This window comes from Lissotriton helveticus, chromosome 8, assembly GCF_964261635.1.
Source record: "Lissotriton helveticus chromosome 8, aLisHel1.1, whole genome shotgun sequence".
Classification (NCBI taxonomy): Eukaryota; Metazoa; Chordata; class Amphibia; order Caudata; family Salamandridae; genus Lissotriton; species Lissotriton helveticus.
Genome location: NC_136069.1, coordinates 1,441,617,997 through 1,441,762,175, shown reverse-complemented (window position 1 = coordinate 1,441,762,175; position 144,179 = coordinate 1,441,617,997).

Genomic DNA, 144,179 nt, shown 5'->3' with positions numbered 1-144,179 from the left:
TGGCAAAGCAGTCTATAGAGGCAACATTGATGTTTTTCCAGCCTTTATAGGATCCGGTTGATGACTCTCTGAAATATGGCGTCACTTTAATTTGAAATTGCCCCCCATGGTCTTAAATGCACATCTCCTTCACATTGTCAGTTAGGGCAATCTGACAGTATCATGAAGTCAAATCATAAATACTCAAATACTTGCCAGTTGCTATCCTATCAATGGGTTCATTGGCTTATGACTGTGGTTCTTAACTTGTGGTCAAGGGGTCTGTGAATATTCAGAACATTAAATAATATTACCACATCTTATATATACTTATATATAAAATATTAGTGTGTGAATAAACTTTCCTATCAAATTTAAAATGTCTATTTTTCTAGATATGTGTGTGAAATAAATATTTCATTATTTGTGTACTTGTGTGATGTGTACTTGTGTCTGTATTTTTATGAAGTTCAAAATATAGAATTTTCTTAGGAAGGGATCCCCAGCTTCCAGTAATGACAGTGAGGTCCTCAAAATCCAGTAATGATTCAGTGTGGGTCCACCGAAGTGGAAAAGTTAAGAACTGCAGGCTTACGGTACTGGGTATCGGTACAGTATTGGTTGTCCATCTGTCTATGTGACAGCCTAGAGTCACTTGTATTCCACACAGAACTGCAATTCTGAAGGCTATGCAGGTTTTGGCCCACATTTTTTATACCGACTGACTTTTGTCGCCTGCACTATAGTGCTAAATTAAAGAGAGCGGTCGTTGTTGATGGCAAAATGCCTGTGAGCAAAGTGGGGAGGGTAGCTGGGGAAAGGGGTGGCACCCCTTGTAAAAAGAAAAAAACATCAATTACCGCAGGGCAAAAAAAAATTCAGAGTATGTTGGTGATAACCCACTTCCATCTAAGGGGATCCTGTTGGCCGTCTACTTTACATTCCATGGCGTTGTTGAGGTAGGAGTGTTTGAAATGCGATTAATTATTTGAAATGTCTGGAAAATGATGTACAATTACACATGATTATTCAAAATGCATCCTTGCATCAATTTTTGACACATTCGCAGTTAAAAAACTAGTGGGAGAAAGCCAATTGGTGTAAGCAACAGCCACTCGTGTTACATTATTCTGGAGCACTCATATTAACAATTTGTGGCGAATGTCGCATAATTACATGTTCTGTAGCAATGGCATAATTTGGGGTATTTCCTGTAACAATCATAATCCAAAATGCATGCAATTACACGTATAACACTGGAATATTTTAAATAATGCCTGGACCTACTCATAGGCCTTGGGGAAGATGAGTGTGAAAACTGGTAGGTCACATAACACTCCTTCCACATAGCCTTCATGTAGTTTTAAAGAACCTGCTGCACTTGTCTAAGACACCCTCCCTGGGGATTCCCACCCAGGAAAACATCCCCATCACAGCCCTTGCCACAAGAAGACCACCATCAATATAAAGTGGTTCTCAGATAATGTCCTACTATAAAGGAGGTCAATAAAGTATATCCCTTCTCTTTCAAAAGGACACCTATATCTGCCTGTCTGATTTACCACTGGTTCAACAGGTAAGGCAGCTGCAACAAAAGTCATGGACTTCATGGCTTATATAAGGACAGTAAAAATAGAGCATCAGTCATTGGGTTTCATCCCAGGCTAAGGGGATGACAAAGGCTAATGTCTACATGAGATTCCAGTGACAATGGAGGACCACAAATCTTTGGACATCGCCATGGTCTGTCTCCTGTGGCTCATCGTACAGTATAACCTTTCCCAATACATGACTGGGGCAGTCGGGGCAGCCACTTGTTTATAGAGCTCTTCCATTTTGTACTGCCTGGATAGACAACTCTGCAGATTGTGGCAGGTCTCCATGGTCAGGAGTAGGAGGTCTTTCATAATCAGAGAACTCTTATACTAAAGCACTCTCACCCTGCAGCCTCTGCCTGCTCGATGCCTGTCAATGGATGGTCTGGCTGGAGATGCTAAAAAATGGGTCAATGCGGTGACGGCCGTGAGATCTGGCTGTCAAGCACAGGCCATATGGAACACTCCATCCATGCTGGCTCAAACAAGCAGAAGTATTTATACAGGCCTCTCTATTACATCTTCACCTTCAAAATGTCTTCACATTCTCTACTTAGAAGAGTCATGCTGGGCGTTTCAAGTAGCTATCCCAGACTCCCCTTCAGGGGGCTCAAAACAAGATGGTGAAATAACAGCTTATCAGTACTCCAACCAAGTGCTGTTCTAGAAGTAGCTGGGCTTCTCCACAACAGTTAAAGAATTTATGAACTTGCTAGGAAGGTATCTATCTCGAAAATAAAGAAGCAGAGGTCAACGGTTGTCTCACCTCCCCAAACAGGGCTAGTGTTTTTAGGGCTTCCTTTTCTTGTAACAAAAATATTTCAGTATTTTTATTTCATTCCTTTTGTCATTTGTTGGCGGCCTCAACTGTGTATGGATAGGCTTATGGGGACCAAGCCTCCAGTAAACATGCAAAGCTGGAATCTCTCAGTTTTTCCTGAGCTGAGATAATATATCAATGCTGATGTGGCTTTCAAGTATGAAACACCGATGGTGGTTAAACCTGGCTAAACGTGTGAGTGTACAAGGTCACATCGTGATTTATGGATGCCCATAGAAATGGAAAACATCATCCCTCAATGAGTCATGAGTGTGCACCATACTGCTGACCACCTATCATGCCCTCTCTTCTGTTTGCCCTGTATGTGTCACACTCATGAAAGGGCAGTCAGGAGGTCTCCTGCAGGGAGAAAGATGAAAGGCAGAGTCCATTGTAAATCAAAACATATGGACTTCAATTCTGCTTAACAGTGTTGGGGCCGAGCAGAAATCTAAGTAGTCAGTGTCCAAAACCAAGAAAAACAAAAAGCCCCAAGGGGGTACAATAAATAGACAGTTTTCCTCATTGAAGATTTGAGAACATTTTCCAACAACAACAATGCCCCGCTTACCACTTTTTCAGACATGTGGTCACCGACAAAGATGATGTTCAGTCAAGTACTAAAGAGAACATGAGTTGTTATTATTGTAATATCTCTTTTCCTTGCTCAGTTCTCCCATTTCCCCAAAAATATTCTGATCATGGTAGTCGCATATCACAGGTAGTGTGTCTTAACTCTGCGGGTTTGAAGAAACACTGATTTAGGCCCCTGAGATAGCAAGAGGGACTGTGCATTAATTACTTTTTTAGGGTTTGAATAGCCCCACATTATGACCTGCATGTGTTCTCTTTTTTGCAAGGTCTTTAAATAGTGATGGTGGGCAGTCGGGGCTCCAACTGAAGCGTGGTGGACATATTTGCTAATGATGCAGTCACTTAAGTTGCCCATGCTGCAGTGTGGTGATGGGACCCTTGTGCATGTGGGGTGAGCTTCAATGCTCGACCTGGTTGAATGTCTGTGAAATGAGAGTGGCTTTCAAAGAAGTGACAGGAACCTGACTTGTTGGACAGGGTAGGGAGGGGGAGTTCACTTGTGATGTGCATTAGAAAACTAGAAAAACAATTGGAGGTTGAGCAGAATGTGGTCCACATAGATCGGACATTTACATGGAGAAACCCTATGTTCATGTAGACTTCGGATAACAGGGATGACACAATGAATTACTATGGTAAACTGGAACTTACAGTAGGAATCTTATATTGGTGTGTGACTCTTAAAGTCTCTTGTTTATGATGATTGGTTTGGTAACTCATCTACAATTTCTCAAAACTTCAATGTATTCTAGAAGATGAATCGGGTGGATCATTGTTTCATAGGGGACAGAGATATCAAGGAGGAATTGGGTCTTAAGGCTGAACCTTGTCCATGTGGAAGAGGAGGCCTCTGCAGGTGTCTGTCGGTAATGAATGTTATGTGACTTGACAGAAAGCCTAGTTGGCATTCATGTGGCAAAAATAACCATTCTCTTGATGAATATTGCTTGGGTAGTGTAAAAAAATGTTATGTTTTATGAAATCACCTGTTGTGTTTTTTTCAAGTGTTGGTTTAAAAATGCATGTCATTTTATCTAGGATGTTTGACTGAAAGGGAGACCAATTGTGGTTAAAGTTATGGACATGTCCATGTGATTATAATATTGGGTGGCTGAATGGGAGAGTCTGCGGTGTTACCTATTTAATTCTGATGGCATGTCAATTTACATTTCTTGTAATGATTTTCTTCATATATAGTGTGCTGTGAAGTGAGTGTGGTGTTGCCACATTGTGGGTAGGTTTGTTTCAAATTGGTTTTGTTATGGGTTGTATGAGGCAGAAGAAGGGCACGATACAATGTTAGGCAGGAAGTTAGTGTGCGAATATGCTGTCCATGGTTTGAAAGAGGAGATGTTCTGTGTGATTTCCTGTGTAGTCCCATTTCCCATTTGAGATGCTGGTCCCAAACCAGAAAGGATGTCAAGGTGTCAAGGAGAGGATATAGCCTTACGGCTAGGGTGGTCGACCTCAAAGCTGGGAAAGCGGGTTTGAGTCTTGGCAACTACGCTTAGCATCCTGTGATTCGGGGCAAATCACTTTATCTCCTCGTGCCTAACAGAAAAAAATGAATGTGTCCTTCGGTAACGAAACTGGTGCTCATGTAAAGCGCTCTGATACCCGATTCAGATCTAGTTTTCGCTATGTAAAACTCTATAAAAAAATGTTTTTAAAAGGTGTGAAGTTTTCAGTGTGAGTTTTCCAGTAAAGACGTTAACCTGTCTCAGTTCTGTCAAGGAAGCACAACTAAGAACATGAAGCTCACGGTGCTGGCTAATGTAAACAGTGCACATTCCCATGTTGGCCTTTTGGGTCCTCAATGTGTCATATAGTGAAGACTGGGACACTCCGCTCAATGAAAACTTATAGGGCCCGATTTAGAAAGGTAAACTGAGATGAAAGTCTTAACTTTACGACTTTTGGTATTCACAAAGGGCATTTAAGAGTAGTAAAGTTAAACCTTTGTCTCAGTTTAACTTAGATTTGCACTCAGTTAAACTTAAGACCTAAACTTGAGTTAAACATACACAAAAGTCTAACTTTACTACTCGTAAATCCCCTTTGTGAATACCAAGAGTCATAAAGTTCGACTTTCGTCTCAGTTTACCTTAGTGAATCGGGCACATAGTCTTGCTAGTACATGCCCTAACTCTCTCAGAACGTGCACGGAAATGAAGACAGCAATGAGACACTGGGTGGTGTTTCACAGTTGCACTCCGTGTTTCACTTCAGGTGGATTCATGCTACCACTTGAAGGTTTGAGAGGGGAACATGTCTGAGCTGCCATGCATCTCAATTGCTTGATGCAAAGACAGGACAATTGTTTCTATTTCTGCTCCATCTGGGAATTCTGCATTTATATCTTGGGAAGGGATGAGCTAAAGACGTTTGAACACGACGAAGAGATGCTAAACTCTTCTCTGAAGACGTAACATGCAGATGATGCAGCATATTATGTTTGATGCAGGCAGGGCTGGCTCCAGTGGCTGGGCGCTGATTTCGGGAGGGTTTCTGTTTTCAAGTACATTTTGATTTAAAAAGCATCTGCTGCCAGGTTCCTTGCCTCCAGCAACATTTAAGCAACAATAAAAGTGTCAAAATAACTCATGTGATAAATGTTTTCCTGGAAAGAGATCAAGTTTTGTCCAGTGGCAGTTTTGACTCATTATAAGGTGGTGCAGAGGGGTAATATGCCTGCTGCAAAGAACGTGCACCATGCAGATCGCAAAGTGCATATAATGTAGCTAGATCCGGGGGTTACTGCTTTTGTCCGAGAGATCCTTGTGTTACTTATAGTTTATAGGTTAAAATCTTAAAATAGAACAGTTCGCTATTTAGTGTCATCAAAGAGTTACGTCCCCCCCCCTGTCTTTCATGATTCTACTGTTGTAAAAGGGGTTCATTTGGATAGAAATTAATTGTTATTAGCAAAGAAAACCCCCAACCATAGTGTTAAGTTTTAAATTCTGAGTTTATGCTTCTCCAGACCAAGCCCTCTTAAACTGACATGTGGCTCCCACACCTTGTAGTCCTCTGGCTTATGTAACATTTCCTATAAATTGGTTTACACATGTATGCTTCATTGTCTCTCTGTAAGGTGTGTGAGTTAAAGTGCTTTGACACCCTACAATGTTATGAGTGGCACTATGAAACAAAAAAATGCCTGAGAGAGTGGTTATGGAGACTTAAGAGTCACTGTTAAAGGGTGGTGGTGAGTGAATTTGCGGAGAAGGAGGTCACCCAACAAACATTGTCACATGGGGCACCACCAGCGCTTAAGCCAATCCTGGATGCAGGCTTGCAGGGGAGATTCAGTCACCATGGCAGTGAGTTTACTCATAACAATGTTATGCATAACTCCGTCGGAGACGGTCGCTCCCCTCCCGCCTCCCGCCTTCCGCCTTAACAGCTGGTATTGTAGCGATCTGCTGAGCGTGCCTTGCATCTATTAGTCATAGCGACTGGTATCCAAGCAGCGCTTTTGGTGCCTGAAGGAATTTAGACTGCATCTTAACATAGCGCTTTTATTGACAAGCAGCGCTTTGGTGCCTAAAGTAATTTGTGATAACTGAATTGCAATAACTGTTACAGCGCTCCGCTGCCAGCATTGTTTGCCATAGCGCTTTGTGGTTAAGTGAATCAGTGCGTCCTATTTACCTTTTGGCTCGTGGCCATTTTGTTGTTGTGTATCCCAGCCCGTCCCCCCCACCACGCTCCCGCCTCGCAGCTGACCCCCCCTCCCACTGGATGATAGGAGCCGACTCGACCGCCCCTAAGCTGTGACCATCCCTGACTCCGTCGGAGACGGTCGCTCCCCTCCCGCCTCCCGCCTTCCGCCTTAACAGCTGGTATTGTAGCGATCTGCTGAGCGTGCCTTGCATCTATTAGTCATAGCGACTGGTATCCAAGCAGCGCTTTTGGTGCCTGAAGGAATTTAGACTGCATCTTAACATAGCGCTTTTATTGACAAGCAGCGCTTTGGTGCCTAAAGTAATTTGTGATAACTGAATTGCAATAACTGTTACAGCGCTCCGCTGCCAGCATTGTTTGCCATAGCGCTTTGTGGTTAAGTGAATCAGTGCGTCCTATTTACCTTTTGGCTCACGGCCATTTTGTTGTTGTGTATCCCAGCCCGTCCCCCCCACCATGCTCCCGCCTCCCAGATGACCCCCCCTCGCCCCTCCCCTTCCACCATCTACTTATGTCAGACGTTTTCGCGTGCAGCGTTTACGCGCAGCGAACGCGCCCCAGTCGCGCCGAAGGTGCGCCAAAGGTAAGCCCGTCTGCGCCCGTCCGCGCCTGGACCGCGCCCAGCGCCCGTCCCCCTGCCCTATGCCGCTCCCAACCCCCCCAGAGTAACTTATGATGCCGCTACTCTCCTCGCCCTCAACGCCTGACGCACCCCACTTTGCTGCGAAGCTACCCCAGGACGTACCCACGGCCCATTCTCCTGCCTCTCCTGTAAGTTCAACTGCTTCAGGACCCTCACCAAACACACTTCCTCCACACTCAGCTCCGAACCCAACGACTTGAAATGCATCCTACTGAACACCCGCTCGGTCCACAGACATGCAACCGAACTCTGGGACCTAATCGACACTGCGTCACCTGACATCGCCTTCCTCACTGAAACATGGATGAATGCATCTTCTGCCCCCGACATCGCCATAGCCATACCGGACACTTACAAGATCATTCGAAAAGACCGCACCGATCAAACTGGAGGAGGCATCGCCATCGTCCATAGAAACACCATCAAAATTACAACCAGCTCTGACGACAATCTTGCATCCGCCGAACACCTCCACTTTCAGATCCACACCGACCCCAGGACCACCCTCAGAGGAACCCTCATTTACAGGCCCCCAGGCACCCGATCTCAATTCAGCGACGACATCACTGACTTTGTCAGCCCGCACGCCCTCGCCTCCGAGAACTACATTCTTCTAGGAGACCTCAACTACCACCTTGACAACATACTCGACAACAACACCACCACCCTTCTGGACAACCTGTCCAATCTCGGACTCAAACAACTTGTTGACACCCCCACTCACACAGCCGGACACACGCTCGACCCTATCTTCACCTCCAGCAAGCACATCTCCTTCGATCACACTACAGCTCTCCACTGGACGGATCACAGCTGTGTTCACTTCAGCTACAAAACAATCCTGACCCACAACCGTCCACAACCCATTCCCCGAAGAAAATGGAACAAAATCACCACCGACCAACTCCTCGCATCACTCAGCCAAAACACTCCCACCCTAACAACGGACCCAGACCAAGCGGCCACAAACCTCAGGCAATGGATTACCCACAGTGCGGACGAACTAGCACCCCTGAAAAAACACCAGTTGAAATCATTCAGCAAAAAGGCTCCCTGGTTCAATGATGACCTCAAAAAATCCAAGAAGACATGCCTCACCCTGGAGAAGAATTGGAGAAAAGAACCAACCTCAGACAACATGGCCTCCCTCAAGACAGCCACCCGCAAACACCACCAACTGATTCGATCCACCAAGAAATCAGCATTTAAGGACCGTCTCGACAACAATTCTCATAACAGCAAGGAACTCTTCAATATCATCAAAGAATTCACACAACCCTCCCGCAGCATCCAACGACATCACTAACTCCCAAGACCTCTGCGATGCGCTATCCTCCTTCTTCTACAACAAAATTGTCGACATCCACAACAGCTTCAAGAATACTCCCAATGACCAACTCACCCCACCCCCCTCTGATCCCACCCCTCCAACTAACTACCGCAACTCCTGGAACCCAATCACCATTGAAGATACCATTCGCCTCATGAACTCAATCCACTCTGGCTCACCTTCTGACCCCTGTCCCCACTACATCTTCAACAAAGCTGACTCCATCATCGCTCCCCAACTCCGCGATGTCATCAACTGCTCCTTCAACTCCGCCACCTTTCCAGAAATATGGAAACACGCCGAACTCAGCGCCCTTCTGAAAAAACCAACAGCAGACCCCTCAGAACTGAAAAACTACCGACCCATTTCCCTCCTCCCTTTCCCGGCCAAAGTCATCGAGAAAGCCGTCAACAGCCAACTCGCAGCCTTCCTTGAATCCAACAACTCCCTGGATCCCTCACAGAACGGCTTTCGAGCCAAACACAGCACCGAAACCGCCCTCATTGCGGCGACCGACGACATCCGAGCACTCCTGGACAACGGTGAAACAGTGGCCCTCATTCTACTCGACCTCTCCGCCGCCTTCGACACTGTCTGTCACAACACCCTCATACAACGCCTCAACAACATCGGCATACAAGGAAAAGCCTTGGACTGGATCATCTCGTTCCTAGCCGGGAGAACCCAGAGAGTCCGACTCCCCCCTTTCTACTCAGAGCCCACCGAAGTCATCTGCGGCGTACCTCAAGGTTCCTCACTCAGTCCCACCCTCTTCAACGCCTACATGAGTCCCCTCGCCTCCATCGCACGTCAACACAACCTCAACATCATCTCCTACGCCGACGACACCCAGCTAATCCTTTCCCTCACCAAAGACCCCAACACCGCCAAAAACAACCTTCACGAAGGTATGAAAGAAGTAGCCGAATGGATGAAACAGAGCCGCTTAAAACTCAACTCAGACAAAACAGAGGTGCTCATCCTTGGATCCTCCCCCTCAGCTTGGGACGACTCCTGGTGGCCTTCCGCTTTGGGATCAGCGCCCACACCCACAGACCATGCACGTAACCTTGGCTTCATTCTAGACTCCTCTCTCTCAATGTCCAGACAAGTCAACGCCGTATCGTCCTCCTGCTTCAACGTCCTTCGCATTCTCAAAAAGATCTTCCGCTGGATCCCCCTCGAAACAAGAAAGACTGTCACCCATGCACTGGTCACGAGTCGACTGGACTATGGCAACACACTCTACGCCGGAATTACAACAAAATTGCAAAAAAAGCTCCAGCGTATCCAAAACGCATCAGCGAGACTCATATTAGACATCCCGCGCCAAGAGCACATCACCGGTCACTTAAAAAACTTCCACTGGCTTCCCGTCAACAAAAGAATTACTTTCCGCCTTCTTACCCACGCACACAAGGCCCTTTATAATCTAGGACCCGAATGCCTCAACACCCGACTGTCCTTCTACTATCCCACCCGCCAACTAAGATCATCCAATCAAGCCCTCGCCGCAGTCCCGCGCATCCGAAAAACCACCATGGGTGGCAGATCCTTCTCCTTCCTGGCTGCCAAGACCTGGAACTCACTCCCCACCCACCTCTGCCTTACTCAGAATCACATCTCCTTCAGAAAAGAACTGAAAACTTGGCTATTCGATAAACAGTGAACCCCTCCCTCTAGCGCCTTGAGACCCTCTGGGTGAGTAGTGCGCTTTATAAATGCCTGACCTTGAACTTGAATGTTAATTGGTGCCAAGATAGTATCTATAAGGCAGATGTGCAGATATGTCCCCATCAGTTAAAGGTGACATGACAAGGGAGTAGACAGCAGAACACATTTTTTTCAGGGCTGGCTCAGGTGGGATCATGCTACCTAAGATTTCTTCTGACGTGGTCTTCTAGATACAAATGAATGTCTATGTAGAAAATAAGACTGTAGGTGCTGAAGGTGTGTTTCATCTTGGCGTGCCAGGGCTGTAGAGTGTGGCTGCTGAGAACCAAAGTTTGTGTTTGTTGCTTGAGCTTCAGGTCTACAGTGGTTTCCCAGGTTTGGATGGTGTCTAGGTGAGACTTTAACAACATTGTTGCAGGTTAATGATATTGTGAGGTAGAAATGCATGTTGTATGTGTGCTGGTGAAGGAAGATATATCTTGTCGGGGGAGCAGGACCCCAGCAGTTTGTGGTTTAGATAGAATATAATGAGAGTGAGCCTACAGCCATTGGGACAAAGTAGGTGGATGTAATGAGGGCACACTGAAGTACATATTTTACACAATTTGATGATTGTATGAGAAAATAAATGTGTAAAAGTGCACTACTGTGTGAGGGATGGCAGGTGAGAGGAGGTGTGAAAGGTGTCAGGGGTAGCTTCCATGGTCAATGATGTCAAAGACCACAAACAAATCAAAGTGTAGTAGACACAGATGACTCCATTGATGCTTATTGTTAGGATAGTGCCAATTTCCGGTTTTGGAGTGCCCACTAAACATGAGAGGGTGCATGGGGTGACTTGGCTAATCCTTTTATGTAGGGATGATGGAATGATATGCTTTTGGCTCTGCAGGCAAACTGCTAAAGGAGCCTAGATTGTCTACTGGGAGTCTTTAGAAACCTCATGTCTCTTATTATATTGAAGGGGAAAACAGCATGCTAAACAGGTTATCCAAGGTTTGGATAGAAAAAATTGGGGTAAGACAGATGTGATGAATAGATTATAAAATGAAAGACATGTTGCTAAACACTATAGCTTTTAGCAATCATCACCCCACTGTTAAAATCTAGATTGCGACGTAAACATTATCGGCGCCATCTTGTCCCCTTTTAGCTCAAATGTGCGCGTAAGTAGCAGCCATTTTGAATGCCATGGCCTCTCTGCCCACTGCCGATAGCCAGCGCGTCTCTCTCTCTCCCTCTCTGACCCCGCCAGCATCCCCCGCGCGCTGACACCCCACGTTCCCACATGCTTGGGCCATAAACCCCCCCTTCAGCGCGGCCCTGCCTCGGAGCCACATCCCGTACCCGGCTAACACCTCCCTCCGTCCCTTTGATGATCACACATCCTTTTGATGAACCCCCTTCCTCTGTGCCCGATTGTCCGGCCCGATCCCAGGCCATCACCTAGCCCTGCGGACACGGTTTATTGCCCCTTACAGTAGGAAGCTGTCCCTCTTCAAAGAATCTATGGCAGATCAAAGCCCCCACCCCATGAGATCCGATCGGCCGCACACATTCCGGGAATCGACGGAATGTCCTGGTGTGCGATAGTCATCACCCACTGTGACTGGGGTGGGGACTTCTACTGTAAATGTGTGTGGGAACAGGCCCAAAGTGAGGATTCCGAGGATGTCTTTCCGTACATCAAAGTATTGACAAAAATGTGTTTCATGTAATAAAGCAATAAACCTGTGTATAAGAGGCCAGGCCTCAAGGATGCGTTTAGAGCTCCTCGAGAAGATACCCTGTTGTCTGATTTGACGTGTTCTGCTCCGTCGGATTAAACTCCTGTTTCCTGCCTTCCAGTCTCCAGCGCCTGCCTCTTTATTTGGTAACCGTGAGTTGGGTGAGAGGCGGCTAACGCCGGGCAATCCTTGAAAAGGGGTAATCGACCTGATCTGCCTGACCCTTTTTCAACAATTGGCGTCCCAAACGTGGGGCCCATCAGCGATGCGTGGATCCAGTGGGAGAGGTCCCAACGACAGAGTGAACGACTGCAACGATCGGGAAGAGCTCCTGCCCGATAGACCCTCGTCTGGCAGCCGATCATCCGAACTTCACCGGTTCCGAGCAGACCTCTCTCGAGTGATCTGCGGTCCTGACTGGGAACCATCAGGAGTGCCACAGCAATTACGGAGAACAGAGGACGATCAGGCGCTGGAAGCGGAAGACGAGAAACTGTCCATGCGGTCCGGGTAAGGTCGTGTAACACGACGAATTGCGAATTGATTGTTTGATTGTTTGAAAATACTAGTATTACTCATTTGATTGTTTCTGAGAGATTCTCTATTTGCAAACAAGCACGGAGTCGCCATACTCTGTTTAGTCTTTGCACATAGTGAAGGGTAGGTAACGCAGGCTTTTGCCCCCGTTGTAATCCGTCGTGCCTACTTCCCTCTCCATTTGATTGATTGTTATCCAAGCATTTACTGTTTTGGAATTGGTTCTCTTTGGATCATTCTCTATTTACAAATAAGCACAGAGTCGCAATACTCTGTTTAGTCCTTGTGAATAGTGAAGGATAGGTAACGCAGGCTTTTGCCCCCGGTGTAATCCGTCGTGCCTATTTTTATCCCTCATTTGATTGATTGTTTGTCCGAACATTGATCGTTCGGAATTGGTTCTCTTTGGGTTATTCTCTATTTACAAAAAAGCACAGAGTCGCAATACTCTGTTTAGTCCTTGTGAATAGTGAAGGATAGGTAGTGCAGACTTTTGTCCCCTTTGTAACCCGTCATGCCTATTTTTGCCCCGTTTGTTGGTAGTTGGTTCAGCCCGGACCGCTTATTAGAGGTGAACCATCCGGCTCCACTGGAGGGCACCCCTAATAAGGACATGTTTACTAAATATGGACTAGTCGCCGTGGCTTATAGTAAGCTGTGGCATAAATACACGAGAAAGGATCAGGAAAGTCAGTGGCCACTGATAGGATCCTTTGATAACGACAAAATAAACGCACTGGAAACAGCCCTTTATAGAAATAAGACAACACCCACTATGCTCGATAGCTTCGGCATGTGGCGCAAAGAAACAGAACAGCGGAAAAAGAGAAATGAGGTCAGGTTAGAAAAGGAATTACGCAAAGCAGCTCACCTAGCCGCTAACAAATTGAAGGAAGAAATAAAAGAAAGAGAGGAAACCAAGCTAAAACAAGATTCCGAATCATCGGGCCAGTGTCCCGTCAAGACACCCTCTACACTCTACCCCGAGCTACCTTCAAAACAGCGAACGAACGATGATTTACTACTAGGTCCCCCGATCATCTACATGCCCCCTCCATACGCCCCTTCCCGCTCCCTTGGACCCCTGAATGTCAATCCTCCTTCAAGGAACTACGAGACGCCCTTTGTTCAGCACCCGTCCTAGGAACCCCTGATTACACAAAGCCCTTCTCTCTCTACACTCACGAAAGGGAGGGATGCGCTTTGTCTGTCCTGACTCAGACCATTGGCCCCAAACAACGACCATGTGCCTATTTCTCTGCCACTCTTGATCCTGTAGCGAGAGCTTTGCCTGCCTGCCTTCGAGCAGTAGCCGCTGCTGCTGTCTCTATCCGACAAAGCGAGGGAATCGTACTCTCGAATTCCCTCACGGTACTAGTGCCTCATGCTGTTGACACCCTCCTAAACCAGACCAAGACACAACACCTGACCAGCGCACGACTGACTGGGTACGAACTGACACTGCTCGCACCTCACATCACGTTGAAACGATGCACCACACTGAACCCAGCCACCTTGCTGCCTCTGCCTGAAAACGATCCCGATGTGCCCCCAATACACGACTGTGTGACCCTAACGGACGAACAGACTAGGAGTAGAGTTGACCTCCGAGACACTGCCTTCCCAAACCCTGACGGAGAGCTATGGGTAGACGGCTCTTGCATTAAACTCCCCGACGGCACCACCTCAGCTGCCTATGCAGTTACCACAGCCCGAACTGTAGTTGAAACCGCTCGCATCACGCAACGATCCGCCCAGGCGGCAGAACTGATTGCCCTCACCTGAGCATGCATCTTAGCAGCAGGAACCACAGCAAACATTTACACCGACAGCCAGTATGCATTTGGGGTGGTTCACCATTTTGGGCTCCTTTGGAGGGAGAGGGGATTCCTGACTTCGCATGGTACACCCATCTTGCACGGAGATCTGGTCTCCGCCCTGATCGAAGCCGTCCTCCTTCCCAAATGACTTGCAGTCATCAAATGCCAGGCACACAAGAAGGTGACAGACATCATTGGACAGGGAAATGCACTAGCCGACATCACTGCTCGGACCACAGCTGAGAATAGGACGACGACACGCATGTACGTGACTAGGTCACAAGCAGAGAAATGGACAGACGCTAGGGACACTATTAGGGACATTCAAACGGCTAGCTCACAACATGAATTGACTGAATGGGCACGGGTGGGACTGAAGGATGATGAAGGCTGCTGGCGGACACAAGACTCGAACAAATGGTTACTACCCGATTCATACTTGATTCCCATTCTGACTATGGCACACTCCCCTGCTCACATAGGGCCAGCCCCCATGACCGAACTTGTCTCCAAAGTCTGGCACAATGATAAAATCGCAGACTCCGCCAAACGACTGGTCCAGCAATGTTTGATATGCCTACAACACAACCCTGGGAAAGGAACTGTAGTACCCCGGGGAGGGTTTGGTGTTCCCAATCACCCATTTGAAGTCTTGCAGATGGACTACACCCAGCTAGATAGATGCCAAGGCCTGAAGTACGTACTAGTTGTGGTGTGCGCATTTAGCAAATGGGTGGAAGCCTATCCAACCCGTTACAACACTGCCATGGCTACTGCAAAGATACTATTAAAGGAATTCTTCCCTCGTTACGGCCTCTGTCGAATTTTGTGGAGCGACAATGGCCCCCACTTCGTAGCCGAAGTTATCCAACTCATCTTGAAGGGGTTGGGTGTAAAACAAAAGTTCCACGCAGTCTTCCATCCCCAATCTGCTGGACTGGTTGAACGACATAATGCCACATTAAAACTCAAATTGGCCAAAATAGTGGCTACCACAGGACTGAAATGGCCAGACGCACTCCCACTGGCACTGCTCTCAATGCGTTCTACCCCCACCAAACACCACTTGACACCTTACGAGGTTGTATTTGGCCGGCCTATGAATATCTGGTCTGCACCAAAAGCGACATCCATTCATGACGTCCCGGACGTCCTAATGTCTGATTACTTATGCCAGTTGACTAAAACCCTGTCTGTTATCCACCAACAGGTGCTGCATGCCATCCCTGATGCTTCCAGGGGTCCCGGACACACCATCCAACCTGGGGATTTTGTTCTGATCCGGAATTTCCAGCGTGCTAAGAGTCTGGAACCCCGGTGGACGGGCCCCTGGCAAGTCCTCATCACCACCCGAACAGCACTTCGAGTGGAGAGAAAACGCAACTGGGTACATGCGCACCACTGCAAGCGGATCTCCTCGACTCTGACGACAATCGAAGACGTGGCCGCCCAGGAAGAGCTCCTCAACAAAGACTGACCATCACTGAACTGCTATCCAGACACAGAGACACTCGAACTGGCAAAGATTCCCGATCCCACTGTGCCATCCAGAGAAGGGTATAACCTGCGACAAAAGGAGGGAGCTTCGGCTAAGCAGACCACTGACTAAGTCATAATTCTCAGAACGGTGGCCTAACACTTCTAAGGCTGTCAGGAGAGAAAGCCTGACGAAGTCGTGGTTCTGCCCACTACCGAGCACCTTGAAGATGATGGAAGCGCCCGATACGAAGATGATGGAAGCAACCGGACATCCGAAGACCCACTACAGGAACCCGAAAACTGACAGGTTGCACAGCTCAAAGACTATTGCTCTTCTTATCACTCTTCTCTTTTGCCTCCTCCTCATGACTACCTTCTGGATCGTGGAAGAGAACGCACCGGCTCATAAGACATTTCTAACGACTGCACAGCCTACCACCATGAAAGAACACTACCTGGTCTCTCTTTCACCTCAAATCCAAGAAAGGCGTAAGGAGTTCTGGAACAACTCCTTTGTACAGTTGCTGCACCAACACAACCTTGCTGCAAATGCCACGAATTGCTGGATCTGTGGGTTGATACCACATGCCACCGGACATTCCATCCCCTTCATCCCTTCACCTTTCTCTGTTCATGGCTCCTGCCTTGCTTGGCTGATCCTCTTGCAAGAGAGCTACAGAGACAATGCCACTTCCAGCAGAACTATGGCCCATTTCTTTCATGAGGTCTGGCAGAACAAAACTAAGAAAAATAATGCACCCTTCTGCCCACAGACCTCCAATGATTCTATCCATATGGACATCCCCGTCAACGAGCGGATTGAAATGCAGGTATTTCACAATCCGACCAGACCCACTTTCTCCTACCTCCGTAAACGAACAGCTGCCACCCTGACTGTGGCCCTATCTGTCATCAACGTCACAGGCCTTATGTGCATCGAAGGGCTTGGGACACAGCTGGTAGGCCGCAGCACTTGCCACATCATCCGAACCTTGGACTCCATTGATCCACCCTCTTTCGTCTCCTCACCGAACATGTACTTTGTTTGTGGTACAAAGGCCTACACCTGGCTCCCCAAAGGCTGGGGGGGCACCTGTTATATTGCCTTCGTCCTTCCTCCGACCTATGTGGCTCCAGCAAACCATCACAGACACAAACGAGCCAAGGACATTGAACAAGCCGACTCTACTGGAGCACAGTTCCTCGATGCAATAAAGGGACTCGTTCCACTCTGGGGCCCGATGGCGAACAGTCGTGCCATCCGACATTTGACCCAGGCAGTTGAAACAACAATGAACATCACGGCTGGTATCCTCACGAACAATACAGCCGAGCTTCAGGCGGTCCGCTTGGTGGCTCTTCAGAACCGCCTTGTTCTAGATGTGGTTCTGGCGGACCGTGGAGGAGCATGTCGTATCATCGGGTCCAGCTGTTGTACCTACATACCAGACAATTCACCCTCCGTTTACAAGGCCATTGAACACCTCCACAGACTCTCCTCAGAAGTTCATCAGGAACAAGAAGGATGGTCGCTTGGGAGTTGGTTCTGGAGTGCTGTAAAGGACTGGGGATGGAGGTTGCTCATGATTGTACTGATACCAATCGTCGTAATATGCGGACTCTGCCTGGGTATTCAATGCGTGCCACCTCTGTGTTCACTATTTGCTAACTATGTTTGCCCTAAGACTGCGAACTTTGAAGCTGAACGCATGAAAGCTTTGTATGATGTAGAAATCCGTAATATGATGGGGATAGACATAAATTGACAAGCTGGCTAGATATGTTGAAAAGGGAGGACTGTTAAAATCTAGATTGCGACGTAAACATTATCGGCGCCATCTTGTCCCCTTTTAGCTCAAATGTGCGCGTAAGTAGCAGCCATTTTGAACGCCATGGCCTCTCTGCCCACTGCCGATAGCCAGCGCGTCTCTCTCTCTCCCTCTCTGACCCCGCCAGCATCCCCCGCGCGCTGACAGCCCACGTTCCCACATGCTTGGGCCATAAACCACCCCTTCAGCGCGGCCCTGCCTCGGAGCCACATCCCGTACCCGGCTAACACTTCCCTCCGTCCCTTTGATGATCACAAATCCTTTTGATGAACCCCCTTCCTCTGTGCCCGATTGTCCGGCCCGATCCCAGGCCATCACCTAGCCCTGCGGACACGGTTTATTGCCCCTTACAGTAGGAAGCTGTCCCTCTTCAAAGAATCTATGGCAGATCAAAGCCCCCACCCCATGAGATCCGATCGGCCGCACACATTCCGGGAATCGACGGAATGTCCTGGTGTGCGATAGTCATCACCCACTGTGACTGGGGTGGGGACTTCTACTGTAAATGTGTGTGGGAACAGGCCCAAAGTGAGGATTCCGAGGATGTCTTTCCGTACATCAAAGTATTGACAAAAATGTGTTTCATGTAATAAAGCAATAAACCTGTGTATAAGAGGCCAGGCCTCAAGGATGCGTTTAGAGCACCTCGAGAAGATACCCTGTTGTCTGATTTGACGTGTTCTGCTCCGTCGGAATAAACTCCTGTTTCCTGCCTTCCAGTCTCCAGCGCCTGCCTCTTTATTTGGTAACCGTGAGTTGGGTGAGAGGCGGCTAACGCCGGGCAATCCTTGAAAAGGGGTAATCGCCCTGATCTGCCTGACCCTTTTTCAACACCATCACTCAGATAATTCCAGCAAGTTCTGAATTACACTGCAACAAAAAACACAGCTACCAAATAGGATTATATACAAAAGACTCGGTTAATCCCATTCAAATGGATTTACCTAGCAAGGCATCTTTTCTTCAATAAGGAACTTACATGCCTGTTAAGGGAGATAGTTTTACTCTTTATTACGTGAAAGATGCATAACACAAGATTTTCTGCTGTATGAGAGACTTGCAGCACCAACAATGAACATCAAACATCAAGAAAATGCATATGAAGTCAAGGGATAGCGTGTTTTCACACCCAGGATATCTGGAATTCCCATCCGTCAACTCTTTAGGTCGTCCCCCAAGAATTATTTCTTCCAAATGTCTTTCCACTGTTTAATATTTTCAGTACATATTTGATGAAGTAGGCTATGACTTTCGTTTCCAGACATTTGGGGTCTGATTTATAGTTTGGCGGACGGGCACTCTGCCACAGGCCTGACAAATATCCTGTCCGCCCTATTACAAATTCCATAGGATATAAGGCTCTTGTAATAAGCTGGCAGTCAACTCAAATGCAGGCCCTTTGTCAGGTCCCTTGGCTGAAAGGGCGTGTGAGAATACACCACATTAAATTACAAACTTTGTTGACGGTCATTGATGGGGCTCGCATACATAGAAAGAAAACCACTAGAGGTCTTGCTCTGAGTGTCTCTGGGATTGATGGAACACAAACTCCAGAATCATGTCAGCATTCCTATAACAAATATCTTCCCATTCCTCTATAGGATCCCTACACACCACAATGGGGCTTATCACACATAAGTAGAATGTTGTTTGCAGGAAGCCCAGATAAACAAATGTGTTTCTTAAAGGTTGACATGGATGTAGTGAGCTGTGTAAGTGACTTTAAGATTATGAACATGAAAATTGTAACAGGCTCCCAAGCTTTAATTGAGTTAGCATATGGCAGTATGCAGCTCCCTACACTCCAAGTATCCCGACGTTGTTTTGATAAGGAGGCCCATTGAAGCATAATGAAAAATGTGTTGCCTCGGGGCACAGGCAGAATTGTGAAAACATGTACAGACTGTAACAATGAAGAGAAAACACACAGAAGTATTTCTACAGTTTTACCATCTGGGTTTGCACTTTTGCATCCCATTTTACCATACAATGCCCAGTGGTGTAGCATATTGGAAAACTTATTATAAAGCCTCATAGAAACATGTAATCTACTTGTATGGTTTAGACTTAGAAAAATAATCAGAAAGACCCATATATGCAAAGTGCTTTCCATATATCACGTTTGTGTACTTTTATTGTGCAGAAAGAGCTAGAGAAACCCATATTTCACAAGGGAAGAAGGCCATTTCCCAGATGCCTGTAAATCAGGGATTTCATCCAATGGGAGGACTAGATTCCAACAATTGTTTTTCAATCTAGTTAGTCAGTATCTAAGCATAAACGTGCATTTAGAAACTTCTCAGATTACCTACAGGCAATCTTCATTCCTCCGAGACCTACTCTTCCTTGTTATAGTTGTTAATGATAAAAGGCATCCCTTTGTTTTTTACAAGCTTTTTTCACCCTCTTTCAAGTTCTACCTTCGAAAGGCTGGCCCACCTCTTGCTCCTTCTGTAAGTAACAAGCCAACTAAACCCCCCCAGTCAGTCTCTGGCTAAACGGAAAGCTTGAATCACTGTGAAGAGAGAGTAGGGCTTGAAGCAATGGCCATATCTTTTAATAGCAATATGGGGGCAGCCTGCTAAGTTAAAGAGAAAGCACTCCGTTTTTAAAGTTTCTCAAAACTCGTTGGAGAATCCTTGAAGAGAGCGCATTTTCTAGTAATACCCAAGCACTGCAAGGTAATCAGGCAGAGCATACTCTTGCAAAATGGAATTCCAAATACTGGGCAATAATGGAAGTACAGTATTAGATAACAGCTGGTATCTACTAAATGCAAAGGGTACTTATGGTGTAGGAGGTGTGGTTGAAGAAGATGAAGGGAGAGGCACTTCTTGAAGTCTCAAATGTTCACTAATATGTAACACAGCTTCTGCCATGGTTTCATGCCTTAGGTATTGCCCTGCATCCCCTCGCTCTAAATTATCGGCGTGATGACCTTAGAAAGTTCCGCATTTAAATGTGGCACCAAGTCTTCCAATGCAGACAGAATAGATGGAGGAGGAGAAGTAGCTGGCAATCTAGCATACAAGATTAAGTGGACTGTAGCCCTGTCTTGGTCCATCAATTGGTCTATACTCATGAATACTAATAATTGTCTCTGTGAAGATGACCATCATAGCTTTTAAAGCAAGAATTATCCCTCTGCTGGTTCTTTGAATGTTTATGGTGTGATCTATGCGTGCCTTCCATGGAATTTAGGGAGACAATTTCAAGAGATAGACTGTTTCTCTTCTCCAAACACTTTCTAGAATCCATCAGAGAAACACACAGGTATCAGTTAATGAGAAAATAATACCAGTAACACTCACACTTCTCTTCGGTTATATATTCATAAGAGGCCCCTAAACTGTGCATTGTCAGGTAACATGACAGGGTGCTAATATGTGAAATTAGGGCTCACCAGTTATCAGTTATCGGGGTTAGTAATACCTGGCAGTGAAATAAAAGCCTAAAGCTATGTCACTGTGTATGCGTTGCTAGTCTTTCCTTGGTCTAGATGTAATTAAAGTCTTAATTCCATGTCTTTGCATGAAACATGCTAGAAAAATGCTTTAAAAGTTTATTTTCTACTTAAATTTCAAAATCTAATTGAATGGAGAAATCTGACTTTTGATAACTTCTGATAATTTACGGGGAAAATTAACTTTGTAATAATGTACATTGTGCTGTCTGAGCCAAAAGTAGTTTAAAACAAGTTTTCAATCTCAGCCTCTCCAGAGCTGGAATACACATTCTTGGCTGGAAGAGTTAACACCTCTGGTTCAGAGAACAGTAGCATGACTCTGAGCAAAGGCAGAGCAGGTGAGTCTTAACTGCTGACCACTTATTGGGGACTAGCTATTCAGCAGAGTACAGGAATAGTTGGTAGAACAAAAAGCATCTTTAGCAATACCTCTATTGACTTGGAGATTCCAGGGAGGGCTTCTCCTATTTATTCCCAGGACCCTCTTAACACCTTAGGAGCTCGTAAACATACCTCCCCAGTGCTGCGCTGTCCATTATCCAGTGCTGAACTGGACGTCCAACGGTCGCACGCAGCACTGGGGAGGTAGTGCCCGTGACGACCGTTGGCCGACGGCAGCACTTAAAGGGTTAAACCGCCAGACTCCAATCACAGTCGGTGAGAACTAGTTTTAGGCCTGTCAGACAGGAGGAGATCTCATCTAAATAAACGGGCTTACCTGACTCCAGAAGGTTTTGTCATACTAAAATACCATAACATAACATGTATTTGTAAAGCATACGGCCATCCATAGGCCTCTTAGCACTAATTAACAGATGTTTATTGTTACCCAACTCAATGGTACTCATTTTATCAACCTCAGATGGGTGAAAGGCTGAGTGGACCCACTGGGATTTTAACCTGTGACCATGAGGTCGAACACAGGCCCCTGCAATGGATGCATTCGTCCACTGAGTCACCAGCCCCAGTGTACATAGGGACTCCTGGGTAATGTGACAGAGGAAGTGCTGTTAAAGGGTGGCTGCAAGAAAATAGTCAGGATTTGGTGATATAATTATTTGATCACTGAACAGTACACAGGATAAATTTGGCACCTCAACCACCACATCCTGAAAACATTTTGGGAGCTAGGAAGACTACAGCTGAAGGTGGAGGCCCTGATGGAAGAAAAGAGCTCAAGGACTCATGGCTCTGTTGGAACAAAAGGACTTAAAGAATCCTAACCTGGTGCACGAAAGAAGAGTCAGGATCTCTGCTGGTGCACAATGGCTGGAATTGCTCTCTAAGGGTCAGGTGTGTCATCCCCAATCTGCCCACTCCATGAACACAAAACATCAGGACACCTGACTATAAGAATGTCCAGCTGACAACAGATTTATGGACCCTCCAGGAGCCCTAGCCAGAGACTAATCTAGTGTGTCGAAGCCTATCCTCGGGAGATGGGGGCTGCAGGACTGACTAGAAAGAACATTCTCAGTAATTGGAGGAAAGTGAGACATAAGGCCTGATGATTTAAAGTTTGGTGGATGGGTACTCCATCATAAATGTGATGGATATCCTGGCAACCTTATTATATTTTATTTTTTCGGCGACCTTGTGAGGGATATTAATAATATTGCATTTCTGCTTTTACCTGCGCTGCTGTGTTCCTGCTCGGGGCTTGTCTCCCTTTTGCCTCGCTCCACTTCGGATACCAATTCCGGCCGGGTAGTGGCCATCTTGGACCTGACTCGCGCTATTCACGGTCAGCGGTCCAGTTGTTGCTTGATTCTCCCGGCTCTGGCCACCTCCTATTTCAATGTGCCTTGGCCGCACGCGCAGCGGGCGGGCGCAGCGGGCGTGCCGATGGCGCGCCGAAGGCAAGCCCGTCTGCGCCCGTCAGTGCTAAGGCAGGGCTCAGGGCGAGCCATGCTGCCGGTTCTAGTTTCTTTCACCATATTGGACCGCGTATCCAGTACTCCAGCTCGGCACTTAGGTCCCTGCGAAGCCCACGCTGTGCCACCTTTCCTATGTCTACCACTGACCCGGTGAGTGCTCTGGCTTGTCCTGACTGTAGCTTTCTGCCTACCTTGCAGCCTCAGTCGGAGGCTCGGTATATTAATTCTCACCTTCCGGCCAGTTTTAAAACCTGCCTCATTAATTCCAGATCTCTTAAACGGCACCATAATGACATTTCTGATTTGATCTTGGACTCTGACCTCGATCTCTTATTTGTTACAGAGACCTGGTTAAATGCTTTCTCAAATCCTATAGTTACGCTGGCCACTCCCCCTGGGTACAAAATACATCGGTGTGACCGCCCATTGGGGAGAGGGGGGGTTGTTGCCATATTCTATAGAGAATGCTGGGTCCTTCAGGGGGAACCATCCACTAATTGGGTAGGTTGTGAGGCCCTAGATTTCAGCCTAAAACTGTCGCCCCATTTCACCTTGGGTGGCTCTTTACTATACCGCCCTCTGGGTCCTGCGGGAGCCTTTTTGGACACTTGTGGGGATACCATAGCGGAGAGAGTCCTAAGGTTTTCCAACTTTTTGCTGTTGGGCGACCTCAATTTACATCTTGACTATGCAGAGTCGCCGGACGCCGCTGATTTCCGGGATACTCTCCAGTTAGCCATGTTCTCCCAGTGGGTGAGTACTCCTACCCATAAGGGGGGGCCACATTCTGGATCCTATTTGTTCCAACTTTCCGGTTCTGGTCCAAAAACCCCTCCCGGTTACATGGTCAGACCACATCCCAGTATTCTTTTCGTGGACGGCCTTGCAAGAACGCCAACCACCACCCCGCTACCGTGCCCCGAAGGTCAGAAAGATTGATACTGTGCTTTTGAGTGCTAAATTGGTGGCTTGGCGCCCGTCCCTTGGGAGCACACTATCGGAGAATGTTACTACGTTTTCGAATTGGATTAGTGATGCTGTCATGGGCCTTTCCGCCTCTGGCTCCCGTAAGTTGGGGAGAGAAACCCCCTCCAAGCCTTGGTCCACCGCAGAGTTGAGGGATCTCAAACACTCTTGTAAGGTCTTGTAGAGAACTTGGAGGGCCAGCGGCTATTGTCCTACGGCCAAACAGGCTCTTAGGGACAAACAGAAATTGTACTATTCAGCCATCTCCTTGGCAAAAAGCACCCATTTTTCTGCGCGCATTGATAGGGCTAACAATAATGCGAAGGAAATCTTTGCCATTGTGCAGAGTTTTGTGATGCCTCGAACACAGGAGATAGAGGCTACGCCCTCAGTCATCTGGGCAAATACTCTGTCCAATCATTTTAGGGAGAAAATCAGGGAAATCCAAGACTCCTTTCCAAAAAACCTGACGCCTCCCCGGCCCCAGCCGGGGGCTTAGTGTGGCGAAGGTCCCAGATCACTCCTTCTCGGCCTTCTGCCCCATAGACCTCTTGGCCTCTCGCAAAATCCTTGGGGCGTTGAAATCTGGTTCCCCCAACGATCCTTGCGCAGCTCGGCTGCTGGCTGATCTAGCCGACACAGTTAATTTGGAAGTCAATATTCTGATCAACCAGTCGCTTCGTGAGGCATACGTTCCGCTCGCTTGGAAGCAGGCCCTCCTACTTCCATTACTTAAAAAACCCACCTTGGACCCCTCACTTCCCGGTAATTATAGAGCCATCTCTCTTTTGCCTAGTTTGGCTAAGGTTTGCAAAAAGGTGGTCACTTTGCAGTTAACCAACTATGTGACGAAGTCGGGCGCGCTACATCCTGTGCAATCGGGGTTCCGTGCCGCCCATAGCACAGAGTCGGCACTGCTAGAGGTGGCTGAGGCAATTAGGGACTGTTTGGATGCCGGCGGGAGAGCAGCTCTGGTGATGCTGGATCTCTCGGCGGCATTCGACACGGTTCCTCACTCTCTCCTCCTTGACCGACTTACTGACATTGGCATTGCAGGTGCGGCGTGGAGCTGGCTGCAATCCTTTTTGGAGGATAGGTCACAAAAGTCTGGCTCCCCCCGTTTGCCTCGTCCCCCTCCCCTCTCTCCACTGGTGTCCCGCAGGGCTCCTCCCTTAGCCCCCTTTTGTTTAACATCTTTGTGACTCCCCTGGTTTACCTGGCGGAGTCACTGGGGGCCAGGGTGATGGCCTACGTGGATGACACGCAGTTATTTTTTACCTGGAGAAGGGGTGAGGACTCGGTCAACACGGCTCAGCGCTGTCTTTCCGCGGTGTTTCGCTGGTTGGCCAATGCACAACTTAAATGCAATGAGGAGAAGTCAGAGGTGCTCTTGTTTGGAGCGTTTCCTGCGGGCTTTAGAACCAGACTTTGGCCCCCGGACTTTCCACCCCCCCAATCAGACAAGGGCCTTGCAAAAAACTTGGGGGTCTGGTTTGAGGAAAATTTGAATTTTGCAATACATGTCAAAAAACTTACAGGGGCCTGTTTTGGCATACTTAAAACTGCGTAAATTCCTCCCCCTTCTGCCTGTGGAGGCTAAAGAAACAGTAGTCCGGGCGTTGATCCTTTCTCGGTTGGATTATTCTAACGCACTCTTAGTGGGATGCCCAGGCTATCTGATAAAAAAATTACAGGTAGTCCAAAATGCGGCTGCTCGTCTCCTTCTGGGTCTCTCTTCCAGGCAGAGCGTGCGGGGCCATCTCTGCCACCTTCACTGGCTCCCAGTGGAGGCTCGCTTGAAATTCAAAATGCTGGCCATTGTCCATCGGGCTTTATATGGCTTGGGCCCACTCTACCTGAGGAAGCGCTTTTCTTTCTATATTCCTTCCAGGACTTTGCGGTCTTCGGACCAACTCCTTATTCAGAACCCGCGCTTCTCACGCCATAGGCTAGGTGGCTGCTCTTTCACCCGTAAGGCTGGCATAGCCTGGAATGAGCTTCCTCTCGCCCTCAGGAGGATTTCTGATCCGGTTATCTTTAAAAAGAATCTAAAAACACTTTTGTTCTGAGTCCATTCTTTTAGAGGCTCTTTCTGTTCAGCTAGTGGTGGGGGCTCAGGGTAGCAGCGCCGGGATACTCTGAGTAGCTGTGCGCTTTAGAAATGCAGTGTAACATTAACATTAACATTAACATTATAAGTGCAATATACTTGAATGTGCTTGGAATATGGCAGACTGTATATCTGTGATGTTTGTGACTGAGAACCCATTCACCAAACTCTAAGTCAAGCTAAGTCAGACCTCTACTCATGTTTTACACCTCTGGAACCTGGAAAGGGTGTTGAGATTTGCCCAGAAAGGTTGTGCTCTGGGCGAGGCAAGAAAACCAGGTTTGTCCCACTCAGAGCTTCTTGCTGTGTTGTAAGCTGGTTCAGCTGTATCTGACAGTGAAGGTATCCAGCCTAGCAGAGCCCTGCCAGCTATAATTCTTTATCTTACTCCACTGGAGGAGTAGGATTTCCAAAAAAAGAGACCAAGTATGATGGTAAAATCTTGGACTGGAATGAGGCAGCAAGTCTATCCAACCACGAAGCAACCCACAAAGCAACCCTCAGCTGCTACGAAATCCAGGTTTGTCCCATGCTGAGATGTTCGCTTCAAAACCAACAGCGTCACCTTGATGAATCTGACTTTGAGGGACCATCGCCAGCCCTAACCTTGGTCCTTATCCCACTGGAAGATATTGGCTTTCATTTCTGAGACTACGTCAGAGGGCAAACTCTCAAACACGGCCATCCTGCTTGGTATACCGGACCTCATCTCCATCACTGTCAGCATGAAGTCATGAGTATGACCCAGTCAATTGTGAACAGTGACTATTGATTGCCACTTTATTTTTCTTGGTGATTTTCGCCATAAAAATAAAAATGTAGCTGCTGTGCCCCTCAATCTATTTTGATAATCTTGGTGTTTTTAGCTTATTCATTTTTTCTCCATTTTTTCAAAATGCTTTTCAGAATTTTATTCCGTTATTGCCCAACTTTTAAAATTATTGGTACTGCTTGAGCCATTTCTCTAGGGAATTGCCTGCTAATTGTGCCACATCAACCAGGGGTTGAGAAGAGAACGTTTTAACCTAATCAGAGTGGATGTATTAAGGTGGTAAGAGGTCTCCTCCCTCCAAATTAATAACCTAAATACAAATACAGAACATTATACATAAACAGTCCACTTTCACTCTTAGAAACGAGCATCTCTCATTTACTAGGCCTGTATGTTTGCTTTTGGCCATGCACAGTGCTGCATTGCATTCCAGCTAGGTTAGCACTATACAAAAACCTCATACATGCATACCTACACTCTTTACACAGGCAAATAACTCTGCTCGTGGTCATGGGCCTCTTCAATCTGATTTTATTTCACTGCAGAAATATAACATCCTGTTATTGGGTAAACAGCTTATTTGATACACAGCATGTGCAGAGGAACGGAGTGTGATATGCTGTGTATTACTTACTTATCACAATTGTTGAGGGAGGGGAGGGGCAGTGTGACCAATGTGTGGCTTCATCTCTTGAGAGTCACAGCCCCTCCCCACATTGAACAATAGTGATAACAAGCATGTTTTGCTCTGCGTATCTGCATATATACTGAATTATCTGACCCCTCACACTTTTAGTGGTGACATGCTTGTTAGAGCCAGGTATCCCCAAATTATTGTTTTATGTCTGTTCAAAGCTCTGTGTCTCTCAAATTCTAACTCTCAATATATCTCTGCCTGCCAAAAAAAATGATAGTATTTCTTTGAAAATGTATACATTTTTCATAATCCTATCTGAAAGCGCTGCAAACCTCAATCTTTCCTTTTACTACTGGAGTGTTATTCCAACCATGCCAGGGCTTCTCAGCATCAGGCTCCTTTTAGGCGGGAAGAAAGCGAACCATCGACTAAGCTTCTGTTGCTAAGGGAAGTCAGACATTCCTTCGAAACCATATCAGATTCGGACGCGGCTGCCAGGGTGTTTTATGAAGGGCCGGTGAGGAGTGAAGCACATTCCTTATTTTTCAAAACTCCTCTTAGCCTGAAAGCCAGATAGGATATACTGCTATCTATGGACCACTGCCAACCGGTCAGAATTTGGGGGTCACCTTTAGCCTGTCCTGCGTTTTCATAGCCAAGAGCTTCTTGCTGCTGAGTCTTGTGGCTGCACCTATAAGGGAAAGAGACCAAATGCAAGGCCAATTACCTTATCATATATGACTAAAAAAATAGGGTCTGTCTTTGTGGTTTCTGCCTAGTAAGTACAATTAAACTCCATTTAAACCAATAGTGGGTCCTATGGGGGAAGAATGGTCTGAGCTTTAGAGAATCGCACGCTATTAAGATTCCAAGGAAAATTCTATTAATTGCAATATCAGTCCTGTTTTTGTTTTGCAGATCGTCTATAAACTGAGTTACTGTACGGTCGAATATGTCCAGTTATTAACTTTTACTTTACAGATCAATGTGTTCAGGTGTGTTTGTGCAATGCGACCGACTGAACCTAGACTGAAAGTTCTAGAATGCATTGGTGTGGTTATTGAAAGTGAGGTCTGAAAATAAACTAAGGGGCATATTACCAAGGGTGGCGATAGGCAATTATTGCCGCTTTAGCGGCCGTTTTCGGCCACTAAGCGGCGATAATTTTATCGCTCTATTAGCAAGCTGTCGCTAACTGATGTTAGTGACAGCTTTTAGGCGATAGCGACTGGTTTGGGGCCCGCTTTGCCTGTCAGCGATATTTATCGCTAATGACAGGCAAAGTGGCCGTACCCAACCTGTTAGCGACTAACGCTAACGTCGCAATCGCCTATTAGCAAGGCAGGCGTAGCGATGGAAATATTCCCGCCATCGCCAATAACCAATGCCTGCTCAGACCAGTTCTTAGCCATGTTATCTAATGGGAGGTGGATAACATGGCTAAGAGCATTTCGTCGCTAATGCGTGAATATCGCTGTATTCTCAGCGATATTCACGCATTTCGCTGCTATCGCTGGATATTTTAGCACAATGGAGAAAATCGTTGCTAATAGCATGTTTTCTCTGCTAACATATCCAGCGATAGGCAGCGATAAAAAAAATCATCTCTAAGCCTATTTAGCGATAAATATCGCTACTTGTTGGTAATATGCCCCTAAGTTTCTTCATGACGTGTAACCCTAGTATGCAGCAGCACTGGTCCCGTAACACACTCTGGCCTCAGTTAAGAGTGCCTCAGTAAATTGTAGCCCCAAGCAACCCTCCTTTTGCACAGGTGCCTTAAATGCAAAAGGGGGCGGACTTTTCTGACCTTTTTGATGTAATGATGGGAAATATCGGCAGGCCGAACCTGCCGTGATTTACTGGGTAAAAAGACACGCATCTTACCAGGACAGTCAGATTTTGTTGTGCTAAGCAAACAAAATCCTCATATTATACTTATACCCGTTTCAATGGAGAAACGTATTCAATCTGATAAATAACCATCCCCACCGAATCGTTTTTAGGTTTCGCCTGCCGAAGGCTGCGCTCTGCGCAGCTTTTCGGCGCAGGCGAAATCTATTGTTTACAATATTGGCTTCAGGAACGTCCCCCGGCTCCCATTGGCTAGCTCCATAAATGGAGGCTAGCCATTGGGAGCCGGATCTGTCCGTCAAGGCCGGACCAGATTCGGGGGCGTTCCCGCGATTTTTTCGCTCTCCGCCTCTGCGATGTCGTCATCGCGGCGGTGGGCGGAGTTTCGTTTTTTTTTTTTTAGGTGTTTGTTTTCGTCATTCTATGCCGACTACGGCCGCCGGAAGAAGTCCAGGTGAGTGCCCGTTCCCGCCCCCCCTCCCGCTGACCGTGTGCTGTTGGCGCCCCCCCTGTCCGTGTCCCCCCTCCCGCTGTCCGTAGGTGCTTGTTTTTATTTCATTTCGCCACCGCCAATGCTTGTTTCCAGAGCTGCCCACGCTGAAGCCCGGCCCTGCCCTTCCCACACGTTTCCCTTTAAGTACTCGCTGTTCCCGCCCCCCCCTGTCCGTGTCTGCCCCCCTCCCGCTGTCCGTGTCCGCCCCCCCTCCCGCTGTCTGTTCCCGCCCCCCCTCCCTGTGTGCCCGTAGGTGCTTGTTTTTTTCTGTCTCTGCCAATCACGCTTTCATGTCTCTGTGTTCATCTTTCGCCTTCTCCTTGGCTGCCCCTTCTCTCCTACGCAAGCCTGTCCCCTGCCTCTCCAGCATCTTCTTTTACTTCATACCGGTCCATCTTCCTCCTGGTCTTAACTGACGCTCATACTCTTTCTCCTCGTGTCTATCTTCTCCTGCCTGCCACCCCACTCTCCCTCTCGCTCTTTTCCCCTAGGATCCATTTCCCTCCCCCTGCTCTCTCCTCCTATTGCCCATCTCTCTTCTCCTGCCTGACCCTCTCTCACATTCCTCCCCGTGCCCACCTCTCTCACCTGACCCCCCTCTCTTTTTCTCATCTTGCTGGGTCATGTCTCTCCTCCCCTTGCACTATGTAGCCCCCTCTGCCCGGCGCAGGAGCTGATGACTGTCTCGCAGCCCTACCTGTTGGCTAACAGCACTCTCCTCCCGGGGAGGAAGCAGGGTTTCTTTAAAAGGCTCCGGGAGGTGCAGTGAAGCAGTGACTGTAGGAAGGAGGGCGCTTTGAGGTCACCCAGTAGAGGGAGCCAGGACCCCGGAGGCCCCCTACCCCTGGCACCCTGCCCCGCTCCAGGAGCTGTGCAGGACCCCTGCAGCGCTGTCCAAGCCCACCATCCAGGTCCGAAGGCCCTTCAAGGGAAAAATTTGACCCCTGGAGAACTGTCGCCTCGAGAGACCCCGGACGACCTCGGGGACAGGGGAAACTTCCCAGAAGGGACATTAAAAGAGGGGCAGGAGAGACATACACAGGGGGGCCGGAGGGACTGCCTACGAGAGACGTTCAAAGAAGTTGCGCCTCCTACCTGCCGTATCTTACCTCTGCGACTATCTGATAAGTTTGGACGGTGGATGCGCCTAGAGTCGAAGCCCGACGAAGTCGAGGAGCATCAACAGTGCACTCAGAGGACTGTGATTTAACAAGTAAGCAGACGAGGTATATATTTGGGTTTAATAATCGTAAATAAGTCCAGTAGCCGAGCTGTAGATAGATGATGATGGTTTAGTGATGATGTTCTGATACCACATTGAGTGTGTGTGTGTGTGTGTGTGGGGGGGGAGAAGAAGAATTGTAGGTCAACCTAGGGGTAGGTTTATGGTGGGGGCAAACCTACCTCCAGGTAAAACTTTTTTTATCAACAAGCGCTCGCATGCTTTCCAGATTGCCTCGCAGCGCTAGAAACATACAAATCACTGCCAAGGGACAACAGAAGAAGCGGTTTTGCCAATTTAGGTTGAATTTGTAAAATCCACACCTCCTCCCGCTCTAAATTATAGAGCGTGGGGACCACAGGGATAGTGCGACAATCTTGCAACAAATTACACGGCATGGAAAATCAAATTATGTAGCATGAAATGCGATTAAAGGCGAATTATACAACATTGCCTGGGGCGCGGTGTTCTGAAGCTATTTAAATTTTTTTCACACACAGCTACAAAAGAGATCTCCGTGCCCCCAAAAAAACCTGCCGATTTCTTTAGAAAGAAAGGTACACATTATTCAAAATATCACTCACACCTACATTTAACTTTGTCTTGCATGGACGGGAAGGGCATTATTCCATCAACAGCCCCTCAGCACAGTACTGTTGGTACTTGTAATACGAGGGATAGGATAAACGCGTCACGTTTGTGACCCGGGCCCGGAGTAACCCGTGCGCTGAATCAAGCACCGGTGTGTTTTACTAGGAGGCACTTTAGGATTCAAGACATTGAACTTTAAAAGAGATTAATCACATCCTTTTTGAAATGCCTGCTGCTTTGAGAACTCGTGAATACTGAAACAAAGCATTTTCACGACAACAATTAAATAATCTTTTCTCCCTGTTTGAATGACATTTAAGCATTTGATATTAGGTTTCCTGCTCAATCAAAAAAAGTTCCATCTTATCACCGCATGAGGGCTTTACACTATGCTTTAAAATGTTTCACTTCTTTAAATGACAGAATACAGAGTCTGCAGCTGTGGGAACCTGTTTGGTAGTCCTAGGGCAGAGAGGGGACACAGGGCTCAAATGTTGTGTGATCCAGAGCCTTTTACCACTAGTGCCCCGAGACTTAAAATTTGAACTGAACACAAACTGAGTGCTTTAAGTGAGCTGGGTCCTGCCGGATCGAAGACCCAACAGTAATTAAAACATACTTTTGAAACGGGTCCCTTTCGAGATCTACATTACTGTCCTTAACTTTACTGACCAAAGACTACGGTTTCTCAAAAATGACTGTAAATACCCTTAATTACCCTTAAATACCCCAAAGTGACTGTAAATACCTTCTTAACACCATTTCACTGATCCAATCCCTGTTTATATTTCACATTTTATTTCATCCCGCATTGCCTGTTTTTGAAGATTCGGTGTTTCTGCATTTGTTCATTGCAACTTATGATCCTTACATAGTGCATATTTTGAAATTAGCTGCCACCAGGCGTGAGTGAGTCCAGATTGAGGGCAGCTCTTTATGAAGGGGAACAATTGAGAGCTTTGGAGTTGAGGCTATAGGCTGTGCGAGTTTCTCCAAGTGCCCGTCAGTGCGTTATAAAGGAGTGCACATCCAATCCTGGGCCTCTCTGTAGAGCGCACAGTTGTTCCACCCGTTGCTTCACGGGTTAGGATCTACGGCACTCATTTTATGTTTCCACTCGCCGTGAAATAGAGGGAATAAAACCCGCCCGCTGCGCATTTCAGCTGTAAATCGCGTATGTTTGACGGGTTGATTTCACTGTGAAGTGTCATGGCTGCTTTACGTACTGCAGGAGCTGCACCATTGGGATATTTCGGGAGGGCTGCCATTGTGCGCGTCTATTTTGTCATGTTCGCAGAATGCACGCACCTTCCTCGTTTGCGTCGTCTCTCCAGCTCGTCACCCTACCCCGCTGTTAGCATCCTTGTATGCATCCTGGCCGTGGTTGGTGGAAGCTGGAGGAGGGAGGGCACTGCTCCCGACAGCTGAGGATTTAGTGTCGGGAACTTTTAATGATGAAGCTGTAAGTACATAGCACGGCCTTGGTTCGTGGAAACTAGCACCTTACTTTTATTCCCCACGTGGCACTGAGACCGTGCGAGTTAAAATATAACTAACTACTCAGCCGAGAAACTCATCCCTGCGCTTTTACGTGAAACTAGTGTAAAACCTGCATACTTGATTGTAGTCCGTGCCCAATCCGATTAGTAGTTGATCGTATTTAATAAAAAGCACACCCACAATAAATATCTTGGTGTTCAGTAGAAGGTGACCATGAACTCTTGACCGTATGCGTTTACTTACATTTTGAGCGTGCCACAGTGTGGCTTCGGTTATTTGCCATTAAAGACTAAACCTGGCAGTGTTTGAAAATCTCTTTGGAATGATGCACCTGTCATCTAGAACTGTCGAGTATAACTTCGACATTATATAATTGCGTCAGTATTGCTAAAACTTAAATATGCATTTTGTAACCATTATTATGCCTGTACTGAAATGCAGGGCTTTAAGTGGGCCGGGACTCAAGGGGTCTGAGCACCTTCCGTTTAAGGGGGCCTCGAAACTGGTCTCCATCGGGCTCATTTACCAACACAGGTTGGTAAATGGCAGTACAGAACTCTAGATTCATGGCAGCCTCAGTACTTCTGCCATTGGACGGGTGTGCCTGCACCTGTAGTGTCGGCCGTTGGCAATGTAATTAACAATGCCATTTATTTATAAGTAACGGAAAAAAAAAGAAATGTCATGAGCAATGCCAATAGCTCGAACTTTTCCAAAGGCGAAACCATTGCATTGTAAATGCTTGTTTTTATTGGGTGCAATAAATAACACCCAGAATACAGAGGCACTCCTAAAAGAGGCCCATGATGCATCATTTGATCAATTACGGTTGGGTAGGTGCTATAACCTAATTGTTGTTGGTTGGTGCATCTTCCCTATTCCTGTGATTTGCCTTGCTGCTCAGTCTGTGTGATGTCATTTGGAATGTTGAGTGTGTTTGGCTTGAGGATATGACAGTTGGAGCAGATGGCCTGAGCAGCAAGGAGGCAGCTCCTGGTGGGGCATTACATGGACTTAACCACCTTCCAGTTACCTTTATCTGAAACTGTTGCCTAACACCTTCGCTGCAGGGCTAATTCCTCTGCGGCGCTGGGGGGGGAGGGGGCGCGCGCAGCGCCATGGTGTTTGTGATGAGCTCGGCTCGTCACGCTGCATGGTGCGCTGTGCTGATGCATGACCACGCCCGTTTTTCAGAACGCTCAGCACAGCGGGGGAATAAGCTCCGCGTATGAGCACCCCACGTGTCATGACGAGCTCAGCTCGTCATCAGCACACGGCCACCGTGCCTCATGCGATCTGAGCTCGTCATGAGCACGCATGGAGTTAAATATCCAAACCTACAACTTGTTTTTACGTGACCTGTCTATGAGATGTCTTTCATTTTAACACTGGTGACGATTTGGAAGAACCTACGTGTATGTTACTTCAATGGATTATGGACGATGGAACTTAAAGGATTTACAAGTAAAAGAAGCTTCAAGAGAACTCACAAGCTGGTATTTGAGAAAACTGGTTTATAGAACCTGCGTGTTATTGAAGGAAAACTGTACTGTAACTAAGGATCTGATAAAATGAATTGAAACTTATCAACTGGAACACCAAGGAAAAGGTAATACTATGAAAACGCCCTGGTCAGTCCCACCAGTGTCCTTTGTCAACAGGACAGCCTGCAACTTAGGGCGTTGACTTTCTACTAGTGTTGAGCCTCCTGTGTTTTCAATCGTTTATGTGGAGTGGCAGGTAGGATGCTCTTCATCATGCCAAGCACCTTTGATCGAACCTGAAGCAAAATCAGCTCGCAGGAGCGTAAGACACCTCCAAAAGGTGCAGAAAACCTTTGCCATGGACATTATAGATGCCAACTGGGTCCATACCATGTGTAACTATGGCAGCCAATCGGGGGTATTGGCCAGGGGCTCTTTGCGTTGAGGAAAATTGAATTTTGCCCTGTCATGTGTCCCTACGTGTTCCCCATCATATGTTATATGTGCATGATTAATATGCATATTTACCCCCTTGCCCGAATAAAGACGCAATTATAGTTGTGTCCAACGTTAGTATGCCAGTTATCCAGTCCTCCTGAAAGCAACGTGAATTAGGCTTCTAGGCCTATGTTGCCAACGTCTTTACATTGTGCACGTTAAATCATCGAGTTGCACCCGTTTCTAGGCCTCACAGGGCCCGGACACCAGATTCGAGCCTCAAGTCTCCTGAACCACTCTGAGGAGAGATGCAGCCCCGCCCGCATCCCTGACCCTTCACTTACTCCCTGCCAAGCAGCGCGGTGCCCGGCCTGGCCTGCCTGCCTGTCTGCCAAGAATATGTTATGCCTATAGTTATCAGTTCAGCTCCCCGGCTTCACATTCCTAGCTAACGAACTGCATAAACATCTTCATCTATAGTCTAGTCTTCCTGTCTCCATGCAAGAGAATTACTGAATTAGTATCCATAGAAGATCCATAGCACACACAATATATGAGAAATATATGCATGCACTAGCCTTAGTGACAAGTAGCCTTTACCCTGATGACTTTTAGATTCAAGCAACATGTACTCCAAACACGAGATATCAGATATGCTATAGGTACAGGTCGTTCTGACATCCCAGACTTTAGTCTCCTCTTCTAGTGCTAGAAGTCAGAGCCCCCAGCTCTCCCCAGTTACACGTCATGGCCCGTTTGCGCGCAGCAGTAGGTTAAAGGTTCCAGCTGCCCAGGTAGCCCCCTCCATGTATCCACCCACTTATGACACTTCTGTGACGTTTACATCACACACCTCCGTGCACGCCCTGTGCACGCCTTCTTTTTACGCCCATATGTTCTTATCTTCCGTTTGTCACTTGTTACGCCTACTGTATTCAATGCAATTGTACTGTTTTACTATATATACTGTATGATGTTAATATGAGGCGCTGCGCGACTTCCCTCTGTCCTGTGTCTGTCCCTTCCTGAACCTTTGCAGGTGATGGAACCCGATGGTCCATTGGCTCGAGCCATCTAATTAAAGCCCGTATGACTCAGATACCACGGATTCTGCCTCTTATTTATTGAGCTATCCTTTCCAGTTAATGCATAGAAAAATAGTACCGGTAATTATTTATTTATTTACCACATAATGGCGCCAGAACAGGGACGAGCCCCTTCCCCACGCGCCGGCGATGTAACGCAGGCCCCCTGACCCTTCTACAGCCGTGACGGACCCCTACTGTGCACGTGCAGATATTTCTGCTTCAAGTCTCCCTCAGGCCCACGGAGGAGACGGAGACTGCGGTCTGGCATCCAGACGAGGCGGTGAGGAAGGCGGATCGTCCCGACCAGAGCCCAAGCCGAGAGAGCAAGGTCCGAGGTATCCGGAGGCCCACCTGTTTCCGAAGCCCGAGGCACATGCGTAGTGCGTAGCAGTAACCAGACGTCGTAGCAGTCCAGTCCAGTCCGAGGCCTTCAGTTTTGCTTCCCGGTGAGTACCGTTGCTGGGAACGTATCTAGACGGGTTCATTAATTTGTACCCGGTCCGACGGGTTTGGGTACACAGATCCGGTCCGACGTGTTCACTTAGGTGGATACGGTATGACGCGTCTCTTTAGGAGACCGGTATGTTCTGTACTGTTTTAGCAGTGCATCCAGTAATTCTAGTAAGTCTGTTCTCGAGAAATTCAAGTATTATGTTTTCAATGTATTAGGTACTATCTGTTTGAACTGTTATTAATGTGTTTTTGATGTCGTGGTATGAGTGATTTGTTTGCTATTCATTACTGTGTTCATTGTGTATTGTGTTCAAGTTCAAGTACGGTTCAAATATGCCTTTGTTTTCGAAGTTACGTCAGATAAAAACCAGAAAAGGGTTACTCGAAGAATCAGTTCCTGTCCCTCCTAGGGACAGTCCTGGACATTTCATGTATCATAAACATGGCTTAGATGCCATACTGTATCTAGATTTATGGGTGGACTACACCAAAGATCTCGAAGAGAAATATAGATGGCCTGTTTCAGGAACATGGGATGCCGAGTGCATCATGAGAGTAGAAGAAGCATTATGGAAAAAGAAAGCCAGACAATCCCAGAAAGATGCCATAGAATTGTGGCGTAAAGAATCGCATAAAAGAACAGAAAAGGAATTCAGAAAAGCCGAACTAAGTAGAGAATCCTCCGAAAAAGCCCAAGAAAGGGAATTACTAGAAGAAGGTGAACGAGTTAGAGCAGAACAGTCAGACAGACAGAGAAATGCCCTTATTAAAGGTATGTATCCCCTTCTCGCCGAGGGTCTGCCTAAAGCGACCCCGGAAACACTCTGTAATTTACCGCCACCATTGGTCCCGATTAAGCTACGTCATAAACCGACTGCAGCTGAAATCTTCCTTTCTTCCTATTTAGACGACACTGTCCCAGAATATGCTAATACGAATCCTACTCCGCCTGTTCAAGTTCAACCTCCTGTTAATAACGTAATTACTGTGCCTCCAGCCGTTGGTCCCGGGAATCCTGTTAATGTGCCAGTACCCCCGGACCAACCCACATTACGTACACCTACTTTACCGGTCACATTACCAGCAGCCGCACATTCAGTATTAATTGACGATTCTAGTTCAGGAGGAGCAGGGGGAGGTATTCCTATCACCCCGCCTCAAACAAAACGACTGACACTGAGAGACGCAGCATTACAGCGTACGCCAAAAGTGGCTACGTACGAAGCCCTCAAAAAGTACCTTACTGATTGTAGATATGATCCAGTGCCAGGCGAAGATCACATGATATTGTATTCCGTACGTTTACGACGAGTTGCAAACTTTTTGATTACCATATCAGATATGAAAGAACATTTAGACAGAATATATCATTTCATCCGAACAGGGGAGAAACCAGAAAGTATTCACGAAGCTATGGCACATAGGAAAGTCGAGATTCAAGGCATGATTTTGCAATTTTTAATAAATTGTTTAATAAGAGAACAGGATCATCCTGATAAAGACAAAGAAGAGATGAAAGTCCTGACAAGATGGAGTGACAATATAGCAGACGGTAAACACAAGACACAGAATAGTATAGAAACCATGTACAGAAAGATTCGTAAAGAAATTATAGGCATACACGAGAGGGAGAAAGCAAGGATAATAGCAGAGAAAGAGAATGACTCTTCAGACGAAGATGTAGACACCGAGAATCCTACCAGAATAGCGTATGTAGGTAGGACGAGACCTTCTGATAGACACACACGTCTAGACTACAAGAAAGCTTTTCCTCCTCCCGTACCAGAACAGTGTTCTCTTGAACAATTATTCCAGGCTACCGATAAAGTTCTGAAATTACGAATAGGTTACAGTGAGCTTAGTACCATGCATGAACAGGAACTAGCCCGATCAGCAGTTCGATGGACTAGTGATTCTACCACGTATTCAGACGAAGTAGTGGCTCAAATGTTTCTGAAGCTTCCCCCAGGCGAACAGCGACTGGTGGGTATGTACATGATCCAGCACCTCATTACACTGTATGAGGATCAGCATTCTGATCCAGGTCCTTTATATAATGTATTGAACGAGTTACTCCTAAACAGATGGAAAGGTCTAGGTACCGATCTGATTAGCGTCATTTTAGAACAGCGCCACAAATACAGAACGTTCCTGACTCCGCATTTTGTTCCTGTTCCACCCCCATTCTACGTAGATAGACAGAATCCGTTGCGAGAAGTGCATCCTGTTAAAGGAACGGGGGGTGAGCTCGAACGAGTATTTGTTTACACCCCTATAACGAAAATAGAACTACTAGAAATGAAAAAGTTAGTGCCCTGTCACGATAAAGATCCAGCAGGGTTTCACCGAGAATTAAAAGACATGCTCCGTATGGGAGAATACACGTATCCAGATATCATCAAAATGTTAAAGGTCCTGTTGCCTGCGGGCATATATGAAAAACTTAAAGAAAAAGAATGGGAGGTGGGAGAGAAAAAGATTGACTGGACCGCGTTAGAGAACGAAGATAACACACGAGTTCCAGGTACTGGTCTCGGGGAAAAAGCCAAAGAATTGCCCGAATTGTTAATACAAGTCTTGCCAAGATTATTAGCCACGAAAAAGGAAGATTGGGATGCCATCTCAGCCTGTAAACAGAAACAAGACGAAGACACTAGTGATTTTTATTCCAGATTTGAGAAATGTTTCATTATTAATAGCGGTTTGAAAACAAGTAGTGAGTCGTATCCACATCTTTTTGTTACCAAACTAGTTGAGAATTCTTTACCACAAGTTAAAAATCGAGTATTGAAAGTCGAGAGTACATGGCAAGCTAATACCCCGTCCCAAATGCTACAGATGCTACAGTATCACCAGAACCGAATCAGGGAAGAGCAAGAACACGAAAGGAGACGTATGAAAGACACGAAAATGAAAGTACTAGTTGCACAGTCTGTTCCAGCAGATAGTCAGAAGAGGGGTACGAATCAGACTACTCATTCTGCAGCTCCCGTTAAAGGGACATGCAATTACTGTAAACAGCCAGGTCATTATATAAACGAATGTGCAGTTCTGAAAAACAACATAGCTACAGGTAAAACGAAAGAGAGACCGCGTCCTCCTAGACAGGAACATGTTCCGCAAAATTCGCAGCAACCGCAGAACTCAGAACAGACAGTTACAGTACCGCAGCCTATAGCTGCCACACAACACGTTACACAACAGATGTACCAGTACGCACAGTCAGATTATCCAGAATATCAGCAGTATTCATGAAACAGCCTAGAGAGGGAGGTTGGCTTGCCTCTCATCGAGATTCCTGTAGATCAAGAGGGTCCCTATGTACACAGTCAAGTATTAGGGAAAGACAGAAAGTTTCTGATTGATACAGGGGCAAGTAGGACTACCATCAGTCATGACGAGGTTCCAGGGGCTCCGCTCTCAGGCTCAAGAAATGTCTCCCTGGGATTTTCAAGAAAGCCTATTGTTAATGAAATATCGAAACCAGTTACCCTAGAAGTTGGTCCATTGTCCCGAACTACAGACTTGTTACTTACGAAATCATGTCCAGAAAATTTACTTGGTATTAAAACATTGAAAGAATTAGGAGCTGTGATATGCTGTTCTCCGGAAGGAGTGAGATTGTTTTTACGTGATTTTAAAGGTCATTATGTGTTACGTGATTTTGATCCAAGATTACTGAATGTACCACAGCATTTATGGGCGCGAGGTCCAACTGATGTAGGTTGTATGCACATTACACCATATCGTGTCACTCTGAAACAAGGTGTTGTATTACCACGAATCCGACAATACAAGTTACCCCCTGAGGCTGTAGCAGCCTTATCGAAAATTGTTGACGAGCTCATTGCTCAAGGAGTAGTTGTAGAAACTGACTCCAATGTATGTAATTCTCCTATCATTCCGATTCTTAAACGTACTGACCCAAATGCACCTCCTGTTTATCGATTAGTGATTGACCTTCGAGAACTTAAGAAATGTATCATACCCCAGTACCCAGTGGTTCCAGATATCTCTTCCCTATTGACTGCCATTGACTCTGAAGCTACGTTCTTTACTGTTATTTATCTCAAGAACGCATTCTTTAGTGTACCCATTCATCCAGACAGCCAGTTCCTTTTCGGATTCTGTTTAAATGGAAGAAGTTATAAATTCACACGTGCTCCTCAAGGTTTCACAGAAAGTCCTAGTATTTACAGTCAAGCACTTAAAAGACAACTAGACAGTATTCACATGCCAACTGACACTGCCCTGCTCCAGTATGTCGATGATCTATTGATCACAGCCCGTACAGAACGTGACTGCGAGCGTGCGTCACTGACAGTCTTGTATTTTCTGGCAGACATGGGACACAAGGTGTCCCCTTCGAAACTGCAATTCTGTGTCCAGCAAGTGGTATACCTTGGACACTTGCTGTCCAAGAGGGGTAGACAGTTGACACCTGACCGTATCCAGTTAATAGCACATCTTCCACAGCCCAAGACACAGAAGGAGGTACGAGCTTTTATCGGCCTCACTTCTTACTGCAGACAATGGATTCCTCAGTATGCATATCTAGCCAAACCACTGATACAATTGACAACACAGGAGGCAGCGACATCGACTGTCCTCCCTTGGACCCAGGAACATACACTTGTTTTCAATGAGTTAAAGAAAGCTTTATGTAATGCACCTGTGTTAGCGACACCAAACTACAGTAAGCCTTTTACACTTTTTGTCACTGAACGTGATGGTACAGCATTATCAGTTCTTACGCAAGATCAAGCAGGACAACACAAGCCTTGTGCTTATTTTTCTAGCACATTAGATCCAGTAGCCCAGGCTCTGCCTGCGTGCCTCAAGTCAGTTGCAGCCACAGCTCTAGCTATCAGACAAAGTGATTCCATAGTGTTAGGACACTCCCTGACAGTACAAGTTCCACACTCCGTGGAAGTTCTTTTAAACCGAACACAGACTCAGCACTTGACAATTGCACGTTTAACAGGATATGAACTGACCCGGTTTCAGCCACACATAGAAATCAGACGCTGCAACATATTAAATCCTGCTACATTGTTACCCTCAATTACATCAAACCCTGCCACACATGACTGTGTGGAAGTTATTACCACCATGACAAAGCCAAGACAAGACTTGACGGACATTGCATTACCTGACCCAGACCTGACACTTTACGTGGATGGTTCATGTATGAGAACAAGTACAGGAGAGTTAGTAGCCGCGTATGCAGTGACTACTGAAACTGAAGTTATAGAAACACATCGTATTGACACCCTGTCTGCTCAAGCAGCAGAGCTCATCGCTCTGACCCAAGCCTGCATACGAGCTAATAACCTGAAAGTAAACATATATACAGATTCACGTTATGCATTCGGAGTCGTACACGACTTAGGAGTCCTTTGGCAAGAAAGAGGTTTCATGACCTCTCATGGAGCCAAGATTCAGCATGGCTCCCTCATTCAAGCTCTGTTAGAAGCAATACATTTGCCGAAAGCCATTGCCATTATGAAGTGCAAAGCACATACGAAAGCCACTGACACCATTTCCCAGGGTAACGATCTAGCAGATCGAACAGCCAAGCTTACAGCTCAGACTCCAGACATTCCAGTTAACATGACAAAGACAGACGTTCCAGTCCAGACGACTTGTATGACAGTTAAGGGCCCTACACAAGATGTACTAGACATACAGACACATGCTACCCCAGACGAAATCAAGAAATGGTCTGAACAAGGAGGGGTCCAGACAGATCAGGGATGGTTGACGAAGGGAAAAGCCACATGGTTTCTCCCCGACTCTATGGTTCAAGTCATTATTAATACAGCACATAGTCCAGCACATTTAGGAGAAAAAGCCATGTTAGACAGTATTCATAACCTTTGGTTTAACAAGCATTTACGAGCAGCAGCGAAGCAGAAAGTGCGTACCTGCATGATCTGTTGTCAGTTCAATCCAGGTAAAGGTGTTCCGGTGGAACAAGGTGGATTCCATCCTCCTGACCACCCTTTTGAAGTCCTCCAGATGGATTATATTCAGATGGATCGATGTCGAGGTTTCAAGTATGTCCTCGTAGTTGTATGCGCTTTGTCCAGATGGACCGAAGCATATCCAGTTCCAGATTACACTGCCGCGACCACTGCCAAGCAGTTGGTTCGTGAGTTTTTCCCACGCTATGGTTTGCCCAGGGTCGTGTATTCAGACAACGGACAGCCATTTTCATCCGAACTCATGAAACAAGTATCACTTCTGTTAGGGTACCAGTGGAAGTTCCACTGTGTACGACATCCCGAGGCAGCTGGCCTCGTCGAGAGACACAATCAAACTCTGAAAATACGTATAGCGAAGGTATGTGCAGAGAAAGGTGTAGATTGGATGGTAGCCCTGCCGGTTGCCCTTTTCTATATGAGAATGGTCGCCCACTCCCGATCTGGTCTGTCAGCGTTTGAAGTTGTGTTTGGTCGTCCCCCAAACATGTGGGGTACACCTATGCCACGTAAAATCACCGATGTTGACAGTAATATGCTGACAGATTACCTAGCTTCCTTGATGTCTGCACTACTCTCTTGTCGTTCACAGGTCGCGGCTGCTTTTCCAGACAACACCCAGGTGAAACCGCACGAGGTCGTTCCAGGCGACCTAGTCCTCGTTAGGAATTTTGATCGTTCAAGCCCGCTGGAGCCCCGCTGGAAGGAGCCGAAACTTGTTCTGATGACCACAAGGACCGCCGTGAAGCTGGAAGGCAGGAAGGGTTGGCTTCACTCCAGCCACATCAAGCGTTTCCATGGACTCCGTCCAAAGACTTTTCTCAAGGACTGCCCCGATACTGACTCTAAACTTCCCCTGTTAGAGAAAACTCTGCAGCAGGAGTATAAACTCAAGTTAAGGTCTAGCAAGTCAGACAGTTTAATTGTTTAAGTCCCTCTCGGGTGAAGCGGTTAGACAGGTTCCTGACATGTATGAGATAGACCCCCATAGTGAGAGAGATAGAAACTCCAAGAAAATACGTTACTGTAAGAGTCTGCGAAGCAGATGTGTTGTTACATTATTGTTTATGTTATTTCTGAGTCTTACGATCACATGTATAAGTTACACGCTACATGTATTTTTTCCTCCTCTTGATTCGCATGTACATCTTTCCTCTAATGATACAGTAGAGCACACATTTAGTGAACTACCCCCTCACGAGTTATCCTATCGACTTGCAATGCGCAACAATACTTTTATCCGTATGTTACACTATTTCACACCAGACCAGCAATGCCACTAATTGTTGGGTGTGTGGTCGACTCCCCCCTTACCAGACACCGAAGGGAGTTCTGCCACTCTTTCCCTATCCATTTTCACACAATGGTTCGTGTGGAGCATGGTTTACGATAACATCATCTTTAGACGATAAGTCCCTTCTGAATAGAACATGTTTCCCAGACAAGGAAGGTCTTTCCCATAGGACAGGGTTAGATCTAGAAAATGAAGTATATGATCTAGGTAATTTCTCCTCGAATTTCATGGTTTTGAATGTTCAGTCCGAGACTACTCCAGACTTACCTTCTATAACAGTTCTACCAGTGAAAGGCGAATTATGTGTTAGAAGGAATGGTTCAGTACATCTAGGACACAGTGATTGTAATACTGTGGTCGAGTATAGTGACAGTGGGAAATCTACTTTCAAAGCCTCACGTCATTCATATTTTGTATGTGGTCAGACCGCATATGTACGTCTGCCCCTAGATTGGGGTGGAACATGTTACATTGCCTTCCTACTGCCACCAGTTTTCCTAGCCCCATCCGATTATCATAGAAATACACATCTAGTACACATCAGACATAAAAGGGAGATCGAGTCCCCAATTGTCGATCAGACCGAAACTGCCTTAGAACAGTATACAGATTTCAATAAAGGTTTCTTTTTCTTCATAGATCCTATCCAGAATAGTAAATTAATACGCAGGTTAACCAGAACCCTTGAAGCAGTAGTGAATGAGACTACTTCCGCTCTAGGTAACTTAACAGAAGAACAGTCTGCTATGAGATTTGTCGTTCTTCAGAACCGCCTTGTTCTTGACGTCATACTGGCCGATAGGGGCGGAGCTTGTAGAGTCATCAGATCTAGTTGTTGCGTTTTCATTCCTAATAACGCACCGTCTGTATATTCAGCAATAACAAGACTTCATAAAATAGCCCACCAGCTACACCAGAATCCAGGCACCTGGACATGGTCTGGCTGGCTCTGGAGTATAATATCTGCCTGGGGATGGAAAGTACTGTCATTTCTAGGAATAGTAGTAATGATCATATTCAGTTGTTGTCTCTGTTTACAATGTGGCCCTGCGATTTGCGGCTTGTGCGCTACCTCTTGTATTCCACGTCCAAAGTCCCATTCCCAAAAGATAAGAGACGAGCAAATGATGCTGTATGAACAGATAGATGGTATCATGAATATTGATGTTTCCTGAAGGAAACGTAGGGAACAAGGAGGGAATGAGGAAAATTGAATTTTGCCCTGTCATGTGTCCCTACGTGTTCCCCATCATATGTTATATGTGCATGATTAATATGCATATTTACCCCCTTGCCCGAATAAAGATGCAATTATAGTTGTGTCCAACGTTAGTATGCCAGTTATCCAGTCCTCCTGAAAGCAACGTGAATTAGGCTTCTAGGCCTATGTTGCCAACGTCTTTACATTGTGCACGTTAAATCATCGAGTTGCACCCGTTTCTAGGCCTCACAGGGCCCGGACACCAGATTCGAGCCTCAAGTCTCCTGAACCACTCTGAGGAGAGATGCAGCCCCGCCCGCATCCCTGACCCTTCACTTACTCCCTGCCAAGCAGCGCGGTGCCCGGCCTGGCCTGCCTGCCTGTCTGCCAAGAATATGTTATGCCTATAGTTATCAGTTCAGCTCCCCGGCTTCACATTCCTAGCTAACAAACTGCATAAACATCTTCATCTATAGTCTAGTCTTCCTGTCTCCATGCAAGAGAATTACTGAATTAGTATCCATAGAAGCCATAGCACACGCAATATATGAGAAATATATGCATGCACTAGCCTTAGTGACAAGTAGCCTTTACCCTGATGACTTTTAGATTCAAGCAACATGTACTCCAAACACGAGATATCAGATATGCTATAGGTACAGGTCGTTCTGACATCCCAGACTTTAGTCTCCTCTTCTAGTGCTAGAAGTCAGAGCCCCCAGCTCTCCCCAGTTACACGTCATGGCCCGTTTGCGCGCAGCAGTAGGTTAAAGGTTCCAGCTGCCCAGGTAGCCCCCTCCATGTATCCACCCACTTATGACACTTCTGTGACGTTTACATCACACACCTCCGTGCACGTCCTGTGCACGCCTTCTTTTTACGCCCATATGTTCTTATCTTCCGTTTGTCACTTGTTACGCCTACTGTATTCAATGCAATTGTACTGTTTTACTATATATACTGTATGATGTTAATATGAGGCGCTGCGCGACTTCCCTCTGTCCTGTGTCTGTCCCTTCCTGAACGTTTGCAGGTGATGGAACCCGATGGTCCATTGGCTCGAGCCATCTAATTAAAGCCCGTATGACTCAGATACCACGGATTCTGCCTCTTATTTATTGAGCTATCCTTTTCAGTTAATGCATAGAAAAATAGTACCGGTAATTATTTATTTATTTACCACAGCGTTCTGGAATTAGTCATTTAAGCATTCCCCGTTAAAATGAATGGCCACCAGGTCTCCCTATGCAAAGTTTTCCAGACTAGCTGAAGGTAGCCAACATGATGTGGGACCCCTTAGCAGATATGGAGGATTTAGTACAATGTCAGCAAAGTACAAAGCCCCATCGCCTCATTCTTTCTATGGAACTGTGGCCCAGGAAGACATACTACAGATCTCTTCAGCAACTGACTCAGATTGTGAGAATCACTAACCTCAATACGTCAAGGATTAGTCGCTTTTACACTACTTTTTTAAGATGTCTACAGATTAAGGTGACCAAGTAACCCCATGGCATCTCGGACAATTTTTCCAGTCCTGAACTTTTTACCTTCAAACCCTTGGTATCAGGTGCGGTAGTCTAATGGGTTAATTAGAATCAGACCAAGACCGCAGCGCCGATTATGCTGCCACCAACAAAGGCATGACTGTAATTGTGTGCGTAATGACGCGAGGTGGTCACAGACCCCACTAGTAGTGGTTAGGATGGACGCTCAAATGTGCACCATATGACTCCAAGTCAACAGTACTCGACAGTGCAGGGTTGTCCTTTAACCTCGATCACAGTAATTGGACAAACACACATGAAAGCAAATAAGTGGAAAGGGAAAGCTACAGGTGAAGTGCAGACATGGTCACCTGACAACCACGGACACCACTCCAAAACCAACAGAGATCAGGGTATGACTTTAATGAGTATTCACAAACGAAGTCGGTGAGACAGATGTGAGCAGCACGTGCAGATAGACAGATGAGAAAAAACTACTAACATAGGTTTCATGATGAGGGTTGTCTTGGTCAAGCTCAAGCTTCGTTTTCAGATAAAGTCGCTAAGCATGATGGGATTTGTAGTTGCACTTCTACTATTATACGTAACTACATATTCCAGGATGCTGTTGGCTGATAGACCAGAAACGATTGAAAACATCTATCTAGTTGATAGCTAAAAAAAGTATTGCTTTTTAAGTGGAACGCTCAACACTCGCAGTTTCGACTGACCGCCCACAGGTTTGCTTTTTTTGTGCACGGTGGCAGATTCCATTTCAAATGCAGCATCCATCTGTCAGCAGAGAGCCTAGCCCTACGCAGATGCAGGCAGACACATGTCAGCCGGAACATACATCACCACACGGAGAAAGCGGGTCTGGATCCAACGCGCGCTCTGTTTCTGCGTGCAACCACAACTCGTTAAAACGGAAAAATCAAGAAACCGATATGTCTCCCCCACCAGAGAGCCGAACTGGAAATAGATTCATGTGTTTCTGATTCTGAAAAATCTCATGCGGTATTGAAGAGTGGGACTCGCGCGCCATAGGTTCGAATCTAGGGCTGCTTGCTGGAGGCCTCTGGCAAAAACCACATTGGCGTTGGATGGACAACCACACACATTTTACCTATGAAAGCAACACTCTTCAACTTTGGGGATTTTTTCAGAGTTGCACCTTTTATCATAAAGAGAAAAAAAAACACTTCGTGGCTCTGGCACCTTGGCGATGAGTCACTGCGTTCGCCTTCAAACACGAGCAGATGCCGCCTGCTTCCTATGAAGAGAACTGCTGAGCTTGCTTTACATAAGCGCCCTTTCGAGCTAAAACATTTCCCACCTGCTATCTGGCCGGTTCTGGGCCCTTAATTAAAAGCAGTCCTGTGAAAGAATGCGCGCACCCAGCCGGGACTGCACTTGTGCGTATTTTGAGGGATTTCACCTCATCCTGACTTTGTATATTGTATTCCACCCTTGCAGGACCCTGGAGAAATTAACTGCTGCTATGTGGCGGTTAGAGATATATTCTGCAGTCGACTTAGCATCTTGAATAGCTTTACTGCCAAGGGTTTGTTGACTTAAGTAATTCACGAGAAAGGCTGAGAAAGATTTGAATCCGCCCAAACTAAGCTCTCTGGGATATATGGGTTGAGGCAGACACAAACACAGAACATGGGGGAGGGCTGCATAGCTGGGCTCTCGGTTCCTGTAGGGTTTAACCGGGCTGAGCCCTTTTGTAGGGCTGTTTCCAATTCTCTGCTGTTCTGCTAATTCGGTGCCCCGCATAAAATGGCCCTATATTGGTTTAGTTTTAGATGCAAGCTCCTGCAGGCTCGTGTTACCATATATACGTTGAATAGATGGTGCGCCCAAATGTCAAATTAAACAATACATATTCTTTTTTTTCAACGCAATATGGTTCCAATTTAGATCTTACGATTTCATTTCCAAATTCTGCCTACTTTCTAAAGTAGACATTCCATTTTAATATGAGTTTTCTTCACGAAGTTCTTTCTTTCATAGCACTTTCTTTCCAATCCTATGAGCACTTTATCTGCTTCCCCTCGGGCTCTCCGGCGCGCGCTCTCTGTCCTGAATTTACTTCAACTGAAGTGTGTTTCCTGTCTCATTCTCTCGTGTTCCATATATGCAGTGCGTGACATGGAAATATAGAAGTGTTGGTACTCTCTTGCGCCGCTAATGTAATATGTTCAGGTGGTTCGCATACATCTAGTTAAATAAGTGATCACATACATTTAAAGTGAATACTTACACTGATTTGCATGTAAAACGTGTTCAGGCACATCAAGTATTTAGATGTCTTACAGACCCTTTTCATTCAATTTGGGGGCATATGTACAACAGAATGGCAGAGCATGGCGTTAAGGAAAACGTGCTAATGCCAAGCTCCGCCATTCTGAAAACGCAGGGAGCACCATATTTACAAAGATTAAGCGCAGCTCTGCTTTTTCCCTAGATCCTACACTAAATGAAGCTACCTAGTGCCAACGCAGGCACCCCCGCACTACCTGCTAGGGGGAATGATTGTTTATGTGCAGGAAGGTATCCCTTCCTGCACATAATCAGAAACAAAGCATTTCTCCTTGTTTCGCCATGTTCTGACCGGTTTTCCCTGGACTTAATTTTGGCGCTGCCCATATCTACGCCACCCTTGTAAATATGGGGCAGTGTCAAAACAAATGGGTGTTTCAGCGGAACACCCACCGCAACACCCATTGCCCACCCCTTTCACGCCAAGTAAAGCGTAAAATGGTGCCCTATTTACAAGGCAAAAAGAACAATTGATGGACAGAATGCATAACACTGTCATACATTCACCCCAGTACAGAGATTTGGCCCTAAATCCATCGTTTTTTTCCTCACCATGCCATTTCAGTTTGGACCCAGCCATATGCAAATCAGTCTTGACCCTGCACCCAATGGGAACAGTCCAGCCCGAACCCAGATCTGTGACTGGGTTGGGGGTGTCTGAAAAGTTTCAGTGCTCTGTCCATCATCTCCTTTTGTTTGCCTTGTTTGCCCTAAGGTGGCAGGATTTGCCCAGAAGTGGGTCCCTTGCTCACTTTGTAGCTGGATTCAAGCTAGCCTGGCTGAAGAGGGGTGTTACCCCAAAACCGGTCGCAGGATGCTTGTTTCCGGTCCAGGGAAGATATGGCTTGGCAGTATTGGCTGCACTGTTCCCATGAGGCACAGGGCCAAGACTGATTTGCATATAGCTGTGTCTGAACTGAGGTGGCGAAGTGAGATAAAGAATGATAATGGATTCAACCCAGATCTGTGACTGAGAGTGAGTGTCTGAAAAGTTTCAGTGCTTCGTCCATAATCTCCTTGTGTTTGCTTTCTTCACCCTAAATTGTCAGGGTATGCCCAGACGTGGGTCCCTTGCTCACTTTGCCACTGAATTCAAACTAGCCTGGCTGAAGAGGGGTGTTATCCCGAAACTGGTCCCAAGATGCTTGTTTGCGGTCCAGGGAAGATATGGCTTGGCAGTTCAGGCTGGACTGTTCCCATGAGGCACAGTGCTAAGACTCATTAGCATATAGCTGTGTCTGAACTGGGGTGGCAAAGTGAGCTAAAGAATGATGATGGATTCAACCCAGATCTGTGACTGGGGGTGAGTGTCTGAAAAGTTTCAGTGCTCTTACCCTAAGTTGGCAGGGTATGCCCAGGTGTGGGTCCCTTGCTCACTTTGCCACTGGATCCAAGCTAGCCGGGTTGAAGAGGGGTGTCACCCCGAAACCGGTCCCACGTTTCAGTGCTCTGTCCATTATCTCCTTGTGCTTGTTTTGTTCGCCCTAAGTTGGAAGGGTATGCCCAGATGTGGGCCCCTTTCTCACTTTGCCACTGGATTCAAGCTAGCCTGGTTGAAGAGGGGTGTTACTGCAAAACCGGTCCCAGGATGCTTGTTTCTGGTCCAGGGAAGACATGGCTTGGCAGTTCGGGCTGGGCTGTTCCCATGAGGCACAGGGCCAAGACTGTTTTGCATATTGCTGTGTCTGAACTGGGGTGGCGAAGTGAGCTAAAGAATGATGTTGGATTCAACCCAGATCTGTGACTGGGGGTGAGTGTATGAAAAGTTTCAGTGCTCCGTCCATCATCTACTTGTGTTTGCTTTGTTGGCCCTAAGTTGGCAGGGTATGCCCAGACGTGGGTCCCCTGCTCACTTTGCCACTGGATTCAAGCTAGCCTGGTTGAAGAGGGGTGTTACACCGAAACCGGTCCCAGGAGGATTGTTTCTGGTCCAGGGCAGACATGGCTTGACAGTTCTGGCTGGACTGTTCCTATTAGGCAAGGGGCCAAGACTGATTTGCACATAGCTGTTTCTGAACTGGGGTGGTGAAGTGAGCTAAAGAATGATGATAGATTCAACCCATATCTGTGACTGGGTTGAGTGTCTGAAAAGTTTCAGTGCTCCATCCATCTTCTCCTTGTGTTTGCTTTGTTCGCTCTAAGTTGGCAGGGTATACCCAGACGTGGGTCCCTTTCTCACTTTGCCACTTGATTCAAGCTAGCCTGGCTGAAAAGGTTTGTTACCCCAAAACCGGTCACAGGATGCTTGTTTTCGGTCCTGGGAAGACGTGGCTTGGCAGTTTGGGCTGCACTGTTCCCATGAGGTACAGGGCCAAGACTGATTTGCATATAGCTGTGTCTGATCTGAGGTGTCAAATTGAGCTAAAGAATGATAATAGATTCAACCCAGATCTGTGACTGGGAGTGAGTGTCTGAAAAGTTTAAGTGCTACGTCCATCATCTCCTTGTGTTTGCTTTGTTCTCTGTAAGTTGGCAGGGTATGCCCAGACGTGGGCCCCTTGCTCACTTTGCCACTGGATTCAAGCTAGCCTGGATAAAGAGTGGTGTTACCCCAAAACCAGTCCCAGGATGCTTGTTTCCGGTCCAGGGAAGACATGGCTTAGCAGTTCGGGCTGGACTTTTTCCATGCATATAGCTGTGTCTGAACTGGGGTGGCAAAGTGAGCTAAATAACGATGATGGATTTAACCTAGATCCATGACTGGGGGTGAGTGTTTGACGTTTCAGTGCTCTGTCCATCATCTCCTTGTGTTTGCAATTTACAAGGCGGCATTAAGCCATGTTAAGTAAATAAGGCAAATACCTTATCGCCACAGGAACATCGTAAAAATTATGTTCCTTTTGCGATAGGGGCTTGTAAATATTCCCATTGGTTTTCCCCTGGACAGAGTCTTTCCCACTTATCCACCCATTTTTAGGACCTAATTGTTTTCAATTCAATTTGACTTACGATGCTCCTCCAAACGTTCTCAATTGGTGCATCGATCTTCCACTCACCCTCTATTTCTGCACTTATGCAATGCATTACCTAGGTTACAAAATTCCCAATCTCTTCCTTGCATAGTGTTCTTTCTGTTCGCACTTGCCAACTATACTTAGGCAATTTGAAGATCTTCCTAGTTCTTCGTTCAGTAAATATCTGCTTCTATGAAGGACACGTGAGTACAACTACAGCAAAACTATCAGTGTGCATTTAAATATTATTGCATCCAATAATTTCTCCTATGCTGTCAATGTTTGTATTAAGAGCCCAACACTGGTGCTGCTAAAGACTATGGAGGCAGACAACTAAGCCTGCCTAGTCTTGATTCCACCTCATGCTCTTTTTTTCCATCAGCTACATTTCCTCTTTTTTTCATGCTTGCAGGTTCTTGTTCATCCTTTGTCACATGTCTTCCTATCTTTCGCTTCCTCATTTCTCCCTTTCTGCCTTGCACTGAGTCAAAGCCAGATGATGGAAAATAAGATACAACCATCACAAATGTGTGCTTGAGCCTAACTCCTGCAGCCAAGCGAGGTCAAACTGGATAATAAGGAGTGTTGCAGGCCCTTCACGCTTTGTTCCATGTTATGGGAAGGGTTGTTGTCAGGGACGGCTTTAATGCTAGCGGTGCCCGGTGTGCCAGTCTTTTTGGCGAGCCCCCCATGACTTCCTTCTCCATGAATTTCTTCACTACCACTCTCCAATAGTGCACCTCATCTCTCCGCAGCCTCCCTCTGACATGCATTTCATTTTTTATACTGCCACTCATAGTTCACTCACACTCAGTTCTGTCATCCTCATGGTACACACAGTGGTGGAGATAGACCTTTTGCCATCTGTGGCGGTCCCTGCGTTTGCCGCCCCATGATGGCCGCAGGTAAGAGCAGGGGCAGTGCTGGCAATCCCTCTGATTGCTGCCCTGTGATGGCCACAGATAGGAGAAGTAGTAGTTCCACTAGCCCCAAAACTCGTGCTGCCCAGGGAGGACCACCCCCGCTGCCCCCGTGCTATGCCAAGTTCAAGTTCAAGTTCAGGCATTTATAAAGCGCACTACTCACCCAGAGGGTCTCAAGGCGCTAGAGGGAGGGGTTCATTGTTTATCGAATAGCCAAGTTTTCAATTCTTTTCTGAAGGAGATGTGATTCTGAGTAAGGCGGAGGTGGGTGGGGAGTGAGTTCCAGGTCTTGGCAGCCAGGAAGGAGAAGGATCTGCCGCCCATGGTGGTTTTTCGGATGCGCGGGACTGCGGCGAGGGCTTGAATGGATGATCTTAGTTGGCGGGTGGGATAGTAGAAGGACAGTCGGGAGTTGAGGCATTCTGGTCCTAGATTATAAAGGGCCTTGTGTGCGTGGGTAAGAAGGCGGAAAGTAATTCTTTTGTTGACGGGAAGCCAGTGGAGGTTTTTTAAGTGACCGGTGATGTGCTCTTGGCGCGGGATGTCTAATATGAGTCTCGCTGATGCGTTTTGGATGCGCTGGAGCTTTTTCTGCAATTTTGTTGTAATACCGGCGTAGAGAGTGTTGCCATAGTCCAGTCGACTCGTGACCAGTGCATGGGTGACAGTCTTTCTTGTTTCGAGGGGGATCCAGCGGAAGATCTTTTTGAGAATGCGAAGGACGTTGAAGCAGGAGGACGATACGGCGTTGACTTGTCTGGACATTGAGAGAGAGGAGTCTAGAATGAAGCCAAGGTTACGTGCATGGTCAGTGGGTGTGGGCGCTGATCCCAAAGCGGAAGGCCACCAAGAGTCGTCCCACGCTGAGGGGGAGGATCCAAGGATGAGCACCTCAGTTTTGTCTGAGTTGAGTTTTAGGCGGCTCTGTTTCATCCATTCGGCTACTTCTTTCATACCTTCGTGAAGGTTGTCCTTGGCGGTGTTGGGGTCTTTGGTGAGGGAAAGTATCAGCTGGGTGTCGTCGGCGTAGGAGATGATGTTGAGGTTGTGTCGACGTGCGATGGGGGCGAGGGGACTCATGTAGACGTTGAAGAGGGTGGGACTGAGTGAGGAGCCTTGAGGTACGCCGCAGATGACTTCGGTGGGCTCTGAGTAGAAAGGGGGAAGTCGGACTCTCTGTGTTCTCCCGGCTAGGAACGAGATGATCCAGTCCAAGGCTTTTCCTTGTATGCCGATGTTGTTGAGGCGTTGTATGAGGGTGCTGTGACAGACAGTGTCGAAGGCGGCGGAGAGGTCGAGGAGAATGAGGGCCACTGTTTCACCGTTGTCCAGGAGTGCTCGGATGTCGTCGGTCGCCGCAATGAGGGCGGTCTCGGTGCTGTGTTTGGCTCGAAAGCCGTTCTGTGAGGGATCCAGGGAGTTGTTGGATTCAAGGAAGGCTGCGAGTTGGCTGTTGACGGCTTTCTCGATGACTTTGGCCGGGAAAGGGAGGAGGGAGATGGGTCGGTAGTTTTTCAGTTCTGAGGGGTCTGCTGTTGGTTTTTTCAGAAGGGCGCTGAGTTCGGCGTGTTTCCATACTTCTGGAAAGGTGGCTGAGTTGAAGGAGCAGTTGATGACATCGCGGAGTTGGGGAGCGATGATGGAGTCAGCTTTGTTGAAGATGTAGTGGGGGCAGGGGTCAGAAGGTGAGCCAGAGTGGATTGAGTTCATGAGGCGAATGGTATCTTCAATGGTGATTGGGTTCCAGGAATTGAGGTAGTTAGTTGGAGGGGTGGGATCAGAAGGGGGTGGGGTGAGTTGGTCATTGGGAGTGTTCTTGAAGCTGTTGTGGATGTCGGCAATTTTGTTGTAGAAGAAGGAGGATAGCGCATTGCAGAGGTCTTGGGAGTTAGTGATGTCGTTGGATGCTGCGGGAGGGTTGGTGAATTCTTTGACGATATTGAAGAGTTCCTTGCTGTTATGAGAGTTGTTGTCGAGACGGTCCTTAAATGCTGATTTCTTGGCGGAACGAATCAGTTGGTGGTGTTTGCGGGTGGCTGTCTTGAGGGAGGTCATGTTGTCTGAGGTTGGTTCTTTTCTCCAATTCTTCTCCAGGGTGCGGCAAGTTTTCTTGGATTTTTTAAGGTCATCATTGAACCAGGGAGCTTTTTTGCTGAATGATTTCAACTGGTGTTTTTTCAGGGGTGCTAGTTTGTCCGCACTGTGTGTAATCCATTGCCTGAGGTTTGTGGCCGCTTGGTCTGGGTCCGTTGTTAGGGTGGGAGTGTTTTGGCTGAGGGATGCGAGGAGTTGGTCGGTGGTGATTTTGTTCCAATTTCTTCGGGGAATGGGTTGTGGACGGTTGTGGGTCAGGGTTGTTTTGTAGCTGAAGTGAACACAGCTGTGATCCGTCCAGTGGAGAGCTGTAGTGTGATCGAAGGAGATGTGCTTGCTGGAGGTGAAGATAGGGTCGAGCGTGTGTCCGGCTGTGTGAGTGGGGGTGTCGACAAGTTGTTTGAGTCCGAGATTGGACCTGTTGTCCAGGAGGGTGGTGGTGTTGTTGTCGAGAATGTTGTCAAGGTGGTAGTTGAGGTCTCCTAGAAGAATGTAGTTCTCGGAGGCGAGAGCGTGCGGGCTGACGAAGTCTGTGATGTCGTCGCTGAATTGAGATCGGGTGCCTGGGGGCCTGTAGATGAGGGTTCCTCTGTGGGTGGTCCTGGGGTCGGTGTGGATCTGAAAGTGGAGGTGTTCGGCGGTTGCAAGATTGTCGTCAGAGCTGGTTGTAATTTTGATGGTGTTTCTATGGACGATGGCGATGCCTCCTCCAGTTTTTTTAATGGTGCGGTCTTTTCGAATGATCTTGTAAGTGTCCGGTATGGCTATGGCGATGTCGGGGGCAGAAGATGCGTTCATCCAAGTTTCAGTGAGGAAGGCGATGTCAGGTGACACAGTGTCGATTAGGTCCCAGAGTTCGGTTGCGTGTCTGTGGACCGAGCGGGTGTTCAGTAGGATGCATTTCAAGTCGTTGGGTTCGGAGCTGAGTGTGGAGGAAGTGTGTTTGGTGAGGGTCCTGCAGCAGTTGAACTTACAGGAGAGGCAGGAGAATGGGCCGTGGGTACGTCCTGGGGTAGCTACGCAGCATAGTGGGGTGCGTCCTGCGTTGAGGGCGAGGAGAGTAGCGGTATCATAAGTTACTCTGGGGGGTTGGGAGCGGCATAGGGCAGGGGGACGGGCGCTGGGCGCGGTCCTGGCGTGGACGGGCGTAGACGGGCTTACCTTTGGCCCACCTTCGGCGTGCATGGGGCGCGACCGCTGCGCGTAAACGCTGAGCGGTAAGGCATCTGTCATATGTAGGTGTCGGGTGGGGAGGGGCGAGGCAGGGTCAGCTGAGAGGCGGGCGCGGGGTGGAGCTACAGCCTAGTAAGCACAAACAACAACAAAATGGCTGCAGGTAGGGGGAAAACAAAGCTGGGTGAGCCTGGGGGGTAAATAGAGGCACAATCGACAAACGCTAGAAATGCTTTCCTACCAACAGTGCGCAGCCCTAACAGCACAATACAAAAATGTCAACAATGCACAGGGCAACAATCACACGAAATGGGCAAAATAAACGCGCAGTGCAGGCAGCGCCAGTAGTGCGGGGGAAGGTCGCGCTGAGAATTCTGCTTCAAGGCGCTACGATACCGCTGTTCAGCAATCAGCTATCAGGCGCTCTGATATTTCGAAAGCCACCAAGCCTTGGGAGCGTGGGGGGGAGCGACCTCTTCCTAAGCAGGTCAGGAGAGTCACAGCGTAGGAATGGAGAGGCAGGTCTGTAGCTATCTGTGGGAGGCAGGGTCAGCTGGGAGGCGGGCGCGGGGTGGAGCTACGGCCTAGTAAGCACAAACAACAACAAAATGGCTGCAGGTAGGGGGAAAACGAAGCTGGGTGAGCCTGGGGGGTAAATAGAGGCACAATCGACAAACGCTAGAAATGCTTTCCTACCAACAGTGCGCAGCCCTAACAGCACAATACAAAAATGTCAACAATGCACAGGGCAACAATCACACGAAATGGGCAAAATAAACGCGCAGTGCAGGCAGCGCCAGTAGTGCGGGGGAAGGTCGCGCTGAGAATTCTGCTTCAAGACGCTACGATACCGCTGTTCAGCAATCAGCTATCAGGCGCTCTGATATTTCGAAAGCCACCAAGCCTTGGGAGCGTGGGGGGGAGCGACCTCTTCCTAAGCAGGTCAGGATAGTCACAGCGTAGGAATGGAGAGGCAGGTCTGTAGCTATCTGTGGGAGGCAGGGTCAGCTGGGAGGCGGGCGCGGGGTGGAGCTACGGCCTAGTAAGCACAAACAACAACAAAATGGCTGCAGGTAGGGGGAAAACGAAGCTGGGTGAGCCTGGGGGGTAAATAGAGGCACAATCGACAAACGCTAGAAATGCTTTCCTACCAACAGTGCGCAGCCCTAACAGCACAATACAAAAATGTCAACAATGCACAGGGCAACAATCACACGAAATGGGCAAAATAAACGCGCAGTGCAGGCAGCGCCAGTAGTGCGGGGGAAGGTCGCGCTGAGAATTCTGCTTCAAGGCGCTACGATACCGCTGTTCAGCAATCAGCTATCAGGCGCTCTGATATTTCGAAAGCCACCAAGCCTTGGGAGCGTGGGGGGGAGCGACCTCTTCCTAAGCAGGTCAGGAGAGTCACAGCGTAGGAATGGAGAGGCAGGTCTGTAGCTATCTGTGGGAGGCAGGGTCAGCTGGGAGGCGGGCGCGGGGTGGAGCTACGGCCTAGTAAGCACAAACAACAACAAAATGGCTGCAGGTAGGGGGAAAACGAAGCTGGGTGAGCCTGGGGGGTAAATAGAGGCACAATCGACAAACGCTAGAAATGCTTTCCTACTAACAGTGCGCAGCCCTAACAGCACAATACAAAAATGTCAACAATGCACAGGGCAACAATCACACGAAATGGGCAAAATAAACGCGCAGTGCAGGCAGCGCCAGTAGTGCGGGGGAAGGTCGCGCTGAGAATTCTGCTTCAAGGCGCTACGATACCGCTGTTCAGCAATCAGCTATCAGGCGCTCTGATATTTCGAAAGCCACCAAGCCTTGGGAGCGTGGGGGGGAGCGACCTCTTCCTAAGCAGGTCAGGAGAGTCACAGCGTAGGAATGGAGAGGCAGGTCTGTAGCTATCTGTGGGAGGCAGGGTCAGCTGGGAGGCGGGCGCGGGGTGGAGCTACGGCCTAGTAAGCACAAACAACAACAAAATGGCTGCAGGTAGGGGGAAAACGAAGCTGGGTGAGCCTGGGGGGTAAATAGAGGCACAATCGACAAACGCTAGAAATGCTTTCCTACCAACAGTGCGCAGCCCTAACAGCACAATACAAAAATGTCAACAATGCACAGGGCAACAATCACACGAAATGGGCAAAATAAACGCGCAGTGCAGGCAGCGCCAGTAGTGCGGGGGAAGGTCGCGCTGAGAATTCTGCTTCAAGGCGCTACGATACCGCTGTTCAGCAATCAGCTATCAGGCGCTCTGATATTTCGAAAGCCACCAAGCCTTGGGAGCGTGGGGGGGAGCGACCTCTTCCTAAGCAGGTCAGGAGAGTCACAGCGTAGGAATGGAGAGGCAGGTCTGTAGCTATCTGTGGGAGGCAGGGTCAGCTGGGAGGCGGGCGCGGGGTGGAGCTACGGCCTAGTAAGCACAAACAACAACAAAATGGCTGCAGGTAGGGGGAAAACGAAGCTGGGTGAGCCTGGGGGGTAAATAGAGGCACAATCGACAAACGCTAGAAATGCTTTCCTACCAAAAGTGCGCAGCCCTAACAGCACAATACAAAAATGTCAACAATGCACAGGGCAACAATCACACGAAATGGGCAAAATAAACGCGCAGTGCAGGCAGCGCCAGTAGTGCGGGGGAAGGTCGCGCTGAGAATTCTGCTTCAAGGCGCTACGATACCGCTGTTCAGCAATCAGCTATCAGGCGCTCTGATATTTCGACAGCCACCAAGCCTTGGGAGCGTGGGGGGGAGCGACCTCTTCCTAAGCAGGTCAGGAGATGCCACTAAGTACACATTCTTTGCGGCAGGCACATGAAATCTCTGTGTTACTGTATGAGTCAAAACTTCAAAACCACCACTAGAAAAAAATCCAATATCTCACCAATAGGAACATTAATCATCAGAGTTATCTTGACATTTTTATTGATGCCTGAAAACTGCTGGACGCACAAGGAAGTTTGCATGGTTTTAAACCTAAGTTCGTTTTAAACACAGCGTACACCCCCCACCAAAGTCAGCACCAGATGCGGCTGCACCAGTCGCACCGCCCTAAACAACATTCAGTAGCTGCTGCACCTGCTCTCTGCTTCTCAATTAGGCTGTGTTTAGGCATGGGAGGGGGGAACTGAGATAGGAGCGAGTTCAAATGTCACCTTCTATACTTGGTCTTTATAAGACAGGAATTTGCCCCCTTCTGCCACAGCCGTACATGCTCTCCATGTAAGAGAAACATGTTGTTGCTGCCCCTTCTCTGCCTGTTGCTTGTGTGTGAATGTACTGTAGTGCTTCACAGATAGCACATGCTTTGTGTCTACACTTGAATTAGCATCTGTGGTTTTCCTGTACCGTGGTAAAGAAGGATGTGATAACTATTGCTGCTGCTGTGCCTGTCCTGTTGGTGTAAACTTGTACTCTGTCCTTGCTGGACCTTGTATGTGAGCATAAATGAGTTGGGAGCTGACCTTCAGTTCTGCTACCTGTGCTGTACCTGTTTCTTGAAAGAGAGGTAACATTTGCATAATGGCAGCACATGCTGCACGTGTTCTGTGTAAAGAGAGCATTATGTCTACATATCTCGTCCTCATCCTAGTCATTATTTGCGAGGGGAATCCAACCCTGAGATAGGAAACTCCATGGAAATGCTGTGACTGCAAGCCACGCCCATCCAAAACTCGAAGCCAAAACAGATGTTCATTCGCCGAGTCCCTCTGTTTCTTCTTGTCTTTGAATGAGAGAATGGGGGCGCTAGAGGGTGCCAGGCAAGATAGCCGCACTGTAGTGTAGCTCTGCCGGCTGATCCCCCATCCACCTAATATCCGCACCAAAACGCTGTATCACCGTTGTTTAAATGGTCGCCCTGCAAGGCGCAACACCCCTGCATTCGGCGGGGCCCTCGCAAATTGGTGGAGGCTATTTGAACAGGTCGTTTTCTGCGGGGAGAGGCCGGCACGGGTGACAAGCTCAAAATGGCGGCCGCCATTATCCAGCACTGAAACAGGGAGCGGGCCGCAGCGCTGGGAGGTGCGCACGAGTGACATTTGCCACGAGGTGCGCAGTGACTGCAGTGAGGGAGGTCAACTGTCTATAATCACTTCCTCACCTTGCTGTGGAGACTCAGGCCTGGGCGAGGTAAGCGCGCCCGCCCCCGCGCCCTGGCAGAGCTGCTGCCTGAACCGGGGCGGAGAGCGGAAACTTCTTGGAGGCTGCAGGGCTCAACGAGGGATGCTAGGTGCTGCTGCGGGCCGGAGAAGGAGCCCCCAGTGGGTCGCAGCAACCAGAGACAACTTTGAACAGGCCACATTGGCTGCAGCCCTTCAATACCAGAACTCAAGGCTCATACTCCCTGCGCTGTTATCCTTACATTGTCGAGCTCCCTGGCATAATGACGGACTGGCCGGTCGGAGCGGAGAAAGACGGAGTGCTGCTGCTGGCAAGACCCCATGAGAGCCTTTCATCACGGCTGAGGATTGGGGGTGCCTGCAGAGAGTTGCGGTGAGTGGGACGTGGCCTAGCCTGGGCCGGTGGCTGTGGTGGCAGGTGTGGGCCTCAGCGCTGGGTCGCGGCCTGTGAGCTGTGACCTGCATGCGGCAGGCTGGGTAGCCCGCAACTAAATAATCCTTGGCGCCTGACCTGGTGGTGCGCCTGGGGCCCGGCTGTTGCGCCACGCACCTCCTTGTTACTGGTTTGCTGGGAAGGGCCTGTACCTGTTCCTCCTCCCGGATGCCTTTGTGCGCCACTGACTGGGAGACTGCGGAGCTGGTTGTTGAATACACAGCTTGGCAGTGCTGTACTCCTCTAAGTTCAGATAGCATACGTGGACACACTACTAGCCTACCTACACGGAGGGACATACTATCTTGCGGCTTCTGGTCCCCTTAATATCGAGTGCATTCCTAGACAGTGCTGACCCATGCACAGGGTTAGTTAGTAGACAACCTATTACCGGCCAGTGCTGGCACCTCACAGGTTTTTCCCAGGAGTGATGCTGGCGCTTCTGGGGGCACGTACGTGAATCTCCTACTACCCTGTGGACACAGAGAGATAGAAGCGCTGGGGCCCACCGGAAAACTGGTGCATGATCATTGCAATTGGTGGGTAGTGGTGGAGTCTCATACGCTCCTGTCTCGTATAGCTCAATTGAATTGTCTGCCACCTCTTTTTGAATCGCCTATTCTCCAAGATGGGAAAAATGATAAATCCCAACCTCGCCTCGCATATGAGGCACAAAAAACTAGCAAGGCGCAGCAAAGAGGGGCCTCCGATTCAGAGGTAGATGTCCGGGGGGAAGGTCCATCCACGTTGGAAATGACGCTACTGGCCATGCAGAAAAGCCTCCAAGCCATAGAGGGGAATATGTCTGCCGTAAATCACAGACTTGACCATATGTCTTCCCAACTCGGGAAACAGAACATGAGGATGGCGGAGATCGAGCAACGGGGCTCCACCACCGAGGATGGTCTAAGTGAGATAGCTGATAAGGCACTCAACATGGAAAAGGTGTTAGCGCTCATCCAAGCAAAGAACCAGGACTTAGAGGCCGGTCTCACCAAAATAACATTCGAATCACTAGCCTGCCGGAATTCACAAATACTGGGAGCGTGGCAACCTTCATTGAGACTCAGATCAAAGACATTTTTGGACCCGAGAACCTATCCACCATGTTCATAGTAGAGCGGGCCCATCGCTCCCTGGCGACGAGACCTGTGCCGGGCGCTCCATCTCACCCTATAATTGCTCAGTTATTAAACTACAGAGACCATGACGTCATTTTGAGGCTGGCCAGAGAAAAGGGCACCATTGACCATCAGGAGAACTCACTGTCGCAGTACAGTCGGCACAACGGGAGCATGGCACTGTAAAGAAACTTTTACAATCTGAGGGCATCCATATGCCATGCTGTATCCTGCCTGCCTCCAGGTGGGCCAGGAGGGGGACTTCAAAATTTTCACCTCCCCTAAGGCGGCGATGGATCACGTGAAAAAACTGAAACAACAGGGACGAGAGGCCTCTGCTGAACTTGAAGAGGAGGAGCAGTGATTGCCTGCATGGTGACGAACTATATAATGTCTGAATATCCTACATGTTCTGATCTCATTGTTTTGGAATGTTATTGTTCCACACAGTAGAAGTATTGCAGTGGTGCTGGTTTATTTGCGATAGATGTGCTTGAGGCAATATATCTCTTTATATGTCTTTTGTCTTTTAGCACAGGTATTATGCCCTGATCAGCCACCTCCTACTCTCTGGGAGGCAAGTAGCTCTCTGGCGTTCCCCACATGGGAGTACCCCATATGTTACGAACTGTTAGATTTTTATGTTGGGGACTGTTTACTCAGGGATGGAATGGCTTTGGCAAGTAGGGATCGCTGAAGTGGGTGGGGGCAGGGAGGGGATTGCAGGGGGAACTGGACGGCACTTTGTTACAGCATTTACTCTGCATCCTGGCGACACACTACTGTAATTATTCATTACACTGTTATGTATATCGTTGCCGCTGCAGGGTACTGGTGGTAATATAAAGTTCCTTACATGGAACGAGCGTGGCTTAAACAGCCCCAAGAAAATCAGATCTGTCTTGGCTTATTTGGATAGGCTTGAGATCCAGGGGGCATTCCTGCAAGAGACTTATCTTACATCGCTTTCTGAAAGGAATGTGGGCACACTCTGGGCAGGGATTAGGATTGCTTCCTCCTACTCCTCCTATTCCGGGGGAGGGTACTGATTTTAATCAAGAGGAGAGTCCCTTTCACTATCCTCAGCTCAGAGACGGGCGACCAGGGCAGACTGGCTCTTGTGCATGGAAAGCTTGGTGGTGTGGGAGTGCTGCTGCTTAATGTCTATGGCCTGAATGTTGATGATCACTCCTTCTTTGCGGATGTATGGCGCCGCATTTCCAGATTTCCTCCTATCGAGATCATTTTGGGGGCAACCTCAATACCTGCCTTGATTTGACTATGGATAGATTGGGATGCACTGCCACATGACATAGGCTAGCAACAGATGCTGTATTAGGACTATTAGAGGCCGGGAACATACCTGTCGTCTTTCGGCTGCAGCACCCTGGGGCACAAAAAAGCACCTTTATATCTCCAGTGCATGGCACATGGTCCCGTCAGACCCACTGGCTCGCCTCTGAGGTGGCCTGCACTTGGGTGGTTGACGTTTGGCACCTGGCAAAGATGTTGCCTGATCACTCCCTGAGTGTATAAGGCCCCCGTTCACATGGCGACTGCAACAGGCTTCACTGACTGATCAAGTTTTTAAGTGCACTGTGGGGGAGGCGATTTGCAACTTTTTCAAGGAAAATGAGGGCACAGTAGATTGCGTGGGTGTGTTGTGGGAAGCATTTAAGTTCACGATAAGGGGTGTGTGCATTGGTGCGCAAGCGGGGGTTCTAAAGGACTTACGCCGCATAATCAGTAAGCTTGCTGTGGAAATATTTGCTTTGGAACAGGACTATGAGCGGCAACCTGCCCCAGAAAAACTGGCTGCGATACGTGACCTGGTCTCGGAGTACAATGAAACCGTATACCAAGAGATGGCACATAGATCGTGTCGAAGGACAGCATGTTATTATGGGGAAGCGGGTAGGCCCAGCCGCTCTCTTGCGCAGAAATTGGCGGCGCCCCGGAGTCAGGAATACATCACCAAAATGCTGGATGAGGAAGGTGTGGCACACTTCACCACGCCAGAGATAAGGAAAGTGGTGCTAGACTTCTACTCCGGCGACTAACGTTAATTCTTATCTGGATGATATTGCGCTGGGTTGGCTTTCAGTAGACCAGCGAGAATACCTCACGCAGTCTTTGACGTTGATGACGTCAAAACTGCCATCAAGTCTCTCCCGACATGTAAGGCTGCCGGCCTTGATGGACTCCAGAGCGAGTTCTACAAGGCCTATGCTGAGGTCTTAGCCCCCAGGTTATTAGATATTTTTGCGGAGGTACATGAAACTGGGACCCTCCCTCCCACACTTAGGGAGGCACTCATTGTAATGCTCCTAAAACAGGATAAAGTGGCCAATGTGTGCAAATCCTACAGGCCACTCTCTATGATTAATATTGATGCCAACATTTTGGCGAAAATGATTACAAGCAGGCTCCAGCCTCTACTCCCCAACTTGGTCCTCCCGGATCAGTCGGGGTTTATACCTGCCAGATCGACTATGCACAACCTGCACACGTTTTTAACCACTTAACATTACTTTGAGTCGGACTTTCAGGCGGTAGTGGTGCTTCTCGAAGCCACAAAGTCGTTCGATTCTCTGCAATGGGATTACATGTTTACTGTCCTGCTACTCATGGGCCTGCCGCCTTTCTTCCTCAAATGTATCCACCTATTATATTCTACGCCAATGGCATGGATACGCGTGAACGGCTGGGTGTCTCAAGCGTTTCCGATAAATAGAGGCACGCGGCAGGGCTGCCCCCTCTCGCCCATACTCTTTACGCTCGTATTAGAGCCTTTGGCATGTAAATTGCACCAGTGGCATGCTCAGGCGGAGTTGCGATTTTGTCAGCGTCCGTTGGTGGTCTCATTGTACGCGGACGATATGCTCCTTTACGTCCGCGAGCCAGCTACTTATTTATCGGAACTACTTCGGCAGTATGTAAAGTTTGAAAGGTATTCAGGCCTGGGTATAAATTGGGCAAAATCAACGGTGTTTCCATTGATGGCCAGTACCCGTAAAGTAGAATTGGACTTGCGTGATCCATCGACCCGGTTCGGACCTAGGCGTGTGGCTTCACAGAGACCCTGAGGTGGTGATTTCCACTAATTATGGGCGTGTCATCACTAAAGTTACTGACCAGGCGGGCTAGACTGCAGTTCTCCTTAGCAGATCGAATAGCAGTCGTCGAAATGACGATTCTGCCAAAGCTTCTTTATCTGTTCATAAATATCCAGATTCGACTGAATATTGCACTGTTTAATATGATTCAATCAGCCCTGCTAGCCTTTGTGCGGGGAGGTAAGAAGCCCTAATGGAGCTGGGATGTGCTGGTCCAACCGTTTGAGCGAGGGGGCTTTGAAGCCCCTGATATGAGGCTCTATTATCTGCGCTCTCATGCACAGTTTACTCACTTCTGGTATCACTCCCAGCGGTTCCAGTCGCACATTGCAGTTGAGGCAGACTCGTTGCTGCCTGTGCCTCTAGTGGCGGCGGCGTTGCTAGGCGGACATGGTGGACCATGGGGCGAAATCAATCCGGTTCGTTGCACTGTGTGGGCATGGAAGTCCCTGGCAAAATGGGCACAATTATACTACCTCTACGCACGAGGCTACAGCTTGCTGCACATCCTGATGTTTCCGCTGCACAAGAGTAGGCTGCGTTGCACACACTGTGTGACCTCTAGCAGCAGGGCCAGTTTCGACCACTCTCAGACATACAGAAAAGGCGAGGACAGGACTTGATGCTAGTATTCACATATGTGTTTGTGCGGCAGGCTATCCGTGCGCTGTATCCTAACTACCCAGCTGAGCCGAGAATGCTACTGGCACTGCAGGTGGTACTAGTAAGCGACTCAAGCAAGTTACTGATAACAAACTTAAATAATGCCTCCCTGAGGGAACAGGACCCACTTGTCAACCTTTCCTACCATAAATGGAACACGGCACTAGGGGCCTCTCTGTCCCTGGACACTTGGACATTTTGTTGTACACTGAAGGGTCGATTGACGGCGAATTGTAACCTCCGCACCAGACACTTCAAATACTTGCATCAGCTCTATTACACACCTGTTCAATTGCGTAGATTTCGGTTGCGGGAAAGTGCTTGCTGTGTGCGGTGTGGGCAGGAGGATGCAGACTTTATGCATCTTGCATGGGACTGTGCTGGTATACCTGCCTTCTGGATCCGAGTCACAAGTGTGCTCACAGGAGTAGTGGTGGAAACTGTGGTGTGTGCACCTGATGTCTGCCTACTGGAATGGGTAAAGAACCTCAAGCCATGCAAAAGAACTGCCTGAAGTCTCGCGGCCCAAGGACTTTTGGGCTCCTCTTACAGGGTACCTGCTGGGCAATCCAGATTTGCAGTAGTACGCTGAATTGATGCACTGATTGTTTAAGGTGGTGGGACTGTAGTCGCCATTGAGGACTGTTTAATGTCTCCGATTATCTGTAACATTGGATCCAACTAACTCATTAGTGCCGGGTTTTGAGGAGGGGGGGTCAGGGGGTGGTTTAAGTTGGGGTAAGTTTTCTACTCAACTGTAAAATGCTTGTATTACCCATATTCTTCACTGGGTTGCTGGGTCCTACTCCAGACCTGTGTATTTACTTGTTGCAAGCTGTGTAATAAAAATAAAGAAAAAAATAAAAATAAAAATAAGAATGAGAGAACTAGTTCTGGAAGACTAGTCTCTGGTGGACGTGGGCCTTCACCTCTGCCTCCTGAGCAACCTCCTTGAACGGTTTGGAGGAGTGAATTGAACATCATGGCGTTTGTGGCTACAGAGGCCATGTAATGTATCCGTGCAACCTGTTTGATGCCAAAATGGATTATGTCCATAGTCTAAAGTTCACTGTGGAGCATGTTGGTAGGTTACTGTTGTCACATCTTCGTTTGTCATTTACTTAGTATGGGCATCATATAATCTTCCTCAGCCATTGTTATTACAACAGGGCAAGTTGCTTTACAGCCGGTGACTTACAAAGCAGTTGTAGACTGATGTTAATGCTGCATGCATTGTGGTGTGGACCTGTGGAAGCGAAAGGTGCAAATGCACAAACTTTCAGTTTGCCTGGACAGCTAGTAGCAGCTGCTTATTACCTCCTCATCTGACCTTTCCGTCACAGTACTTACATTTATGAGCATCAGCTCCTCACTGCAGCCTTAATTAAGCAAAACCAAAAAAAACAGACATATTAGTCCTATCCCTTCCCTCTAGGCCACACCCACACCCACATCCTGTGGAATATAAAACCTCATATCCAGAAATCATGTTGCTTTTTTCTGCAAGTTCGCTGTCAAGCATGACCGTTCGATGGCATGTCTTTGGGATGTGCGAGTAGGTATGTTATTGCCAAAGGTCTGCATTAGCAGTCTTTTTTATGCAATTTATGTTGAACAGGGGATTAGAGTCTCTGCTTTAGCAGGATCAGCTCATGCCCCGTATTGTTAGCGTAAGAGCTTTGCATAGCAAAGCCCGATTGTGTCTGTTCTCCAGAGGGCAAGAGGGAGAAGCGTGACTCGCGCAATAAACAGACCATGCTGGTATCTTAAGCGTAAAATGCCATTTATTAGGACCAGGCTGCACAACAATAAACATTTAACCAAATAACATCGACATTAATAACAAACCCCCCACATCAACTCTTTATCCCTTCATTCTCTTCACCCACTCCGAACGCACATCTCGTACCACTCCATGACCCATTCCGTTCCTCATCCATTTCCCAGATCTCCTAGCATTCTTTCCCAGTATCACGTGGCATTCCGCTCATGCCTCCAGCTCCCCACATCATTCACTCTTCCCCCCGAGGGATGGGTGCGCCCGGTATTGACCCCCCACCTCTCCAAAGAATCGCCAACCAGGATACCGCCTTTTGGGCGGTTACCTGCCCCCCCGGTACAGACCGTGCATCTTTCGTCCCCACCCATTCACACATTCCTATGACACCTGATCGCCTCATTCCACAACTTGCTAATCACATCACACATTTCCATCATGTAATAATCTTGAAAGATGCACTCCATCGGCCCTAAACAGTAGTGGTTCCTCCAGTCGCAGTCCAGCATGAGCAATGACCTTAATGTTCTTGTCCCCACAGAAAAGTCTCATGACTCTGTTGAGCTTCCGTCGTGCTTTTTCCACAGCTCTGTGATTCATTGCACCCCTCCATACTTTCCTAAGAACAAACTCAGTCCAGGCAATGCATGTCCCTGCCAGCCTGTGTTTCAGAACCTCCAAGTCCCTCTGCATCAGCTGTAAGAGCGCCAAACCCGACAGCCGAACCAAATCGTACTCACCCAACTGTATGATCAACAAATCAAGGCATCCTTTCTGGGGGACCAGCTTCGCTAGGCAGGGCAATAGTACCCCCATCAAATCCCCCCTTTACCCCACCAATGCACCTCGTGATGTTGTCCTTTGAGCCCCAGGTTATGGCCACGCACCTGTTGCTCTGCATACTTGGAGGCCCAGTGCACGAACGAATGCCCCATGATCCAAGTGACCGGCTTGACCCCAGGTCCACCCATGCAACCATCGGGAGAAAAATATGTTAGAAACATGGCTTGCAACCAGCCACAAAGAAAAAACAAAGGTGATGATGGACGGAGCGTTGACAATACAAACACTCACCCCCAGTCAACTGATCTGGGTTTAATCCATCACCGTTCTTTAGCTAACTCCACCACCCCAGTTCAGACATGGCCATATGCAAAGCAGTCTGACCCTGTGCCTCATGGGAACAGTCCAGCCCGAGCTGCCAAGCCATTTCTTCCCTGGACCGGAATCAAGCTTCCCAGGACCGGTTTCTGGCATTACAGCCGTCTTCAGCCGGGCTTGCTTGACTCCAGTGGCAAAGTGAGCAAGGGACTCACGTCTGAGCATACCCTGCCAACTTAGGGCGAACAAAGAAAAACCAAAGGTGATGATGGACGGAGTGTTGACAATACAAACACTCACCCCCAGTGAACTGATCTGGGTTTAATCCATCACCGTTCTTTAGCTCACTCCGCCACCCCAGTTCAGACATGGCCATATGCAAATCAGTCTGACCCTGTGCCTCAAGGGAACAGTCCAGCCCGAACTGCCAAGCCATTTCTTCCCTGGACCGGAATCAAGCTTCCCAGGACCGGTTTCTGGCATTACAGCCGTCTTCACCGGGCTTGCTTGACTCCAGTGGCAAAGTGAGCAAGGGACTCACGTCTGAGCATACCCTGCCAACTTAGGGCGAACAAAGAAAAACCAAAGGTGATGATGGACGGAGCGTTGACAATACAAACACTCACCCCCAGTCAACTGATCTGGGTTTAATCCATCACCGTTCTTTAGCTCACTCCGCCACCCCAGTTCAGACATGGACATATGCAAATCAGTCTGACCCTGTGCCTCGCCAGCCACACCATTACCCCACACGCCTCGCACCAGGCCCCTCCCCAGACTCCTCATTTACGAACATACCGCTCACAGCACCGAGACTTCCACCTCCATTCTGCCTAATCCTGTCCCAGGACCAATTCAGCCAAGCCGCTGCCGTCGCCGCCCCAATGCGGAAAGAGTGAGTCCCAAAACCAGCTAGCTCCAAACACAGGCACCTCAAAGCCATACGCAGCACCGCCAATAACTGTACCGTCATCACCTTTGCCCCAGACATGTGACAAAAAATTGCACCACTCGCAGCCGGCAAGGAAAGCAGAAACATCCTCCATTCAGCCACCGGGCACACCCCCCCACAAACACTCTCACACACCCAAACCCACTTACCACGCCCAGATGATCCGTTTTGGACTGACCCAACCAAATCCCCAGTCGCCCTGCATCCAGCCTGACCTCATCATACCTTCTGCCACCCACCGCTCGCTTCCCCAGCAACTCAGAGACTCAAAATGCCCCAAAGAACATCCAGATCATGCACAAACGGAAAACTCGGACCTCAAAAACGTCATAACAACAGAGCCGCAACACCTCAAACAACCTGACCAACAAGTCAAAAGTAATCGCCTCCCTCAATCCCACTCCCCCCTTTCTTTCCCTGCCCCAACCTCTGAGTACCCTACTTATAATCACATCTTTCGTAGGGTCAAAACCAAAAAACAAACACCAATAGAAATACACTCTTGCCAATTTCCCTGATATGGTCGTGGACGTCAGACCTTTGTCAATGCAATGCAATACAAACTGCAACACTACTTTTTCCACCGCTGTACGATCTCCAAAAGCAGAATCCCCACGCCATCCCATAAAGGATCCAAATTCTGCCCATGCCAGCCTGTAGGTTCTTCTTATGGTATCAGCAATAGAGTTTTCAACGAGTCCTATCACCCTCACTCCCCCAAGGCCCAGATGCCGCCCGGCAGCTCGGTCTTTCACAGATCCGCTCCAGGTGTCAATCCCCGGAACTGCTGCCACTGCGAACGAGACAAAGCATCCGAAATGTCATTATTCGCCCCAGGGACATGCTTGGCGCTAAAGACCACATTCAATCTCAAACACTTCAGCATTAAAACTTCTCAGCAAATGCAGCTCTCTCAGATCCCTTGCCCTCTGTCGGTTGACCAACTCGACCACAGTGATGTTATCCACATGGAACAGCACTGATCTGTTCTGAAACTCATGTCTCCACACCTCCAGCGTCACCAACAAGGGAAAAAATTCCAATAAACGCATTGCTCCTCCCCTGTTTCACCCAATGAGCCGGCCAGACTTCAGCGCACCACCTGCCATCCCAGAAAGATCCAAAAACAGCTGCCTTGGCTGCATCAGAGTAAATTTGTATTTGCCAAACCATCCGCTTGTCCTCAAAGTCCTGGGACACCTCATTGAAGTCATCCAAGAAAGTCAGCCATGTCCTCAAGTCAGCCCGTACCCCCATGGAGATCCGGACCCTGTGGTGCAGCAGAACTGCCCCCGACATGACCATGCCGAGCTGCCTGCAGAACATCCGCCCAGCCCTCATCACCCTGCACGCAAAGTTTAAGAAACCCAGCAGTTGCTGCACAGCCCTCAACGCGATCCTACTCTCGCCCATCGCCCATAGAAGGCACGTCTGTATTGCAGTCACTTTAGCAGCAGGGAGCAGAGCTATCCAATGAATGGAATCCAGCTCAATGCCCAAGAATTGCAGCCTGCAGCTAGGCCCAGCCGTCTTTTCAGGTGCCAAGGGGACTCCGAAGCACTGCGCCATCTCCTGGAACCGTGACAGGACCCTACCACAATCCCCCGAGTGTGCCTTCCCTAGAAAAAGGAAGTCGTCCAGATAGTGAGTGACATCCCGATGCCCGCTGATCTGTGTAAAGGCCCACTGCAAGAATGTGCTAAACAGTTTGAGAAGTGCGCAGGAAATCGTGCATCCCATGGGCAAAACCTTTTCCACATAGAAGCGAACTGCATCCCTAGCACAGATAAATCCACGGGGTGTAAAGGCAGGAGGCGGAAAGCAGATTTCACATCATATTTCCCCAATTCCGCCCCCAGCCCACACACCCTCACCAGGCGGATTGCATCATCCACCGACGCATAAAGCATCCTGAGTCCGCCTCCACGATAAAATCATTGACAAACTGTCCTTCCAGCCACGAGAGGTGATGGATCATGCGAAACTCACCCTCCTCCTTCTTAGGCACGACCCCCAAAGGGGAGATGATTAAGTCGTCGGGTGGCCAGTTGCAAAACAGGCCGGCTATCCTACTTCTGCAATTTGGCCACCACCACTCCCGGCAATTCTTTAGCTGATTTTAGGTTGCCCGCCCATCTCCGCACCCTAGGCCCCTGATAGCCCACCCGAAAGCCCTCCGTGAAATCCCACTGAATCTTCAAAGTCGCCTCCCTGTCCGGATAACACGAGAGCCACGTGGCCATCGCTGCCCCCTTAACTGGTGTATGCGCCCTTCTGTCCAGGCTGACCCCTTCCCTTTGCATTCAGGCACTGCTCAGATGGCGTGACCAGGGTAAGACATTGTGTAAGGGTGTGCTGCCTCCCACACTTGGAGCATTCATGTTTAAACTTACACGGGTACCGCAAGCAGTAGCCCCTGTTGTACCTCCAACCTGCTCCGGTGTTACAACTGCCTGGCTTGGTGGGCTGACCTGTGCTACCTGAACTGGCGGTACTCCCCCCGCCCACTTTGGGTGGGACATGGCGGAAAAGACAGATAAGTGACCGGCAAACCGCTTGCCGTGTGCGTAGACGCTGACAAATGCATGGATGCCATCCACTGCATCCATAACTCTTGGTCCACCTCCCCCCAATTCTTGTCTGGATTCGCACTAACCATGGCCCTGAACTCCTCATCGTAGCTCAGCCAAGTAAACCCCCCAAATTGCATTTGGGCTTTCCTGATGATATCCATATACTTTAGTAGCACAATGGCCCTATCCAAGTGTTTCTCACAGTAAATACTAGCCTAAACGAGAAACGCCGAAGTCCAGTTCTCCATGTTCATGGGACCCTGGGCCGCCTAGTCAACTCCCACTCCTCCTCCTTGGAACCCTCTTTCGCCTGCACCTCCCTGTTCAACAACTTAAACACGTCCACATACTTGTGCTTCCAAATCCTACTCTTAATCTTGTCCGACAAATGCGATCCCAGGGGCATTGCCAACCCCATGTAGGGCAACTTTTTCTGATGCTTGTCTTACGACTTCTCCCCCTTCTCATCCTTCCCGTCCACCTAGTCAGTCTGAACTCCCGCCGTAGATACAACCTTACCCCCACCATTTTTTCACTCAGTTTAGACCCGTCCTTCACCAACCCTTCAACGTCCCGCACAGAACCTTCACCCACGCCCACTGACCAGCAAGTCATCTTCCTGCCTATCTTCGGCCCTCTGTCCCAGGCCACCCACCATGCCCCCTCACCTGACAAGGCTGAGAGCGCCTCTCTGGACCACCCTCTTGTGCTGGTGGCCTGGGTCGCCTTTTGTTGGTTTAGGATCCTGCAAGACACCAAATCCACCTTTGCTCCGTAATCCCCCCTTCCACTCATCATCCCTCACCTCCCTTTCTTCCAGGTCCTCACTCTCATCACCATAATTCAATTCCAACTCCTGCTCCACTTTCACAGGCACCCACAACACCTCTCTCACCGCCCTCTTCACACCCTTGCTCTTTGTGACACTCAACGCACCCCCGCTCGCCACACACAATGCCGGTGCCCGCTCCCACGCCGGAGGGAAGGCTGCCGTGGACACCCCTGCTGCTTCAAAGTGGCATCATGGAGCCGTCTTGCGCCCCGCCGTGCCTCCCCATACTCCGCCGACCTCCTCCGGCTTGGATCACCCCCTATCCCCCAGGTCGCTCCAACCTGGGCTGGCCCCGGCACCATCGGGCCTCAAAGCCGTCCTGGCCGTCCGTACCTTCGTCTTTGGCAGCTTACTGCTGCTCCCCCTTCCTTTCTTTGCCTTATCTGCCCTTTCCCTCTCCTCCTGCTCAGCCCACCACTCCTCCTCAGAGGTGGGGGTGGGGGCCCCTCCGCCACCTCCTCCCAGACCGCTCCGGCCCGTGCCGCATTCATCTCTGCCTGGCGCGCCTCCACCTGCTGCACTAGCAGCCTCTGCTCCCCTATCCTGTCCTCCCATGCCATTGCTCCCCACCGGGGGAGGAGGAGTGGGCAGTAACCCAGAGCCCCCATATCCGGCAGCAGCCCCCCTGGCCCTGGCGCCACCCTCTCCCTAGGTTTCCCCCTCCCACTCTCCACTGGAACCCCCGCCACCTGGGGTACCACCACTGCCCCCACAGGCACTGGGGTCCCCACCCTGGACGCCCTAGACAGGTTTATGGGAGCATCCTCCCATTGCCCTGCTTGCACCCCTCCCATAGGGCTGGCCTCTATCAAATTCAAGAGCTCCTCTCATTGGGCCCACTGGACCCCGACGGGCCTGACTAAGGCCCCTCAAGCGTGTCCCTTGCAATAGAACCGCTCTGCTCCCATCAGGCACAATTAGCAGCTGCCCAGTGGGCACAGGCATAAACAGCAGCTTCCCCGCCCCCAGCCCCCGAACTGCGCCCGGGCTCTCTCTTCTCTAAGCCCCTCCTCCACCCGACGCGCCTCTCCCCATTAGCGGTGGCTTGTCAAGACAAGCCACCACCGCCGCTGCAACATCTGCGGAGGCCGCCCGCGGGTCGCGGAATAAGCCTACCCAAGCCTCTCCAAGCACACCAGGCCAAAGAAGGTCCTCCCGGCCTACGCAGCCCAGCAGCCGCAGGGCCTCCCTTACCTCTTTATTGGTGACAGTCGCCATATCGAAAACGTCCTCCGAATGCTCCTGAACAGCAACCAGTTGCCCGCAACAGCCGGCCAGTAGCTCCGTTAGCCCTCCTCGACGTGTTCAGCGCCTCAAACCAGGTAGGCCTGACACTATTCTAAAGTCCCCTTTTGTAACTGAACCTCCCAATTGTGCCGAGAGTGCAGGAAGAGGAAGTCTCCTTCCTCCCCTGCACACTTATTCCCACCCCCTAACTCCACCCCTAGCCCTGCCTGGTCCTCCCTTGCGCGAAAGACCCCGGGGGAAGACTAGTCTGCGACTTTGCTTCCCTGGGGCCCAACATAGTAGTTGTCAGCCGATGCGTCTCCGGCCGGGGGGCAGAGTTCTCGATTGGACGACTCACACCTGGGTCTGATTTAGCAGCACAAGTCTCCGGCATTGGTCAAGATTTGTTGCAAAGGAGCTGCGCACTGATCGGACAGCACACGCCTCATTAGGGTGTTACTTTTTGGTGCGTGACGATGCATGCTGCTTGGGCCATGTGTGTTTCCGTTGTTTGGTTCATTGGCGTTGTTGGCTTGCATGTGAGTTTTGGGACATTCTCATTGATGGTTTGCTTCTAGTAACAGTTGTTGCAGGAAGCGGGGACATTTTTGTCTTTGGGCTTTTTCATTGGCCCTGCTTTGTTCTGGTTAGGTATAAATGGTTCTTTATGTCTTTATTTTTTACCAGAGGAAGGAGCCTGAGTCTCTTCTTATGCGTAAATCTGCCTGGAATTTTCTGGAAGGAGAATGGAAAGTTGTGGGCAAACATGCTTTTACAATATTCCTGACTAAGAGATAGCCACTTCAGGCATTTGTCTAGGAATTCCCTGCTGTGGTGAAGGTGGATACCCTAATGGCTGGGCTAACTTCTCAGGGTATTGTTGTTTCTGAGGAGTAGTGCCGTTCAGACACAGGTGACAAGCAGGTTGAAGGGGCTCTGAAGAGGTCCTTTGCTAAATCTAATTTGGCGATCATGTCAGCTGCATATACCAGCTATATGGTACAGTCGATGCTAAAGGACTGTCAGAGTATTTCTGAGCAGATGCTTCAGGATGATGATCCCAAGGATTCCATGGCTATGTTAGAGAAGCAGTTGCATGTTTTGTCTAAACTTTTGTATGCTTCTCAGTGCTTCAGCAGTGGCTGTTGGTGCATCCATTGCTGCTAGAAGGAAATTGTTGCTTATGCTGTGGAAGGCAGAGGCTTTTTTTTATTCAAATACAATGGTCTCAAACTATTATTTTTGCTCAAGGCAGATAAATCAAGTAATTATTCAAACTTTCTCTTAGCTATGGGACATGTCTAACAGATCAACCCAATCCATTCAATGTTTTTCTTATACAAAAAAGCAACAGCAATAATTCTAGATTCTGGGGCAATTTTAATTCATTGCATTTGTGGCTATCTCAATATAAAAACTTTTTGTTGCCCAAAGGAGAATGTGCAGAAAATTGAAATGTAGAGTGCTTAATAGAAAAGAAGGAAAAGAGCATAGAATAATATTTACAGTTTTATATATACAATCAGTGAATTCGCACAATATACAATTTCTTGATGACCTGGCGTGTAGTATGGATTCTAAACACAATTTACATTAAATGGAGACATTGCTTCCAAACTTATATTGCACTAGAAAATGTGTTACACCATCCAGGACAAAAATTATAAAGCGTCGAAAGTTTTGACTCGTCTTAGGGCCTATACGCAAGTTAGACCGTGGCCATGCGAGTCTTCCTCAGGACTACGAATTTGGGCAACCAGAAGAACAGCACAAACCCTGAAATAAAGTGAATATATATATATCAAGCTGTTGCACTAAATTTGCGCTCATTAAAGTATCGCATTACACCATGGTAAGGAAAATTGGCTTACCCAAAGGTAGTGGAGGACAAAGTGGCAATATCTTCACTCTTGTTCCAAGGATTAGGGAATTAATACCTAAAAACATAATAAGGTGGTCATTCGACCCATTCTGTGATAATTCACAGTCAATGCTCCAGCCTAGTATGTGCGTGCCATTACCTTATTCATAAGGCGGAGATGATTTATTTAGTCATCCAGATATAGCAGGCTTAGAGTGTCTGCATGCTCGATTTCCAAAAAGATTGGAATTGGTCCTGTTTTTAAAGAAAGAACCAATAATGTTTTAATACAGAGGGGGTCCTTAACATTTAATATAAAAAATGATATCTCTGAATTGAATATTACCCGTTATATAACGGCAAGTCAGCCCTTAAGTCGACCGGCTGAAAGAATGTGCCGTAGTTCGATAGGGTGTGATTGATTCAGCCCTTCAAATCCAAGTGAGGAATGACTCCCTAAAAGTGCAACAGAGTTTGGGTCACTGCAAGGGGCATAATTAAAAAGACGGTAAAAAGGTGGGTTAATTCAACCACCAAACACACTCACCACGTTAATCCGTGATCGTTCCCAAGCGTACAGCGTTTAGCTCAGAAAGGTGTCTACACGCTGAGTTCAGAATACCGTGAATATAGAAAACGGACTATATCCAAAGCTTGCCGGGAAGAGAAAGGACTAATTGCCGAAAATTAGAGGCAAGGGGACTTATAGCAAAGTTACAGTCTCGATCGCAAAGTACTTTTAATGTGACTCAAAGCATTATGGAGACTGCAAGTTCATAGCTATTTTTAAAGAGAAACCCGTACCATTCGGGATAACGTGTCGGCCATTTTGGATTGGTAAAGAGATCGGTGTTAATACATTACAGACAAAGTTTTTTCGGGGGGAATCATTTGTAGTTGATCATTGCACTGTCCCTATTTTGGAGATCATTTACGTTCATTACAATGGAATTGACGTATTCTCATCGTATATTTAGTGACATCCTTATAAAATTGCATCTAAATTGATCGGATGAAACATTTGTACATATGCATCAGAAAACTACCGTAGTTAATAATTCTCATATATATATAACAATATCTAATACATAGAGGACACAAAATTCACAAAACCATTGCAGACTGGTTGCACTGATTCAAGAAAGACACATTTAAATATATAAGTTTATATCTAATCGTTGTTGACCCAGAAATCGTGTGTCATATCTATCACAACAATGCATTCTTCATGATTCAGTTCAGTAGACAATAATCAAGAGCCTCGCTTTCACATTACTAAACTCTCAGGAGAGACACCTGTCAATTTATTTCCTCCTGTTCATTTAGTCCTTGATTCACAGTATTGAGAGAGTATATCCACTTACACTCTCTCAGATTGAGTACATTCCCAAAGTCACCACCCCGTACATGAGCGGCCACTTTCTCTATCACCCACCATCGAAAGCTGTTACAGTCATGTCCGAAAGTAGTGAAATGTTCCACCAGGGGTGCACCTGGTGTTTTGCATCTAATGCGACTGCAATGCTGTAAAATTTTACATTTAACTCTTAGTGTAGTTTGGCCCATATACAGAAAACCACAGGGGCATAAGATGGCATAAATGACCCCTGTGGTATTACAATTACTATGTTGTGTCAGATTATGTGTTTTATTGTTATAGTTAAATGTAGTACACTCATTCGTTAGGGGACATGCGCGGCATGAGCCACATTTCGTATGTCCCTTAATCGGGGGAAAATCCCAAAGTGTTGTCTGACCCAAAACTTGATTCGTTGGTAAAAGTGATCGAACCAAATGGTCTCTCACATTCATCCCCTTACGGAATGCATGCAGTGGAGGAGATAAGCATCCTAGTTCCTCACTCACCAGATGCCAATGGTCATTGATCGATTTCTTTATGGCACTACTCTTAGTATTAAAGGTAGTGACACACACAAGGCGATCATCCCCTTGCTTTTTGGGTTTTGAAACCAATAAATTTTCACGGTGATTATGCCATGCCCTCTTCCGAGCTTTCTTTAAGAGCCGCATTGGATAACCTCGTTCATGGAGCCTTACAATAAGCAAGGAGGACTCCTCAAAGTAGTCTTCCTTTTTGGTGCAGTTCCTCCGCAACCTCAGAAATTGGCCAAATGGCAAATTATGTCTGAGGTTGCGGGGATGGTGACTCGTATACCTCAATAGAGTATTTCGCTCGCTGCTCTTCCGATGAAGGGTAGTATACAGTTTACCTTCATCTGATTTGATATGGATATCCAGGAAACTAATTGAGACCCTATCATATTCCAAAGTGAACTGAATATCATCTGAGCAGGTGTTAAGCCCCTTATGAAATTCCGTCCATTCCTCACTACTTCCTTGCCAAATTAACAACACATCATCGATGTACCGTGCCCATAGGGCGATGTGTTTGTAATATAGATTTTGCTGGTTGAGGACAAACCGATGTTCAAAGTCACTCATGTATATTATAGCTAGATTGGGGGCAAAGCTTGCCCCCATCGCTACACCTTTTGTCTGAATATAAAATTGGCCCAAAAACATAAAGACATTTTGTGTCATCGCCAATGTAAGCAGTTGAATGATAAATTCTGTCGGAACTTGATGGGGTGTGGGTCTCTCATTCAAAACATTCTCAATACATGTTAATGCCGCTTGCTGCGGAATGTTCGTGTAGAGAGCCATAATGTCCATAGTGGCCAATATACTCGTCGCAGGGTCATATGTGCGCCCATCCACTAACTGGATCACATTCATTGTGTCTCTCAAATATGTTGGAGTCGATATAGCAATGGGTTTTAAAAATATATCTATATATTTACAGAGAGGCTCTAACAATGAACCACAACCTGAAATGATAGGTCTTCCGGGGGAATCTTCCATCCGTTTATGAACTTTGGGCAGCGTGTAAATTGTGGGCATACGTGGGTACTTGTTATTCAAAAATTCATATTCCTGGTAATTATACCATCCTCATGCGCTTGAGTAGTGATTCTGTTGATTGATGCACTAATTCTTTTTGTGGGGTCAACGTAATACCGATTGGACTACAGGTACGGAACGAGCCTGCTATTTTCCTCGAGAACCCTAAATTTAGGGATAATTTCAGTTTCATATCCAACACATCGCCCTATGGGTACGGTACATCGATGATGTGTTGTTAATTTGGCAAGGAAGTAGTGAGGAATTGACGGAATTTAATAAGGGGCTTAACACCTGCTCAGATGATATTCAGTTCACTTTGGAATATGATAGGGTCTCAATTAGTTTCCTGGATATCCAGATCAAATCAGATGAAGGTAAACTGTATACTACCCTTTATCGGAAGAGCAGCGAGCGAAATACTCTATTGAGGTATACGAGTCACCATCCCCGCAACCTCAGACATAATTTGCCATTTGGCCAATTTCTGAGGTTGCGGAGGAACTGCACCAAAAAGGAAGACTACTTTGAGGAGTCCTCCTTGCTTATTGTAAGGCTCCATGAACGAGGTTATCCAATGCGGCTCTTAAAGAAAGCTCGTAAGAGGGCATGGCATAACCACCGTGAAAATGTATTGGTTTCAAAACCCAAAAAGCAAGGGGATGATCGCCTTGTGAGTGCCACTACCTTTAATACTAAGAGTAGTGCCATAAAGAAATCGATCAATCGCCATTGGCATCGGGTGAGTGAGGAACTAGGAGGCTTACCTCCTCCACTGCATGCATTCCGTAAGGGAATGAATGTGAGAGACCATTTGGTTCGATCACTTTTACCAACGAATCAAGTTTTGGGTCAGACAACACATTGGGATTTTCCCCCGATGAAGGGACATACGAAATGTGGCTCATGCCGCGCATGTCCCCTAACGAATGAGTGTACTACATTTAACTATAACAATAAAACACATACTCTGACACAACATAGTAATTGTAATACCACAGGGGTCATTTATGCCATCTTATACCCCTGTGGTTTTCTGTATGTGGGCCAAACTACACAAAGAGTTAAATGTAGAATTTTACAGAATTGCAGTCGCATTAGATGCAAAACACCAGGTGCACCCCTGGTGGAACATTTCACTACTTTCGGACATGACTGTAACAGCCTTTGATGGTGGGTGATAGAGAAAGTGGCCGCTCATGTACGGAGTGGTGACTTTGGGAATGTACTCAATCTGAGAGAGTGTAAGTGGAAATACTCTCTCAATACTGTGAATCAAGGACTAAACGAACAGGAGGAAATAAATAGACAGGTGTCTCTCCTGAGAGTTTAGTAATGTGAAAGCGAGGCTCTTGATTATTATCTACTGAACTGAATCATGAAGAATGCTTTGTTGTGATAGATATGACACACGATTTCTGGGTCAACAACGATTAGATATAAACTTATATATTTAAATGTGTCTTTCTTGAATCAGTGCAACCAGTCTGCAATGGTTTTGTGAATTCTTTGTCCTCTATGTATTAGATATTGTTATATATATATATGAGAATTATTAACTACGGTAGTTTTCTGATGCAGATGTACAAATGTTTCATCCGATCAATTTAGATGCAATTTTGTAAGGATGTCACTAAATATACGATGAGAATACGTCAATTACGTTGTAATGAACGTAAATGATCTCCAAAATAGGGACAGTGCAATGATCAACTACAAATGATTCCCCCCGAAAAAACTTTGTCTGTAATGTATTAACACCGATCTCTTTACCAATCCAAAATGGCCGACACGTTATCCCGAATGGTACGGGTTTCTCTTTAAAAATAGCTATGAACTTGCAGTCTCCATAATGCTTTGAGTCACATTAAAAGTACTTTGCGATCGAGACTGTAACTTTGCTATAAGTCCCCTTGCCTCTAATTTTCGGCAATTAGTCCTTTCTCTTCCCGGCAAGCTTTGGGTATAGTCCGTTTTCTATATTCACGGTGTTCTGAACTCAGCGTGTAGACACCTTCCTGAGCTGAACGCTGTACGCTTGGGAACGATCACGGATTAACGTGGTGAGTGTGTTTGGCGGTTGAATTAACCCACCTTTTTACCGTCTTTTTAATTATGCCCCTTGCAGTGACCCAAACTCTGTTGCACTTTTAGGGAGTCATTCCTCACTTGGATTTGAAGGGCTGAATCAATCACACCCTATCGAACTACGGCACATTCTTTCAGCCGGTCGACTTAAGGGCTGACTTGCCGTTATATAACGGGTAAGATTCAATACAAAGATATCATTTTTTACATTAAATGTTAAGGACCCCCCTCTGCATTAAAACATTATTGGTTCTTTCTTTAAAAACAGGACTAATTCCAATCTTTTTGGAAATCGAGCATGCAGACACTCTAAGCCTGCTATATCTGGATGACTAAATAAATCATCTCCGCCTTATAAATAAGGTAATGACACGCACATACTAGGCTGGAGCATTGACTGTGAATTATCACAGAATGGGTCAAATGACCACCTTATTATGTTTTTAGGTATTAATTCCCTAATCCTTGGATCAAGAGTGAAGATATTGCCACTTTGTCCTCCACTACCTTTGGGTAAGCCAATTTTCCTTACCATGGTGTCTGCGATACTTTAATGATCGCAAATTTAGTGCAACAGCTTGATATATATATTCACTTTATTTCAGGGCTTGTGCTGCTCTTCTGGTTGCCCAAATTCGTAGTCCTGATGAAGACTCGCATGGCCACGGTGTAACTTGCCTATAGGCCCTAAGACGAGTCAAAACGTCAACGCTTTATACGTTTTTGTCCTGGATGGTGTAACACATTTTCTAGTGCAATATAAGTTTGGAAGCAATGTCTCCAATTAATGTAAATTGTGTTTAGAATCCATACTACACGCCAGGTCATCAAGAAATTGTATATTGTGCGAATTCACTGATTGTATATATAAAACTGTAAATATTATTCTATGCTCTTTTCCTTCTTTTCTATTAAGCACTCTACATTTCAATTTTCTGCACAACCTCCTTTGGGCAACAAAAAAGTTTTTATATTGAGATAGCTACAAATGCAATGAATTAAAATTGCCCCAGAATCTAGAATTATTGCTGTTGCTTTTTTGTATAAGAAAAACATTGAATGGATTGGGTTGATCTGTTAGACATGTCCCATAACTAAGAGAAAGTTTGAATAATTACTTGATTTATCTGCCTTGAGCAAAAATAATAGTTTGAGACCATTGTATTTGAATAACATTTATCACCCAGGTCTTCCGACTTGTTGGGTTACCCCATTCTCTTAATGGTGGAAGGCTGAAGCGGCACAGAAAATGTCCTCATGAAAATTCCCTTTGTGGGTTCTAAGTTCAAAGGAGATCCATTGGAGACAATGATAAAGAAAACGGTGGTGGAGAAGAAACTGTTGGCTCCAGTCAGTCCGCCTCATAAAGGGAAGTTTTCTGGCTATAAAAGGGCTTTTTGGTGGGCATTTCATAACAAAAAGGCCACTCAGCCCTTTCATGGTAGGGGACAGCAGGGAAGTTCTGATACTTCCAGTATGACTAAGTCAATACTATCATTTGTCTCTGGAAGGGGGACCAGTTGGCCTCTGGAGATCTGTGCCTGTTTGGGAATACTTTGTCAGAGATCACTGGCTGCTTCAAATTATCAGATCAGGGTATCAGATACAGTTTTTGAATCATCCTTTGGAAATCTTCTGTTCTACCTCTGTTCGTTGGTCTACGGTAATGAAACAGGCCATTTTTGGAGGGGTTCAGGTCAGTTGGAAAAAGTAGTCCTTTGTGAGAGTCCCAGTGAATCAACAGGGCACGGGAACATATATGATCCTTTTCATAGTGAGGAAACCAAATGGGGGTTACAGGCCAGTGATGAATTTGAAAGCAGTGAATCTTTGCATCCCACACAAATCAATAAAGATAGTGACTTTGAAAATGATTCTCCCCTTTCTGTCAGTAGGGGATTTTCTGGCATCTCTGTATCTGAAGGATACGTATTTTCATATGCCAGTTCAGCACACATTGCAAAGGTTTCTGAGGTTCTGTGTAGGCGGATATCTTTTCCAATTTCAGGTATTACCCTTTGGTCTTTCTGCTTCTCATAGAGTCTTTACAATGGTATTGGCCCCTTTGGTAGGCTTGTTGCATGCTCAGGGGATCCAGGTGTTCCCTTACCTAGATGACTGACTGATATCGTCCTCCTTTTGCTAAGGCTCAGTCCCAAATTCAGGAGTTCTGCAGTCTTCTGAAAAGATTCTGTTGGTTGATAAACCTGGAGAAGTCTCATTTGATTACCTCACAGGAACTGCTGTTTATTGGAGGGGTCTTCAACACGATGGAAGGGAAATTGTTCCTTTCCAAGGAGAATGACTCTTATGAAAGAACTGAGGACAGTCTTGGCCTCCCAGCTTCCATGGCAAGACAATGGTTGAGAAGTTAATGGTTGATGTCACCTACTGTCATGATTATTCCTTAGGCCAGTTTGCATTTGTATGCCTTGGTGAATCGCATCCTTTATCTTTGATCACCCGAGTCACAGGATTATGAAAAGATGATTCCTGTGGGTCAGGAAATCTCACAAGATTAGGCTTGGTGGTTGGATGTGGGGAATCTGAACAAGGGTTCTCAGTTTGGGTACTAGCAGGGTGTGATCTTGACAAGAGATGCCCGGAGCAGGGCTGGGGGGCAATCATATCCCAAGACTCAGTTCAGGTCTCTGGTCAGTCCAGGAAGCTCAGAGGTCATCCAACTGGAGGGAGCTGAAGGCGGTGCAGTTGGTGCTGGTTCATTTTCTTCCAATGGTATTAAAGCAGGAGGTTCTGTTGAAGACAGACAACACAGTGGTTGTGTGCTATTTAAATCACCAGGAGAGTGCGAAAGTGGCTTATTTGAATGTGTTAGCTGTGCAGATTTTTCAGTGGGCAGAGCTGAATCTCTTGTCTCACCACGGCCCAATTTAACCTGCCCAAGATTGGATCCCTCAAATACCTCTCACGACCTGAGTGCGACTTGCCCACACTGCAGCTATTCTATCCCTTTACATACATCCACCGCCCATCTTGATCAGTTGACTAGTATCAAAGAACAATCGTTTCTAATAGCACTCATTAACGCCAGCTCATTATGCAAACACAGCCAGGAAGTAGCCGACCTTATTATTGATAATAAGCTCGACATTCTTTTTGTTACCGAAACCTGGACTGACGAGTCATCAGAGCCAGACTTGGTCACCGCGGTACCTAGCGGTTACAAAGCCTTTCGGCAAGATAGAGCAAGGAAAAAAGGAGGTGGTCTAGCCATCATAGCTAGAGATTGCTTCACTGTCAGAACCACTCCTATTCCTTCCACTTTCTGCGAAGCATTGCAGTTTAGAATAAAGCTCTGCCCCCTCTTCAATTTCAAGGGAGTACTGATTTACCGCCCGCCAGGGACTAAGACCGGTTTCCTCGCTAACATTAGTACAATGTTGGAAACTTTAGCGACAGAAAACACATTAACAGTCTTAGGTGATCTGAATTTTTACTTAGACCAGGTTGACCAAACCGATACAGTCACCCTTATATCGGACATGGAAACACTGGGGTTAAAACAACTAGTCGCCACTGCCACGCACTCAGCAGGCCACACCTTAAACGCTATATTCTCCAATGTTGATGGTCTCCAAATAACGGACATTCTTCCAATGCCTTGGACTGATCATTATGCCATATTTGGTCAAATTACCACTAACACCATTCAAAACAAGAAACCCGCCATATTAGATCAAGTCCCCTTTAAAGATTGGAAGAACATAAACTTAACAGAACTGAAAACACAGTTGGACAATACCTGTCCAGTGGTGTCCACCGATCCTAACGAGGCTACACAACAATTCTATACCTGGCTTGCTCAGGCAACCGAGCATTCCGTTCCCATTAAAACTTTGTCCAGGAACAGATCAAAACCGACTGCTCCATGGTACTCCCACGAGCTAAGACAGCAAAAACAAATTAATAGGAACCTGGAAAGGTGTTGGAGAAAAACCTATGATATGGTTAGTAAGAAAGTTTACAAAGATGCTCTGGCACTTTATAAATCCATGATCATTAAAGCAAAAAAATTATTTTACACAAATCAATTTGAACATGCTAAAAATTCTAGTAAGCGTTTATATGAAATTACTAAGACACTGGCAGGAAACGCCTCCGACCTCATTCCTCCTCCTTCACAAGCATTATGCGAGGCCTTGGCGAAATACTTTTTCACTAAGGTGGATGATATTTTTCAAGCTTTTGCCTCCAAACCACCTACGACGAACATGGCTCCACCTTGCCCACATCCGACCAATGCTCTTACCAGATTCCACACACTGACAGGTGACCACATAAAAACCATAGTCTCAACTATCAAAACAGGTTCTGCCCTTGACCCTTGCCCTTTTTCAGTTCTACCACCAGTCCTGGAATCCATTATACCAGTGCTGACACAAGTCTGTAATTCCATCCTGTCCTCAGGGAATTACCCGATTTTGTTAAAAACAACTTTATTGAAACCCCTACTAAAAAAATCCTGCCTAGATAAAAATGTACTCAATAACTATAGGCCAATTGCGAGCCTACCGTTTTTAGCCAAAGTGGCCGAAAAGGCAATGAATTCCCAACTGTCAGACTACATTGAGAAACATCGATTGCTGGACGATACTCAGTACGGCTTTCGGAGATATCACGGGACTGAAACTGCCCTTATCAAGGCAGCCGATGATGTCAGGGCCATACGGGATCAAGATGGGACGGCAATCCTAGTGCTGCTGGATTTATCAGCAGCTTTCGACACGGTCGACCATAATATTTTGGTCGATCGTGTCGGAAAGCTAGGCATCAGTCACTCTGCCAGGGACCTGCTCGCCTCCTTTCTCGCAGAGAGAACCCAAGCGGTCACCCTTGGACCGTTTCAATCTGCTCAACTCACGCTGCCTTGTGGTGTCCCCCAAGGCTCATCCCTTAGTCCGACACTATTCAATATCTATGTGTCGGACCTCGCCAATGTCATCAGAGCATATGGGATGAGCCTAACATCTTATGCGGACGACACGCAGTTGGTACTGGCCATCAAGGGTGATGGAGGACAGGTTGCTCAAAATTTCAAAAACGGAATGATCGAAATAGGAGAATGGATGGCTACAAACTGCCTCAAACTTAACTCAGAAAAGACTGAGGTAGTTATTTTTGGACCTCTTCTCTCATCATGGCCTTCATGTTGGTGGCCACCGGCCTTTGGTTCACCCCCCATTCCAACTTCAAAGGTCAGGAACCTGGGAGTCATTTTCGACGAAGGTCTCAGCTTTATGGACCATGCAAACAAAGTTGCGACAACGGCCCACTACACACTAAAAATGATTAGGAAGATCAGCCCCTTTCTTCCGGAGGCATTAATCAAAACATTGGTCAGCTCCTTAGTCCTTAGTCCTCTCTTCCTTAGACTATTGTAATGGTCTATTTCTTGATGCTCAGGCTAGGGTCAAAAAAAAGTTACAGTCCATACAGAATGCGGCGGCACGCCTGCTCTCTGGAACAGCTAAGTTTCAACCTATCTCAGAAATAATAAGACAATATCACTGGCTTACCATCAAAAACAGAATAAAGTTCAAGTCCTTATGCATAGTTTACAAGTCACTTAACAACCAAGGACCGTATATTCTGAAGGATCAATTGAAACCTTACATTCCCCGCAGACATCTCAGATCCTCCTCGTTGCACCAGTTAGTTATTCCACGATCGAAGACAGTGTCTTGGGGCGACCGCCGTTTTCTAGTGGCTGCCCCTAAACTATGGAATACTCTTCCTCAATACATCAAGACGAGCTCTTCACTCCTCCAGTTTAGGAAACTTGTAAAGACATGGCTGTTCAATCAATGAGAATTTCAACATAAGTAAGAAACATACGAATTGTTCAGCGCCGAGACACCTTAGGGTATTCGTCGCGCTCTACAAATGTCAAAAATAAAATAAATAAAATAAATGAGAGCAGTTAATCTTCCTGGTGTTCTGATCACAGATGCCGATTACTTTAGCAGGATTTTTTTTTCCCTGCCAGAGATGTCATTAGAGAGTGAAGTGTTTGGAGACCTGGTGCATGAGTTTGGTGTTCCTGAAGTGGATCTGTTCAGGACTCGGTAGAACGCGTTGAGGGACTAGTTTTGCTCTTAGAATCAGAGCCGGACTGGCCGTAACAGGCACCCGGCATTTTCCCTGTGGGCCACCAGGATGGGGGCTGGTTTTGGGCCTCTGGGGGGGCTGTTTTTCTTACCAGGGACGGTTCGGCTCCCTGTAACAAAATCTGCCAAAACAGGCCCTGGCAAACAGCTCTAAGGCACCCTCCTCCTTCCCCCTGGCAGAACAGTTTGCCGGGGCTGATTTTAGTTCCCTGTCTGGCCCTGCTTAGAATCAGTCGAGTAGGGACACCAGTCCTCCGTCAAACCAGGTCTAGAGACAGAATAAAATAGTATATGTTGAGCCTTGGGTTGTTTTACGTATATGTATTGCACTGTTTGGTCCCGTTCCATAGGGAAACACATATTCCCTTTCTTAGTTGTGTCATGTTTTTGTACGTGTTTTTTGTGTGTTCTGTCATGTTTTCTTACTTTGTCTACCCTCACCACTGTTCTTCGTGAAAAAAAACTTATTGCGCTCCATCCAGAGTGTTGGTCTGCACCTGGATGTATGATGCGGCCCTATGATGAAGCATGACACTGCAAAGTGTGTGAGGGCAGCATTAAGACATTTTTTGTCTTCCCCTTGTTTGTTTTGGGTTTGGGTGGATATGAGATTTACTGCTCCCATGTGGATAGCTACATGAATTGTAGCACCAGCCTATCTTGGATCCTAGGGGATAGGATATTCTTTTTAGTACATCTCTGTTGAGAGAGATATAAATGGTATGGAGAGGCATACAAAGCTCCTGTTGGATGTCTCCTTTGTCATTTACGTGCATCAGCATTGAATATTGATGTGTGTTTAGCTGCTTTCCTCAATCTTCTTCTGATGTCCTTTGGACATCACCAGCTCTTCAAATGCCAATTAAAGGAACATACATATTTGGGGCTGAAGATGAAGAGATGATACATAGTCTGTTCAAAGAAAACACTCTTTCTCTTTAAGATAACAGCATCTAGATAATAGCAGTCCTCTACCACAGTGTCAGAAGTAACGTTTTTTTGTCATCAGCTTTTCACCAAGCTATACCTATCGGCACAATCTTTTTGGAATTTTTTTTTGTCCTCATATTGCCAAAACTCTAGATAGGATACCTCCATCCGCTCCATGCCTACCTATGCCGGCCCTTGGAAGAGGCATATGTAGAGAGAGAGAGCTTTCCCTCCAGGATTTCACCGTTACCTTCTCCGACTCCTGTTCAAGATTCACATTCTGGGGACTCCTTAGGTGTTACTTAGGCGGCCAGGTCCTACGTTGTGTTAGCTTAATCATTGGACTCTGTTTCCTTCTCCCTCCAATTTGACAGGGCTGCCCAGATCCTAATTTTACTTCTATGGTTGCAAGCCATATCTGATGCGTAAGTATAAATAATATTCTTCAAATATTCGGCAAAAGTCGGGGGGTGTTCTGATATCCAGGCCCTACATATTTCTCTCCTTGCAAGAATTATTACATAGAATATAAAGTTAAACACAGGCGCATTTACATAATAGCCTCTTGGTAATCCGAAGAAAATCAGACTATTTACTTCCATCGGTCTTTCCAAAATATTTTCCAGAAATTCACTTACCACCATCCAATAAGACTTGATTCTTGGACATTCCATAAATATATGAACATCATCCGCAGATGGCTACTTGCACCTGGGACAGCTATATACATTCCCTGTCACCTTAGATAGCTTTTTTGGAGACCAATAAACTCTGTGGGCTGTGTACAGGTGATTCCTCTTCAGTGCAGCTGGTTTAACTATAGCCTGTAGCATAACAAAGGAGTCAGACCATACTTTATAAACATTTGTTTCACTCTCACCATATACTTCACCCCATAATTTTATAACTTCAACCTCCCCCTCGTCCTCCGCATTCAATAAAGCCCAGTACCAGAACGAGATTTCCTTTTTTCCATGTGTGTTTGTAGTAACTAAGTCTGCTTTCAAATTTATCTCCTCCTCCTGCCAACTCTGCGTCGCCCACCAAGATGACATCTGGTAAAACTTAAACCTTGTCAGAGATCCATGGGTTAACCTGCTAAATGCTTCCCAACTCAAAAGTTTGCCATCCTTTTGTAGGTCGCCCCAGCATTTTATACCCCCTATTGATCATGTAGGCTTCCGGAGTAACCGGGGGAGTCCCAAACTGGGGCCTGTGCTGTATAGTAAGGGATCTTCATTCTTCTTCTTATATACGTCCACGTTTTTAAGCAGCTTCCAGGATCTTTAATCTCACTTTTTTGTAAAATTTTGGGTCTCCATACTTATATAGGAAGAATTCCTGCCCTTGTACCACATCTTTTAACATGGCCTCAAACAATAGACCTAGTGATAATGAATCAGTTTTGTTGGCCAGCATCCTAAAGTTTTTAAAATGGAAAGAATAAAAATATGTAAGTAAATCTGGTAGTACTAACCCACCTACTGTAAGGCCTCTTCTTAATTTTTTCCAAGCTATTCTAAGACTCTTTGTTGCCCAAATAGAGGAACCTATTTTACCTTATAACTTAGCTATGTCTTTGGTGCTGAATAACAAGGGGATTGAATTATACAGAAAGGTAATTTTTGGCAAAATTATAATTTTCACGAGATTGACCCTCCCATAAATTTTTAAAGGGAGATTTAGCCATTGTGTAAGTAAGCTAGCAACCTCTTTAGACACCCTCCTCCAGTTCACTCTAGGGATCTCCTCTAATTTCTGTACTACCTGTACCCCTAAATACCTCATTTGGCTCTTTGCCCCTTGACTTCCCTTTACTTGGTTCCACTCCATTATTTCGTTTTTTTCTATATTGATTTTATATCCTGAGACTTCACCATATCTCTATGCCTTCTCCATTAACCAAGGAATAGCCTCTGCTGGGTTTGTTGTATAAAAAAGCAGATTGTCTGCATATAAAGCAAACTTGAGTTCTAACTCTCCCATTTTAAAGGGGTGAATAACAGGATCCATCCTAAGCCAACTAAAAAAAGGTTTGATATATATATTGAATAAAAGTGGTGACAGGGGGCACCCCTGCCTGGTGCCCCTTGAAATATTAAACCAATCCGTCAGGGCTCCATTTATCAACACTCTGCCTGAAAAAACTATATAATCCAAGTTTAGTAAAGATATTGGTCTATAGGCCTCTAATAACTGTAGGTCTTTATTTGTTTTTTTATTAGGGTAACCATGGCTTCTGTCCACGAGCCTGGGGTATCTTCTCCTCCTATATACATGTTATTAAACAAGGTTTTTAGGATTGGCACTACAATACCCAAAATGCCTATATAAAACTCAATTGGGAGCCCATCTGGGCCTGCGGCTTTTCCCCCAGCCCTTTTTTTGCATTGTGCTTTAATTTCTTCTTCAGTGATACAAGCTTGCAAAAGAGCCCTATATTCTTCGGACAACTGACGGAGGTTGGTTAACTTTAGCCATTCCTGCGCTACCTCCTGTCCTGATCTAATATCTTCTTTCTATAAATCATTCATAAACGTCCTAGCCTCCTCATGAATTTTATCATCCTCTCATATAGTATCTCCTGAACTCCTTTGGGTTAAGCTTGTTATCAAATTCCTCGCCCTATCCATTCTCACCTTCCATGCTAATAGAGAACCACATTTCTCTCCGTAAGCAAAGTGCTGGAGCTTACTAGCTTTCCACCTATCCAAAAGCTTATTATGTAGGTTAGCTTGGAATTCGGCTCGCAATTTTTCTAACTTTTTCTCCAAACATGATACCATTTCCTGGGTCTCCATCGATGCTTTCTGCAGTTCTATTTCTTTTTTCTTTAACTTACTTAGCCTATCTGTTTCTTCATTTTTCAATGCTCTCTTTCTTCCTACTGATATAGAGCTAAATACCCGCCTCATATAGGCTTTAAAAGCTTCCCACACTATCTGAGCCTTCACTGAGCTGGTGTTAAGCTTAAAGTACTCATCCGTTTTGTCACTAATCTCCATTATCACCCCCTCATCTAATAACATGGTCCTGTCTAGGGTCCACCTTTTTTGTATCTCTCTTTGCTTAAGCCCCAAAGTCATCACCACTGCTGAGTGATCTGATAAGATGGCTGGAATATGATTTATTTCCTAAACTTCTGAGCGCCTGGTCAACAAGAAACAAATCAGTTCTCGAATTATGCTTTTCTTTCCCCATTTTTTCTCCTCCATATATTCAGCAAGTTAAAATCAATTATTATATGTTTTAACGCCACAAATGTTTTGGCAGACAGTTGTATTTAACTTTAGAGGTGTGATCCATCTCTTTATTTAGAACCAGGTTGAAGTCCCCCCCAATTATTATTGGTTCAGTGATATTCAACAAGCTAGCCTCCAGTCTCAGAAGTGCCCCTGGATTATCTACATTCGAGCCGTAATATACTACACACAATGAAGGTGTTCCCCAGACTGTAAAGGTAGCCACCAACCATCTCCCTGACTGATCTGTTTGCTGCCTTACGACATTAATACCTGCATTGCTCCTTATAATCAATGCCACACCCCTAGTGCTTCCTCTTTGATCGGAACAGAGCACCTCCTGAATCCTTCTCTCTTTGCAGACCCCTGTTTACAATCCTGAGACTCTAAATGGGTCTCTTCTAAGAAACAGATATGTGCCTCGCTATTCTTCAAAAATTCAATGACCCAGGACAACTTTCTCCTACTCTTCAACCCATTCACATTCTATGTTATTAGCTTAACTTTATTTTGGCTATTCATTTTTCCCGCAGCCTAAGCTCTTCCTTCGCAACTCTAAATTTTTGGGACTTGTATGAGGTCTATTTTTTTGCTTTTTCCCCCTTGCTCCAGAACCCCTGTGCTCCCCCCAACCCACCCTCCCATGGGGAACCCTCCTGCTATCCCGTTTGCGATTAAGAAAATCGCCTTTCGTGACCCTCCCTCTGTAGCTAAAGGCATCTACTCCTAAAGTACCCACCCATATATTTTCTGCTTTTGTGTACATATAAGTGTCCATCTATAAGCAGGTGTATGTTTTAAAAAAAATGTTTTTATACATTCCTCTGTTGTCAACACTGCACCTCCCCCTACCGTCTCCTACCCCACCACCACCACCCTACTACATTTTTTTTAATTTAATTGTTTATTTTTTATTCCCTATGTTCTAGATCTACTCTACTGCTTCATCTGTGCCAGGAAAACATCTACTTCCTCAGGGGAGCTAAAGTTAAACATTTTGTTTTGACACATGATTTTTAACATGGCCGGATATCTCATTTGAACTTGGGCTCCTCGAATTCTCAGCTCAGGCAACCTAGTTCCAAGGCCCATTGCCTCTGTGCCGTTCTTTTTCTGAGATCGGACCTGATTTGATAATTAATCAAACTAATTGTAGTGTGGTTTCTTTTAGAGCTCTCCCTAGGACCATCTCCTTAACTGCTTAGGATTGGAAGTTAACCAAGATTTTTCTTGGGGCTTTTCTCGTGGGGTGCATCTTAAAAGGGTGTCTATGGACTCTCTGGATCTCCTTGTCCAAATTATTATCCAATCTATCTTTCAAGATTCCTTCCCTGAGAATCTGACATATGAAAGCTTTTAAGTCTCCTCCTTCTGCCTCTCAGAAATTTTGAGAACTCTTAAATGATTCCGTCTAGCCTGCATCTTCAGCCTCTCAAGATCATCCTGTAAGATTTTATATTGAATTTTTAATTTATCTAGATCACTGGTGTTCACTGATACAGCTTCTGAAAGGATCTGAACTTCGGATTCCATAGCAGCAGTTCATAGGACTATATCGTCCAGTTTGCCCTCCAAGACCTCAAACTTGTTGTGTATCCCTCTCTGATTGGCCTCAGAGATCTCACATGTTGCAAAAAGATCTCCTCTTAAGCCTAATAAAATTGATTCGAGATCAGGCTCCCCCCCACTGCCCCCAGGGAAGTATCTGCTTCCCCTCTATCTGGAGAACTACTATTTCTCTGGGCCAGTTCCGGAACTGAGACCGAGACTGTACTGGGGAGGGGTCCAATAACTGGAGAAGTATTTCCAACATCCTGCATCCCGTCCACTCGAGCCTGACATGCCTCCTTCTCACCCCCATTATCCACCATTAATGGAGTGTAGCGATTTTCTAGGAGGAGTGGAAGGGAAGTCTGCTGTAAGCCTTGCTGCCCCTCTATGGAAGTCGCCACCTGCTCCATTATTTTAAAATAAGATTTCAGAGAGGTGGTTTTCTTTACTTGTAAACGACCGCCTTGGCCTCCCGTCGCTTTTCGTTCTCCTCTAATTTTGTCACTTTCTTCTTAGGGGTATCTGGAAGCACTTCTCCTAGAGTTTTTCCCTCCACATCCAGTTTTCCCTTATTTTTCGCACCCAGCTGAGAACGCAATTGGTACCTATTCCTCAAGAGAAAGTCTGGCACCCCTTTAACTGGTGGGTTACTGGTATCTTTATGAGGTATAACCAGAGCCCCTGACCTCAACTGTTGCTCTGCCCACACCGCCACAGTTACATTGCGCTCCTCCTGACTCTTTCCCTTCTTCATGAGCACTAAATCGGAGGAACTACAGGATGACACGAGGCAGGAAGAGAACAGCACTTTTTCCATCTGCCGAGTCTTCCTCCTGCTAAGCACACATCTTACCTTGGTCTCCGAGCAGCCTAGAGGAGAGTCCCAAAAAAAGGAGTCTTCCTTGAGTTTTACCGCCTGCCAGCGTGCTGTTCTGAATCTGCCCCCTCTGGCCTGGAAGCCGATCCTGGTAACCGTGGTCTGTATCCTTTGCCACAGCTCAGTTCACCACCCCCCCAAATCCGCTGTACTCCCCTGCGTCAAGCCCCATGCGGTAATGCAGCAGTTAGTGAAGAACAGTGTATACGTGGCTCAGCAACGGCAGCAGCAGTGTAGCAGAAAATGAAAAAAACAACATTATCAACAATGATGGATTTTTACATGAATACCTCCAGCGATTCAAGTACCTTTTCTAGTAGGTATAGTTGGTTCGTGTTGCGGGCTATCACATAATCATGTTGATTCTTGCCTCGCTACTCCGGAGCTCCCGCGACCGGCGTCTGCCCGCCGCCATGTTCCTCCCTCGATGGCCCTTATCAGCACATTCTTATCAGCATAGTGGAAAATAGTTCTCAGGGTATAGCTTTCTCGTAGGAGGACACGTCCAGCACTTTGTGCCAAGCAGCATGAAAGAATCTACTTCAGACTCCTGGGTGCTCCAGGTATCCAATTAAATTCACTTTTCTCCTTCAAGACTGATGGGTCCAATTCCTGGCCATGATGTCCAGTAAAAATGACTGCATTCTCCATGACTTTTCAGGATATGTATTACAAGAAGGAGATATTCCTAATACCATGTTTGGAGAGTGGACCATTTGTACTCCATGTTGTTTCGAGTCCCAAAAATCTTGTGGGGCTTCTGAATTGCCATAGACTGACAACCAACCACAGCTGGGTGATATCAACACCTTTCCATATGGAAACGTTACAGAGGATCGTACCACTGATGTCTTCAGAGGATTTCATGGTGACAATTATTCTGATGGATGCCTTCTCCCACATCCCTCTGGCATACAGATATCAGTTGTTCCTAAAGTTCTATTTTCAGTGTCATCACTTACATTTTGTAAACGTCCATTTGACCATCATTCAATCACTTGAGTCTTTACAAAGATTGTGGCTCTTTTGGTGATTCTTATTCATCTGCAAAGTTGTGCAATTTAACCTTGCTTGGGTGATAGGCTTCCCCATGCTCTCAAGAATGCAGACTCTAGAGTGATTGGAAGTAGTATGGTATTTTCTAAGTCAACACAGTTCTCGCCACAACATGACAAGTGCTAAATATCACCTTCACATGACTTGGTGTTCATAGGGGTTTGTTTAAGGACAGACCTGAACATGCCTCATTTTGTGGGTCCAGGGCATTGAGGATCTTCCTGTTGTTGTAATCCATTTAAGTCCTACCTTTGGCACCTGCATGCGTTTACTTGAGGAATTGGGGAGAAATGGGTTTGTGCATCTCACCTTCTATTGTATACATTGGTTCCAGTACTATGAAATCTCTCCACTGGTGGTTAGATCCAGTTGATCTGACCTCTGGCTCCTTCACCAGACAGATACCCCAATTTTAGTGACTACTGATGCAGCTCCTTCAGATGGGGGGCCAATCTCTGAGAACTGTTGATACATGGCTTCTGGTTTCTGATGTATTGGCAATGTTCTTTAAACTGGAGGGAACAGTTTGCAATACTCAGATCTTGGTGGATTTTTCATATTCATATCCAGGGACTTCCAGTGCTGTTGTAATGAGAGAATATTGTGGCAGTGGCCAACATGTATCGCCGGGATGACAGTGAAGTTCTCTGGGCTTAGAAGGAGTTCAACTAGGTTCTTGGGATGGACAGAAAACCAAAACCCAGCCCTGGCCAAAATGTTCAAATTATCCCTTCACGGCAGAAGGCTTAACTAGCAGAGAACCATGTTTGGTCATTACAAAACAAAAAGGTCATAGCGAAAACAAACTCTGCATTGCATTCAACATCACCTTTGAATAAATCAAAATTACAATGTATTTGTGTTTAACGCATGATGATATTCATATTCAATAACAGCACAATGCATTATTGTGAAGAGGTGCTCCAGAGGGGGAGGAGGGAGTGTACAATGATGTGGGTTAGTGAAGGTTGGTGTAAAAGGAAGGGCAATGTGCAGTATATATACATCAAAAAAATTGGTGACCTATCCAGCCACTATCAAGGCTAAACATACATGAGAACCATAGTATGTTAGTGACTCTGTGAATTAATCGCTGCTATCGATACATGGAAAACAGGTAAAACTGTCAACGTTTCGACCCGAAGGGTGTATGTGGGGAATTCAAGTCCTTGCAGTAGGGTCTTCATCAGGACAAAGGGAGACACCTAGGGATGGTATAAAATAGAAGTGGCCTTGGTAATTCAGGTGATGGTCAAAAATAACCGAAATTCATTAATCAAAGATAGGCAATAATGATTACCCTACTGTCCACCTAGAAGAATCTAGTGGAAATGCATAAAGTGTTGGGCCCACAAGCTCCTATGTCGTAGAGACGAATCAGTACCTCTGGTGGTGCTGAAAATAAACATTAAAGGAATATCAGCACAAATATGGTCTAGGACGTGAAAGAAATTTGTAACCTTAATTCCCGTCCCCAGTGTAATAGAAATGAACAGACTTACTCAATAGATGTTCAGGAACGTGCATGATAATTAGAGGGCAGAACTAATCAGAAAGCTTCATACGCGATCTAGTGAGGAAACACAGGAAAGGAAAATTACCCTCACCATGTCCCTCAATGTATAGACAGGTAACTAATCAAATGGCATAGAGAGGAGCGGGGAAAGGAACATACCTCGCACTTGTTCAAAATCAGCCTTCTGACTAGCTAGCGGAGCTGTTGCCATGTTCGGATTAAATAGAAGCTGCGGGGGTGTCAACGTGCACACGCCAATCGGCTGCTAGATGCTGACATAACTCGGCAGATGTCAGCCTGTGAGCTGACCGGTCATCCAAACGAGTGGGAAAGCCACCCTGACCCTGGTTAGCGCCGCCGTGTGGGCGGGAATGATTTAACCGTTGTCAGAGGAGTGGGAGAATAATTATTATGTGATCTTTATCTAACAGTTTGTTTGAGATGTCAGGTTGATCAGATGAATTACAGGAGTGCTATCTCTCATACATGATAGTAATGAATCACAGATGCGTTTATACAAAACAGATGGAAATTGATCATGCAGCAATCTAAACATACAGGCTTAAGAAAGCGATCAAAGGTGTAACACTTCGCCATCCAACTCTGGCACGATACATTACATAACATAACATGTCCATTCATTTGGAAACAAACAGGTTCATTCATTAGAAAGACATGACAGCTGTGCGCTGGTGGCATCCAACTTGTTTAACCCATTTCGGACTTTATCTAAGGAGTGCATCCACTTGTACTCACAGGTGTCGAGAACAAAGTTGATGTCCCCTCTCCTGATGCCTAACGAAACCTTTTCAAGGACCACCCATTTGATACTTGATGGTGGGTGGTTCACTGTCTAAAAAATGTTCTATCAGCGGTGCCCCAACAACAGCACACCTAACCCTGCATACAATGCTGTAGGATAAGCACTTAGCCTTCTGGTGTGTCTGCCCTATGTACATCTGTTTGCAAGGGTACATAATGGTATAAATTAGGTCAGTAGTGTTGCAGTTTAGTGGGTTTTAAAGTCGACTGTGTGGTGTTTGTAGCTCAATTGTCTTGTTGCGATGGTCAAACTGTATGCTTTGCATTGGCCGCATTTGTAAAGGCCCGCTATCTCTGTTAGGTGCCACTGAGTCCAAATAAAAGGTTGCGTGGTGTCTCTAGAAGTGAACGGACCATATGGTCAAGTATGCTTTTTCCCTTCTTGAATGAGTGCATAGGGGGTTCAACCAGTTCTAGCTCATCCAAGATGAGTTTCCAATGGTGGTTCACAATTTGTCTGATTGCGTAGCTATGGGTACAGTAGGTGGTAACTCATATCATTATGTTTGTAGAATCATTAAAGCATGACTTTGCCATAAAAAGAGTCTTTCTCAGGTTGACCATGCCCATTTACAGGCTCATTTGACTAATCTCTTCAGATACCCCCCTCTCGATGAGACGATTAGCGATGTACACTGACTCTCCCAAGTAGTCCTCTTTGCGTGAACAGTTCCGATGGATCCTGAGACGTTGTCCGAAGGGCAAGTTGTCCCTCAACCCTCTGGGGTGATGACTATTGTACCTCAGTAGTGTATTCCTTTTAATCGGTTTCCTGAAGATGGTAGTGTACAGTAACTTGTTCTCTGTCTTGATTGAAATATCCAAGAAGTCAATTGTCTTTGAGACCGAGTGCATTGTAAACGTGATATCAGTGGATCTCTGGTTCAGCCACAAAAAGAATGCCTCCAGTTTAGTGGGACTCCCCATCAAGATGAGCAAAATGTCATCTATATAGCGTTTCCAGAAGGTTAGGTAGCCTAAGTGGGGGTTGGCTTTGTTATAAAGGAAAGTATTCTCAAAATTGTCCGTGTACAGAATGGCCAGGTCTGCTGCAAAGCCCGCACCCACGGCAACTCCCTTCGTTTGTAGATAGTATTCTCCGTGAAAAAAAAGAAGTTATGCATCATTGTGATCTCCAAGAGCTTAGTGATGAACTCTGTCGGAACCAGTGCCGGTAATGGTCTATTGTTGCGCACATGACTTCTAAGGCAGGTAACTGTGGAATACTTGTGTACAAAGAAACACTGTTCAAAGTGACCAGTAGTTGGTGCATGGGACCAAAAGGTAAATTGTTCACCAATCTGATAGCCTCCATGGTGTCTCGTAGGTAAGATCTAGTGGCCTCCACGCAAGGTTTTAGGAAGAAATGCACATGCTTGCATAGTGGTTCCAACAGGGATCCATATCCTGAAACTATGGGGCATCCCGGTGGATGTTCCAGGTTCTTGTGCACTTTAGGCACGGTATAGATGGTCAGTAATCATGGTTGTTTCTGGTTCGAATAGTTGTATTCCAGGTCAGACAGGAAGCCTTGTTTAAGTCCCTGTTTCGTGACTTTCAAAATCTGTTTACTTATTTCATTAGTGGGGTCAGCATTGTTACAAGTGTAACTGACACCATCCCTCAATTGAGAGTAACCTTCTGATTTGTAGTACGTAGTATTCTTCACCACAATTCCTCTGCCTTTGTCAGCTGGTTTGATTAAAATAAGTTGGTTGGCTTTCAGGGAATTGAGTGCCTCTCTTTCAGATTTCTTAATTGTATGATTGAAATATTATTTGGCAGAGCATATCCTCAGTACGTCCCTTAGAACAACACTCTCATATGCAAGTATCTTGTGGGATACATAGTGTGCAAGCGGCATAAAAGTTGATGGTACTCTCTAGCCCGTGTGGGAGTCAAATGGGAGCGAGGGAGAATGTCTAAAGAAGTTTCTGAGTATACCCTTCCTGAAAAAACGGTGTAGTTCCACCTTGATGTTAAATTGATTGGGGCGGGCGGTGGGTACAAACAACAGTACTTTGCTTAGAACCTTCATTTCTGTGAGTTTGTGGGAAGACAAATTAATGATGGGACTTTCTTGTCTATTTACCACCTGTAGAGATGTCATTGGGTCCGGATTTCCACATGGTTCTCTGGGGGGAACCAAACTTGTTTCTGTCCCCGGGTTCTGCCTCCTTCCCACTTCTGGCCCCTTTGTTCTTGGCCCCTGTGAGCTTTGGATCGAGTTGTATCCTTTTCCTCTGGGGGATCTCCATTGGGCCTCCCCTAAAAAAGACGACCCCTGAGGTGGTTGGAACCAGTTGTACTGATAGTGGTAGCTGGAGCTTATACCTGGTTGTTTGGGTCATAGCAGCCCTCTAGTATGCAGCCTCCCAGGAACATTACAGAGTGGTAAAATGGTCAGTCCAGCTTGGTTAATGGGAGAATGTCATTCTTTGTAATTGGGGCCATTCCAAAATATGGGGTCTGGACAGTGTCTCTGTAGATCATCTGATCAAAGGTATTTCGCTTTTTCCAAGGTTTCTAAGGGCCTGGCATATGTATTGCAAAAGTTGAAATGCTAAACATATGTAAGTAATAATAATGTGAATACCATCAGCAAAAAATTAAAAGAGAAAATTAACTTAAGCTTTACATCCGTAATGCCTTTTTTGATCTAACCATTTGTGAAATTAGTACCGGGTGGAATTTTATTTCGGAAGTGGAATTGGAGAATTTTGGCAACTCCACAATACTAATGTAACATGGAGTTCCCGCCAACATCCATCAATCGCCGCTTGGTAGAATTTAATTTCCGTTCCAGCAACGCGATGACAATGGGAACAACATGAGTTCTCAGAATGCAAGCTGGCAAGCGCAAATGAGATTTGGCAACCCTCGTGCAATTTGCGTAGGCTAGGGAGACTTCTGGTGAGACTTACAAACTAGAGCACTTGTTAAATTTTTTAATTTGGTTGTGGGTGGCCCTGATTTGCAGTAGGGGCCTATTTTGCATGACCTTTTTTTAGTTTTTTTTAAGGGACAAAGTTTGCATATTTTTGGAAGGACTGGGGCCTTATTTTAAAGTACTTTTTCTTCATTTTCCTGTGTGTTGTTGGGAGTGTGCGCAGTGTCACATGCATTTTGCCACCCATTGGTGGAACTCCGTCGATTCTCATGGAGTTATTTTGTAACTTTGCGTGATTCTCCCAGGCCTAGTTCTCGTTGTTCTACGAGTGCAATTCGATTGCTATTTTCTTTCTTACAGTGCTACGTTAAAATGTCCTCAATTCCCATGCACCATAAATCCTTCTCACATCAAGAAACTGCTCTCTTCTAATTTCAAGTGTGGTTAACTCTTAGACACCCTTGATGTTCTTTGGTCATTCTTTACTTGGGTTTTAGTATTTTGTTTGTTTCCTTCCTAGTTTAACTCTTGGCTTGGTTCTGCAAGTGAATACATTTTCCATCTTAACACTCATGTGTTTGTATTGGGGGAAATGATTAACACAAAGCAACCCCTCCTCATATCTGGAAATGTAGTACCTGGTTTTTCTCACATTTTCACATGTCTTCCTTCTATTAAGAGTATTGGTTTCCTTGTTTTGCAACCTTTCATTAGCTTAGTTCATGTGTTCAATATTATCTTAGTAAACCTTATCCATTAATGGATTTGTGATCGCCACTTGTTGTGGTGGAATCTGTGCATTCCAGTGTGATGTTCTACATCACAGAACTGTTATCAGATATGATGGGCTTTATTTAGAGTTTGGCTGCTGGAATACTTCACCTGTCATATTGGAAATGCCATAGGTTATAGTGCAGTTGTAATAAAGCAGACGAGACATCTGCCAAATTAGAAAACGGAGTATCCCATCCTCGAATCTCTAAATAATTACCTGATTTTTAAAAAACAAGTTTAGGAAGCCTCACCCACTATCATGATGCAGCAGGACTTTTACCTTTTCATTGAAGGTGCGTCAGTTTCTTAGTAAAAAGTGTCTTCTTTAGGGATAAGCAAAGGTCACATTGAACAGTTTTATGTGGCTAAAAGTAAAGTTGTGAACAGATGCAGTCCTGTCTTCACACTCCAATTAAATAAACTTTTTGGAGCTGTTATTAGCCTACCTTTGGTTAAGTATTCAACTGGTCATTTTAAGAAACGTTCTTGGTTTTCCCTTATGTCCAGAAAGAGGATATTGTTCTCTAAAAAACCAAATCTGAGAAACAGCTTTCTTTCTCTGAAATGAGTGGTAATTGGTTGTTTAACTAGTCAAAGACTGGTTCCTGTATCTTCTATATGCGATGCTACAATTCATTCTGACAAGCTGCAGCAATTCCATTGAAGGCAGTGTTACTTTGCCGAGCAGGCATTATGTTCGATGCACCCTCTCTGCAAAGTATTTCGGGGCATATTATCAACAAACAGCGATATTTATCGCTAAGTAAGCTTAGCGGCAATTTTTTTATCGCCGCGCATCACCGGATTTTATCACTGAGTTAACGTTTATCTCAAAAGCGATAAAATTCCCAGCGATAGCGGCAAAAACGGTGAATATCGCTGAGAATACAGCGATATTCACGCATTATCACTAACAGGGTCTTAGCCATTATATCCACCTCCCATTGGATATAATGGCTAAGAATTGGTCTGAGCAGGTGTTAGTTTTTGGAGATATTCGCGCTTAGCGCGAATATTTCCATCGCTACGCCTGTGTTGGTAATAGGCGATAGCGATGTTAGCGACTGCTTTCAGTCGCTAACAGGTCGGGTACGCCCCCTTTGCATGTCATTAGCGATAAATATCACTGACATGCAAAGCGGGCCCCAAACCGCTCGCTATCGCCTACAAGCTGTCGCTAACTGCTGTTAGCGACAGCTTGCTAATAGGGCGATAGAATTATCACCGCTTAGCAGCCGAAAACGGCCGCTAAAGCTGCAATAATTTCCTATCGCCCCCCCTTGATAATATGCCCCTTTGTTTTTTAAAGAAAAAACTCTCAAAGTGGCAGTTTGTTCTTGCAGAACAAAAAGCTATGGCCTGATTCACAGGAAATTTCCTTTTTACGCTTCGGAGCTGTTCTCCACTATCCCTTCCTGGGACCACCAGGTTTCTCATAGACGTACCAGTTAGGGAAATTGAGTGAATGTCGCCCTACCCAAAATAGAGTGGGGCGACCGCCAATTGAACCTGCAGTTCTAGGGTGGATGGGCTGCAGATCAGAGGTTTCCTCCACCGAGCCAGCTGAGGCTCTGCCACTGGAAACCCAGTGACTCTTCACCTCAAATCGGGCAGGGTAACCAAGAGTTTTTAGAGCAGGTCATCTGGCATTTTAGGCAGATATCCGTTTTCACCAAATTCTAAATGGCCCTCTTTATATTTTTATGTAGAATGTGATACATTTGTTGCTCAACTGCTCACAAAGAGGCAGAATATATTTTTTTAAATTGTCGTTACGGTATTGCTCCATTACATATCTAGGCTGACGTGCATTCAGAACCCACAGAAATACTGACAGTTGGTAATATTGAAGAAATTGCATGTTTGAAGTTTCTGCCAGTTCCCTTTAACCTAAGAAAACACCACAAGCCTGGCCACACATACCAAACACATCAGCATGTATGTCTGGGCAAAGGGAATGTGGTCACTCTTGAAACATTGTGAGAGTTGGAAATAAAAAGGAAGAGGGAAAGGAGTTTCCAAAAAATGTTACCATAGGGAGAGTGTTCACAACTGCCTTGCAGACCCATACTTGGTTACAATACTCAGACAGAAGGTGGGAGAGGGCCACAGGGCAAGCATAGTGCAACACTCCTCTGTGCAGTAATTTTGTTTAAAGAATCTAATACTTATTCATTAGCAGTCTGTGCAATTTGTGCATGATGGGATTTTAATGTTCATAAAGACACCAAGGGCAGAGCTTCATAAACAATATATTTCTCCATGCACAAAGATGTTGTAGAAAAATTGTGTTCCAAGAAGCCATTGTGGCATTTTTGTAAGTTCTCAATTGACCTCACTTAAAACAAAGACTACTGGCGCTCTCAACTGCAACAAATCGCTTGTCCCACTTGCATTTTGCCAATTAATGCGTGTTAATCCACACTAAAAGTTGTTGTCCTTAGTTACTTTTAAACAATGGGGTATTTCGTCAGTTTGGATGTCGCCAGATAAATGTGCAACTAGATCCAAAAGGTTAAAATGTTGTAAAATCCATGGGGTACATTTTATGGAAGGTTTGGGTAATAACAAAAGCAGTCTAATTACATTTGTGAGAGTATTCAACACATAGCTGAGGAGGCATTCCTTTTCTGGAAAAGATAATGAAATGCTGCATGGAGCACAAGTTTAAATAAAATAAATGATGGCAGAAAGACAGTCAATTAAAGCTTTAAGGCAGCGAGCATGTTAAAGGCAGAGGAAAACAATAATATGTTTACAGTATTGGTTAGATGTGCTCATTTGAAATCTGAGCAATGTAATGCCGCTTGTCATGCACTCACATGGTTCCAGCCACAGAGACAACAGTGAAGCCAAAGCAGGACCTCCTATCCCTCTTAGGGCCTAGCCTGTTCAAGGAACAGAAACTCCTTAAACAAAGCATGGCCCTTGCGGGGAGAAGGGGTTGGGATGAAATAAGCAAAGAGCGACTTGCGGTATTGGATCTGCTCTGCAGCTGTGCCAAACTGCGTAACAGAATCTGTCACTTCTGATACCTTCTACATTAGCGAGATAGATGTCCCTTTGACCAGAACTTCTGTTTTTACGATGATGCAATGCACTGGAAATAACAAGAGGGGGCAGTTACCACCAGTACACTAATAAGTCTCTACATGCAATGAATATTCTTCAAGATTCAATATTCTGCAAGATTCTTCAGGTGAGTGGGAAGGGTGAAGCTTGTTCTGCAGGTAGCAAGGCCAAGCCACGATTTGGGTTTGGGCAGGGTTTATATATCCTGTTAATGGCTCAATGATTGTAGCTATATTCCGTGTCGCACATGGCCGTTGGGAAGGTTCTTGAACCTTGAGGGAAAACACGTGATAGTACACTCTCTATGACTTTAAAAAATGAGCAGGTGTAACTTGTTGATTGGAACCAAATAACAGGAAACAAATGTATCATTTTAGCTTGAAGGTGCATAATAGAAAACAAAACCAAGGCCCTAGTAACAGCAAGCAAAACCAAAGGGGATGATGGACGGAGTGTTTGAGTAAATCAACACTCACCCCCAGTCAATTGATCTGGGTTTAATCCATCACCATTCTTTAGCTCACTCCACCACCCCAGTTCAGACATAGCAATATGCAAATCAGTCTGACCCTGTGCCTCATGGGAACAGTCCAGCCCAAACTGCCAAGCCATACCTTCCTTGGACCGGAACAAGCATCCTGGGATCGGTTTCAGATTCATAATCCTCATCAGCCAGGCTATCTTGAATCCAGTGGTAGAGTGAGCAAGGGACACATGTCTGGGCATACCCTGCTAACTTAGAGTGAACAAAGCAATACTAAAGGGGATGATGGACGGATGGTGGTGGATTAAACCCAGATCAGTTGACTGGGGGTGAGTGTTTGATTTGCTCAAACGCTCCGTCCATCGTCCCCTTGGGTATTGCTTTGTTCACCCTAAGTTGGCAGGGTATGCTCAGACGTGAGTCCCTTGCTCACTTTGCCACTGGATTCAAGATAGCCTGGCTGATGAGGGTTGTGAACCCGAAACCTGTCCCAGGATGCTTGTTTCCGGTCCAGGGAAGACATAGCTTTGCAGTTCGGGCTGGACTGTTCCCATGAGGCACAGGGTCAGACTGATTTGCATATGGCCATGTCTGAACTTTGGTGGCGGAGTGAGCTAAAGAATGGTGGTGGATTAAACCCAGATCAGTTGACTGGGGGTGAGTGTTTGATTTGCTCAAACGCTCCGTCCATCATCCCCTTTGGTATTGCTTTGTTCGCCCTAAGTTGGCAGGGTATGCTCATACTTGAGTCCCTTGCTCACTTTGCCACTGGATTCAAGATAGCCTGGCTGATGAGGGTTATGAACCCGAAACCGGTCCACGGATGCTTGTTTCCGGTCCAGGGAAGACATGGCTTGGCAGTTCAGGCTGGACTGTTCCCATGAGGCACAGGGTCAGACTGATTTGCATATGGCCATGTCTGAACTGGGGTGGCGGAATGAGCTAAAGAATGGTGATGGATTAAACCCAGATCAGTTGACTGGGGGTGAGTGTTTGATTTGCTCAAACGCTCTGTCCATCATCCCCTTTGGTATTGCTTTGGTCGCCCTAAGTTGGCAGGGTATGCTCAGACATGAGTCCCTTGCTCACTTTGCCACTGGATTCAAGATAGCCTGGCTGATGAGGGTTATGAACCCGAAACTGGTCCCAGGATGCTTGTTTCCGGTTCAGGCAAGACATGGCTTGGCAGTTCGGGCTGGACTGTTCCCATGAGGCACAGGGTCAGACTGATTTGCATATGGCCATGTCTGAACTGGGGTGGCGGAGTGAGCTAAAGAATGGTGATGGATTAAACCCAGATCAGTTGACTGGGGGTGAGTGTCTGATTTGCTGAAAACGCTCCATCCATCATCCCCTTTGGTATTACTTTGTTCGCCCTAAGTTGGCGGAGTATGCTCAGACGTGAGTCCCTTGCTCACTTTGCCACTGGATTCAAGATAGCCTGGCTGATGAGGGTTATGAACCCGAAACCAGTCCCAGGATGCTTGTTTCCGGTCCAGGGAAGACATGGCTTGGCAGTTCGGGCTGGACTGTTTCCATGAGGCACAGGGTCAGACTGATTTGCATATGGCCATGTCTGAACTGGGGTGGCGGAGTGAGCTAAGGAATGGTGATGGATTAAACCCAGATCAGTTGACTGGGGGTGAGTGTTTGATTTGCTCAAACGCTCCACCCATCATCCCCTTTGGTATTACTTTGTTCGCCCTAAGTTGGCGGAGTATGCTCAGACGTGAGTCCCTTGCTCACTTTGCCACTGGATTCAAGATAGCCTGGCTGATGAGGGTTATGAACCCGAAACCAGTCCCAGGATGCTTGTTTCCGGTCCAGGGAAGACATGGCTTGGCAGTTCGGGATGGACTGTTCCCATGAGGCACAGGAAGAGACTGATTTGCATATGGCCATGTCTGAACTGGGGTGGCGGAGTGAGCTAAAGAATGGTGATGGATTAAACCCAGATCAGTTGTCTGGGGGTGAGTTATTGATTTGCTCTAACGCTCCGTCCATCATCCCCTTTGGTATTGCTAGCAACAGCGAGAGCAAGGCTTGCCATTGGCTCATGGGATTCTGGGGGAAGTTTGCGGGTATTTAATGGAAAACCAAACCACGGCCCTAGGAACAACAATAGTAGTAAATCTATTGGTTTATGGGATGTGGGGAACGCTTGCGGGTTCAAGCATAATGGGAATTACGGGTGCTGGGGAAGCATCAGTTATAAGGGTGCGGGGAGCATCAATCATGAGGGCGCTGGGGAAACATCGGTTGTGAGGGATGCTGGGGGTGTATCAGTCAAGAGGGTGTTAGGGAGGACATCTTTCATGATATAATTGCATGCCGTAAAGCACCATATGGGTAAAATAATATGAGCCCTGCATGCTAGGCCCACTAGACGGAGGGCACATGAGGGGTCATGACATTTTAAAAAACCCAGGAAGATCTGTACTTCCTTTACCATGGTAGGTGCTGGCCAATCTAGGATTCCTGGACCATTTTTCTGTCCGTGGTCACTCCCTTTGAAAACAGCATATATTCCATGAACTCAAAAAAGTGGGGATGGAATGTGCATGTATCCAACTTGTCAAAAAGGGCATGTTCTTGTAGTCATTACTAGACTGTCCTAACATGGTCTCTGTGTTCAGTCATTTTTACGTCATTTTTCGTAAATAGATCAGGATGTTGTCGATGTATACGACAATGCAAATATCCAGTAAATCTCGCTGGACCTCATTGATGAAGTACTGGAAAGCTGCTGGGGCATTACACAACCCAAATGGCATCACAGTGTATTCAATAAGTCCAAACTTAGCACGAAAGATGGCCTTCCATTCATTACCCTCTTTTACAAGAACAAGGTGGTATGCACCACGTAAGTCCAGTTTGGTGTACATCGTTGATTTCCGAACATGATCTAACAAGTCGGGAGTTAATAGCAATGGATATCTGTTTTTTATGGTCACGTTGTTCAATGCTCTGTAGTCTATGAATGCCTACAAACCGCTGTCCCTGTTCAGGAGTGCCGATGACACAGGAGAGGTGAATATCGTATAAACCCTAATGTTATTGAGGTATTTATTTAAAGGCTTTTGTCTCGGGCTCAGAGAGAGCATAAGCCCAAATGCTGGGCAGTGCAACACCTGGAATTAAGTCTATACAACAGGTATATTCCCTATGGGGAGGTAGTTGTGTAGCCCCTCTGTCCGTCAAAGACTGGTTCAAAGGTCCTGGTTTTGAGACTGCACAAGTCAAGGGAGATGGAGCTTCATGTGCTTTATTATAGCAATGAGTTCAACAGTAATACCAATTTGATACCAAGGTGACAAGTTGGAGGGACCAGTCAATGACAGGATTACACAATTGAAGCCAAGGGGTCCCTAAAATAGCACCAAAAGCAGGTGTGTCTATGAGATCAAAGGTCAAGGTCTCTGTATGCCCATTCTCACATCCTAAAGATAATGGAATCATTTGATATACAATCATCCCAGAAGAGCTCGGAGCCATCCACGGCTCTAACATGCTCTGGCTCATTTTTCCTAACTCGTGGGATATGTAAAGAATGGGCCATGGCTAGGTCTAAGAAGTTTACGGTAGCACCGGAATCTACGAGCATTGGTAGAACCTGCCTCCGTTGGAGTGCAATGATAAGAATAACTGGTATTGTCAAATGCTGTGGAACCCTGTGTGAAGTATTAACCAAGTAATTGGGAAGTAGTTTGGAGAACCACACACGGCTGATTGACCCCTATGCCAGCTGGGATTTCTAGTTTTCCTGCACTGTGTCAGATGTCAAGGTGCGAGTCTTCCGAATTCGCTTCTGTTTGGCAACACAGGTTTAATTTCTTTCTATGTTCTTTTTCCTCAATGGTCAGAGGACCATCCAGGAACCATCCAGGTTCTGAAGACTCCTGATTCTTGAACTCTGTCTCTTTCTTCACAGAAAGCACAACTAGTGTCTGGGTTCTCCTGGGAGAGTTCCCCCTTTGCTCATTTAACCTACGGTCAAGCTGGACAATGAAATGATAGAATCTCACCTTATTTTCCGCAGGAGCGATAGGAATTCGAAATGCTAGCTCCCAACTTTGCACTCGACCAAGGCAACCCAAAAATAGTCAAAGTCTACCAATAACGAGGTGGAAAGGAAGAGAAAAAAACAATTGTCCCGCAGAGAATGTGCTGTAGTGGGAATGTCTGCCTAGTCCTGGTAAAGGTTCTTCCTACATGGAATAGAAGAGAAGAAGGAGTAAGGTACTAGCAAATCCTTTAAGTGTGTCTTAAGGTAACTCTAATTTACACATAACCATATACCTTAACAATTCCCTCTTCTGTTTACTGGCAAGAAGAACATGCAGCTACTACACATTCCTTAGAGTTTACTGTTCTTTGCCTATAGAAAGCTCAAGGAAAAATTCAGTCAAATGAAAGTTAATCATGTACATACTTTCTAACATGTATATTTTTCTAGTCCTAGGCCAAAGTCAAAAATCAAAAATATGGAGCGTTTAAAAAATAATGATAAAGAAAACTGTAAGACTTCATTGTAGTTTCGGTAACAAGCAGTTTCAACACTTTGCTGTCCATAGGTAAGGTCATCACAAGAAAGCGGTTTATACACAAGAGTCCAAAAAGCAAGATGCACTATCAGATGAGAGTCATTGATAAAAAGTTATGTTATCTTATGAGTTTTGTAGAGAGCACAGCTGCCTCAGCAACAGGGCATCCCAGTGCTAAAATGCAACTGTCATAGGCAGACCAGGAGAGACATGAGAGATCAGTTATGCAAGAAAAAGATGGGGTTTGATGGCTTTACGGAAAAGTGAATGATTTTGGATGCTTCTAATATTATAACATGTGAGGGCACAGCGCATGTTACCCAAACTTCAGAATGCTGATTCTTTAAATTAATAATCTTCTCCTTTGTTTTGCAGTCATCTCTGATTTAGGAGAGACAGAATTCTGAATGGAGCAGGAGCTACCAAGACTAGATCTGAAGAGGCAAACCCAACATGCGAAGACCGCAGGAGGATCCCAAAAAGAGACCCCCCGAGAATGCTACAGAGACATGAAGGAAACCTGGAAGCAGATTTGAGTGACCCAACTGCAGAAAGCTGCAAGCACGAAGCAACAAGAATGCCAAGCAGCTTCCACGTCCACTTTATTCCCTGTGTGCACTGCCCCTGCTGCATCCGGAATATGGATCGCGGCAGGCGTGACACTAAATCAATGAACTTGGAACAATCTGATGGTAAATTTACAATGTGCACCAAGGAATCCTCTATATCATCTCTTAACTCTCTATGCAAGAGGGAGGTTCTTAATCCCTATGGCCAATGGATTCCGTAACTAGTCTACTGAAGGCAGTAATGTAGGTAAGATAATCCTGATTGTATCAGAGTGAAAGGCTCTGGGTTTACAAAGAAACTGCAACTGGCACTGACTCCAGAATGCATCAAATCTGTGACTATCATTTGGGTTGGGCCAAAGACACTGGAGTTGGAGTAGTAACTGTGACATGAACACGATTAGCAGGTCCGGTAGGGGAAGTGCTTGTTTAATTTCCCAAATTGTCAAAGTTTGAAAGTTGCAAAAACGAACGTGCACCCATGGAATCTGCCCCAGGCCCCTTCTCAGATGACCATGGGGAGTGGCGAGGATGACATTGGACCAGTTCATCCTTAAGGAACTGATTTTCCAGTCGCAAGGACTGAACATCGTGCTGTAAATTCACTAAAGACCTTGCGAGATCTAAAACACTCAGGTGTCCTTGTACAGTGGCTGAAGCAGATCCTGCACATGTAACTGGTCATCCATGTCATCCGTGCAGTGGAAGCATGCAAGGCTTGGCTTTCTGTCATGCAAACATCTGGTTTCAGCCACGGAGATGACACTGGAGCCAATGCTGGACCTCCTCTCCCTCTCAAGGCCGAGCCCGTTCAAGGAATTGAAACTCCTCAAACAAAGCATGGCCCTTGGAAGGAAAGGGGGTTGAGATAAAATATGAAAAGAGAGACTTGCAGTATTGGATCTGCTCTGTGGCTTTGCAACACTGCATGACAGGACCTGTCACTTCTGAGACCTTCTAAGTTAGCGAGGTAGATGTGCCCGGGACCATAACCTCTGTTTTTTGCGATGACGCAATGCACTGGAAATAACAAGAGGGGATAGTTACCATTAGTACACTAACACATCTCTACATAAAACGAATATGCATTACATTCAGTGACACTAACTTACAGGTTTTATCAGCAGCTCTGCATGAGAGCAGAATAACCAAAATCACAGATTGGAGTGAGGCCCTCAAGATCAATACATACATCAAAGACTCTGAAGTGCTTTCTCTAGGCACTACTATTTGTCAGAGAAACACGGAGGTGAAGGGTCCAGAGTAAAAAACACACAAGAAGCGATGTAGCAATTCACAGAGAGGAAATGGTGGAGAAATCTATAGACTTTGGAGATGGGGATAATCAGTTCTGCCTACTAATGTAGGAGGTTTAGTGAGCATTAACCTTATATCAAGTACTTAGCCTAGTTCCTCCACTTGACTGAAGTTCGAAGAAGATCTCGAGACTTTGAGTCAGGGAGGCACTGGTTTCTGGAGATACTATGCAGGAGGGAGAAAGGACTAAGACGTCGAGGGAGCAGGTAACACAGGAACCACTGCTTTGGATAGACTAAGGAGAATGGAGTGCTTTCTGGTAGAATTCTTCAAGTGAGCAGGAAGACTCAAGCTTGTTCTGCATGGAATAATTTGGGTTCGGGCAGGGTTTACATACCCTCTCGAAGACTCAATGGATGTTGCTAGATCATGTGTTTCATGTGGGCACATGTCCGTTTGAAAGGTTCTTGAACCCTGGGGAAAACATGTGTTAGTACTAGGTCGGTGAACTCCGCTCCTTTCGCGCTCTACGGAGCACGTGTAGTTCCAAAAAACTATGCTCTGCGTAGCAGATTTTTTTCCTCGCTTCCCAATGTCAAGTTGATGACCCGAGTGAGGAAAATCCAACAGTACGTGAGATCTCTCAACGCGGGCATTAGTCATCTGGGCTGTTGGGGGTGACATGGGTCAGGAGGATGCTGAGGAAGTATCAGTCGGGAATATCATAGCGTGTTTAGGGCGCCATTGAGTTAAAGCAACTACATAAAGCAACATGAGCCCTGCACGCTAGACCACTACACAGAGGATGCACAAGGGGGTTTGTGACAGAGAGGGATCAGGAGGAGGTTTTTACCTGTTTGAAGAGAATGATGATGAAAGCAGTTTCATTGTGGTGGTGGATATTTATCATTCATCTGATTGTTCAGAAGTCTGGAAAAAATGCTTGTAAGAATTTACAGAATTTATGGTTTCTGATGATGGGGTTCTGTTCATAGTTGTTGTAATGGAAACATTCCTAACTGAAACAGGTAGCAAACATTTCAGCAGTTCATTTTACTACCCTCAAACCAGCAGTCTTGAAGAAAGCATGAATAAGGTGCTCAATGATTGTGATTTGTTTGGGAAAAAAATTAATAACTATGGTGTTGCTGAATCAGTCAGATCAATGTTATGGTTTTTAGCTCACTACTCCACATTCGGTTATGAACATCTATCCATTTGAACTGCTATGGGGGTGTAAACCACTTTGGTGACGTTTCCAGACAAAAAAGATTATGTTTTGTGTGGGAGATACAGTATACGTTAGAAAACCTGGTATTGTGAGGAAGGGAGAGCCAGGGTTTGATAAGCCAGTTAGGGTGGGGACATTTGTGGCACCAGCATCAACGTACAAGGAGGGCAATGATGAAATGTTGAAAGGGTTCTTAAAGCTTTATCTTGGGATGATGTTGCTGTTCCTTCTTCTGGATCTATAACGTTTCTATTATCTTTTTCATCTGGTTCTGATTTCATAAAGGGTCATTCTCCTTTCTCCTAGAACAATTAATGCAGATCTTCTTGAAACAAAAATTCGCCAGAAGTTTAGATAATTTACATTTATATTCACTGAAATACATGTTTATAGCTAACTTTATTTTCTTAGACATTTTCTAGGTTTAGTAGGTTCATGTTGAATACCATGCAATGCTTACTGATGTGTTTTATTTGCTTCTTTAGGTACATGTTGTATACCATGTAATATGTTTTTGATGTATTTAAGATGCATTTGTTCCCATTCAGTAGTGGAAATGTAATTTATTTTTTAGTCTATCCTTAGTTTCCTGTATTTTCTTTTTGTCATTGAGAGTTTATTTCTAACAAGGGAGATATTGTGATATTTAAGTATAGAACCTCTGAGTTAGAATGTTCACCATAGATTCTATGCGCTATTGTATGAGATATGAGAGTTCGGAAGGGGACAAGCCCACCAATACTAATTAGGGTGGTGTCTAAGGCAAAATTCCACCAGTTTCACAGATCCATCTTAGTGAACAATCTTGAAAATTTGGGGCTTACACCATCCCATCACCAATACCTTGCTTATTGTTTTCAGTTTCATATAGGCATAGCAACATAGTCTATTCCCTTAGGATCATATGTGAAATGGTCCTCCTAATAAGAATGGCAATGTCACAGTTTTTTTTAGCTAGTACCTTTTGCAAACTTATTGATCCACTGGGTGGCTGCTACTTACCACTGTATTCGCTCAGTATCTTGATTGTTCTTTGGATAAATGTGTCTCCTGAATAAGAGCTACAGTTGAATGTTTAATTTTGAGGTAATTGGTTTGACATAGATTGATGTGCCATTGACTTTCTAAGAAAACTATCCTCATTGTTGCTGACCAAGTCTAGGCTGGAGCATTGTCCCCGGAACAGTCACTTCATAGTAAAGACTCCGTGGGTCCCAAAACTGGTCTAAAACATATATCACAGCTCTGGTCTCTAAACATAAAACCTGGTGTGCCAGATATGGAGCTCCTGTGAAAACATTATATTTGTTTGGTGGTGGTGTGCCACTGAATTGGAGGTGGAAAGGAAAAGGAGGGAAGCATTGATGAGAAAAGGGATGTAATATTGTGAATAAAATAAACATATCACTGGTTTAGTTAAGGATAATAGGGGGCAAAACACCAATTGGCTGAAGAATAACTAGGGGATCATGGAAATAATGTATTGGGGGAACCAGTTGTACCCTGTAGAGAGTATTTATACTGGGTGCCGCCTTCGGTGGTTCAAGCAGGAAGGAATATTCAGTATACTTAATAGTCCTGAGGAGGGGCGTCCCTGCTCCATCAGAAGCTAGAGCTCCAAGACAATGTAGAATTTACAAAAAGGTCCCTCCAGTAGAGAAACATACCCCCAATGTCAGTGAAAACACACAGCATCACTCAGGCCTGTGGCTGTGGGTCAAACGGGGGAGGGGTGGGGATGGAGACCGACCCAGCCACAGAGAAGAATATGACACAACCTGATCCCAGTATTGGAAATAACAGAATCTTATGAGGCTCTCAGAGCTCATTGAGGTAAAGCAAACAGTTTGAATATTTCTGGTAATATTGTAACAGAAGTGCAACTTGTAAAGGAATGAAAAACAGACAGCAACATGGCAGTTAAACTCCAACAGCTACAACAAGTAGACTCTATAAATATCAAGTCAATCACACACCTACTTCTGCCTCAGTCTAGCATATTGATGGTAGCAACCTAATCACAGAGAATGCAAATACAATAACAGGAAAAGCAATATACACCATTCAGCTATAAGGGTGTTCTTTCACTAGCAACCTAGGTTTGTCTCTGTCTGTATTCAGCAATTCCACAATTCTTTGCAAACATCCCCTGTTGGATTGACTCTTGTGATGTACAGGACAGTGGACATCTCCCTGTGCTGAATGAAGGCTTGAGGACCTATATCAAGCATTTGACTCTGGAGCTGTGAACTAAGAGCCTTAGTTGCATCCATGGATCATGATTAGTGCTCCCGTTTTAGGGTATTTCTTTGTTGAACATTTTCGTCTGTATTTATCCATATTTATTTTTTAACCATTTTATCTGTATTTATCCATATTTATTTTGTGTGTTTTTTATAAATGAAATGAAAAACTGTACATTTCCTTATTTATTTACCGGATAGACACGCAGTCGTACCTCATGTCTGTCATGATTTATCTATTTAAACTGCCAAATATTACCTAACAATACATCCACTAAATATTAACATTATACCACAAATATATGTTGACATATGTCATTATTTAAAGAAATTTCATCCTGTTTTTTAATTTCCCATGCTGTCCATCTGCTAAACTATTGGGCTACAAATCATGAAAGAAAGCACAGAGAGTCACTTAACAGAAGCACAATTTTCCGTATTTATGCACTTTTAAAAATAAATGCAGACAGAAAACACATTGTTTTCTGTCTGCATTTCACAGCACAAATAGGAAAGAGTATAATAACAGATAAGATTATAGAAATCAGAGGTTATCATGAGATATACATGGAGAACTTGGGATAAGCTAATACAAGGTGAGCTAGTGTAAGATGTTGAGCCTTGTCACAACTACTGAGGATGGGGCGAACCTGACAGAGTCTGCTTATACATTACATGCTTCTTTGAAAACCTTTGTTTTCAGTGCATACAAGATCCTGTTGATTTCTAAGATCCTTATTTCTAAACTGTGTACTCACTTGTGTGTTGGTACACCACATGTCTCCTACATATTTCCATCAATGGTTGTTCAAACATTCTGCTATAAGTGAGCCAAGTATACCCACAGGGAAAGTTGGTTTATCCATGCTGATCCATATTTTTAGTTAGCCTGGAAACTCAGTCAATGCTCACATCAAGCTTGTAGCCTCTGATGGTCTGCCATACAGATTCCTTACACATAACAAATAATTTACAACAACATTATGCACCCTTTGCATTTTCAATACACAAATATTTTACTCCTGCAAAATATTAAGCCAGCAGCCCATTAGTGTCTGATTCATATGTGCCCTGTATTGCATGAGTCATAGAAGTTGATGTAGTCAGATCACCATTGGCACGCTATATCATTACACTCATCTACAGCATATCTTGTGTAAGCCCTCTGTAATGCAATGCATATCTAATGGTTACTTATGACTGGTCCTGTTCATAAGCTGATTCTGCTCCTAAGGCTTAATTGCTAAAATCTAACCAAGTGGGTATATTGTGATGAATGGAGTAAATGGCTCCATTTCCCCCTCTGTTTTCACACTCCATAACAGAGTGTGAGTCATTGTGCAGGCAGAAACTCTAGATCATGGTGCCATCCGCAATCTAATGATGAGGAGCACTGAGGAGAGGAAGACATGAAAGTGGTCCATCCCAATTTCTGAAGTGGAGACTTTCTGAAAGAAATCTGTAATACGCATGAACATGTTCAGTTCCAGGGGAATCTCCTATATGGCTATGATGCTGGCAGTGGAAACTCCATTTCAGTGGCTTCCTGTCCCTGGGGACATGCCCTATATAATACCCAGAATGATGCCAAACCCTTGGTTGTGCTTCCTATGGTGGGAACTAGTTGGCTTGGTCTTAGCAGTCATTACATTTGTACATTCATGAGGATAGAAAAACATTGGAAATCCCAGTGGAAGCGGCCAGGATGCTGCGATCTACCAGAGGTGAGGGAGAGGAGTATAAAGAGGAATAATTCCCTGACAGAACTATGAGCAGCCAAATAGAGTAGATTATTACATGACGTGAAGGATTGAAGTTTGGTGGTGGCTATACTAAGGTCAGGTACATCCAAAAGAGAGAAAATGATTAGCACAAATAGGAGCTGTAAAATGTATAGATATTTCAGTTCAGAGTATGGGCCCCCTTTTAGATTGATGTTTGCATTTTTAGGTAAATGAATGAAGCTTGTATATGCTAAATTGTAATTTTAAGCTTTGTAGGCACTGGCTCAGGTAGAATGAGTCTCCATATTGGAAAATGACCACACTGAAATATATGTTTTACTCCTAACTCCTGAATGAATCACAAGATGTTATTTTAGATTTTTAACTAGCTCAGCAGCAAATTCTGTAATTATTTCACAAAATTAAAACCTACTAACTATGGAGAATTGAGTTTATTTCTCTTCCTTTGAATTTGTGGGTTCCAGTAAACTTTATTTTTGTATAAAGTATTGAAACTGATCAGGTTTAATAACTTTGTACTAAACCTAAAGTTTTTTCTCTGTCGGCATGTTCATGAAATAAAAAATCATCACACTCGCAACCATTATCACATAAACAAAAAACACTGAAGACTGCTGAAGGATCCATTGTGTTTGCCACAACAAAGACTGTCTGTCTTGGGTCCAACCAAAATATTTACGTCCAGGATCTGAGGGGATTACTGATCGTCCTGATCCCCACTATATCCTGTCTACTGGCTACTTTGAGGACATACTATTGAGGGGCATCCAGGGTTGGAGGGATATTATCTAAATCCCAGCTTTGCTATGCCTTAGTCGCTTGTTTCTTGGTGGCAACTGCCAACCAGCTTCTCAGGATCTCACCTGTGTGAGGCCACTGGTTTTTGCATACAACTCTCTTTCTTGATGCACTAGGCCCTTCGCTAGGATCAGTTTCTCTTGCAGTCAACTCTATTTGCTGAGACCCTTCGGTACCGACAACAGTTGACTCACTTTGATCCACCTCAGTCCAAACGAGTGCTGTCCCAGCAGTTTGCTGGTCCTCAACAGCCCGACTAACCTGATCACCCTGTCTCACTGTAACCATCGGTACATTGGGAACAGGTGCTGTTGTATCATCAAGGGGACTTGGGACTCTGCAAGTGTGGGTGGTGTGTACCCAAGTTGGAAGAGCTTCTCACTTTACAGCGGTGTTGGTAGCCAGGATCACCTGGTATAGGCCTCTCTAATGGGGTTCTAAGCACAATTTTCTTTTTTTAAACAGTTTTTTATTAACACAAGTATTACAAATACACTGAAAATCGAGAATCAGAGCTACATGGACAAACGCATGACATTGCGGTTTTGCTAATACAGTACAAATAGAGTGGCACTGACACAAGTAGAGTTACAATTAATTTGGTCTTCTCAGGGCTACAAACAGTGTCAATCACAGTGACAATATGGAGCAAGGATAGATGTTATCCAATAGGAGAAGGTAAGAATAAAGAGAAGGGAGAGGGGGATCCCCTAGTTTCTCTCATTCCCCAGGTCCTAGTTTCTCTCATTCCCGGGTTCCAAGCTAATTTTTCACATGTGCTTCTTCACCATTAACCAGTCCCCAAGACTGAGATCATGGCACTACTTCTGTTGTATATACAAACAACAAGAGAGATAGGGTTCACAGGACACTCCTATACCCCAGTCTAAGTATCAATTAAGCAACAAAGGAGTGACTTTCAAAAACATTTTTTTTCGAGTGAAACGCAAAAAGAAGAAACCAGTGGGTGTCAAGTGAAAGAATATCAAAAATGATTTTAATAAAACCCTCACTCACCCGTCTATTGGGTGACATGCTTCATCATTGGGTTATTTTCACCGGGCAAGCCAAATGCGTGCCCGGTGTGCTACTACACCTGCAACTGCAGTGGAGCGGGTTACTATTAAGAACAGTGTAAAAAGTGATAGTGAAAAAAAGGTGAGAATAAAAGAGTGCGTACTCCAACCTAAACCCAACTTTAATAAAGGTTGATGCAGGCACGACCTTAAAAATTAGTAGGTGGACAGGATTGACTATAAATTTTAAGTCAAAATGTCCTGTTAGGTACAACAAATGGTCGACATGTTTCTGCTCGTCATGGCCACTTTGGCCGAGCTTTCATCAGGACCAATCTCGAACACTGGGCGGTATACGCACGCTAAGGCGTACCCTAACCTCAGTGTGATTGATTGAAAAAAAGGTTTTTTTTTGGGACTCACGTTTTTTTTACCGGATCACCCTGGTTAATCCAGGTTTTTTAACATGTGAAGGAGACAATCACTTCACTTCATGGGTCAGTGGCGGGGGTATTCTTCACACCGGAATCAACTTCGTTCCGATGGCTCCCCGCGTAAACACCTATGTCGTGCTCTACCACCGCCCGAATCGTTCACAAGGGAAGCTTCTCCAACCTGGTCAGACAAAGGACCTACCACATCAGCCAAACCTTTACAGTAGTCCAAGATCAAGTCATCAGTGATATAGACGAGCATTGGCAGGAACTGCTGGCTATCTCATCACTCATCCCATTATCCCTTCATCGGGCAACAATCCTGTCCTCCTGTCTGGTGTACTTCTCACACTCATCAACACAAGAGGCAATGCATCAGGCCACTTCAAATATGTTGAAGCTCACTCCTTCGCCAATCTGTTCTTCAATATACCATTGCTGTTGGCTGTAGGCTGGTGGCTTTTTGAAAGCTTCTCAAGACCTGGTTTTTCAACTTGTAATCTTCCCCTCACATCATGCTCAGGTACTTAGCCTACTATTAGCGCTAAGACACCCTCGGGTATATGTAGCAATATATACATTTATGTAACATAACATAACTTGTTCGACAAGTCCAGAAGCCTCTGACTGGTAACTGCCATGAAGCTTCTGCTCAACCCTCAGTGTTGCACATAATAATTTCAGGACCTCATTACTAAAGTGAGTTTCTAGATCTGACTCAAGAGAAATCGGGAATCTAAAATGCGGAATTAGCACTATTAACAACAAATTTGCCACAGTTAGACTATCATTTCGCCTTGTTGGAAAGGCTTCAACCCATTTTGAAAAAATGCATACATTGACCAGTACATATCTCAGACCGTTGCAAAGGGGCATCTCCATGAAATCCATTTGCATCGGGTTGAGAGGACCTGAGGATTTTTCTATGTAGCTCATAACAACTTGCGTGTTTCTTCCTCAATTCTGTTGTTGGCATATCACGCAACAGTGGCACAATGTTTCAGCAGTCACTCTGAATCTGGGATTAAACCACACCTGTCAATAGAGGCACATCTTTGCATCTCCTCCTACATGTGCAGGACCGTGATAATGTATAGTCATAGATGACAACAAACTATCAGATAATACTGGTCTGCCATCAAAGTAAACCCAAACTTTGTCTTCCCTTTTTTACATCCTGCTCATCTACTTCTGTCACTAACTCTTGTAACTTCCTGATCTTATTCCAAGTGTCTAATGCTGTTAACAACATATTATGATTTGTGACATCTGATGTTTCATTCAGTAAGACTTCATTAGAAGTATGAGCATTTAATGCTCAATACATTGCAATCTCATCAGCATATATATTGCCAACACTCACGTAGTCAGTGCCTTATCTGTGTGCTACGCACTTGACAATTTGGGCAGGCATTTGTATGGACCGCAATAGGTTCTTTACACTTTCCCCATTTTGTATTGGCGATCTGGAGGAAGCTATGAAACCACATTGTGACCACAATTGCCCGAAGTCATGCACGACTCCAAAGCAGTACTGACTATTTGTGAATATTGTAACTCTAAGCTGTTCAGAAATGCTGCAGGCTCACATTGGCAGGATCAGCTCTGCCACTTGTGCAGAATAAACTCCTTGCAACCATGATGCTTACCTAACACCAGCAACTGTATAAACAGCCTAAGCAGTTCTCAATTTCTTTCACTGTCCCTCAAACAAGAACCGTCAACAAACATACATGATCAGATCCAGGCAATGGTCCATCCTGGATATCAGGATGGGGCTCTATACATAAGTCAGTCACATCCAAATAATCATGTTCAGCTTCATCAATCACATTTTCATTTCCAGGTAATGGCAACAGAGTGGATGGATTCAAAACTGTGCATCTTTTAAGAGTCACATTTTCTGCACCCATAAGAATTTGCTCATATTTTGTCAGATGACTATTCGTCAGATACTGTGTTTGAGTATGAGTTAACAGTATCTCCACTGAATGGGGTAAAAATACAGTTAATGGATGCCCCATTACTAAGCTTTTATACTGTTCAAGACTCACACATGCAGATGCAACTGATTTCAAACATCCAGGTAATGCTGTGGCCACAGGATCATGAAAACAGGCCATGGGTTTAATTTTAGGGGACTACATGTCCCAGCATGCCAGCCATCACGTGATGAAGGTAAATATCCAAATTTTTTCAAACATGGCGCACTAACAGAGAAGCGAGTGGACTGAGTAGCAGCGCAGATTAAGAAGTGACCGGGTAGGTCCAAAACTATGCGAGAAGGGTAAAAATGCAGTGACTGTTAGATAACTGGCCGCTAACGGCATGTTTAACATCCTGACAGGACCACGAGTAGACCATAATTGGTCTTACCGTGAACGCGAGGGAGTGAATGGTTAACACGACCCGCTCGAAATGGAAAGCACAGGCACACAGAACTGAAGAGGCTGAGAGATCACGCCGCTTCGACAAATACAGGTACATGCTTACTGCTGTGGGAAAAGCGCCTCGTCACTCTATAGGCACGCTCACTGACACACGTTATCGTCTTTTGGCAAATTACAGGACCAGAAAGGGCATTCATTAATCTGAGGTGGAAGATAAAGTGCTCCCACGGAGTGTTGATATAAATAATAAACGGGACACTGAGGCTTGGACAAGCCCCATATATTCCTCTTCAATAAAAAGGTAGGAAAAAGGAGTGGATTGACGGTCATGACACTGGCTACCTATTTTTTTGAGCAAACGACTGAATCAGACTATTGCTATTCTTTCAGAGAGAGTAACCAAGATAGACACACGGCGTGAACCCTGAGCCCCTGCTGTAAAATAGGTCCAAGGTAAACTTTGTATAACAAAACAGTACAGCGTAAGTTGAAAGGTGGAAGCTACAACTTATACCAACCCAGTGCTTTTTTCTTTTGCACACATTTTTTAGATACAAGTGATAAAGCCCTGATGAGAACTCGCAAATTGTGACAACGAGTTCGAAACGCGTCGGCAGAAAGGAGACAAATAACTGTTGGACTGATCACAACATTGATTTATACGTTTAGTTAAATCTTCTTTCTAATCTCCTTTTGAACGTGACTTTATCTCTTATATGTTATATGCTACCATGCAAAAAAATTGAATATTTGTTGGACAATAGTTGTGCAATGTAGACAAAATGTTCATTGAATGAAATGTTATGATATATGTAATGTTATGATTTTTGTATAAGTGTAATGTTTAATGTAATGTCTTTCTCATGCTAAATAATTTTCACTTTATCAAATTTAAAAAAAAGTAAAAGGGTATAAATAAATTATACCGGACAAATTCAGAAATAGGACTGATTTGTTGCTTGAATTCACGAGCCACTTAAAGCGAAGTGTAGGGGCAATTTTCCTTGAGGGTTATGGCATCATTGTTAGTGAAGAGGCCATCTAAGGTATGTCCTGCCGAGTGGGTGGGTAAGTCTACTTCCTGCGAGAGGCCCACTGATTTCAACTCCCAAATGACGCGATCTGAATCCTTGTCATTATTAGCCTCCAGATGAAAATTAAAATCCCCCAATTTCTTTTTTTTTTTAATATCTTTTATTGCTTTTTCTGATATGTTGCTCACAATACATAATACTCAATATCCGAAATAACATTGTGTCAGTACATCACATAACCATATTAGGACATTTGTATGGTTGACAGTTAGCCACAACGCCTATGTACATGCATTCTATCATATCTAACAGATGCTTATCTGAGTGCTCGGCCTCAGAGAAGTCTCTCATCATAGAAATGGTCTGCCTCTTCGGGGAAGGGGAAGAAAAGGAAAATGGCAAATAGAAAGTAAAAATGTGAAGACCTGTCCAGGATCAATGCAGTATAGGAAAGTCCAAGGTGCAGTGCCAATAAGGAGCTACGTGAAGTAATATAAACTGCTGTGGCTATATGGTAAAGTGTCTAATCCTTCTATCCGCCACAGTGTTGGGCGATACGACATCAAAAGTATTATTCTGCTTACGTGTCTCCAGCAATCTACATCATTGTACAGTTGGAAGTCGGAGTATTGATGATATGCAGTAGCAACAGCTAAATAAAGGTAACAGAGAATATATGCACATCTCGATATTCAAAACATTAAAACCAACTCCCCAACGAAACAACAGCGAGACACTGAACATGAAAGAAAAACAAAACATAAAATAAAAAATAGGTCAGTAGTTAAAAATGTTATCATGTTCTATTAGTAGTGCAGGGTATCGCTTGTGTGGTATGTTCCGTGTGGAGGCTAGAAGGCGCGTAGTTATCGCATAGGTAGGACTAGTTTAGGAGGTGGAAGGGACAAGAGCTCATGCACAGTTATGTCTCGTCTGCGGCATATCAAAATCAGAGCTTCCGGTATTCGGAACAGCGGCACCTCAGCGTGACCCAATAGAGGTGGCTCGCATACGGGTGAGGGACATGGAGGAGTCACTCGGGGGCCACCGCCACCAGCACAGCACCGCTCTCCGGTAGGATTGGCATTGGTGTGGTCATGAAATGCTGAGCCTATGACATGCATGGTGAAAGGCCTTCAAAATGTCATCCCAGGACTGTGCTATGGGGTATTTCCATAACCCCGCTGTTTCTTCCCTGTGCAGTGTCGTGCTCTCTGCCCTCGCCAAGTTGTCAAAGGAGTTGCGCCACTATGCCACTCGGGGGGGTTTCACTATTTTTCCAGCACTTGGTGATTAATCTTTTCGCCGTAATGAGCCCAAGATCCCAAAATCTGGCAGAGACCTTCGTCTGTTTCGTCCTTCTGTATATCCCCAATATGCATACCTCCCAGGTGTGCTGCACTACCTCACCGACACTCTCCGCTAGAGAAGCCGTTACTTTGCACCAGTATGTTTGTAGCAAGGGGCATGACCATACCATGTGTAAAAGCTCTGCAGCTACGAGTGCACATCATGGGCATGCAGTCGTTGTAAGTTTGAAGTATCGATTAATCTTATCGGGTGACAAATACGCGCGGTGAATGATGTAGTACTGTATGAGCTTGAAGCGTGAGTTGCGCGAAACATTCGTGGCGCCGGCCAACACCACTGCCCATTCCTTATCCGTTCATGGCCGTCCGCTGTCCTCGGCCCATTTGTCTCGTAGCTTCTGGGAAGAAAACTGTGTATGAGTGAGGAGCGCTTGTGCGAGCCAGTGCACCACATGAGAGCCATTTCCCATAACATGTAAATATTGCACTAGTATGTGCCTCGGCAATTCCTCGGAGAGGTCACCCCAAGCCCGCGTTAGCGTGCGCACAAGCGCTGCGTGCAGAAGAAATTGCCCCGCTGGGAGACCCGTGTCAGAGACCAGTGTTGCAAAGGGAACTAGTGACCCTTCCGCATACAAATCTCCTATAGTGTCCACCCCTGCCCGGGCCCACTGTTCCAGCGCCACCTCTGTGACTATATCCCACTCTTTGGGTGTACCTAGCAACGGGAGTATCGGCGCATATGGCAGCACGTCTTTGGTGAGTCTCAGGCTTCGTACATAGCAGCGACGTGCAACAGCTAAATGTAGCTGTAAAGGGCAAGGAGTCTTGGTCAGCGGGTGAAACAGAGTGTGCACCTGTGTTAGCGTCAAGAATGTGGTGTCTGTAGCAGTATCTTCCAGACTTTTCCCGCTTAGCCAGCCAGCTACCCACTGCAGCTGTGCCGCCAAGTAGTAGAGTTCCTGATTGGGAACTGCTAGGCCCATGCATCCTTTGGCGCATATACCGTTGTCAGCGCTACTCGGGGTCGCCCTTTGTTCCACATGAGGCTCCTTACGGACGTTTCCAGCTCATGGAAAATGCGTGCGGGGACGTAGACTGGGAGGTTGGCATAATAATACAATAGCCTTGGTAATACTATCATTTTCGCTAGCGTGATTCTACTGGGCAACTTTAGGGGGAGGGTCTTCCAAAAGGCCATTTGTGCGTGCAAGGAGGAGATCGCCCGCACTAGATTGCCTTCTAGTACATCTGTGAGGGTTCTATAGATATATATTCCCAGATATCGGAACATGGTTGGGTGCCAGGGCAGGTGCCCGCCGTTAACTGTGATAGCACATTCGGGCGTATCCGCGCTGAAGGAATACACTTCAGACTTGGCCCACTTGACTTTAAGTCCTGACATCGACTCAAAAGTGCGGAATATATCAGACAAGACTATTGGGAAACGGGTCAGGTCCCTGACATACAGTAGTAGGTCGTCAGCATACAAGGACACCGCATGCAGACCAATTGCTAGGGGGATCCCCCAATCCGTACCGCTTTCCTGTAGGATGGCCGCCAGTGGCTCCATCATCAATGAAAAGAGCAGGGCTGATAGAGGACATCCCTGTCTGGTCCCCCTCCGAACACGAATGGCGCCCGACAGTAGCCTACCAGTGCGAACCCGCACGGTGGGTCTCCGATACAGCAGTTCCACCATTTGGATTTAGTCGTCCCCAAGATCATACTTCTGCAGCACTGCTATAAGGTAATGCCACTCCACAGAGTCGAAAGCTTTCTCGAGATCGAGCACCAAGCATCCCGAGTTAGGCCATTGTCTTGTGGCGAAGCTCTGCACCCTAAACAAGCGCCAGATATTAAGAGAAGTGCTACGAGTCGGAACAAAGACATTTTGGTCGCCATGGACAAGGTCAGGCACCAGAGGGGCCAATCGCTACGCTAGTGCAGAGGCTAGGATTTTGTAGTCCGTGTTTAGGAGGGCCAGTGGGCGATAGGAGCCCAAGTGCATGCTGTCTCTTCAAGGCTTCGGGAGGGATATTAGGGTGGCTTCATTAAGCGTAGGCGGAAGGGAGGAATCAGCAATAGCTGCCGCATACACCCTGAGGAGTTCCGGTATCAGGATTGCAGAATAGGCCTTATAGAACTCTGCTGGCTGTCCATCCGGGCCCGGGGACTTACCATTAGAGAGGGAGAATATGACTGTGCGTAATTCGTCCGGTGTAAGCGGGGTCCCTAATTCGTCATACTGCGCATCTGTCAGTGTGGGCAGGGTGATATTAGAGAGGTACTCGATTATACTAGCAGCAGGAACCTGTAGGTTAGAGCGGTACAGAGCCTCGTAGTGCTCCACAAAGGCTCCATGAATGTCTCTCTGCGTGTACACTGCGGCACCCTGCATGGTATTTATTGACTTCACCGGTGATGTCATAGCGTCCTGCTTGATCAACCACGCCAGTAGCTTGCCTAGTTTGTCTCCTAGATGATGAGTGCGTGCTGAGTGGACAGCATAGTTTAAATGTTTCAGCCTGTCTAATAGGCGCTTGTGTTCCGCACGGGCTTCCAATAGAGGCTAATCGTCGCCCCCCTCCGCTTCCTGTTCTATCTCAAGTAAGTTGGCTTCAATGTGCGCTAGCACCCCATCTAACTGCTTCTGCATGCCTGCCTGCGTGCCCAAACAGTGACCCCTAGTGACAACTTCAAAAGCGTTCCATTCAATTTGGGGGGTAGACGCTGTGTGGGGGTTTTCCTCCAGATAGTGTACAATGTTGGACGACAGCGAGTCGCGGAACAGGGCATCTAACAATAAAGCCGGCTGAAGCCTCCAGGTGGGTACAGGTGGGTGTGGGCGCTCCCAAGCTAGTTCCAGAATATGAGGGTTGTGGTCTGAGTGTGTTCGGCCCATGTAGTAAGTGTCCGCAACATGAGGGAGCAGGTCACTCGTCAGCATGTATCTGTCCAACCTAACATGCAGTGTATGGGCACCTGAATAGTAAGAGTATACTTTAGTTTGCGGATTGCGACTCCGCCAGGCATCTTGTAGGTCCCATTGTGCAGCCCAGGCCTTCAATGCTTTCATGGCCCCGCATGTCGGTGCCCCAGCAAGGGGTGGACAGGAGCGATCCAGGTCAGTGTCTAGAATGCAATTGTAGTCACCCCCCAGTACTAAAGGGACACCGTGCCAGGGTGCCTTGGATCACAGACAGGCGTGCAAAAAAATACCCTTGGTCGATTTTTGGGGCATACAGTGATGCAAGAACAATCAGCTGGCCATCTAGCTTACCATGTACTACAACATTTGTGCCATCGGGGTCCACCTTGGAGTGTGTGACCGTGAGTGGGGTACCCGGGCACACCCATATCAGTGCCCCGCGGTAAATGCCGAATATCCAGTAGCAAACAGTTGCCCCCGCCACCTACGGTGTAGCCTCTGTATTTCCGCGCCCGCCAGATGTGTTTCCTGCAATAAAGCTATTTGAATGTGATGTTGTCTAAGATAAGAGTAGATCTGATACCTACGTGCTGGTGTGTGCATACCGCGTACATTCCATGTACACATTTTAATTGCTGACATAATTGCTGACATAATGCTTCCGATGCATCTTTCTACCTCTGCCCTACCTCCCACCCACGTCAAGCAGCCAGCCCAGCTCCACCACAGACCACACTGTCAATGTCATAAAAAATATTTCAGCAAGCACTCTCAAGGGTTGCACAAAAGAAAAAGAATTGTAGCACAGTTCACCCAACACATAAGGCAAAAAGGAAAACGAATACATAATACCAAAAGGGCGACAGCGTAACATGCCATCGTCCAAACTCTCTAGTGAGACAATGAACATCTAGTTCCAGGGGGGTTGCCATGCACTTTGCGCGGCCCTCGCCTGTGCGGCCGTCACTCAAGCCGACGGAGCGTCTCCTCGCCCAGCCAATAGGAAATGTACACATCAAGGCCAGCCAAGAAACCCATGTTTCATAATGCACAAATCTCAATGTCCGGGGGTGGGGGGGGGGGGGTGCTAGGTGGCGCTGAACCTGCATGGCTGCCTCAGCGTAGTGCTTTCGCCAAGCCAGGAGCTTAAATGCTTATAATCCTCATCCCGCCTACAATTTCAATGCTGTAACTTCACCGACAAACGCAGGAAGCCTCACTGCGGCCGTGGGGCGAGTTTCAACCCGATCTCTGCAGGTGCGTGGCAAATATCCTGAGGTCGACGTCCTGCGGACCGGAGGGCGGACAAGCGCTGGTCCCCCAGGACGGCCTGACAATCTGCGCGAGGACACGGAGGCACAGGCCGGACGCCGGGAAAAAAACGCGTTCGGCTGGGACCCCTGGGAGTTCACGGGGCGCCCGAGCACCACTGGCGCCCCTAACACCTGCCTTCATCTGACTGCTGAGGTGGGCGCTTCTCGAGTGCTGTGATTGTGGGCCCACTCCCTGACCACCATTACCGAGGGGGTCCGCGAATGGGGCGCCGGGGGTCTGCCTGCCATTCCAGCGGCAGTGCCCATCATTGCTGCGGGTTGACCTCCCTACTTACTCTGAGGATCTTGCACTGGCGTGGTTGGGGGATGCTCAGCAGAAGTTTCTTCATGCAGAATTGGAATTAGATGAAATAACCGAAGCTATTATGGGCATGAGATCAGGCAAGGCCCCATGATCGGACGGACTTCCTATTGATTTTTATAAACTTTTTGCCCCCATCTTGGCCCCTATTTTGAAACAAGTATATTATTCCGCACTCGAGAAGGGTAGTCTACCCCGTACTATGCGTGAAGCTCTCATCACCTCCCTGCTCAAACCTGGTAAGCCCCCTACCCACTGCGACTCTTACCACCCGCTATCCCTTTTAAACTGCGATACCAAAATTCTGGCCAAGGTGTTGGCCACACGCCTTAACCTCCTCATGGAGCGCCTGGTACTTCCAGACCAGGCCAGATTTGTGCCCAACCGAGCCACCTCCCATAATCTTCGTACCCTCCATGCAGTGCTCCAGGACATTGACCCTAAATGCGACGCCGTGGCGGTATTCTTAGATTTCACCAAAGCCTTTGACTCGCTAGAATGGGATTACCTGCTTGGCACAAGGCAACACATGGGGATGCCCTTTAGTTTCCTGGACTGGGTGAACGTGCTATACCACCAGCCCACAGCTACTGTGTTACTAAACGGTTCCAGGTCCATCCCGTTTACTGTTCAGAGGGGCACCCACCAAGGCTGCTCGTTATCCCCCATCCTCTTTGCGATTGCGATTGAGCCCCTGGCCGCAACCCTCTGTCAAAAACATAACCATCGTTCCCTCATTTACCGTACCCGGCCACTCCTCATCTCGCTTTACGCGGATGATATGACACTCTATATAGAGAAGCCCTGTGATAACTTAAACCCTGTGCTATGTGAAATTACAAAATTTGGAGGTATTGCAGGGGTGCAAATCAATCGGGCCAAATCCGCAATTTTCCCACTAACCGATAATACACCATTCCAACTCGACTACCCACTTGTGTGGGAGCAGGACGACTTGAAATACTTGGGCATCCACATCACCAGGGACAGAGAGGCACTGATGCGAGCCAACTATGGCACCGTACTGGATAAAATCACAGATAATGTTACTAAATGGTTGCACCTACCTCTTTCTATGGCTGGCTGCATTGCCCTCATCAAGATGATCCTACTGCCGAAACTATTATACCTTTTTGTAAACATTCCGTATAATCCTGGTAGCTTCTTTTTTCGGTCTCCCTCAGATCCCAGATCACAAGATTAATTTGGGATGGGAAACAAGCATGTCTCAGCCTCGATACCCTTATGCTTCCTTTTCACCAGGGTAGGTTTGAAGTACCCAACTTTGAAAGGTATTATGATTGTGCTCAGGCGCACTTCGCCATATACTCATTCCATCTGCCACCATATATGGCTCACTTGGCCGTTGAAGACGGCTATATGGCTCCCACGGGCCCAACTGGATACATTTACACCCCGGTGTGTCAAAGAAGCCGTGATCCCTCCACAGTGGATTGTACGGTGCAGGCCTGGAATCGATTGGTACGGGCCCAGGACAGCCCATTCGTTTATTCGCCTAACCTGCCCTTGATAAATGATCCGAGACTACATGTCACTTGTGAAGTAATTTGTCAAAAAATGCTTAGGAAACTGGAAATTTGCAGCTGGGGAGATTTATATGTGCAGAGTACATTCCGAACAACGGAGCAATTTTTTGGGGAGCAGTCCCCCTCTGTTATGGGTACATTTTTATTTACTAGACTACGGCAAAATGTCCGGGCTCTTACCCCATCATTCCCCACCGAGTCTGACACGTTTGTGCCACTTCACGCCATAGTACAATCCGAAGCCCCACGACATGTCATATCTATGCCCTACAAACATGCACAAGCCGCACCTTGCTCCACTTCCTTGAGGGCCACAGCGGAGTGGGATAGGGATCTTGCCGAATCTCTAACGGATGAGCAATGGGAAATAAGCTGCACTCAAACACGTGCGATTACTGGTAATAATGGACTGAGGCTACTACATGACAAATTCCTACATCGGATGTATCACACCCCTGACAGGTTACATAAATTTCATTTGAGCGAATCAGATTGCTGCCTCCGCTGCAGCGCTGCTGGGGCTGACTTTATACACCTTGCCTGGTCCTGCCCCCAAGTCGCCATTTATTGGGAACAAGTTTTCATTGGTCTTGCTGATATGCTTGGTGTAGATATGACTCCATGCCCACTTCAGGCGCTATTGGGCCTGACACAGTCTGTTGTCACTATTCACAGAAAATTCCTGGCCCTCAGTCTCCTACTGGCCAAACGCTTAGTTGCTTGTCGATGGGGGAGGGGACAAGCCCCTAAGTTTAAATGTTGGATCCGATCCATGACCACATGGCAGGAGTGATTACACGATTATGCGGTACTCCTACCCCCGAGGTCACAGCCTAAAGACATATGGGCACCATTTATGGGGTACCTCCTTAGGCAGCGGGCAGAAGAGGAAGATGAACAGAAGGGGGCGAACGTGGCTACTGAATGTGTATCACAAGCACCTGTTATGTAATGCTTGACCTTATATGTATTTGTTAGCTACTTATTATCTAACCACCGACTGCGTGTATGGCCCTGGAAAGTACCTGCCTGAATATTCATAACTCTCTGGCGAACTCCTCCTTATGTCATTACTTGATTGCTATGCCCACTTGACCGTCTTGCTGAATTGATCTATATGGGTCATGAGGGTCCACCCCTCCAGGTTGAGGTTTCAAGACTAGTTTATGCTACTTACTTCGGACACTCTTTTCTCATTGCTTTATTATGGGGTGTTCTGGGTGGGTGTGAGTTGGGGACACTTATTGAAGGGCCTTTTATATAACTGAATATTGCTAGTAACTACTTTGCATGGGAAGATGCCATTATTTTGCTTAACCATACTATGTATAACTGCCTGACTTCGTTGCATTGATGTACTGAGCCTTCAAATACAATAAAGGTTTTTGAAACTTAAAAAATAAAAAATAAAAAAGTCTTAATGTCCGGATCTCCTTAGAAGGCGAGGCATCTCCCATTTCACCCCTCGCATCAAAATAGGGGCTGGGCCTGCCACTGCCACCCAGCTACAGGACAAGTCCACTGCCCCGCAGTCCCCCCAATGACCATTGCAGTACTTACTGCGCCACACAACGTCATCGCAAAGCGTAGGTCACAGCCGGTCTCCGAGTGCCGCTGTTGGGGAGAGTCTCTAAGCCGCCCGGGTCAGCAAGGGTGCCAGCAAGCTCTCCGCAACAAGAATCCAGGGGATAAAAGTTTGCTACACAATCAGTGAATCAAATCATCCGTTTGTGGAGTGACGTCCGGGGGCTCCTTGGATACTTGCGAGTCCGGTAGTCCATAAGTGTTCTCGTCATCGCTAGGAAGCGCCCGCGGACTGGCTTCCTGCGCAGCATCTGTGTCCGGCGAGCCACTGAGCTCCGCCACCATCCTGAGGGCATCTTGTTGTTCACTATGGATCAGCTCCGCTGGGGGGCTAATCTCTGCCACTGCGCGCACCCGTCGGGCTGGTGATAGCCTGTTCCTGCGGTGTCGCCGGGGTCCTCTGATTCTCGGTAAAGGGGACGATGACTGTGCCGTTTGGGAGTCCGCGGCCATCCCAACATCTAGCCAGGTCTCGACTTCATTCGGAGTGGCAAAGAAGTGGGCTCTGTCCTGCGCCACCACTCTCAAGCGCGCAGGGAAGAGAAGGGAATATTTCAAGCCCATCTGGCGGAGTCGTTGCTTGACAGCGAGGAAGAAATGTTCCCGTATAATCAGGGAAGAACATGATTTTAGTATTTTCAATCCGGATCTCCTGTTGTTTCCGGGCTTCCCGCAAAATGGATTTGCGGTCCCTATAGTTCAGGATTCTTAGGAGCATTGGGCGGGGGTTAGAGCCCGCCAGTGGTGGTTTGGTCTGCACTCGGTGCGCACGATCTACGACAAAGTGTGGTGACAATGTGCCAGGTGGTAGGAGGTTTCGCAACCAAGCTTCCATGTGTGTCGCAGGGTCTATGCCCTCCCAGCGCTCCGGCACTCCTACGAGTCGCATGTTATTTCTCCGTGCCCTCCCTTCTGCATCCTCGGAACGGTCTTCTAAAAACTCTACTCTGTTGGGGAGATTCTGTACTTGCTTGTCCGTCTGCGTGACTCGGGGGGTGAGATCAACTATAGCATTCTCCAGGGTGGTGGTACGCTCCGCCAGCTTTTATTTATTTATTTATGCATTTTTATATAGCGCGGACTTTACCCGAAGGCGTCAGAGCGCTTCACAATATGATCAGCGGCAGGTGTGTGAGGTCAATGGCAACGCCATCAATTTTGGTTTCCAGGGAGGTGCGGGTGAGCTGTACCAACTCTTCTAGGCGCTCCATGGCCACCAGCATCGTATCCAGTTTGGACACTGTCTGGTCCAAATCTGCCGACTTCGGTACCTTGTCCATCTTCCCCTTTGTCTGCGTGCCGCCAGCGCCACATCTAGTTCTGGTGCCCCCAGACATGAGCAGTGAGACAAACTGCGTGCAGGCGGTGCGTGTGAGAAATGCCAATGGCCTGCACCAAACCGGACAATCTCAGAGATGAGCGGCAGCAACAGACGCCAGAAAGGGAGAAGGCGCGGGGGCTCACTGTTGCAATGCGGGGCCCACAAGCACTAGTAGGCCGCAGTCAAAGAGTCTGCATGTAGAAAGTAGTGTATCGGGGGAGAAAGAGGGGGGCGAGGAGTCAACAATCGCTGCCCCCAGCGCTGCATAAGGTGCCGAGCAGCGCGTAGCCTGAATCTTCGTCCGGGACCCAGCAGGCGCCCCCAGGAGGCAGAGGCCAGCAACCCCTCACGGGTGCTGTACAGGCGGGTACTGTTGTGTGGGCCCCCACCGCTGTCTACGCAGGCAAGTCTCTGGGGAGTGTGAGGCTCTTGGTGGTGTCAAGGCTGTGTGCCTGTGGCAGTGTCTCTCAATGCCCAAATGTCTCTGTAAATAAGGCAGCTTCTCAGACCAGGGGAGATGTTGTTTCTATGGTGGCCGCTCTGCTCGTGCCCCAGCCTCAATGTGCCACCTCTACCTCAGCGCCCGGTGTCCCCTGCCAGCGACAGGCGCCACAAGCTCCCACCTCTGCTCCGCCGCGGACGCTGCAGTGTCAGGGCTGCGTGAGTGAAGTCAATCCTCAGGCCCGCGAGGATTTGCGGCCCAGCCCAGGTACCTCGAGGGCGTCGGCAACTTGCGCGCCAAGTGCGGTGCGGATAGCAAAGTCCACGCGTCTCCAGATCTCACAGGGCACTAGCACATCATTGCCTCGCTGGAACGGCAGGCCGGGACATCCGCCCTGTGGTGGCCGCAGACCGCTCTCTGGCGCAACCCTCAGTGAAGGCGTCGTTCTGGTCCACGGGGGGGAGCACTCTCGCTGGGTGTCCTCACAGGGGATATGTATGTCTCCAATTCATCATCTCCCCTTCAGCGTCGGGCCCCCGCGCCAGTGACAGTGCCCGTGAGCCCTCACCACCGCTCCGCCCCGCCCATCTTGGTATCAGGGCCTTGTGGGCGGAGCCAATCCCCGGCTCCTCGTAGACGGCCACACCGGGTCAGGCACCTCCTTTGCGGCAGCAACGCTCGCGGTGGCTCCGGTGCTGCCAGTGACGGCCGATCGGCACCAGATTTCCCAGGGCAGCCGCTGGAGCCCCAATGTTGCTTCAACAGTAGTTTAGGCTGAAGTAGGATAAACGTGGCGGAGATATGGCCTGATCAAGGGGAGCTCGGAACGGAGCTCTACCCAAAGACGGCCGTCGCCATTGCGTGCTTAGCCACGCCCCCACTAAAAAACCCCAATATGGTAAGATTCACCTCTTAGGCTGCACCTTCTAATAAGCTGCCCAAAGTTACAAGGAAGTACCCCTAGGCATGGGAGGGTAGTAAAGAAGTAACCCTTTGAAAGATTGGTGCTTCAATACTGAACTAATGAAGCTCAAGTTTTCACAGGCCGGAGAGGTAACCTGCCCTCCTTTCACTGCAATTGTGTCACGATGGATAAGTGTAAGACCGCCACCTCTTTTAATGGGCCTATCTTGCCTGAAAACTGAGAAACCCGCAGGAGCGGTTGTATAGAAATCTGGGTCCGACAAAAGATCTGCCCACCTCTCGGCGATAAATAAGAGATCAAGATGGTGGCTATCTATTAATTCGACTATTTTGTGGTTGTGCTGAGGAAGAAAGCGGCATTTATCAGGGCGGCCTGAATCGTGGTACCATTGTTCCTAGCTTTGGGTGTTACTCTAACCGTGGAGGAAACATGGTCCAGAGCTGATGTAGGATGGGCCATCAGAGAGACACGGCAGGTGGTGAAAGTAAGTTTGGGCTCTATAAAGAGCTCCACTGGATCAAAACATGTGCAGGCAAGCTGCGGCATTTTGTATGTACTACTTAGCATATGTAGTTCCCTACTAGAATATGTCAACAGTATGGCATGTTACCTGGAGTGAACGGACCAGGAGTTTTGGCACTAGGCACGACCCTGCCGTGAACAGGCTTGCCTTTGGCGTGCCAGCAGCGCAGACGTGCTAACATCTTCATTAAGTAGCCCTTCAGGGTAGGAAGCATGTGCCAAGATGGTGCCGGAACGTGAGGGAAAATGACAGGAGAAATAAAGAGTGGAGGAAAAGAAAGGTAACGAAATAAAATGTGAGAAACTTAAAACATAAAATCATTAAAATGGAGGAATTAAACTCCTCCACTATGGCGCCTGTGAGGGGAGCCAGATACCTCCCAAAACTGCGTACAAGGAAAAGAAAGTTGCAAGCAAGCGTCCGTGGTCAGGAGGAGCTGACTTCAACTTCTTTGCCTCAAGTAACACAATCATACAAAGATTTTATCCATATGGACTTTAACCATTTCTCACTCCACTCAGCAACACTCAGCTATTTAAAAAACTGTAGTCTTTAAGACAAAGCAATTGTAACGTGCATCCATATTAATACTCACACTCCTTTGCTGCTACTCGTCGTCGAGTGCTAAGTCATTCCTTTTGCCAAACCATGAACTCTTGAACTTTTTAGACTTGGACAGAGATATCTATTTTGGCACCTTTAAACCCTCCCTTCACTAGACCTGACCATAGCTCTGCTACCAAAGTTTAGATGCAATACAAACATTTCTCTACTTCAGTTTCCGCACTGGGCTCATAAGTCTACTTCCTTGTGAATTTCTGCTGTACACAGATTTTACACTATACCCATATAGACATTGGCCCTCTGACAAATATTTTTTGGTCGTAGTGAGGGGTGAGACTTCAGGATGTCCTAACCACAGTTAGCCACCCACTGAGGACCATTAATTAGTGACCAAAACACAAGTTCAAAATGAGATTCAAATAAAATACTCTCAGAAACATGCTGTAAATATAAAGTTTTGCAATTGGAAAACCCAACCTCTTGAAGAAGTTTAGTATAACCAAAATGATGCAAACCAATAACTCTGCTGTTGCTACACAAAATGAAAGCAACAGGACTTGATATCCTGAAAACAATCTATGACTATCTCTATTACGCATTCAGAATCAAACTAATAACACAGTTCAAAGAAAAGAACATCAGGGCACAACAACAGACACGGGCCATTTAGAAAATGTAGGGGCCGATGCATCAAGCTATTTTGCGATTGCAAACATTGCAAATAGCAAAAAATGCCCGTTTGCGATTAGCCATAAGCAATGCATGAAGCAAATTCGCAGAATCGTCCATAAATTCGCAATTTTTGAGATTACCTAAATAACGAATCTGAATTTGAGATTCCGTAAAGGTAATCGCAAATTGGTAATCACAAAAGCTATGCAAGATCAATTTGCATATTGCGATTCTGTTAGAAATCGCAAAATGCATTTCTTAAATAAGAATACATGAAACCAGTTGGTAACCATTTCAAAATGAACAAATCAGGTGTTAACCCATGGGTACTCACAAACTTTCTCTCGGGGGCCAAATTTACAGTGTGGTTTGTGGCCGAGGGCCGCACCGGTGGAGGCGGGGTCAGTGGGGGAGGGGGAAGGGGCTAGAAAGAAAAAAACTGTGACCATGAAGTTGAACACAGGCCCCTGCAGCTGACACGTTCATCCACTGAGCCAACAGACCAGCATACACAAACATATCTCTTTCTCTCTCTCTCTCTCTCTCCCTAACTCTCCCTCCCTCTGTCTCCCTCCTTCTATCTCTCTCTCTCGCGCCCTCTTTCCCTCTCTCTCTGTTTCCCTCTGTCTCTCTGTCTCTGTCTCTCTCTGTCTCCCTCCCTCTCTTTCCTTCCCTCTCTCCGTCTCCCTCCATCTGTCTCCCTCTATCTGTTTCCCACTGTCCATCTCCCTCTGTCTCCCTCCCTCCGTCTGCCCTCTGTCTGTCTCCCTCCCTCCCTCTGTTTGTCTCCATCCCTCCCTCTGTCTCCCTCCCTCCCTCCCTCTGTCTCCCTTCCTCCCTCTGTCTGCCTCCCTCCCTCCCTCTGTCTGTCTCCCTCCCTCTGTCTGTCTCACTCTGTCTTTGTCTACCTCCCTCTGTCTGTCTCCCTCTCTCCCTCTGTCTGTCTCCCTCCCTCTGTCTGTCTCCCTCTGTCTTTCTGTCTCCCTCCCTCTGTCTCTCTCCCTCCCTCTGTCTGTCTGTCTGTCTATGTCTGTCTGTCTCAGTCTCCCTCTGTCTGTCTCCCTCTGTCTCCCTCCCTCTCTCCCTCTGTCTCCCTCCCTCTGTCTGTCTCCCTCCCTCCCTCTGTCTGTCTTCATCACTCCCTCTGTCTCCCTCCCTCCCTCTGTTTCCCTCCCTCCCTCTGTGTCCCTTCCTCCCTCTGTCTGTCTCCCTCCCTCCCTCTGTCTGTCTCCCTTCCTCTGTCTGTCTCACTCTGTCTTTCTGTCTCCCTCCCTCCCTCCCTCTGCCTGTCTCCCTCCCTCTGTCTGTCTCCCTCTGTCTTTCTGTCTCCCTCCCTCTGTCTGTCTGTCTCCCTCCCTCTGTCTGTCTCCCTCCCTCTGTCTGTCTGTCTCCCTCCCTCTGTCTGTCTCTGTCTCCCTCCCTCTCTCCCTCTGTCTCCCTCCCTCTGTCTATCTCCCTCTGTCTGTCTCCCTCTATCCCTCTGCATCCCTGTCTCCCTCCCTCCCTCTGTCTTCCTCCCTCTGTCTCCCTCCCTCCCTCCGTTTCCCTCCCTCCCTCCCTCTGTCTCCCTCCCTCCCACCCTGTCTCCTCCCTCCCTCCCTCTGTCTCCCTCCCTCCCACCCTGTCTCCCTCCCTCCTTCCCTCTGTCGGTCTCCCTCCCTCCGTCTCCCTCTGTCTTTCTGTCTCCCACCCTCTGTCTGTCTGTCTCCCTCCCTCTGTCTGTCTCACTCCCTCTGTCTGTCTCCATCCCTCCCTCCCTCTGTCTGTCTGTCTCCCTGTGTCTGTATCCCTCCCTCTGTCTATTTCCCTCTGTCTGTCTGTTTGTCTCCCTCTGTCTGTATCCCTCCCTCTGTCTATTTCCCTCTGTCTGTCTCCCTCCCTCTGTCTGTCTCCCTCCCTCTATCTGTCTCCCTCCCTTTGTCTGTCTCCCTCTGTCTGTCTCCTTCTCTCCGTCTATCTGTCTCCCTCTCTCCCTCTGTCTCTCTCCCTCTGTCTCTCTCTCTGTCTGTCTCTCTCTCTGTCTGTCTCTCTCTCTGTCTGTCTCTATCGCTGTCTGTCTCTATCGCTGTCTGTCTCTGCCTCTATCTGTCTCTGGCTGTCCCTGTCTCTGACCCTATCTAGCTCCGTCTGTCCCGGTCTCTATCTGTCTCTGCCTCTATCTGTCTCTATATGTCTTTATCTGTCTCTATCTCTATCTGTCTCACCTCACCCAGCTCTCACTCCCTGCTGCCCTCTGTCACCTCACCCGGTTCTCATTCCCTGCTGCCCTCCCACCTCACCCAGCTCTAACTCCCTGCTGCCCTCTGTCACCCCACCCGGATCTCACTCCCTACTGCCCTCCACCTCCCTCACCCGGGCTCTCACTCCCTGCTCTGCCCTCCCACCTCCCTCACCCGGGCTCTCACTCCCTGCTCTGCCCTCCAACCTCCCACACCCGGCTCTCACTCCCTGCTCTGCCCTTCACCTCCCTCACCCGGCTCTCATTCCCTGCTCTGCCCTCCACCTCCCTCACCCAGCTCTCACTCCCTGCTCTGCCCTCCACCTCCCTCACCCGGGCTCTCACTCCCTGCTCTGCCCTCCCGCCTCACAGGGCTCTCACTCCCTGCTCTGCCCTCCCACCTCACAGGGCTCTCACTCCCTGCTGCCCTCCACCTTCCTCACCCGAGCTCTCACTCCGTGCTCTGCCCTCCCACCTCACAGGGCTCTCACTCCCTGCTCTGCCCTCCACCTCCCTCACCCGGGGTTTCACTCCGTGCTCTGCCCTCCACCTCCCTCACCCGGGCTCTCACTCCCTGCTGCCCTCCACCTCCCTCACCCGGCTCTCACTCCCTGCTCTGCCCTCCACCTCCCTCACCCGGGCTCTCACTCCCTGCTCTGCCCTCCACCTCCCTCACCCGGGCTCTCACTCCCTGCTCTGCCCTCCACCTCCCTCACCCGGGCTCTCACTCCCTGCTCTGCCCTCCACCTCCCTCACCCGGGCTCTCACTCCCTGCTCTGCCCTGCCACCTCACAGGGCTCTCACTCCCTGCTGCCCTCCACCTCTCTCACCCGGGCTCTCACTCCGTGCTCTGCCCTCCCACCTCACAGGGCTCTCACTCCCTGCTCTGCCCTCCACCTCCCTCACCCGGGGTCTCACTCCCTGCTCTGCCCTCCCACCTCCCTCACCCGGGCACTCACTCCCTGCTCTGCCCTCCAACCTCCCACACCCGGCTCTCACTCCCTGCTCTGCCCTTCACCTCCCTCACCCGGCTCTCACTCCCTGCTCTGCCCTCCACCTCCCTCACCCAGCTCTCACTCCCTGCTCTGCCCTCCACCTCCCTCACCCGGGCTCTCACTCCCTGCTCCGCCCTCCCGCCTCACAGGGCTCTCACTCCCTGCTCTGCCCTCCCACCTCACAGGGCTCTCACTCCCTGCTGCCCTCCACCTTCCTCACCCGAGCTCTCACTCCGTGCTCTGCCCTCCCACCTCACAGGCTCTCACTCCCTGCTCTGCCCTCCACCTCTCTCACCCGGGGCTTTCACTCCCTGCTCTGCCCTCCACCTCCCTCACCCGGCTCTCACTCCCTGCTCTGCCCTCCACCTCCCTCACCCGAGCTCTCACTCCCTGCTCTGCCCTCCACTTCCCTCACCCGGGCTCTCACTCCCTGCTCTGCCCTCCACCTCCCTCACCCGGGCTCTCACTCCCTGCTCTGCCCTCCACCTCCCTCACCCGGGCTCTCACTCCCTGCTCTGCCCTGCCACCTCACAGGGCTCTCACTCACTGCTGCCCTCCACCTCCCTCACCCGGGCTCTCACTCCCTGCTCCGCCCTCCCGCCTCACAGGGCTCTCACTCCCTGCTCTGCCCTCCCACCTCACAGGGCTCTCACTCCCTGCTGCCCTCCACCTTCCTCACCCGAGCTCTCACTCCGTGCTCTGCCCTCCCACCTCACAGGCTCTCACTCCCTGCTCTGCCCTCCACCTCTCTCACCCGGGGCTTTCACTCCCTGCTCTGCCCTCCACCTCCCTCACCCGGCTCTCACTCCCTGCTCTGCCCTCCACCTCCCTCACCCGAGCTCTCACTCCCTGCTCTGCCCTCCACTTCCCTCACCCGGGCTCTCACTCCCTGCTCTGCCCTCCACCTCCCTCACCCGGGCTCTCACTCCCTGCTCTGCCCTCCACCTCCCTCACCCGGGCTCTCACTCCCTGCTCTGCCCTGCCACCTCACAGGGCTCTCACTCACTGCTGCCCTCCACCTCTCTCACCCGGGCTCTCACTCCGTGCTCTGCCCTCCCACCTCACAGGGCTCTCACTCCCTGCTCTCTGCCCTCCACCTCCCTCACCGGAGCTTTCACTCCCTGCTCTGCCCTCCACCTCCCTCACCCGGGCTCTCACTCCCTGCTCTGCCCTCCACCTCCCTCACCCGGGCTCTCACTCCTTGCTCTGCCCTCCATCTCCCTCACCCGGGCTCTCACTCCCTGCTCTGCCCTCCACCTCCCTCACCCGGGCTCTCACTCCCTGCTGCCCTCCACCTCCCTCACCCGGCTCTCTCTCCCTGCTCTGTCCTCCCACCTCACCCGGCTCTCAGTTCCTGCTCTGCCCTCCACCTCCCTCACCGAGGCTCTCACTCCCCGTTGCCCTCCACCTCCCTCACCCGGGCTCTCACTCCCTGCTCTGCCCTTCACCTCCCTCACCCGGCTCTCACTCCCTGCTCTGCCCTCCACCTCCCTCACCCGGCTCTCACTCCCTGCTCTGCCCTCCCACTCTCAGTTCCTGCTCTGCCCTCCACCTCCCTCACCTGGTTCTCACTCCCTGCTCTGCCCTCCCACCTCACCACGCTCTCAGTTCCTGCTGTCCTCCCCCCTCCCACCCCCTCTCCCCTGTGCGTCAGCCTGGCTGACACAGCCTCCCGGGCACCCCAGTACTTAACAGGTCTTTAAACGACCATTTGTTTGTTAATGAGGCTCTGTTCACCTCTTAGCGCCCCTGCAGCTCCACTCTTGACTGTGGCTGGAATCGCCCGGGCCCCCACAGAGCAGTGTCTCTGACTCGCACTGCTGCTCCCCGAGGTGTTTGCTGAAGGTAAAGAAAAAACCACACACAGGTGCGATGTCTAAAGCTCCGAGGGCCGCCACTGAAGGCTTGCCGGGCCGCTACTGGCCCGCGGGCCGTACTTTGAGTACCCCTGTGTTAACCATTACCAAACTACTTAAACAGTCCCAGAAGGCATCCGAATGTTTCAGAATGGCAGCGTTCTACATCATGGCTAGGAGGAAGAGGCTACGAGCAGCAGCACAGAGATGAAGGAGGATACAGGAGTGCATTTTCAGAGTGCGGGTTACATTGTTAGGGCAGACAGAGTAAGAGATATATGACAAATATAGGTTGATTGCAGACATAATCTATGATCTCATAGCTGAATTAGATCCACTACTGCAGCATCAGACTCGCAGGACACTTGCCATCCTCACTCATGTGCATATCCTGTGTTCTCTGCACCTCCTACAGTCAGGTAGCTTCCAGGGAGCAATAGCTGCAGCTAGAGGTGTCTCTCAAAGTGCCCTATCACGCTTTTTCAACTTATTCCTTGACGCCATGTTGCAAAAGATACACCACCACATAAGGTTCCACACAACACCACAGAAATTGCAGCAAACCAAATTTGATTTTTTATCATGTAGCCCATTTTCCCCACGTAAATGGTTGCATTGATGAGACGCATGTAGCCATTTGTCCCCCCTCACTGAATGAATACATTTACAGGAACAGAAATTCATACCATTCATTAAACATACAAGTCATCTGCAATTCAAAAAACACCATCACAGACATAATAGCTGGTTACCCTGGCAGTACACATGACTCCTACATCTTCAGACACAGTGGCAGACACAGATATCTCCTTGTGGGTGAATTTGGAGAATGATACCTGCTTGGTAAACAGATGTAATACTGTCCTGCAGAGTCTTCTGCCAAGGTGACACATAGCAGTGAGTAATTTATTTGTTTTACACCCTGTAGATGATAGCGCATATGGTGTGCGCTCCTTCATACTGGCACCATACCTAAATCCAAGTACGCAAAGTGAGCAGCGATATAATGAGGCACATATCTCCACACGCAATGTGATTGAAAGGACATTTGGTTTACTGAAATCTAGGTTCTGCTGCCTCCACAGAAATGGTGGTGAATTACGGTACAGGCCAGATACCTGCTGCAAAATTGTTTGCCACTTGTGCCATGCTGCACAGCATTGCTACTACTAGAGGCATACCCCTGGATCTCTCTGACAGCGAGCCTGAGTAAGACAATTAACCAAGACATCCACCACAAGCGGCATGCAGTCCAAGGGCAGCAGAGGGAGACAGAGACATGCAGAAATCACTCAGCATTTTATTGAAAGGTGGGTAATGAAGAGACAACACACTGCATGCTCAACTGTTTAAGAAAACAAAATGTGATAGTGGTAATGAATACATACCAGGTGCAAACAAGTGTTGTAAAAAAGGAAAACATGACATTGCAATGGTACTTAAATGGCAGCCCAAACAATGTTCATGCAACTGGTTACCTCACCAGATTTTTAAGTGCCCAACAATTCACTTTTTGTGGCCACGCACTCCAGGGGACCTTTCAGTTGGCTCTGCCACATCCGTTGTGGAGCCTTCGTGTCAGTGGTGCTCCGAGTACTGCGCCTCCTGGTTGTTGTTTTTGGTGCCAGTAGGCTACTGAGGCTGGAGGACTCCTCACTCTTCCCCCCCACCCAGAACGTTATTGCCACCAACTGCAGCAGTCTAAAGTTGCTCCACCACATTGGTGACCTGGATTAGGCCCCGGCCATATCCCCATAGCAATAGCTCATCTCGACTTGCATCCCCACAGCACGACTGGACAGCTGAGCTGTGGTTGTGCTCAGCCGATTGATGGCCCTGGTGTAACCATTTAGGCACACCATCAAATTATGATGCCTCCTACATTTGGGATGCATGGTCATCCTGCATCACCCTGCACAAGTCATGCATTGCTTTGGTGACATTAGCAAAGTTTTAATTGGTGACCCTATGTCCATCCCCAACAGCAGTGGTGAGCACCTTCATGCAGTTCCGAATATCTTCAATGGTGGATGCCAATGATCCAAGTTGGGCCCGCATTATCCGCATGTTTTTACATTGTAGGCGCTGGAGCTTGAGCATCTTTCCCTCCGGCCCACCCCAGGCAGCAGACACATTCTCTCCTGGAGCTGCCATGAGTGCCCTTGTCCTTCGCCTACGGAAATGTACCGATCTGAGCCACATTGGTACATCTGGTGGTGTTGTTGGTATTTAGCCAGCATGTGGTGTTGGAGTGTCAGGTTGGCTCTCCTCCTCACTTTCCAAATCTGGCAGTGGTGGCACTTTGGTCTGTGTCCTGCATCTAGTGGGTGCAGATATCTGCAGGTATCTGTGATGATGCTGCCACTCCGGTTTCCTCTCCTGACTGTGCGTCATGTGTGTCATGGACATTACCAACTTCAGTCTCCTGCGTGGCTGCATCTGTGACGTTAAACAGTGCAAGTTCAGTATTTTTTGGTGTACATGTATGTCACATTGCGCATGGAATTGTTTAATAAAGTTATTTAGTTGCGCACAAAGTCTAGTTTAATAATTTGCTTGGTGTACTCTGATGCACTAATTCTCTTTTGATCCACTTTTGCCTTTCACTTAGATTTTTCTGTATGCTACTATCATAATGCATTTGGATGTGGCAAGTAAAATGTGGACTGGAGTCAGATTTGCTACACTAAGCATGATCTGCTTTGGGGGCTAGTGTTTTTTAGATTAAACTATAAATGATTATTTGCTCTTGCCTCGTGAGGTACCCGCCTGTTCAGAGGTATCAATCTGTGTGATTCCAACAACTGCTTCCGGCTTCAGTGTTGACTCCACCATGTCCTCCAGGGGTATGTTGGCACGTTCCGTGGATGGTCCCCCTCCAGTTTTTTTGGCATCAGCAAGCCTTGCAGTCACCCTTTCTTTAGCACGGCTACGCAGGTCATACCAGAGCTTGCGCAGGACGGATATTGAGCGTTGCGTGACCCCCACTGTATTGACCTTTGATTGGATCCCAAGCCAAATCTTCCTTTTAACAGCCTCTGGGACCTGCAATGACTGCTTGCCAAACAGTTTGTCGAAGTTCTGCACGACTTCCTCAATGAGGACTTCAAGTTCTTGAATTTCAGCTTCCTCTTGCGCCCTTCAGCTTTCTTGTCCCCTGTTTCAGAAGCCATGCTGGTGTTATTCCACAGATTCTGCTCACAGTGAAGCTTGTTTCTGCTCAGCTCCAACAGTCTGCCTCCTCCTCTGCTTCTCTCAGTGAACAGGGGTGAGCAATCCCAAACTCACTTCCTGGTGGTGATGTCATCAAGCAACACTGATCTCAAGAAATTGCTATTTGCGATTCTGTATTTGCGGATTTGCTTTTTGCGATTCAGTAATATGTAATCGCTATTAGCAATTGCAATTTTTACTGTATCGCAAAAATAAAGCAAATTTTTTGATGCATAGACTTTTGGGATTTCTACGTAGCAATTACTTAAAAATCACTATTTAGAAATCGCAAATGGGATGCTTGATGCATGTGGCCCGTAGTTATTATAGTAACTGTAGAGATGTCTTAAATGGAATGTAATTGAAACGATGAGAGAGAAATGGCTAAAATGCGAACGCTCTTACGCCCCAAATTGAACTGTATTAAACAACTGAAGAGCGACTAATATTCCAACCTTATAACCCACAATCAGTTAATAAAAGGATGGGGAGAAAACGGACAAAAAGAACAAAGAGTAGTAATGTGAAGAACTGCGTAAAGGAAGAGTGTGGGAAACGAGAAAAGTAGTGAACCCATATACACCAAACAAGTAGGTGTCCAATATCATCATTGGGTTCCTTGTCTCGAAGGGCATATTTCGTCAAGCCCAGAAAGAAAGGTGTGATTTAAAAGAAAAAACAGCAGTTCCCTAGATTTATTTTAATAGAGGGATAGCTGTTCACCATTAAAAATATATTGGTGCAAGAGCGGACACCCTGAGGATATATCAATTTGAACCCTGGTGTCCTTAACAAACAAAAGTGGTCAACATGTTTCTGCTATCACGAGCACTATTCGCTCAGCATTCGTCAGGACCAATACTATCCCATATAGGTAACGCACCCTAAAGCGCCACCATGTTATTGTGCAAATTGATATATCCTCAGGGTGTCCGCTCTTGCACTAATATATTTTTAAT